We start from the raw sequence: 111,658 nt of genomic DNA, 5'->3' as shown, positions 1-111,658 counted from the left end.
CAAGGTGGGAAAGAAACAGCATAGAGAGCTCCTGAAATGGGATGAAAGGGAGCATGCAGTTCAGTGTTCGTTCTTATCAATTTGACTACAGACCATATGAATAATGGATGTGAGTCCCTCTCATGAGCTGACTTAAGTTTTGCTGGCAAAATCTTCCTATGTGTAGATGCAGTTTATAGGGGCAAAAAGGTCCTTTTTGCTGGTCTAGTATTTGCTAGTGTGGTGAGCTAGATAAAATACAGTGGCAAAAGCTGTTCTCTGCCAGTGTAACTGCTTGTGCTAGAGCATTTGCTAGTTCAGAAACGTCAAACACACACACACAACAGTAAAAGATCACACCCTTAAATATGGTTGCTATAGCGGCAAAAGTTTCTAGCCTAGATTTGGGCTCCTTCTGAATTTTAAGCCACTTCTGACTTTTACTGAAGGACAAACCCAGCGATGTTGGTATATGCTTCTTTTTGGGAGAAAAACCGGGTCCCACTTATGTAAAGTGCTCACAAGGGGAAGGGTGGCAGCAGCAAAAGTACCACAACATAAACACATTATAGGATCCAAAAAGACAGCTAAACCTTTGGCTCCTGCTTGGTTGCAACATAAATGCTGGTTTCTGATAAAGTCTAAAATAACCAGTAACGAATCCAATCCTGTAACACAAAATTACTGAGTTCTGAAACACTACTAGCAGGATCACAGTGCTCTTTTTCCATGGTGTTTCTGAACACAGGGCCACCATACATAAGGGGCTTTTAACATGGAAAATGCACCCTGGTTTTGGTCTCCTGGAAGATTGTGAAAGGCTTTAAAATAAATACGCAGTAGTCACACAGGCATTTTTTTCTACAACAAAAGTCATGTGGACTGGTGTGCTGTTTGGCTGTCTTCAGCTTTCTAAGTTTGGTTTAGTTTAAATGCACAGAAGCCCTTAGGCATACTTTCAAGCAGCTGTTGCCAAGTTACAATCTTATCAGACAAATGCCCAATGGAAATGCTTTATGCCAAGGTCTGACTAAATCCTTATCTTCATTGTGATTCTAGACAAGGTTTTCAATGGTCAAAGTGTACTCTTTCACTGGTAAGTATACAGAGTTACTCCACTACAGTTACAGTTGTGAAATTGAGATAAAAGGTTTTAAAGAGAGTTAAATGTTTGGAGTTTCATTTTTGCCTAATTGAAACTGCTTTCTTGTTATGCAAAACATGTTTTATAACAACAGAGAGAAAGCTGTGTTAGTCTATATACTATCAAAACAAAAAAGCAGTCCAGTAGCACTTTAAAGACTAACAGAATAATTTATTAGGTGATGAGTTTTCATGGGACAGACCCACTTCTTTAGATCATAGCCATGCCAGAACGGACTCAATATTTAAGGCAGAGAGAACCAAAAATAGTAATCAAGGTTGACAAATCAGAAAAACATTATCAAGGTGAACAAATAAGAGAGTAGGGGGCAGAAGGCGGGGGGGGGGAGTGAAGAATTAGATTAAGCCAAGTCTGTAAAAGGGCCCCTATAATGACCTAAAAAATTCCCATCCTGGTTCAAACCATGTGTTAATGTGTCAAATTTGAATATAAGAGAGTTCAGCAGCCTCTCTTTCCAAAGTAGCGTTAAAAATTCCTCTTCAGTAAGACACAAACCTTCAGGTCATTAACAGACTGGCCCGCTCCATTAAAATGCTCGCTAGCCTGTTTGTGGATTAGGAGTGTTTTGATGTCTGTTTTGTGCCCATTGACCCTTTGTCTAAGGGAGTTAGAAGTCTGTCCAATATACAAAGCATCTGGGCATCGTTGGCACATGATGGCATATATGATGTTGATTGAGGAACATGAGAATGTGGCCATGATTCTGTGAATACTCAGAGACCAGCTACTCCAAGATAGGAGCAAAAAAGCCCAGAACAGAACACCACTGGTCATTACCTACAGCCCCCAACTCAAACCACTGCAAAGTATTATTAAAGACCTACAACCTATCCTTAATCAGGATGCGACACTCCAGAAGGCCCTAGGTGACAGGCCTGTTCTCTCCTACAGACAACCTCCCAACCTTACGAGGATTCTTGCCCACAACTGCAGTTTATACTGCAGGAACACCACTCCTGGAACTTGTTCTTGCAACAAAGCCCACTGCCAGCTTTGCCCACATACTTATTCTGAAGATACCATCACTGGACCTAACCAGGTTATTCACAGAATCACGGGCACATTCTCATGTTCCTCAACTAACATCATATATGCCATCATGTGCCAATGATGCCCAGGTGCTTTGTATATTGGACAGACTTCAAACTCTCTTAGACAAAGAATTAATAGGCGCAAAACAGACATAAAAACACTCCTAATCCACAAACCGGTCAGCCAGCATTTTAATGGAGAGGGCCATTCTGTTAATGACATGCAGGTTTGTGTCTTACTGAAGAGGAATTTTCACGCTACTTTGGAAGAGAGGCTGCTGAACTCTTTTATATCCAAATTTGACACATTAACGTGTGGTTTGAACCAGGATGGGAATTTTTTAGATCATTATAGTGGCTCCTTTGCATACTTGGCTTAATCTAATTCTTGATGCCTTCTGCCCCTATACTCTCTGATTTGCTCACCTTGATAATATTTTTCTGATTTGTCAACCTTGATTACTATTTTTGGTTCTCTGTGGCTTAAATATTGAGTCTCTTCTGGTATGGCTATGATCTAAAGAAGTGGGTCTGTCCCATGAAAGCTCGTCACCTAATAAATTTTTCTGTTAGTCTTTTAAAGTGCTCCTGGACTGCTTTTTTGTTTTTGATATGTTTTATAACATATTGGTTAAGTCAATTTATTTAATGCAGTACTAAAGTACTCAGCTCCCTGGATTTCTATTACTCTTTTAAAACTCAGAATGGAAAATTATTGTAAAAATGTTTTATTAGAAAAATAGGATATGGAGCAAATAAAAATTACAGAAAGCAAAAAAAGACAGCTAAATGAGGGTGCTTTCAAACATTAACAATGGATTCCACATGAAATTTATCAAGAAGGTCTTGTCCCTATTCTCTTACATAGGCAAACTTAATGGTATGCTACTCTGGTGGTTGAATTTTTGGTTTCAGAACAGAACTATGAATACTTAAAATATGCATTCTTATTGATACTAATTAGGTTTGTGTCAATGGAATGTAATTGCTCATGGGCAGTTGAATAAAACAACTCTAAAAACAGAATTTAGAACTGAAAAGTTACTTACGACTTTTTTACAGAAACACTTGATCTGTAGAGTAACTCAAACTTTACTACGAAACTTTGTGTGTGGCAGCAGGTCCATACAGACAGCTAGGCTCTGCAAGCTAGGGGAGGACAGATCTAGGTCCAGCTTGCTGCCAACTTCACGTAGACATGAGTTACTTAAGAGTCAGTTCAAAATTACATGGGGAAAGTAATTTTATACTGTGGCCAACTTTTCCCCTTACAGCTGCACATATGAAATTCAATACTAACTATAATATGATGGCAGTGATTTTAAAACTACTCTTACTTCTCTGGGATTTCACCCATAATGTGGGATCTTTTACCTGTGGTTCTCAACATTTCCAGACTACTGTACCTGTTTCAGGACTCTGATTTGTTTTGGATACTCCCAAGATTCATTGTTTACAAGATGAGACATAAATACAAAGGCATCACAGAAGGCTGTTACAGGAAAATTGCTTACTTGTTTTTTCCCATAAAATTATAAAATAAACAGGAGTGTAAATATTGTACTTACGGTTTAAGGTATAGTCCATAGAGCAATATAAACAAGTCATTGTATGTTTAGAACCCAGAGGGTAGGGCTGTGGGGATGGCAAGGGAGATACAGATTGAGGAGCTTTGAGTGAGGGAACTGGTATTGGTGTGGATCTGGAGGAACTGTGGACAAGAAATTGGTCATGGGAATGACTAGCTAAGACTGCAGAGTGTGAGGTATGAGACAGGAATAATGACAATGGGAGTAGGATTGAAATAAGAAAGCCAAGAGTGGGGAAGAGAAGGAACCAAGATGGAGAAGAACTGGTGTTGAAAAATCCTCATCCTGAGGTGATGAATATGTCCCTGGCCATGGGCTGTGGTGTCTGTGTGGCTCTCCCTGCATCTTAACCAAATAGCCTTTGCATGTTGTGCCTCAGTTTCCCCTGTTGCACGCAGTGTCTTTTTCGCACGATAACTGGGAGAAGACTTTGATCCCTAACGCATGCTCCCTTCTCCAGAGATTGGAACAAACCCAGATTCTGGAGTCTAACCATTCCTCCGCTGTAACCATATATTTGTGAAGTCCTCTGGCAAAATATCCCATCCCTCTCTAGTTCTGGTCCAAGTAGTGGATCACAAACTATTTTTGCTATCAGTTTACTCATTAAGTCATGTAGCAAAGGATGTGTGTGTCAGCGGGGGGGGGCGTGTCTAAAATTGCCAACCCTGATTTTGACCAATATGGATGTCAGATGCCCCATCAAGGAATCTGGAATTTTAGTTTGGCTTATAAAAAAGGAAATGATAGACCAACACCTCCCCCCCACAAGTTAAAATAAAATTAAGGTGGCAAAGGGTAGCCTGTGTAATAAATGTTAATTTTATATCACTATTTTAGACTACAGTCAGGGCCATCCATAGGGGGATGCAGGGCGTTGGACAGCTGCACCATCTGCCTGACCCATACTCCACCCTTTTCCCCAAGCCCTCTTCCCAGAGCAACATGGCCCAGAGGATTAGCAGGATGCCTGGTGCTGGAAGCAGGGGATAGATCCAGCCCCATACTGACCAGTAGCAGCAGGAGGAAGCATAGCAACCTGACCCCAGCTCATTCTCTTAGCCTCCAGCTGTGTCGCTTTGCTTCTCACCACCAGTGAGTGTGGGGAGAATATCCCCCTGGTCTCCGCCTCTGAGCAATGCAGCTAGGAGCCCAGGGAGTAGAGCAAGCCAAGGCCATGTCACTCTGCTTCCCACTGTTTGTGAATGCAGGGCTGGTCCAACCCCTGCTACCAGCATCAGGCCCCCTGCTAATTTCTCATCCATCCTTGTGTTCTGTGAAGCCCAGAAAGTGCAGGGCCTAGGTTGGTTGCTGTGAAGTGTCATATTGACAGGCTGGTTCTGACAGTGGTGGTGAAGAGTTTAGTCCCTTGACTGGCTACAATAGGGGGAGAGTTAGGGGAGGTGTTGTATTAAGAACATCATTGGAGTGAGGGAGCCTAGAGGGCCACAAAGAACAGTGACACAAGAAATATTCACAAGTAACTTGCACATTTGTTTACTAATATGTCAGATAAGCAGATAAATAGTGCCACAATTGCTGAATCATAAGAGAACATGAGGCAATGAAAGATGTTCAGCATCAATTCTTGCATTACTCATGTACACATGAAGGGAAACCTGGAGAATGGCATTTTGTCAGGTGGTTGTCAATAACTGTTTAATCACCACTACCAGTAGTAGTCATTCAGGCATCTCCTCCTCTGCATAAGCTGATGTATTACTCTTACAATCCATTATGTTCATGCTTATAGGGATTTATACATATTTATGAAGGTTTCAACACCCTGTCATTGTCTAAACAAAAAGCAGTCAAGTAGCATTTTAAAGGCTAACAAAATAATTTATTAGGTGAGCGTTCGTGGGACAGACCCACTTCTTCAGACCATAGCCAGACCAGAACAGACTCAATATTTAAGGCAAAGAGAACCAAAACCAGTAATCAAGGTGGACAAATCAGAAAAAAATGATCAAGGTGAGCAAATCAGAGAGTAGAGGGGGCTGGGGGGAGGTCAAGAATTAGATTAAGCCAAGTATGCAAACAAGCCCCTATAGTGACTCAGAAAATTCCCATCCTGGTTCAAACCACATGTTAATGTGCTGAATTTGCTTTCATTGTCTGTATTTCTGTACTCCATTAAATATGGAGTGCCCTTTTTTCCTAGGTTAGCCCAGTGGTGTGCAACCTTTCTTCAACCACGACCCACCCATATTTTATTGCACCTGTGTAGCAACCCTCTCCTCCCTCCGCCCCCGAAATAATTTGAGAAATGTCTTGCTTACTATCCAGTGGGGATCTAGGGGGTGGGAGTGAGGCTGCCTGGGCCCCTTTGGAAATAATGGTAATCAGCTCTCTGTGGCAGGCTGCAGGAAGCAGGCTGCTGGAGAGTGGCTCCCAAGGCAGGCAACCAGCCCCCACTGGTCCCGGGGAGCTGAGACTGGGTTGGAGTCCCAGCCAGCTGGGGCAGAAGAGCCCTGGTGGCTGGGGCATGGAGTCCTAGTCATCCAGGGTGGGCAGCCCCCACTGGCCACAGGGTGCAGGGCTGATCCAAGGACCCAAGCCATCATCAGCCCTGGGGTGCACAGTCAGGGCTGGCCCTGGCTGAGGAGCCCCAACTGGCCAGACCGGGCTGCTGGCTGCCCCAGCCAGCTCCCTGGTGGTCAGCCCCAGCGGCTGGGGCATGGAGCTCCATCTGGCCCTGGGACATGGAGCCCTGTCCAGCTCCAGGGCACAGGCAGCTGGATCATAGAGGCCCGGCCCCATAGCATGGAATGCCATCCAGTCATCATAATTTATGGTGAGCACACTGCTGACGCCCTACTGGCAAACAGTCTCCAAAATGCTACAGTCACCTCCAACAGGCAACTTGTGCCTTTAGCTAGTGGTACGTTGTAATACATTTTTAGCCAAACATCATCATGTGACAAATCTATTTACTGTACCAGCTCAATTTCCAGTACAAGATTTTTCATCATTTAGCCAGTCAGGTCAGGCTGCTTCCTCGTTTGGTTAAGCTAAATACCTTACAGGTTTGCGTGCTGTAAGCCCTGTATTGTAAAATGAAATAATACACTTTGTTTCACCTGTGTGTTCTAAGCCTACTTGAATACCTTTTATTGTTGGCTACAGCAGCCAGGCATTGAAATGTTGCGAAATACCAGAATCAAGTTTGTCGGTTATTCTTTATTCCCTCATATGTTGTGGTGCTGAAGCAAGTGTCCTCCATTTGGAGGAAATCATGTATTTGAAGAGAGTGTTTCTTTTCTTACTTCCCCCACCTCCCAGCTTTGGCTTTGTCTACACCTAGCAGATTAAAGTGCCCCATAGCCAAAAAGTTACAGCGCTGTAAAGTGCCAGTGTAGATTTGGTTTTACTCGCAGTGTGCAGGTGAGTTGAAGAATAAGACTGGAAGTGAACCTGGCCTGAGGCTGCCCTTTTTAAGATTCCTGCATAGGACTTCGGAACCATCAATTTACAGATTGCCCTACTTAGAATTGGCTCACAACTCTCTAATCATGCAGACATGAACAATAAAGTTCATAGTTCCGCTCTCTCTTAGCTTAGGTCCAACAGGGCATATTGGTGTAGCAATTCCTATTACTTGGAAACATAGCAGCAGTGAGGGCAACTGGCAGCAAGTGATAGGGAAAACACAGCCAGCTGATACCTGTGTGTAAGGAATGTGCCAGAAGGAAGTCAGTGCTGCTGAAGGCTGGGAGGAGTTTGTCTCCCAGAAATCATATGCATGAGAATGCAAAGGTATGCAAACAAAGCCTGATGGATAGCAAGGAAGCAATGAGATTTTGTCTATTGTAAACACATTGTCGTAAAAATCACAATTTATGCTAACACTCATATAAGAATTGTGAAATTTCACCAATGCTCCAGGTTGTCATGGGGGACAGGGCAGTCGTCATAACTGCATAAGACATGGATTACACAGGGCTCCTCTGGTTCAAAGCATTGTAAAGCAGAAGGGGATGGACATGGGGTGAACCAGCTGGCTGAGTGTCTTGGCCATATAGCTATAAGCCTGGTTTGACTAGCCCTTCCCATCTGTTAAAAGATAGAGCTGGATACTAGTGTTTGTATCTTGTATGAGACTCTACTTTGGTAGATGCTGAAATCACTGGGTGGCAGCTAAGGCCACCAATAGCTGGAATCACAGGGTTTTGCCTCAGGCCAAACCCAGAGCACTGGATGGACAGCGTGACTGGTAGATGGACAGAGAGTGCGACCGGCAGACAGCCAGTAGGAGCAGAGGTGGATGGACCAATGGCCAGTAGGAATGGCGGCTGGCCGGCATGACCAGCGGATGGCCAGTAGGAGCGGTGGTGGACGGACAGCGTGACCAGTAGCTGGGCGGTAGGAGCAGTGGTGGATGGACGGCGCAACCGGTGGACAGCTGGTAGGAGCAGCGGCAGGTGGACAGTGTGACAGCTGGCAAGGAGTAAGCAGAACACCGTACCAGTGCAAAGATGGCATTGCCTCAGGTTCCATAAGGGAATGCATCAGCGTGAGGTATCCGGGACTGCACGGACTGGACCAAGTTGTAAGTGGGGGTGCAGAGAAAGTTGGGTGGGTGAATTGGCTGTTTACAGTATTGGACTCGTGAGCCATGTCAACCCATCTGATGCATACAATCCATTTGAGCTGGGACAGTTACTTGAGAACTGGTTATTAATTCTGGGTGTGGTATTTTCCCAAGCTTATGCTAATTGACCTTTGTTTCTTTCATTAAAGCTCTTTTCTACACTCAGACTCTGTGCTTGCGAGCGGGGAAGCATTGCCTCTCCAAAGCGCCCAGGGTGTGTGTGAATTTCCCAGCCTACTGGGTGGGGGGCTTGAGCCAGTCCTGTGTGAGATAGATGAAAAGGAGCCCCTAAATGTTGAACCTGGACCTGGTTGCTGCCAACTCCTTCTGGCAGAAGGGTTACATGTGTAATGTTTCCACTGGTGGTCACTTTTATCTTCTATGCCAATAGGCTTGGGAACTAGTGTTTCTAAAGATATGTGTGCCACACACCTTTCCCAACCATCCTACGTTCATGTCGATGAATTAGTCTTTGTGTTCCACCAGCACCCGCAACACCATTGAGAAGTATCCCTTGTAGTTTATGTACCTTTTGGCAAGGTGGTCTGGTGCTAAGAGAGGGATGATAGGGATGTGCATTCTATCCCCCCCATTGTAAGGGAACCCCATTGCAGCAAAGACCTCCACTATGTCCTGCACATTTCCCAGAGCCGCTGTCTGTACTAGCAGAAGGGAGGGTATTGATTGCCTTGGCTACTTGGACCACAGCAACCTCCACTGCATATTTACCTATTCCGGTATGTTTCCAAACAGACTAGTAGCTGCCTGGTGTCGCAGGCTTCCATAGGGCTATTGCCACTTGCTTCTCAAGTGTCTCATTCTGGTATTGCTGTGCTTCAGGATGAGAAAAAGCAGTCTGTGAAGTTTCTTGAAAGTGGCCTTATGCAAGCGAAATTTTTGTAGCTACTTGTTGATAATCTAATAGTGGCACAAGAACTGGTATTCCATGCTGTGAAGGGAATGACTGCTGCCAGCACCTGCCAGTTCCTCCTCCCAAGCGTTACATAGATGTCACACACTTCCTCAGTCCAGTGGCTGCTAGATACACAGAATAAGGCATGAGGCACTTGTAATGATTGCCATAGCACTTTGCAGCTCAAGGGGGTCCATGTTAGTCCTGTTGTTGTGTCTGCATGGATGACCCAGGGAAAAGGGAGCACAAAAAGATTTTTTGCCGTAGCTTTCAAGTGGGCCAAAGGGAGGAGATAAATGCATTACAGGACACTGATGACGTGAACCCAGGCTTCACTGCTTTTGTCCCATCAGGCACTGGGAGCCTAATCCCAAATGCAAAGCGGAGGCAGGAACTGTGGGATAGGTATCCACTCTGCATTTCTGTCAAAGTTCAAGGTAGCCACCCCCTGGAGATGCACTGCATTGAACTACATCAGACTCTTGCAGACAGTGGGGACATGCAGCTTTGACTTTACAAAATGGAGTGCGAAAAAAATCAACCTTAAGAAATTTGATCTAAATTTGTAGCGTAGACATGTACTCAGTGTCTCTACCTTACGTGTTCTCCACCTTAGCCTTTTGCAATACACTTTATTGGGAATGCGTTCTTCTATGTCCTTTGAATTGAGCCCAGACTGAGTTGTTTATGGCTTACAACTCTTTGCAGTTATGGCACTCTACATCATTTTTCCTTTGCTCCTTTCCTCAGAAATGTGACTGCTTGAAAATCCCACTCAGCTGTTAAGTTCTTTATACAATAGATTTATGACTAAGCAGAGAAATATTTGAAACAGACTATGACACATATTTAGAGCATGTTAAAGTTCATTTAAATTTCCAGTTTACAGGAAATAAAACTAAGCACATTTTCAGAGAACAATCTCTAGCTTATTCTTACCCTTTTATCAACTAATAATCATCTTGTCTCTTTTTAGGAAACAGTCTCTATACACCATGTAAGTTAAGTTGGCACTATTGTTAGACATCTGTGGCCAGCACATGTCTGCTGATTTGGGCTTATGGGGCTCAGGCTAAGGAGCTCTTTTTAATAGCACTGTAAATATTTGGCCTGGGGCTGGAGCCCAGGATTCTCCCTCCCTTGGGAGATGCCAGGATGCAAGCTTGAATATATGCACCATAGTTAAACAGATCTTTAGCCTGAGTCCACTTTAGTCCTGGTGTGGGGGGTGGGTCTGCAATTTTACTATGACTCCAAATGCAACAATTGCAGAATTTCCCCAGGACTACTGATTGCAATGTGGACACATCCACAGGGACTTGATTTATAGACTCTCTAAGTAGAGCAGCATGAATGTGCTACTGATTGTCTGCCCAAAATGGTGACTGTGATTTTAAAATCGGTAAGGGAAGTTAGAGAGGCTACAAAGGCAGGAAGCATAATAATTGTGATTTCAACTACCCTGATAGCTGGGTAATGTCACCTCAGGATGCGATTCAGATAAAATTGTTAGATGCCACAAAGAACTGATCATTGGAACAGCTAGTCCCAGAACCCACAAGTGAAGAGGCAGTCTTTCATTAAGTCCAAGCACAGGATTTGATCCAAGTGATAACAATTTAAACTATTCAGTAAGAGTGACTGTAATGTCATTGCATTAAAAAGGGCAATGACAAAAAATGAAGATGCTTGTTAGATGGAAATTAAAAAAAAAATGTCACAAAGATCAACAGCCTGCCACCGGCCTGACTACTGTTTTAGAAACCCCAAAACCGAGGCTCAGGGTAAATATATACCCCCATCAGAAAAGACAATAATAGGACTGCTAAACATCATAGCAATGAAGGTCGGAGGCAAAAAAGACATTCTTCAAAATTAGCAAGCTCAAACCTAGTGATGCTAATGGGTAAGGTGCATAAACAGTGACAGGTTAAGTGTAAAATGTAATGAGACAGGCCAGGAAAGAATTGGAGAAGCAACTTGTTAAAGATTAAAAAAAAAATTTAATTTTTTTCAAGTGCATCAGGGGAGCACAACAAAGGCACAAAAGAAGCACTTAAAGAAGACAAGGCCATTGCAGAGAAGCTGAATGAGTTCTTCGCATTTTTTTTTTTTAGTTCTGCAGAGAATGTGGGGAAAGATCTCCATGTCAGTTCTTTCCAAGGGACAAGTCTTAAGAACTGTCCTACACTGATGCATCAATAGAAGAGGTTTTAGAACAAGTTGATACATTGACCAGAATAAGGTACCAGATGATATTCACTCAAGAGTTCTGAAGGAACTCATATATAAGGTTGGAAAATAGCTAACATAACCACAATTTTTAACATACGCTTCAGAAGCCATCCTGGCAATTACAGACTAGTAACATTAGTACCTGGAAAACTGCTAGAAACTCTAATGAACATCAGAATAATCAGAAACCTCTATGAACCCCAACTGAGTAATCATGGGATTAAAGAGAAGATCCTCTCATGGATCTGTAACAGGTTACAAGATATGGAACAAAGGATAAGAATAAATGGTGAGTGTGGACTCTTGCAATTCAACATATTCATAAATAATCCAGAACATTGAGTGAATAGTGAAGTGGCAGATGACACAATATTATTCAAGATAGATACAGAGGGATCTGACAAAATGAGCTTGAGCAACAAAAATGGGAAGATGGATGAGGTAAATACTTTTACAATTACAAATGGGTAAGGGAATTTGTTACTGGACCAACTGCAGGTCTGGGAAAGTAACTGGGAGTGTCACGCTAAACTTTAAAATATGACACATAGTAACTTTCCCAGACCTGAAGAAGAACTCCATGTGGCTCATTTCTTGTCTCTCTCATCTACAGAAGCTGCTCCAACAAAATTACATCAGACACATTTTTTTTTTTTTTTTTAATATTGGAGTTGTGATAACAACTCCAATGACATTGCATGAGCTTCAAAATGGCAAATGAAATTTAACAGTGATTAGCGCAACAAATGCATCTTGGAAAACAACGACAATAAACTCTTTCATATCCAGCATTCTATCATCTAGAACTCTCAAATAACTGGCATTTTAACCCTAAGTAAATTTAAGTTACATTTTCTGTAAGTATCGTGAGGTGAAAGTAAATACAAATAAAGACAGAAAATGCAGTATAAGTTTACAGTGCACAATAATAGTGTTGTTGTTAAATAAAGTACTCTGAATACACTTTTGTTTGTTTGTTAATATCTAACCTTGTTTTTCTTTAGTGTTATGCATTGCTAGATATACCTCTCTGTTATCCAGCATATTTGAATATCTGGTCCTGAGGCTGCTGGATATGAAAGCGTTAACTGTACATTTAACAACTAAGTTAGCTGTTACTGCTCAAGAGAAGGATCTTGGGGGTCATTGTGGCTAGTTTTCTGAAAACTTTAGCTCAATGCACAGCAGTTGTCAAAAAGACTGCTTCAGTTTCTAAGGAGAGCTCCCATGCCTTCTCTCTTGCGGCTTTGCTTTCTTCTCATTTCTTATGTGATGTTGGGAGGTGTTAGATGGCTGCAATGTGAGTCTTTAGAGGGAACTTCCAAGTAGGGAGACAGTGCTCTTCTGCAAATCTGTCATGGTCTTCCTGAGGACTGGAAACACCTACTCTAGCCATCTAAGAATGGGAAGTAGGAAACACTTTGGCTGGGGCTACACTAGAGTTTTGTTGACATAACTCAGGGAGCATCTGCACACCTAAAGCATTCTGTCGAGAGAGAACTACAGAACTCTGCATTTTCCTTGATAGTATTATCCCTCAAAATAACATAACAATCTCTGGACAGAGTTCTGTCGACAGCAGTACTGTGCAGACACTTTTGTCGACAGAGAGAGCTTCTGGTTGCTGGCCAGCCCTCTTTGCAGAGCTGCAATTCTGCTTTCTGGCACCAGCAGGCAGTGCAGTCTGGCAGTTGTCTGTCAACAGACAACGTTGTATATAGATGCAATCTGTTGACAGAGGTTCCGTCGAGATTTCCCTCTCGACAATAACTTCTGGCGACAGATGCCTCTAGTGCAGACATAGCCTTCCAGCAGCTACAGGTTGAACCTCTCTAATCCGGCACCCTTGGGACCTGACCAGTGCCAGATGAAAGAATTTGCCAGGTCACGCTAGGTCATATTGTCTAGCACATTACCAACACTTTCACTGCTTACTGACCTCTCAGAAGACATTTGGGGTAAATCACAGCTAAATAACAGCACAGAACACTGAGAGCCAGGACGGGTGGTTATAAACAAACTTTATGGGACCACAGGAAACTTGGCCACACCAAGTCATCATCCAGCTAACTAAAATCATGCCAGATGTACAGATGCTGCCAGATGTATAGGAAGGTCTCTGCGTACGTGGCACCGCTCTTACACGGATGACCCCCCCGATTCATATGTATACAGTAAACCTTTGAGATACGTGCATTTAACATGCGCATATCTCACATTAGTGCAATTGGTGTTGGACCCAGAAGCTCCAGCCCCAGGTGGCCACCAAGGTGCAGGGGTGGGGGGGGAGAGAAGACCCCCCCCCCCCCGGTCAAAGGTGAACAGAGATGGCAGCAGCCAGTTCTTCCCAAGTGCCACCGGGGTGGTGGTGGTGGGGCTTCTGCCTCCGCCATGTGCTCAGGCTCTGCCACAACCCCCCGGCTCCAGCCACTGCTGCAGCCCCCGAATCCAGCCACTGCCACGTGCCCAAGCCCCAACCCCCGCACCCCAGCCCCAACCCCCACCCCCGCAGATCTGGCCCCAAGCCCCCGCCACATCTTGGCCCCAACCTCTGCAGACCTGGCTCCAACCTCCATGAACCTGCCTCAACTCCACCCCCACCACCTGCCTTGCGGCCCTAATCCACCCCTGGCTTAACCCCACCCCAACCCACTGCCCAAGCCCTGACTTAATGCAAATTTTGGGGTACCCAAGGGTTGCGTTCCATGCAACCCTCACATATCTTGGGGGATTATTGTACTGTAAAAGCAGCAGCCACATTGTATGTAGCTACAGAACTGTCTGAAAAACTTACGTAGAATACTGTTTTAAACTTAAATACAAGGGTTAATTTGTAATGGAAAAAAAGTGTCAGGGTTCAAGCAATTGTTTTGCATTCATAGCTGATGGCACAAGCCCAGAGGTGCTAGGGGTATGACATGTCACTGCAGTCCAGGCACAACAGAAGCACTGCTCAAAAAGGGGCAGAACTGGGCTTTTAGGTTAAATCTCACTCTACTCTGACCTTCAGAAACAACTGTTAATTGTATAACTTTGCTGCATACAATAATTATTCTCTTCACATTTGTTTAAAATCAGGGTTGGTTTGTCTGTCTTGTTTCTTCACAACAGATTAAAGGCTGGTAATTTTCTTGGCTGTGATATTTATTAATTTTAATTTTCATTAAGGAAAGTTTCTAGCTCTCCAAGTTGCAGAGAAAATTTTGAAAATAAAAACACTAAAGACTGAAAAATTAGAAAATAATTTTTTCCCTTTTGGATAAGAATGTTTAAGCCTCTTTTGATTTTGGGGGCCTGACTCCTGATTTTTGGCTGTTAATGATTAGCAGTAGAGTTGTTTGTGCATTTCCCATTTAGGTCCATACTCATAGACTGTGTCTACACTAGCACAAATCTTTGAAATGGCTATGCAAATGGCCATTTCAAAGATTACTAATGAGGCGCTGAAATGCTGTGTTTTGCTCCCACACTGCTTGTCCAGACGGGGCTCCTTTTTGAAAGGACCCTGGGAACTTCGAAATCCTCTTATTCCTATCAGCTGAATATGCATTTCAGCGCCTCATTATTAATCTTTGAAATGGCCATTTTGAAGATTTGTGCTAGTGTAGATGTAGCCATAGAGCTGGTAGCTGTGAGCACATCCCTACATTAGCTTGGAGTCTTGTTAAAGTCAGGTGAGTCTCCACCATAATGTAAGTGTCCACTTGCTTGTAATGTTGCAGGAATTCAAATGTTTGATAACAGACCTGCACTGTGTCTAGAAAGGTCTTTGCAAATCTGGAGCTATATAAATAACATTATTGTAATGGCTGATACAGTACAATAGGATAAACGTTTTACAGGCTTTAAACTGTGTTTTTCCTTCCTCTGTGTTACCAGTGAGAGAGAGAGAAAAAAAAAAAAAAAAAAAGAAACTGCTGTGAATCAAAGAGGACATGAAGGTGCAGAAAATACTCCTCTTTCTTTTTCATTTGTGTGCTGTAGTTTCTGGTAAGTTTTAACTGTGTGTTCATGGAAATGGTAAAGGAAACAAAGGGTTCCCTTCCACCCCCACCTCCAAGAGGTGACTTACTTAAAAGTGACATTGTCAAGATAAATATCATGGTAAAGAATCAACGAAAGCTGAAATGGCATAAGACTCTTAAATCCAAATAAGGCTGTCCACATAAGTGGACCAGACTGCATTGTAGCAAAGGGGGAAACAACCTTGGCTGTGCTCTCTTGGTGGTTTTTTAATATGAAGGCAGCTTGAAGCACAATAAAGCAACCATGTAAGAACAATAGGATTTCTTGGGTAGGACTTAGTATGCTGGAATTTGTCACCAAAACTGCAGCCCCTCCCGCTTGAGGATCTTCATTATCTGTTAGTAGGTATATTCTCTTCTGTAGGCTGTAGCACAGGAGTACAGCATGAAGATCAAACATCGTTGAGCAGGTGTGACTGTCCTTTCAACAGCAGAGGTGAACACTGAGGCTCTACACCACAACATAAAATCAAATTTAACTGTCTTCACTCTAAATACCATTAGCTCGATTTAGGGATTACTAATATCGATATAATAGTATCGTCGGTACCTGCTGGGTGTAGCATCAAGTTCAACTTTAAAAGTTCAGTTAAAGGCCAGCGTGGAAGCACCATGTCTTAAAATTGAATCTATTAGCCTTCAGAGGTATCCCACATGTAACCCCAATGCCTCTCAGTGCTCCATGCTGGCCACTGCTCTCCAGGTGCTCAGGAATTAGGTAACAGGAAGCCTGTGGCTGTGGGATCATGTTTGTATGAGAGCCTGAGAAATGTGTCTGTCTTTGCTATTAGCAATGTGAGTGCATCTACCCATTACAAATACCCCCAGTTCTGTCTCCACACTTGGTATTTTTTTCTGCGCTTCCTGGTGCCAGCTTCTGCCCTGCCACACCATGTGGCAGCAAGGCTGCTGTGAGCATCATGCTTGCATAAGAGAATGAGAAACTTCTTCTCAGTGCTTTACATTTATGCATGCTCCCTTCCCTCCCCCACCGGTGCCACGCAGCTGGGGTCTTTTCCACACTCAACCACATCACATGGGTAGCCCCCGACCCAATAAAAGGAGGTGCCTGCCATTTGGTGCTAACCATGCTGCCAGGCAGCACCATGTCCTGGTTTGTGCGTGGGTAGAGCTCCAAGGGTGGGAAAGAATTTTGGGGGCTTGCAGCTGCCGGCGAGAAGTCTCCCTTGGCCACAAAGATGTTTGGAGGTGTGCTGCTGTTGGGAGGGGGAAGTCTCCCTCGGTGGCTAAGATTTTCAGGGGCAGTGGGAACATTTCAACTGACTCTGCAACCACAGACCACAGCCGCTACCCCATCGCCCCCTGCCAAAATATTTTTGGGATCTTGCTGTCCGTTGCCGACATCTGCTGCTTTTTGCAAAATCTTTGATATTTCATTTATAAAATCTTTTTCCTAATACTTATCTTTCCAATTCTCTTTCTTTATGCTTTAGCCCCCCCACCCCCAAACACAGGGAACAGTGGGCAGAGGGCTATAAGTTATAGTTCTGTTATAAGTTCAGTGTATGAGATTTCACTGCCATCCCCCATGTTGGCAATGTGTGTGTAGTGGAGAGGGAGGATAACATTTTTTTTTCCCTAGCCTTTTCTATCCTCTTTCGCCTAACTTTGAACCCCTTTGCGCAGGGAGGAGGGGGTGGAGGGCCAGTTGGGAACACAGACTGTGCACAGAAGCTGTATAATGGACGGGGAAGCCAAATACCCTCTCCTCAGCAACTCTCTTTTTTCAAAAACTTTACTATCAACTCTTCCTTTGAGCTGTATTATTTTCAGGGAAAAGATGCAATCAAGGAAGTCAGTGGAGTTGGGAGACCAATACAGCAGCACACAGACAATCCAGGAAGTTTTTGGAGACTATCGGGGATAACTTTTAGGTACAAGTGCTGAAGGAACCGCCAGGGGCCGTGACCAACTTGACCTGTTGCTCACAAACAGGGAAGAACTAGTAGAAGAAATAGAACTGGGGGGGAACCTGGGCTGCAGCGACCATGAGATCGTAGATTTCAGGATCTGGACGAAAGGAAGAAGGGTGAGCAGTAACATACAGACCCTTGATTCCAGAAGAGCAGACTTTGACTCCCTAAGAGACCGGATGAGCAGGATCCCTTGGGAAATGAAGATGAAGGGGAAAAGAGTTGAAGAGAATTGAAAGTATTTTAAAGAAGTCTTACTGAAGGCACAAGAACAAACAATCCCGCTGCGTAGTAAGAAATGCAAACATGGTAGGCAACCAGCTTGTCTTAACAGGGAAGTCCTTAATCAGCTTAAATCAAAAAGGATGCATACAAGAAATGGAAACGAGGACAGTTGACTAAGGAGGAATATAAACATATGGCTGGAGAATGCCGGGCAGTAATCAGGAAAGCGAAAGCTCAGTTGGAACTGCAGCTGGCAAGGAATGTGAAGAGTAACAAGAAGTGTTTCTACAGGCATGTGAACAATAAACAGGTTATTGGAGAAGGTGTGGGGCCATTACTGGATGAGGGAGGTAACCTAGTGACAGATGATGCAGGAAAAGCTGAAGTGCTCAATGCTTTTTTTGCCTCAGTCTTCACGGACAAAGTCAACTTCCCAATGATGGTCCTAGATGATGCAGTACGGGAAGGTGGAGAGCAGCCATCTGTGGGGAAGGAACAAGTTCTGAGCTATCTAGAAAAACTAGATGTGCACAAGTCCATGGGTCTGGATTTAATGCACCCCAGGGTACTGAGGGAATTGGCAGAGGTCATTGCTGAACCTTTGGCCATTACCCTTGAAGACTCTTGGAAATCGGGGGAGATACCGGATGACTGGAAGAAGGCAAATGTAGTGCCCATCTTTAAAAAAGGAAAGGAGGACAATCCAGGGAACTATAGACCCGTCAGCCTTACCTCAATCCCAGGGAAAATAATGGAGGGAATCCTCAAGGAATCCATTTTGAAGCACTTGGAAGAGGGGCAAGTGATCAAAAGTAGCCACTGTGGATTCACCAGGGGCAAGTCCTGCCTCGCCAATCTGATCAGCTTCTATGATGACGTAACAAGCTCTGTGGACATGAGGAAGTCAGTGGATGTGATATACCTTGACTTCAGCAAGGCTTTTGATACGGTCTCCCACAACATTCTTGTCCACAAGTTAAGGAAATATGGATTGGATCCTCGGACTATACGATGGCTAGAAAGCTGGCTTGATGGTCGGGCCCAATGGGTAGTGGTTAATGGCTCAATATCTGGATGGTGGTCTGTTTCAAGCGGAGTGCTGCAAGGCTTGGTTCTGGGGCCGGTGTAATTCAACATCTTTATTAATGACCTGGATGAAGGACTGGGTTGCACCCTCAGCAAGTTTGCGGATGACACAAAACTAAGGGGAGACGTAGATACGTTGGAGGGTAGAGGGAGAATCCAGAGGGACCTGGATAAATTGGAGGACTGGGCCAAAATAAATCTGATGCGGTTCAATCAGGAGAAGTGTAGAGTCCTGCACCTGGGGCGGAAGAATCCCAAACATTGTTACAGGCTGGGGACCGACTGGCTCAGCAGCAGTACGATGGAAAGGGACCTAGGGGTTATGGTGGATGAAAGGCTGGATATGAGTAAACAGTGTGCCCTTGTAGCCAAGAAAGCTAACGGCATACTGGGGTGCATTAGGAAGAGCATTTCGAGCAGATCTAGGGAAGTAGTTATTCTTCTTTATTCGGCACTGGTGCGGCCACATCTGGAATATTGTGTCCAGTTTTGGGCCCCCCAGTATAAAAAGGATGTGGATTTGCTAGAGCAGGTTCAGCGAAGGGCAACAAAAATGATTAAGGGTCTGGAGCACAAGACCTATGAGAATAGGCTGAGGGATTTGGGCTTGTTTAGTTTGCAGAAGAGAAGACTTAGAGGTGATTTAATAGCAGCCTTCAACTTCCTGAAGGGGAGCTCTAAAGAGGAGGGTGAGAAATTGTTCTCAGTAGTGTCAGATGGCAGAACAAGGAGTAATGGTCAGAAGTTGAAGAGGGAAAGGTGTAGGTTACATATTAGGAAAAAATTCTTCACCAGGCGGGTGGTGAAGCATTGGAATGCGTTGCCTAGAGAGGTGGTGGATTCTCCATCCTTTGAGGTTTTTAAGTCCCGGCTGGACAAGGTCCTGGCTGGGATGACTTAGTAGGGGTTGATCTTGCTTGAAGCAGGGGGCTGGACTAGATGGCCTCCTGAGGTCCCTTCCAGCCCTATGATTCTGTGATTCTGGAGGGCCAGTTGAGAAGACACACACTTGCTGATATTTTTGATTTCAGTTACAGAAAAAAGAGATTTCTGTTAACTCTTCCATCTTTGTTGATACCCTACTTATCCTTCCTTCTGACTGGCAAAATGGATGTTTGCTTAAGACGGGAGGGGAAGGAGGGCAATGTAATTTGGGAAGATGATGTCAAAGACTGGCAGGCATACTCACAATGCTATGGGGATGATGGAATTATTGGATACGTTCCCAAAATGCACTGCTGCAACAGTTGATTGTTTGCCAGTTGAGTGTGGCAGCACTAAGTCGACTTTGTGAGGAGCGCATGGGGAGGTGAGGACAGTCAAAATAGAATTTATAAAATCCAGAGTTACAAAATCAATATTAATAAATTTGATTTTATCTTGTAATGTAGACATAGCCTCAGTCAGTCACCCTATTTAAAGGTAAAGTTGGTTCCAGTTCTAAATACATCAATCAGGCACCAATCTGTAACAATTCTGTGCTTATACTGACAGTATCAAGCTTTTCAAGTATTCCATCCAAGGTTTCTCTCCAGGTCTTGAGAGTCACAGCAGAGAACAGCCGGGAACTTTCATTTGAAATCAACAAGCTCCGTAATATCTGAGATAGCATTACTGGAGGCTCAAATCATAGCTGTATTTAGTTTACAAATGTTGGAATATGAAGGGCTATGGGTAATTAGCTAATGCTGGGACAGCAAACTGGAGCTGTACATTACTACATAATGCCTAATTATTGCTTTGGACACTGCAAGGCTGCAGTCTGGAATTTCAGTGGAGCGGGGAGGAGGCTGTCCAAAAGCGAGTGTCATGCATTAGATACTTGCCTAATGGAGTAAAACTCCTCCCATTTTCCCTGCTTTAGTGATGCTGGTGGGTGACATGAAATAATACCAGTGAGCATATGCTTAAACAAACAAATGATGGGGGCTGTGCACCTGTTGGAACCAGATGATCAATTCAGCGGGACTGCATTTGTAATCTGATTTGAGGGTGGAGGTAGGGGAAGAAGTCAGTGGAGTTCGGGTACCCAGCTTATGTTCTTTACTCCATTTGGAAATGTTCGTGCACAGATAATATGCGCATTGTGTTTTCAAGGTCTGGAAGTGGTAACCGGGCAATTTTCTGAAGATTGTATCCTACCTTGCTCTTTTGCACGTGCTGATAGTGAAGTAATTTACTGGAAGAAAAACAACATAAATGTGCACAGCTACTACTACAAGGCAGATCAGCTAGAACATCAAGACTCTGAGTACCGGGGGAGAACGTCCCTTTTTCATGACCAAATATCCAATGGAAATGCCTCCTTGAAACTGAGTAACCTGCGCCTGAGTGATGAGGGCTTCTATACCTGCTACGTGGGGACCAGTCAAGATAAAACAGAATTGCAAGTCAGGCTGGATGTAACAGGTTAGGAGGGTATTTTAAATAACTAGAATTCATAAGTAGATCTTATTCTCTTACCTGCCACTTGAAATTTTAATACTTCAGACCAGTAAGAGCATCAATATCTTTTCAGTCTATCAGCACGAAAGGGCAGCTCTATATTCCACTGTTGCCTTTCAGCTCTAAAAGAAATAACCTAGTATTACTGTGCCTTTGTGCATCATCAGTGAGAATACCAAATTGAGGTCACACTGTGGAAAAACAGGGCAAATCTATCCCAAAGTACTAGTGGTTATTACCCATAGGCTATAACAAATCAACCACAAAATAACTTCTGTCTAACCACACTGGCTAACAAGAAGTCATAAAAGCAGTTCCCAAGCTATTCCAGTCTAGTAATGCCATCAAAAACACTGTAATCAACAAATAATAGATATTCTTGATCCCAAATGATCAGCCGTACACCCAGGTCAATATACAACTCAGGTCCTACTCGAAAAGTACATCGTTGCCATACCTTTAGTATCCAAAATCTAAAGGTTTATTTATGGAGAGAAAGAAAGCTGAGGGTTATATAGGAATAAAATACAAACAGACACAAGCAAAGTTCTGTGATCAGAGTCATAGGATTATTGAGCTTTATAGTTGCATATGGATCTCTCAGGCTCAGTCCAGAGTTGTCAATGTCCGTTATAGAAACATCAAGATACTCTGGGATTTCATTCTTTATGGCTTGCAGCTTTGCCCATGAGCATCCAATCAGATATGAGATGAAAAAGGATCATATTCAAAGGGTGTTTAAACTTAATTTCCAACAGCCTCCTAGCCTGGGAGAATATGCGTTTAATGTAATCTTCTGTCTCCCAAACATTATGGCAATTAGCTATTTATCCATTAAATAGTTCATATATAACTTCAAAGACAGATACAGACAATAATACTATTTCACTCAGGTTTCATAACAAATGTTGATACTCCCTTTTGATCTTCAGTCAGGGCTATAGTAACAGACAATTGTTTGTTAACATCACAAGACCTGAGTGAACAACACTTCCAGTGCTCTAACCATACAGGTTTGCACTTAAGAGTTCTGCTCTGACCTGATGTAATAGCCCGACTGTCATTTATTCACCTTCCTAACAAATCTTCAGTTGTTGATCTTGGGTCATTTATCCTTATGAGTTGGTTAACCCTTTCTGGCCATCTGCCGTATCATAATCATAGGTCTAACACTTCAGTCAGATACTGTTACACTTAGTTCTAACAAAGGGAGAAAAGTTACAGCACAGTCATTTGAGATTAAAATTTTTGCAGGTCTGTGGGATGCAACTGGGTTGTGTGAACTTAAATAGTAAGCGGTCAGGGTGGATTCTGAAAGCAGCTTGGAGACTAATGATTGACAATGGAGAAAATGCAACACTGTGGTCTGAAATAAAGACAAATAATTGAATTTGGGTTCAGCTTCTGTGTTCTGCAAATTATCCCCTATATTATTCCAGCAAATAAATCACACCAAGTTAAAATGAATGTTGTAATTACCAGATTTTTTTTTGTCTTTACAGTTCCCCCCTCTTATGCAATGGAATATGAAAAACGAGACTCAGAGGGATTGTTGAGATGTCTTGCCCGTCAAGCTTATCCTGAGCCAAATGTAATATTAACATGGACATACAACAGAATAGCTGTGCAAAAACCAAAAATGGAAGTAACCCGGGATGGCCTTCTCTATACCCTTAGAAGCGAGCGGATCATTACCAACAATGTTTCTTCTTACCAGTGTCACATTCAATTTTACAACCAAAATTGGACTGCTGAATGGGTAATGGAAGGTAGGACTGAATTGTTCTCCATCCTTTAAACGTATATATAAAATCCAGAACAATTGAGCAGTAATGAATACAATGCACTGACATTGTGTTGGATTGGTAGAGAGACAACAAATAAGATTACATCACTTTCTGTAGAGCTCAGCTAATTATAAAACCAGCACAATCAGTTAGGCAGAGATGAATAAAAACACCTCAGTGTTCACCTCTACATTTCACAACCGTGAAACGCACTGATTGTGTGTGACAGTTTCAGATTTCAGTTTTAACCATGTTTGTTTTACACCTCTCAAGTTGCACAATGAATTCAGAACTATTTCAAACTCAGAATGGTTTCCTTAGTAGGACTCTGGCTGGAGTTTGTAACACAACCACACTGTGGTATGATGAGGTTTCTGGGCGCAGCTAGAGAAATCAGTCCAGGGTACCTTTGCTTAAAACTGGGCCACTTATAGCCCCATGCTGGGGTTTCCTTTTCACAAAGGCAAATCCAATCAGCCACAAAAGTACTTCTGCCAGCTCCACTGGCCAGCTAGAAGCCACAAGCAAACCCACAGGCTTCCCAGCTGCTACACCTGCCCAGCCCAGCAACCTCCCAGCTCAGGTGAGCGGTTCTTAAAACCTATTTCGCTAGCTCCACACACATTCTTCCTGGCTCCAAAAGCCCAATATGAAGATTTGCCCATAGTTAGCGATAAATGACAGTAGTTCAGCTTGTGCCCATTTAATACACTGGCGCTGGCTAGTGGTCTTTAGTGCACTTACTACACTCACCCCTTGTTTAATGAGTACTTGACTTACGAGTACTCGCTAAAACGAGGGACACAAATACATACATTTGTTCACTAAAAGAGTGAACTTCCCCCTCTTATGCAAGCCAGCTGCAAGGTCCATTTTGGCAAATAACCACGGCTTTCCCGAGGACCTTGGCTCTCTACAAAGAGATCGCTTAATTGGAGCAACAGCAATGAAAGAGCAAAGGTTTCCTGTCAGATCTGTGTGATTGGCCTTGCCTCCATTCCTCTGCGCTCATTCTGACACATACCCAGAACTCTTGTTCTCAGTCCGTTCTGCACACCACACAGCTGTCTTTTGTTCTGAATGCATGTACTGTTTCTTGGGTATTAACGTAGCTCATAGGTCACGTGGTGCTGAGTGTTAGAAATGCTTCACACTGGCTAGAACGAGTCCCTACTAACAGCAAGTGAAATTCACAAGGGTCTGGGATTTGGTCTGAATAAGCATTCAGGTTTCTGGTTGCTCACCTGAACCTTTTTGAGAGCATCCTGCTGCTAACCAGACAAGAGGCAAAGTGGGGTGCAGTCCCTCCACTGGTCCTCAGAGTCGCCATCTATCTTCTCCATTTGAGTACATCTACCCTTTGAGCTGTGGATGCGATTCCCAAGTTGTGCAGATGTACTTGGACTAATTCCAAACTAGCACACTGAAAACAGTTGCGTAGCCACAGCAGCAGGCAGTAATGACATAGGCTAGCTGGCCTGAATACGTAGTACCCGGGGATCAAATGGGTTTGTACTCAGGTCAGCTAGCCTGTGTTGCTGCTGCCCTTGCTACCATGGGCATACTTCTATTTTTAGCATGCTTGTGTGAACGTGTGCGCACAAGCTGGGAATCACTCTAGCTCATCATGTGAATCTAGCCATACAGACACACACAAGGCATGTCCATGTACTGCAGAAATGTGATGTTTCCCTTCCTCGCAGCACAAGTTGCCAATCATCTCTCTCCATTTATTTGTGCCTGTTGAGGTGAGTTACTCTATCCTGTGTTACCATTCAGCTGTAGGCATTTGCGAGGATTGTGATCTACAAGAGGTTTCCTGTCTCCTGTATTTTGTAGTGGCTCTGCTGCAGCACCACAACAGCTTTTCAGCTGACTAGCTCTAGTCCTGAGAAACCAGAATCTGTGACTGTGAAGTTTCCACCTTGCACATGTGGTTATTTCTGTAGATAAGGCCTGGCAGTTTTTTCCACAGAGAAGATAAGACATATGTGCAATTGATGTGATGCCAGAAGTGTCTACGGTTTTACCTAGATTGGAAAGATCCATCAGTGAACCTGCCATGTAGGTGGGACATCGAGGTCCAATGTAAATTTTCTCCTCTCTATGTTGAAACTTCAGAAAGAAGTCTCAGTGTAATAATTTAGAGTCCTAGTCCTGCAAACACAATTTGGCATAGTGCTAACTGCTACGAGTAGCCCTCTTGAGGACTCCCAGTTGTTAGGTCTGGCACTGGTTGCAATATTTCATCTCAGGGCACTAAGAATTTGTGTGATTATATGAGAATTTTTTGTCCTCCTTAACACTTTTCTTTGACCACTAATCTGTAAGGCCACATCTACACAGCAGCATTATTTTGAAATAATCCATTCCAGAATAGCTGTTTCAAAATAGCTTATTTCAAAATAGCACAGCTACACACAGGGGGGGCATCTACACTAGCCAGCTACTTTGAAGTAGCCAGCACAACGTCGAAATAGCACACATTGTGTCTACACATGCCATGTGCTATTTCGATGTTGAAATCAACGTTAGGCAGTGAGACGTCGAAATCGCTATTCCCATCGAAAGATGGGAATAGCGCCCTACTTCGATGTTCAACGTCGAAGCAGGGCGTGTGTAGATGATCCACGTCCCGCTACTTCGAAATAGTGGGGTCCTCCATGGCAGCCATCAGCTGAGGGGTTGAGAGACACTCTGTCCAGCCCCTGTTGGGCTCTATGGTCACTGCATGCAGCAGCCCTTAGCCCAGGGCTGCTGCTGCTGCAGCTGGGGGTCCATGCTGCGTGCGCAGGGTCTGCAACTGGTTTTCAGCTCTGTGGATCTCATGCTGTGCAGGGCAAGTATGTCTGGGAGGGGCCCTTTAAGGGAGTGGCTTGGGGCTTTGCTGGCCCCCTATTTCGACAGAGAGCACTTGTGTGTGTGGACGCTCCACATTTCCTTCCGGGGCGGCTCCTTTCGATGTTCCCTGTCGCTACTTGGACGTGGAACATCGACGGCACCAGCCCTGGAGGACGTGTAGACGATACGCGTTGAAGTAGCCTATTTCGATGTCCTTACTTCGAAATCGGCTACTTTGACATAGTATGCTAGTGTAGATGTAGCCAGGAATGCATTTTGAAATAGCATCCAGCTATTTTAAAATAGCAAGTCCAGACACATGGGCTGTTTCTACACAGGCCACTTCTAATACAGGGAGCGAAAAATGCTAATGAGGAGTGGATGCAAATTCCCCGGTGCTTCATTAGCATAACGTCACGTGATTTGGAGTCTGGAAGACCGTTCTTCCCAAAAATTTTTGGGAAGAAGGGGCCTCTGGAAGGAGGACTGCCTTCCGGAAGGTCCCTCCAGGGCCACACTTCTACATGGCATTTTGGAGTCTGGAAGAATGGTCTTCCGGACTCCAGATCACGTGACATTATGCTAATGAGGCACCGGGGAATTTGCATCCACTCCTCATTAGCATCTTTCGCTCCCTGTATGAGCATGCCACTTCCAAAGGAAGTGGCCTGTGTAGAAACGGCCATAGTGCCTCTTTTGAAATAGTACCATTTGACACCATTATGGCTTATTCTGAAATAGCACTATTCTGTGTCTTAACAGTGCCTGTTTTGAAATAGGCATTGTTTCTCCTGCAGTCAGGCTTACATTTGAAATAATGTGCCCACGAGTTTGAATTTATTTTGAAATAGTGTGTGCATAGCTCACAAAGTTATTTTGAAATAATAGCTGTTATGTCAAAGTAACTTTGCTGTGTAGATGTAGCCCAAAAATCCTTAAGGAAGCCTTTTTACTTAAATAAAAGAAAAAAGCCAGTAACACTCTCTAAATGTTTGTTTTCCCTTTTCCTAATCCTTATCGTTGAGAGGACTCTGTTCTTCTACCATTATTTACCTTAGGAGTTGTGTGGTAGTACTAGATTTTATTTTCGACAGTTGACTAAGATAAAATATTAGGAACAGAATAGATGTGGTGTCCCGATATTTTCCTCCCTTTATAGGTAAAAAAAAAAAAAAAAAAAGTGATTATCTAAATTTTAATTCAGTATTTTAAATTAGTATATGGATAACGCATTTTATTTAGAAACATTTACCTGTGTTCTAGAAACCTTAGGTCTTTAAATGAAAATAAATGGAGTCCAATTATGCACCTTTTATGCTCTTTACTTTTTGGACCTCGTGCAGCTTAGACAAAAACAAAGAAACACACAGAAAAACCCCAGCCCTGTTAAAACCTTAAGTGGTGCCTTTTTTCCCCCACATCAGTGCCAGCAAGCAAAGCTAACACAAGCTTACAGAGTTAACAGGTATCAGAGAGGTAGCTGTGTTAGTCTATAGCTTCGAGAACAACAAGAAGTCTTGTGGCACCTTATAAACTAACACATATTTTGGAGCATAAGTTTTCGTGGGCAAAGACAGGGTGATTCAATTGGGAAATACAGGAAATGTGTGAGTGTGAGTTGCACTTAACTCACATTAATAAGCGCAACTCAAAATCTCGCCTCTCCTGGTCCTGGCTCGACTCCCCCAGCCCCGCGCATGGTCCCAGTTCAACCCTCACCCCCAGCTCCGCTCACCACCTGCGCACAGCTCTGGCTCTCCCCCAACCCCTCCACCGGGCTTCGGCTCATCACCCCTCATGCATGGCTCCAGCTCAGCCCCATGGTCCTTGTTCAAACTACCTGAGCGTGGCTTCGGCTCAGCACCCTGTGTATGGTTCTACCTCAATCCCCCCGACCCCAGTTCAACTGCCCCTGCCCTGCACGGCTTGAGCTCGACTCCACCTTCCAGCCCCCCTGCAGCTCTAACCCACCCCAGGCTTAACCCCCCTGCCCCTCTCCCGTGGCCCCAGCCCACCACCAGGCTTAACCGTCTCCAACTGCCCCTGCCAACTCCAGGACTTACCTTCCAAAAGGGACAGCAGGTGCTCCTGCTGCTTCCCCAGCTGCAGAACATGTGTTCCGTCAGGGAAGCCCCGACCCCAGACTTACGCAAAATTACAGTTATGCGAGGGTACGAGTGAATGCAACCATCGCTAAATCGAGGCACTGTTGTATTCACATCTAAGAAACCCCTCTTTCCACCGTTATAGACAAAATTAATTTAATATACACCAATTGCCACCTTTCTGCACCTTCATCTGTGTTTTGTTTGCTCTTAACCCAAGTATTGAGGCCAAACTGGTGTCTGAAATGACTCTTTTAAGAAATAGTTTCTCAAGAAAATATTTTGTGAAGCTGTTAATGAAATTAGTACAATTGCAGCAAAAGACTGCTTCCAAAATAGTGCACGAGAGCTTATCAGATGAAAATACTCTGAAAGTCTGAGCATCCTTCACAGTAGCTTGCTCAAACCATTGCTTTCATATTAACTGTTGCTTTTTAAATTGTATATTTCAGATCAGCTTTTAAAAAAGGCAGGCGATACCATTTCATTTCCCTGTGAATTTAAGGCTGACTGGTCTCCAAATACTGAAAACTTCACTGTTACTTGGACACTAATCAGAGATGCATCTACCTCAGTTCTGGCATCCTTCAATAGCTCATCATCAATCCTTGAACAGTTTAAAACAGGACTCTCTTGGGAGAAAATCAATGAACAGAACTTCTCAGTAACCTTACGGGATCTTACCCCAGAGGACAGCGGAGAATATGTGTGCAATATTTCAACACCACACTATACACAACTCACTGCAAGGATTTTGCAAGTTGGTAAGTTGTAGCTATTTCTCCTTTAAAGATCGAGGGTGGGAAAGGTTAATTAAAATCTGCAAAATATCAGGAAAAATTACTTCAAGTTCTCTGAGAGATAAAGGTTGTTAGCATTATTGTTATTTGTACATGGCATTACCATGAAACTAATTTAACCCTAAATTCTTTTATTAAATCCAAAGGCCTAATGGTATTTATAGAATTGTGCTAAACCAAGGGTGGCCAACATGTGGCCTGCAGGCCAGAATCCAACCCACGGAGCCAGCAGTGACACCACTTTGAAAGTTGTCTGGGTGGCTCCAAATCCCATATGGCTCCTTAAGGAGCCATTTGCAGCTCCCACCACTGCCACTGCTCACTCCTCCTCCTGGCTTCCTGCCCTGCTGCACAGAAAGAGTAAAACTCAATTTAATTGGTTTAATGGCCGGCAGGAGGGATCTGTCCATTAAACTAATTAAGTTAAGCCCTATTCTTCAGTGCAGCAGGGCAAAGAGTAGGAGGGCTGGGGGCGGGGGGAGCTGCGGAGCTGCAGTGAGGAGGAGGTGGTAGCCTGGTGAAGGAGCAGCAGGGACGCAGCAGCACCTGGAGTCCCTGTGTAAGGTATGTTAATCCTGAGTTTGGGGCTGCGAGGGGTTAAGCCTGGGAGCGGAGCATGGTTTGGAGCTGAGAGATGTTAAGCCTGGGGGCGGGGAGGCCATTTTGGGCCTGCAAGGGGTTAAGCCTGGGGGTGGGTGGGTTTAGGGCTGAGAGAGGTTTAAGCCTGGGGGTGGCGGGGTGCTTTGGGGCTGTGAGGGGTTAAAACTGGAGGTGTAGAGGGGTTGGAGCTGAGAGGGCTTCAGCCTGGGGATGTGGCAGGGACAGGTTTGTTCGACCCCTGGAACATGAAATAATTGCCCCCCCAATGCAAGAAGGTTGGACACCTCGGCTCTAAATCATGCCTCAAAAGTTGTTCACTACCTCTAGACAGTAACAAAACATTTATAATATTTAATTTTGGCTACACCTACGCTAGGCAAAATAAGTTGACCACAGATACACAATTCTAGCTGCAGCAATTGTGTAGCTAAAAGCCATGTATCTGCTGTTGGCTAACTTGGCTGTCTGTACTGAGGAAGGATGATGGTTGAGTTTCTCCTATCAACCTCTCTTAATCCTCACATCTCGTGAGGTGTACGGGGGTTGATTTAACCCCTGAGAGATCAATTTTGCACATTCATAATAGACTTGCAAAATTGAACCTTGGACGAGCGACCCTCAGGGTAGCATAGCCTACGATAGTTACAAATAGGCTAATTCCAGGGTGTTTAGACAAATATTGGTTTGTGCCAGCATGGTCAGACAGATATTAAACAAGAAGCCCTTTAAGAGTTTGCTCTTTTATACCCTTTAACAAACAACTGATGTCACTTATGAATCATCAGACCTTTGCTAAGTGCAGATGAATGACTTTCTTTTTTAGCTAGTTCAGCTGTGGCACACAATTATATTTTCATTCTGTTATTTTAGCCCAAACCTCAAGTAAGAGAACACTGGTATTTTGAAGGTTGCTATAAACGTAAGATAATTATTCTTCTTTCTTATGGTTTCATTGTTTTTGGTGCCGTGTTTTGGGCCTGTTGTTCATGCTAATATCCTCAGCTTGTTTTAAAATTGCAGTTCGCCCAACTCTAATGTGGGCCTTTCGTCCTACAGAGGTAGCCGAACTTAGTGGTATTTTCTTAGTGAAATATTGATCTGGATGAGAAGCGCAAATCTAGGCTTTTTTCCCCTGATTATTATGATTTATTTACTTGAGAGATTTGGAGGGTTTTTGTTTTTTTTTTTTTTGTCTTATATCAGTAGCTGAATTTGATCACAACCTTGGGAGGTGATGAGTATCATTGGCTACCGCTGACTTCAGGTGGAACTAAAAGTACTCAGCAATTTATGGGATCAGGGCCTTCGTGCTGTCTGTTGATGGAGACATCTAGGTACCAGCTGCCTTCAAGCATATGGTCAGTTCAGAGAACCACACTGGTGGGGAAAAGTCAGTGCCTGCTGATGATACTCATTTGAAGTCAATGCAGTTAATATCCATGTTTTTTTTTTAAATATGCCAAGTAGAAGATATTTAATTAGACTTTTTATATGCGTGGCTAAATCTTATGAGAGCTTGAATGGATTTTTCAGCTGCAGGATTGCTTGGCTATGTTTACCACTAGAGGATTCATGCAGTGTTGCTTGAATCTTTCAGGGCAGGGGACTGGAGGGAGTGTGTGTGTATATATATATATATATATATATATGCAGGAGTGAGGGCGCAGGGTTGAGAGGTGTTTTGTTTTGGGGTGGGGGGCGCTCAGAGCAGGGGTAGAGGCATCAGCATTGCTACCTTGGGACCACGCTGCTGGCATCACTCCCTGGGGGTGGCCCAGGAGCATGCTGCTTAGGTGCTGCTGCCTGTGGCTGGACCAGGTGGCAGGAGCTGGCCAGTGATTCCTGTCCTGAGTCAGGCCAGGCTGGCTGCTGCTCTGTGGCTCTCCAGAGCTGCCCCGTGATCTTTCTGGGTTATAGCTGTCCTCCAAGCTGTCCCCTGTGGTCATTCTGGAGAATGTGTCCCTGTTGCCAAACCCCCTCCCTTTACATTTGGTGAGAAAAAATTGCATTCTAAATACATCCCATTGTCCTGACACAACCAAACCCTACGTAGTTTAAGGTACGGTAAACAGAAGCTGCTTACAAATTGGGTGGTCCTAGCTCTTACCATTTAGGAGGAGTTCTTGAACAAACAGACTCACAGAGAGACGGACGCACATATTCTCTGAAATGTAAAGTGTAGTTCCTCAGTTTTCTTGGCGACAAGATGAATAGTTGATCCCTCTCTTTCCAACTCTTACTCTCTCAGAGAAAGTTAAATATTAAGTTAAATCTAATATTCAGAATCTATAATATAAACATTGTTAGGGAATGTGATTTTTAGGAGATTTTTTTCTCCATGCAGTGTTTCAATGTGAAAACAAAATAAAACAAATGTCCTCTCAACCACAGCATTTCAAAAGCACAATCTGTTAAATGCAATTACTTAGATCAGAGTTCGTTTAGGGATTTCAATTCAGTCTTAATATGAAAACTTTAAAGCACCTCACTTGCTGGAGGAGGTGGGGCGGTTAGGGAAAGAAAAGAGAAACAGCTGGATGGAAGGGCCACATCTACACTAGTAAGGTCTTTCAGAAAATCAGGCCCTTTTGAGAAAGAACATGTGCAGAGTCCACACACAAAACGCACTCTTTCAATCTGAAATCAAAAAAATGTGGCCCTTTCCCAGGCAGCCCTCTTCCACTCTCAGATCAGGAAAAGTACCTCCTTCAAAGGCTTCTTTTGAAAAAAACGTATGTAGATGCTCCCAGGACCCCTTTTTCAAAAGAGAAGTCCTCACAGCTCCAGAGTTTTGTATCCCGGGGCCATTCTTTCAAAAGAGCGGAGGCTCTGTGAATGCTCTTTATCAAAAGAGTGGATCAGTCTTTTGATCCTCTTTCTTATGTGTGGACGTGCTCTTTCGAAAGATGATCTTCCAGAAGATCGCTTCCAGAAGACCATCTTTCGAAAGATTGTTGTAGTGTAGACACAGCCAAGGGGAATGGAAAAAGCAGTGGTAAATTCAAACCATTGCCCTACCCTCTCCAGGCTTGGTGCGGATCCAAAACAATGTTGCTTCAGCTGGAGTCATTGTAGGTGTCTGTGAAAGTTTAAGTATCATAGGGGAAAGAAAAGAGGAGGTATTTATTACACAGGATTCCACGCTATGTGAATTCTAGCTTTTTATTTGTATATCTGGGAGCCCACACTGTGACAGGAGTAAAGGATTTAATTTTGGGAGCGAATAAAGTTGTTTTATCGGCTGTGTTAGCCAGGAGATCAAACTAGTTGGTCACTCTGATGCTTTCTGGTCTTGGAATCTAGGAATTCATGAATGTGGCTCTTAAATAGCTCAGCTTATTTACTTTCACTTTGGAGATTTCTTCCAAAATTACAAATCTCTTTGTGCACTTGGTGGATTTAATATTAAATTAAAATATAAAAAAAATTAATAAACAAGCAAACTTAAAATGAAAATGTTACTGCTACCGCTGAGTGCTATAAACTTTTACTAACCTGATGGGGAGTGAGAGGGCCCAGTTAACAGATCGGTTGGAACTGAGTGAATTTACTGCATTGATTCACCAGCTGGGATTGATAGAGCCAGCCGCACAGGATCAGTTCTACAAAAGGTAACCACAACACCAAAGGAGGCAGTTGTTGTTTCAGGATCTTGCTCCTGGCAACTGCACCGTGTGAATGTCTTGGACTGCCTCTTGGCTCTCAACGTGCTATTTAGCTGCTCCTCCTCACATTCCTGTGTGCTTTAGTGGCTTACTGTTGTTTTCTCCACGGTTTGATTTTTGGATGACAGGGCAGCTCTTACTTCCATTTTAGGGAGCAGAGTGTTTTCGTTGACCTCTTTGACTACCTGGCATTGGGGCCACTGAGAAGAGCAGGCAAAATGGGGAGAGAGTGCTCCCGCTGACTGGCCCTCCAAATCCGGAGACCAGATCACAATGTTGCGCACTGAGACGTTACCTGCTGGTCCCTCTGTCACAATAGTATAACTGGGGTAGGGAGGGGAGGGAGTTACTTAAAAAAACAAAACCAAAAAACAACAAAGATTCACTGTTTGCCTGTGTGGTCTTCAGTGTCAAGAATGTGGTTCCTGGGACCAGGTGAGATGATTACTGGTTAGTACCCCTCACCAGCATGGTCATCCAGGCAGCTTGGCTGGTCAGACCGTACTTGTCTGTCTCCTGCTTTAGTTGGACCAGTTTTGGAAAGGGAAAGCAGGGAGCTCAGCCTTTTTTAGTGTTGTGGTCCAAGAAAACATGTTCTTCCACATCTAAAGGAACCTTCAGCGTTACAGAGCTACCTTTTTCCATCCTGTGGCACTTCTCCAGAGGTTTTCCAAGCAATTCAGGGCATTGTTGCATGTCTTGCACCCTCACCGTGTGGTACAATCCTGGTTGAGATTGGGCAAGCTTTGATCCATGGTCAGTTTAGAAAACACCTCCCCACTTAAAATGTCAGTTTTTGCAATAATCCATCATTAGGCCACAAACTTGTATACTCCCAGGCTGCATCTACACTAGCAAGGTCTTTTGGAAAATCTAGCCCTTTTTCGAAAGAAATTTTGAGGAGTAAAGGGACTTCGAAGTTGCCCGGGCACTTCGAAGTACCAGCGGGTTAGCCGTGGGTACACACGAGCCGGCACTTTGAAGTTTAACGCTTCAAAGCCGTCGCGGGGGAGAACTAGCTTAACGAAGTGCTGCATATGCACCGCCGCACTTCATTAATAATCTCCCAACACCCTACTGACCATCCTCCCTTCAAAGTAGGGAGCTAGTGTAGACACGGCCAAATACTCTCAGATATATAGCAGATTACATTTCAATTCAGAGTTAAGGTTCCAGTTGGTCAGTGGAAAGAACAGGATCGTTCCAACTTTATGAATTAAAGCGGAAAGGAGCAGCAGGCTGGTGCCCATTTGGGACTGTTTTGAATATAAAGTCCAAGCTTGCCTGGTGGTGTATGTCACTTAGAGAGAGCTCATAACCTTTTGTGACACTTGAGAAATAACATCTTCTATTTGTTTGGGATTAATACGGACTCTGTATTTTTAGAAGAATCCTCACATCACCTCTGGCTCCTTCTGCTCCTGATTCCCGTTCTTGCCTTTGTTATATATTGTGTAATGAGGTACGTGTTGCTTTAATGTCTATTTTTGTAAAATCCCTTCCATAAAATGTTAGAATAAGAGGCACATTCAAATATAACTACAATTGGGGTCAGAATCTGGATGCTTGACAAGCATATTTGATTTAGTTTAGTTAAGAAGCTGGCAAAAAACTGAAAACAATAATTAATAATAATAATAATATAGGTTTGTAAATGAAATTAATACTCCTTGGTTTTTCTTCACCTTGTGATTAATAGGCAGCCCTCGTGCCCCTAAAGACTATAAGTAGTGTCTGCATTGCTTTGTTGTTGTTTCTGTGTCAGAGCAATTTAGGGTGGGTCCCTTGTGCTCCATATGGTGAGGTCAGAAAGTTGTTTTTTCTCTTCAAGAGCACATTATTTTTCAGCTCTGTTTTGTGCAGTCTCCAGGCAGTTTCTCAATTGCAATTGGAAGCTGCATGCCCCCATAACTAGTCTTAATCCTGGCAAAATTTAACCTAGATATGTCCCATCTGTATAGCCATATGCAGATACAAAATTGGTATCCATATCTTCAAAAATGAGCCAGGGATATCCACAACCACATCAGTGGATGAAGATACCCATTGATATAAAGTGGGTATCTGCAGATTTACACGCTCTAGATACAAAATTTGTATGCGCAGCCGCATGTCCATCTGCAAAAATGAGTCAGGGATATCCACATGCATGGAGATCAATACCTGCAGATATAAAGTGGATAGCCACAGATTTTCAGGCTCTAACCAATCTGTGTTACTGAAATGAAAAAAAAATTACTTTGTTACATATACCTCAAAACAGCTTCTCTTCTCCCAAACTTCTTCCATTCTTCTTCCTGAGCCAGAGTTGGGGGGGGGGGTGTGTGTGTGTGTGTGTGTGTGTGTGTGTGTGTGTGTGTGTGTGTGTGTGTGTGTGTGTTTTTAAAGGAATCCACAGGGATTGGGTCTGGTTTGCTGCAGATCCCTAGTCATTTGCAGATACAGGTCACCCTCTGCCTATTCTCAGGGTACGTCTGTACTTTGGCAGCTGCATTTATTGGTACTGCTGGTGTAATACAGACACTTCTACAAAGATGGAAGGGGTTTTCTGGCCTATCAGGAAAAGATAGACGAGGTTTCCAAAGGAAGGTTTACTTTAGTAAGAGGCTAACACAATCACTCCACATTTCCTCAATGACCATAAAACACCTAATGGGAGTCAATTTGAAAAAAGCCAGTTTAAAGCAAGAAGATGTGGTTTGTGCCTTCCTCTTTAGGGAGCCAGCTTGCTGGTTCTTCCTCTCTCTTTTGGGTTCTGAATTATGAATACCGTGCAATCGACTAATGTTCTGTTGCAATCATCCAGCAACATTTATGTTTTTATCTAATTTTTCTGTATGTCTGCTCTACCACAGAAGAGAAGCCGATCGGGGCTCTTATGAAATGGCTGCAAAGGGGCACTTTACAATATAATGAAAAAGGAGAAGCTTCAGCTTCACTTTATTGTACACGGTACGGATGACAGATACCTAACACTGCAGTGTAAAATCACTTTTACGGAGCTTAAAAGTTTTCTTCAAAAACCTAATGAACTGGCATATAAGGACATAAAAGATTCTAAAGAAGGATTTTGTGCTGATTGCAATTTTTTACTGAAAGGATACAAGTTTCATCTAAGAAACCAGAGAGAAGGGGAAGGCATCTCTGAATTTTTGACAACCCTGAAAAACTGCCCCCCCTCCTTTTTTTTGGCAATTTTCTGAAGGAGCTCTCAGATCAATGTGAAGAAAGAGAGAAGCTGTTGGATGTTGGGATCATCAGGAAACGCCACTCGAGGAAAACTGCTGTTTGAATTCACAAAAATAAGTAAGTTAGGTGTCTGGCAGGCTCCAGACACAGGTTTTCCCCGGGGTGAAAAGGACAACCTGTTTACGGAACTGCATGTGGTGGGAAATGGACAGACAGATCTCAGATATGTGATACTGGCCATAAAAGCAGAGCAGTCATGGCCCCGTCTGATCTGTGCAGATGGGGTAGGGAGGGGAGTTAACAACTAAATAAATGCTGTGGGCTAAGATGGAGAGAAACAAATGTGCCTTGATACCATTACAATTAAGGCAGAGAAGAGTGCTGGGCAGCCTCCCTGCCACTGTAATTTATACAGATCAGTAGAGTTGTGAATGAAGGAAATGCCCTTCTCCCCAGTGGGTAGCAAAGAGCTGTAAATGTTTCAGTTGGATTGGAAGGTGGTGCACCACATGCCAGACAGGGCGAGGGAACTGAAAAATACAAAGCTGCTTGTACAGCTGTGGTTTGGAAAGAGCTGGGGGCGAGGACTACAGTCCAGAAGACTAGACTTGTACCCCAGGCTCTGCAGGAGCCTGTGGAAAAGCAAACAGTGAAAAGCCCACAGCATAAATCGACCAGGCTTCTCTGACAAGGGCAGTAATGGTACAGAATTAGAGACGACAGCTGAGTGTGTGTGTGTGTGTGTGTGTGGGGAGTGGGGGCGGGTGTGGTACAGAAGATATTGGATCTGACATTTGATAGAGATAATGAAGGGTACATTAAGAAATTGTTACCAGATAAAAGCTCAGCATGATTACAGAAGGTAGCCCCTGAAGAGAGAAGAGATTGGGAGTTTTTGTGTGGTGGTGGAGGTGGAAGTGCTGCTGGAAGATGGTGGACGAGTGCTTCTGCTGGGCGTGCTCCAAACACTGCACATCGGGAACAGGACAAAGTTTGGACACTTGCCACACCCTGCAGCAAAATCACAGACCCCCCAGCAAGTTACGCTTGTCATTTGGTTTTTCTGATGGTGTGTATTCAGTAAGGAATTGACAGGGAGGAGGGTGAGGTTTTTGAGCAATGTGTTGGCATTAACTACTGCTTTCAGAGCAGGGTGAAGGTGATTCCTTTTGTCCTAAGCGGGCTCTGTCGCAAAGCGTGACGTTAACTTGTAGTCTCTGAAATGATCTAACTTAAAGCCAGGTGGGAGAGTTGGGCCTCGCTGCTGAAGGGAGGAGCCTGTTGTTTTTTCCTTCCTCTCCATGTGTGGGCTTCTGTGTTCTCATTCAGGTTTCTCCAAAATGAAGTATTGATGTGTTGCAGCCTTTCACCAAGGGCATGGGTATGTTTTAGCTGCTTCTCTGTGCCTGTGCTGTGAGCATAAGAGAAAGTACATTAGGTAGTATTGTCGCTGTGGAAGCTCAGAAAGGCAAAGTACAAATACTCCTGAAATGGAAGCGTACATGCTCAGTACTGCTCAGCTGCTACCTCAGCTCCGTTGCTATTTAGGCAGGATATACATGTCAGAAGGAGAGTCACGCCTCTAACTTGTAGTGTAGATGTAGCTAGAGAAAGAGAGGAAACAGGCTGCTCACTGAAGGCAGGTCTGCACTTAACACAGTGCAGCTGTGTTGCTATAATGGAGAGGTTGCCTGTCGGTGTAGTTAATCCACCTCTGGGAGAGGCAGTGACTAGGTTTGTGGGGAGAAACTGTCCTGGTGACACAATGATGTCTGCAATGGTACAACTGTGTCACTGATGCGTGTGGATTTTTCACGTTCCTGAACAAGGTACTCACACTGCAGTAATTCTGTAGCACAGTCCCTACCTTGGTTTTAAGCTGGTTCTTTCCAGACTGTGGGAGAGCTGCCATGCTTTGCTACCAAGCCCTTTTAACATATAAGCAGGACAAAGGAACCACTGAGCCCCATCCAGGCGCCAAATTCTTAAACTGATAATCTTGCTGTTAGAACACTGTCCTCAGTATATCCCAAAAGAATGTCTTTTTTTTAGCTTCTTCCCAGGGCCACAGTCACTGCTTCATTTACTCTCTCTCGTTGTTTTGGTCCAATCTGATTGACAGGCTGGCAGATCCATCACTCAATTCACTGATTTTTGTCATCAGTCCTAGAGAAATCACACTTGTTATTCCTGAGTTCTTCAATCTCAGCCCTTCCCAGGCACCCCAGGGCCTTGAGAAGTGGTTTTACTATTTCAACTCTCTCTAACAAAGGGACAGTTAGGTGTGTTTCCTACTTTAAATGAAACAACTGTCAGTTTCAACAAAGTCTGTTATGGCTCTCACACCCATGACATACTTGCTGCCAGAAACTAGGGTTGCCAGATGCCTCGCAGGACAGCCCCAGATTTCCATGAAAAGTCCCACACCTCACATTCATGCAAAAATGTCCTGTGATGAGATTTTTGTGTAAATGCAGGACTTGTCCTAGAATCCCAGCCTCAGGTAGGTTTCCTGCACCTGGGGCTGCGGATGGGATTCTGCACCCCGAGATGGCTGCCAGTCGTGGGAGCAAGAGATCCCAGCAGCCCTGTGGCTAGGGCTTGCTGGTGGGGATTCGTGCTCCAGCCGGCTCCCAACCATGGGAACCCTGGCGAGGAGCGGCGGGGAATCCTGGCAGCCCCGCGGCTGGCATGCAGAGTCCTGCCAGCAGCTCAAGCCGTGGGAACCCAGGCAGCTCTGTGGCTAGGAGCCATTTGGAGTGCCCCAGGCTGGCAGTAGCCTACCAGCCACTGGGCTTTTGATTTTCCTGTCCCCCAGCTGGGCATACCAGCCTCCCAGCCATAGGACTGCTGGTCTTCCTCCTCTCAACCCACATGCAGCTGCAAAGCTGCCTGTCCCGCAAACCAGCCCCAAAAATCTGGCAACCTTACCAGAAACCAACACCCTCCTGCATTCAGTTATTATCACACTCCATTATTGATCCTTTACTATACTGTGCACTGCTACTGGATAACCCACAACACTGGATAAGAGGGGTTCCAATTAACGGCAATATCCTTTGGTATTTAGAGAATACACAGATTGTAACTTGAATGATAAAAGAATTAGATGATGTAAGAGCTCAATGTACTGTAAGATGAGCAGTTTAGGAGACCACGTTAGGCTATGAAGAGAGGATATGAAATATTTAAGCACTTACAGATAAAAGATGATCTAAAGGACACTAAGAGCCTAAAATTAGAAAGTGCCAATTTTAGTGTAGACTCTAGGAACAAGTAACATTGATTACGTTTGGTTTTAATAGAATAATTTATTACATTGTTTACACACAGAAGGATTTAATACAAGTGCTAATGGGGAGATGAATGGAGTGTTTCTGTAGCCTCATCTCTCATGATAACATTGCAATTGGCTAAAGTTATCAGTAAAAATATTCTTGCCTCCTTAGTCAGACCTATAAGGGCCTTTTTTGTTTTGTTCCCATGTGGTGTCCACTGACTAATTTTACAAATCACAAAGTGTGGTAAATTGTATTTGCTTTGACTTTCAGGGCATAAATAGTCAAGGAAACAGTCTCTCGGAAGACTATGTGAAGCCAACTTAATAAGCACAGGGTTTGAGTAAACAGAAACTTAGAGCAAAAGAGCATTCTTTGCATTTCCTTTTAGAAGTGATTTATACAGTTGTGGTGTGAAACAAAAATGAGGAAGCACTTTAACTGCATTGAACTATTAGCAACAGAATGAAACAAAACAGGGTGGAGGAAAAGAAATTAGTGTTTATATATGGCTTCACTCTGGCACCACATGCAGGATATTTGAATGCTGTACTCACAGTTGTCAGGAAAAATCTCTCTCCTTGCAGCAAAATGGCGAGAGAGAGTTCAATGCCATGGCGTACTAAATAGTTATAAATATTGACACTGGCTACATCAACACTAGCCCCAAACTTTGAAATGGCCACGCAAATGGCCATTTTGAAGTTTACTAATGAAGCGCTGAAATGTATATTCAGCGCTTCATTAGCATGCAGGCGGCCGCGGCGCTTCAAAATTGGCGCGGCTCGTCCCGCCGGGGCTCCTTTTCGAAAGGACCCTGCCTACTTCAAAGTCCCCTTATTCCCATGAGCAGAATATGCCCGCATGCTAATGAAGCGCTGAATATACATTTCAGCGCTTCATTAGTAGACTTCAAAATGGCCATTTGCGTGGCCATTTCAAAGTTTGGGGCTAGTGTAGACACAGCCATTGACATTAACAAAGCCTGTTATTTAAATTCAAAACACTTTTCAAATGAAATGTGCCAGAACTGACAACTCTGAAGACAGCTACAATTGTACAGTTTGGGAATCAGAATTTTGTACAGAAAGTGAATCACTATTAATTTTACAGGGGCTATCAAATACAGGCACACAGGTATACCTTACCTATTACTGTCTTAAACAAACCCAAACACCTGACCTAGTCTTCCTGAAAAAGTGGAAGAACATCTCATTCAGAGAAAACACTTACCTCTATACTGAATTAATAATGCTTCAGATGGCTTCCAAGTTTGTATAAGGTAGGTTCCTTGTCAGTATTCTGTTTGTTATGCCGGGGACACAGAAATGGGAAACTATTAGCTTGAAATTACAATAGTTCAGATTTTAAAATCAGTTCTAGTTGAACATAAAAATGACTACACTGGGTCAGACCAAAAGTCCAGCCAGCCCAGTATCCTGTCTTCCAACAGAGGCCAATGCCAGATGCCCCAGAGCGAATGAACAGAACACGTAATCAAGTGATCTATTCCCTGTTGCTTACTCCCACTTGTAGCAAATAGACCCATTTTTAACACACTAGCATTTTGTAACTGACAGGGTGGGGTGTAATTCTGCACAAATCCATAGATAAGAGAGACTGGAAATCATGAATTTTGCATGTTTGCTAAGATAGACTTTCTAGAGTTGGAGGCAAGGCTTATTTCAGTTAGATTATTTAGTGTCTTGAAATTCTACCGACACAGGTTGAGCCTCTCTAGCCCTGCTCCCTCAGGACCTGTCCAGTGCTAAGCAAGAGCATTTGCTGACCCACAGAAAGTCAGTGTTGTCTAGAAGCATCACCAGCACTTCCACAGCTTACTGGGCTCTTAGATGATGTGTAGGGATAAATGACTGCTAAATAACAGCACAAAACACAGAGCCAGGACTGGTGACTGAACAAATGTTAGGGGAAACTTGACCTCACTCATAAGACATCATGTGACTAACTAAAATCATGCCAGATGTTGCTGGACCAGAGTGTGCCAGACTAGAGAGGTTCAACTTTTTATAGGAACTCATTTGTACATAGTACTGCTAGTCATATCTTATTAGGAAAAAGTTTAACAGTGTAATATCAGAACCTTATTTAACTCAAAATACCACTTTCTGAAAGGGTTTTTGAACCCAGTTAGTTAATTAAAAAAACAAAAAAGAAAACCCCAAACAACGAACAACAAAAAAAAACAAAAAAAAACAAACACCTTACTCTGAATCCAGCTGCTCAGCATGCACACAAAAGTTTTCTGACATGCAGCGCTGCCAGACTGAAGCCAAAGTAAATTATAACCTGGTAGTGGGAAATTTTAATGGAAAACTAGAACGAGGTTTAAAGTTTAAACCTTTAAAAAAAAGGGGCACATTGGTTATATTACCTTGACTGAGGAACTAAAAAGCCAGTTTTGAATTGTGGATTTTTCTGTCAGAACAGCAGCTGAGTTTGTCGTGTTTAAAACAAGCCCTGTTAAGGAGTCATGTTGCCTTTTTTCCTTTCAGCTATAATAATACTGTTTAAAACATGCAGGCCAATCATAAATTTTGGAGCTACAGGCAAACAACCCAGTGGGTTCCAATGCCATTGTCTCCTCACCTCTGCCGAAGTCCCTGCATCTTCAGATACTCAGGGCTGCTTCCCTAGCTCAGTTAGCTTCTGCCTGCAGTCAGTTCATGGTGGTGATGGTCTCTTGTCATAGCTGTGAGGAGCCAGAGTCTCTTGTGCCCGCATTCACGGACATGGGAAGTCAAAATAGTGAGCAGAGGAGTGAGAGTTAGTCTCTGCTGGGACATGAAGCTGGTGTGGCTGTCCCCCTTCCTCCCAGGGGTAGTCTCCGTCAATTTAAAACTCTCTTTATGAAGAAACACAGAGGTAGCTGTGTTAGTCTGTATCTTGGAGAACAACAACAAGATGTCCTGTGGCACCTTACAGACTAACAGATATTTTGGAGCATAAGCTTTCATGGGCAAAGACCCGTTTCATCAGTTGCATCTGATGAAGCAGGTCTTTGCCCAGGAAAGCTTATGCTCCAAAATATCTATTAGTCTATAAGGTGCCACAGGACGTCGTCTTGTTGTTCTGCATGAAGAATGTTAACTTTGGAAACATTAATCTTTGTTCTTGTGCTATGTTTATTTAGTTACATTGCTGAAAATGAGGCCTTGTTCCAAGATAATGGGACAGAGGAAGTCAGTCAGCATAAGAGAAAGGAAAACACCAAATTCTGGTTTGGGCTTTTGTTTTGCTTTTATTTCTTAATGTGCCTATTCCACTAATGCATTTAACTGTGTCGCTCAATTAGTATGAAGCATCAATCGCAGTTAGGGCTTCAGTTAATCAGGACACAGTATATTTACTCCTCTTCATGAACCTGAAATGAAATTTTGTGAAAGAGAGATGTTATAATTCCATATGAATGAATATGTTTACATAGTTTCTTAAAGAACAAATTCAAATACCAGACAAAAGCTTCTTTTCCCTTCCATCTACTGCAGGGTTTCCCAAACTTTATATACAGACAGTGTGTATATAAATATACTTTATTGCCTGCCCAAGCACTAAGCATTTGTTTATGTGGACCTTGCTGCCATGCACTAAAAAGTTCCCTAGTGGTTTTTGATCTTTCCTGCTGTGAAATAGAAATAGATCAGAGTCTGCTAGGGAACTCCAGTACACAGAGATGCATCAATCATTTAAACTATGTCACTCCTTTCTTGGAATCCCTCTACTGGCAACTGCATGTAATAATACAAAAGCATAGCAACTTCAGTGTTCCATGTAATGCTGCCCTACCCCACGCATCGGAGCTTATCTTGCTGAACGTTGCCCTAGGGGTCTTGTAGGTTCTTAAGTTGCCTTGCACTCACCACTGAACTCCTACCAGTAGTTCAGTAAGAAACCTGCCTGGTGGCTGTAACACATTTCTCTCATCCTATCTCCTGAGGGAGAAAATCAAGCACCTGCTGTCTCCCTTCTGCTGCTCTTCCCAACTCAGCCATTTATCTGTCATCTCCTATGAGCACCTCCATTCCTTTTCCCACTCCAAAGCATGGTACAGGCTTCTGAGTGTATTTATAAGGCATTTACCCTCTCAGCATTTAAGTCCCTCTTAAAGATCTATTTTTGCTTGTATGAATTAGCTCACAAGGAAAACTGTGTATCCCAACCTCTGTTTGTTATTGGACTGTGAGCTTCCTGAGGCAGCAACAAGGTACTTGTCTGTCAGTGTCTGATGAATGGATGTCAGTATTCACACAATGACTCAAATAAAAATATAATGTATACCATTACGTGTAATTGTTAAAATAAAATATAATGTAAGATGGATCTCAATAAATCTATTTAACAGTTTGGCTTGATGTGTAACATGAATTTATGAGACTGGAAGAACTTGGACATTCACCAGAGAAATGTGCTCTGAGAAACTAGCAAATGAAAAAAACTTTCACACACCCAAAGGCGGTCTGTTTTTCTTTTTTTTTGTTTTGTTTTTTAAATGCTACACCTGGAGGAAGCTAACACTTTCACAAGCAGTGCCAGCGCAGGCACAAAGCAGTGTGGCTTCATCATCAAGGGAGACATATTCGTTAATACCACCTGAGAATCTAGTCCAGTGTGCTTCACTTATTCTGATATGGGCAGACAAAGCAAATTGGAAAAATCGTGCCATATCATGGCATTCATAACAAAGATGATGAAAATTTGATAAAGTCTCCTATCTAAGTTCTGGTCAGAGAGAGAGAGGTTTTCTTTGACCTGTCATGGCTATAGTTGGTCACCCATGGCATGCCTTTCTAAAAGCTTGAGCTACACACTTTAGATTTTGCCCCCAAGTCAAGTGCTACAAAATAAAGATAATTCCAACTCCTTCTTTAATGCCCTGTCTATGGACGATGAGTGTATTTGCAGCTGTTAGCATTTGGGCATTCAAAGGTTCTGGACTCCAAAGTGTGAGCAAGCAAACTGTACCCCCAAAAGCAAGTAATTTGGAACCTTTATTCAACAGCTTGTAAGTTCCCTTTAGGCCATGTGCAAACCCACACACGTGTTAAAAACATGCAAATGATAGAGTGACTATTCAGTCAATTACTAACATTCCACCCCACTCCAAAAGCTATCACCCACCTACAGAAAGGTCTATTTCAAAAGGGAGGTACAATTACATAAAACCAAAAAATGTGCTAGTGCCATAACCCTCAAGCTGCACTGTATTCCCTGAGAGTCCCTATAGGACAAGTAGAAATCCATTTTACATTGCAGGAGATTGGGTATTGAAAAGCACTCTCTGAGAATATATTTGGTTATGTATTGGCAAACACCCTCTTTGGATTACAGCTGCATAAGTAACAGGTTTGTACTGGGATGTAGTAAGACCATATTACTTTGGCAGGTCTGATGGCTCAGCGCACCCTCCAAAAGGTTTTCCATAATGTAAAACAAAATAGAAGACTGCACTGAAACCTCGTATTTCAATCTGGATCAAATTTATGACATAGAATAATTTTCCTCTCCTACATAAGTATCTTTTCAGAACTGTATATATCACTTCTCCTTCCTCTGTATATGTGTCAGTGTGCAGAGATCCACTTCCTCTGCAGAATAACACCCTACCTTTTTTATCCCAATATCTCTTGACTTTGTCCTCAGTTTATTAACTTGGGATTCGGCTATTTCAGCCCGTTCTTCAGCATCATCCAGCTCATGTTGCTGCTTCCTATACTTGGCAAGATACTGATTGGCTTGTGCTTCCTGGTAAGAAAAAGGATTAGAGATATTTTTCTCCTGCAGGTTTCAGAGCGGCGATCTTCCATGCCAGGCAAACTCAGATGTGCGTGACTAAGTGGCAAACATCTGTGGAGCTTAAACAATCCTTACAATGCAAATGTTTAGTCATATGTAATGTGTTTTGCAGGTTCCAAATTTTGCAGGTTCTCCATTTTAATAAGGGAAACTCTTGGGATGGAAATAAACCTTTTAAAGTAGAGCTATACAACAGGCATTTTTCAGTGATCACCTTTTTCGCAGGTTAACAGAATGGTCTGAAAAGTTTTACTCTGGTGGAGCCAAACCCCTTGTCCCCAGATATAAAGAAATACAGCCCCCAAAAATTATATAACCACAAACAATATTAAGTGCAAGTTGCTTAAAAGGGAATGTGTAGGCAGTGTACAGTGAAAATCAGTACAGGTTGAATCTCTCTCATCTGGCACCCCCAGGACCTGACTGTTGCCAGATGGGAGGTCAATGCTGCCTAGCACATTACCAACACTCCACAGCTTACTGGACACCTCAGAAACGTTTAGGGGTAAATTACAGCACAGAACCTGAGAGCTAAGATTGGTGGCTGTAAAGAAACTTTATGGGACTGTGGGGAACTTGGCCATATCCATAATTAGTGGTTGTCCTGCTAACTAAGATCATGGCGGACTATGGAGTTTGCCAGACAAGAAAGTTCCAGATTAGAGTATTTCAACCTGTATTATGTAGATCCTCAACTACGCTGAATGTACTCCATAAAGCTGCAAAATCTTTTTAGTGTGTGATAACCTCTAGACATAGATCCTCAAAGGCATGTAAGTGCCTAAGTATAACTGTGCCTAAGTACCTTGGAAGATGTGGGCTTAAATGTCCAAGGAGCTAATTGCCAGTGACAGTATGACTTGATTATGTTATAAAGAGTTCCATGTTACAACTATGCCCATCACTTACAGCTTCCTCTGCTTGATGCTTATAGCTTTTCACTTTTAATTGCAGCTTGTCAATCAGCTCCTGCATCCTGGTCAGATTCTTCTTATCCTCCTCTGCCTACACCAATCAAACAGAAAAAATGCATTAATGGCATGTATGGGCAGTAGGTATCAGCACATCACAAACAGCATGTTTTGGGAGACAGTTATTTGTATCACACTGGAAATTTAGGACTTGGAAATTGAACTGTTAATCTCATCACTCTGAATAGTATTAAAAAATATTCTAGTTGGACTGTCCAAGAATACATATTTGTTTGAACAGTAAAAGCAAAACAGTGGAGAGAAATATCAGGAAATGTATTTAGAAAGTATCATGCATAGTGATACAGACATCTTAATGGATAATGCACAGATAATGGACATTTTCTACTCTGTAAAGTGAAAATGGTACACTGGTACAGAACTTCTCCTTGTGCATGGGGAAGCTCTACCTTTTTATTCCTGTTAGCAGTGTTGACACCTGATTAAGAGAGTTGGCGTCTCCTTCTCATGTAGCAAGAAACATGGTATCTACAACTTCTCAGCAGGTTTAAACAGCACCGTGTTAAAAATGCCAAAGCGCCAACTACATGAGACTTCCTATCAGCGCTAGCAATTGTTTAGGTTAATTGAAGGTAGCACTGGAAAGTGTTTTTTCTAAAATTCAGTAGTACTGCCAAAGCTAAAGACAATGCTGACTTCCCCTGTGAGAAGGAGGCCACTGAAGACTGTATTTGAAAGCAAACATTTCTTCCAGGAACCCACTGTTTAGTGTAACACTTGGAAGGGCTGGCGTTCTGGTACTGTACCTGATACGTCAGCTCCTTTATGCGTCTCTCATATTTGCGGACGCCTTTCTGGGCTTCCGTATTGCGACGGAGCTCATTCTCAAGATCATTTTCCAGCTCACGTACCTGTAAGAGAAGAAACATTTTAAAGGATCAAATAGTTTAATTTACAGTTTAAGTGACGCTCATCTTTGCAGGACCCTTTGTAACATATCTGCAGTTCTGCACTTCAGCAGGAGAGCATCATTTCCATGAACATGTTGTTTTTCTAAACTGTTTATTGTTAATTTTATTACATAATGTTTATATTGTGCTAGTTGTTCCAGTCAGGAGCAGAACTCCAACACTCTAGTGCTATGTCTAGATTACAGGGATTTGTCAACAGAAGATTTTATCAGAAGATATCTTCCAACAAGACTTCTGTTGACAGATTGCGACCCAACTGCCACATGGATTGCAAGAGTGATCCACTCTGTTGACAGAGAGCAGCCAGACTGCCCGGCTGCTCCACTGGTAAAATGGCCAACTGGAAGCAAAGCAGATAAGGCTGCCTGATGTGCTGGAAGCCCTGTCTGTTGACAAGCCACCCCCCAACCCCCGAATGTCCAGACCAGCTTTAAGGCATTATTTCTTGTGGGGAGCAGGTGCAACTGTTGACAAAAGTACTGTGTTCTGTCAACTTACTGTCAGCCAAACAGCTTGGGACACTCATAGCCTAGGTGCTGTATAAACTTAACAAAAACTCCAGGGGGTTCACAAGCAGGAAGTGCAGAGGCTTCGGCCATCTTCAAATTTCATGCCTTACTTGATGTTGGTGGAAACCACCACGTTGCTATGCCAACCAAGTCAGGTGGTGAGATGGAAAGATGGATCCATGGGGATCTCACACTTGGTCTAAGTGCAGCTTTTAAGAGAGTTTACCTCTTAATATAATCTCTAAAGAAATCTTTGTTCTTTATAGATGGTCTCTAAACCAAGATCAGACGTGACTCTGTCCAGAGCAACCATTTTGTCTGAGTTTTATGCAGGGGTGAAAGTCAAATACCTCACAGGTATAGTGGACAGCTTGAGCCCCAGGAAGGGATGGGGATGGAGGCCAGCTTCCCTGAGCCAACCCTTCAGCCCTGCATTTAAAGGGCTGGCAACCCCAGCTGCTGTTGCCTTTTTAAGTCATCAGGCCCCAGGGCAGCTGCCATGTTTCCATCACCCCTCTCCTGCCATGGGTGGCCCTGCCAGTAGGATCCTTCAAGTGCTCATGTTACTGCTCCTTTGGCATCCCATCCCACTCCCATGGGAAGCGATGCTGAAGCACTACCACAGCAGCACTTAAAGGATCCTACTGGCAGGGCTGCTGCTGGGGATAGCGGGAGGGAAAGGGCCACCAATCGGGGAGTGGGGGAGCTGGGGGTCAAAAGGAGTAGCGACATTAAAATGTTCCTGCAGCAAAGCTTTAAAGAGGGCCCATAAAGTGTTGCCAAGGCAGCACTTTAATGTCATCTGTGTATGGGCTGGTAACAGTAGCCACCTCTTACTGGTTTGCCAGAGTGGCCCACTTTCACCTCTGCTTGTATGAAGTATCTGGATGCAGGAGACAGTGGCCTATAATCAGGCCAGACGGCAAGGCTGAGGCCCCTGCGCCCAGTGGCAGTATGTGGGCAGCTCTGCACCCCAGGAAGGAGCAGGGCCTCATGCAGAAGGAGTGTGACTGGAGCTAGCCTCTCCCAGGCAGCCTGAGCACCACCCAGAGCACACCAGGCAGTCCTTTGGTGGAAATTTAAAGGGTCCAGGCCTTCAGCCAGCACCACTGCTGCAATTTGAATCACTGAGCCCCAGCATCACTGCCCTCTTTGCCCCACCCTGTCAGCAGATACAAGGACAGAAAGCCTACCCTGGATTCTAGCTTTTGGATCTGCTTCTTGCCACCTTTCAGTGCTATTTGCTCTGCTTCATCTAGTCTTTTCTGTAGATCTTTAATAGTCTGTTCCATGTTCTTTTTCATCCTCTCCAAGTGGGCACTAGTATCTTGCTCCTTTTTAAGTTCCTCGGCCATCATTGCTGCCTGAAATACAAGAAAAACATCACAGTGGATAGTGGACAGGTCACTGAACAGCCATCTGAAGGTAATAATTGGGCTGGAACTGAACTGGTGACATTAGCAGTCTCCCACCTCTTCAGACCTGGAGGAGACAGACCAGTGGCTGCTGAGGAACAGCAGGGAAAAAGATAGAGGTGGAATTTCCTCCAGGAATTCTGGCTATACAATTCATGGGGACTCTTAACACTAAGGACCCAGGGTATCTGGATTTCACATTGTTTGCTGATACAACAACTCTGGCGACGTGGATTCCTCTAATTCTGCTGGACCTGAGGCAACGTTAATATGACAGCTCTCCCTGCCAAGTGATATCTTTGAGCTCTCCTCTTGACCATAAGTCCTGGGCTGAGAGTAGTTTCATATGGGGCCCACACCTCTGGCTGGCACCTGACTTTAGTCTCTGGGGAATCTGGAATGTGGCCCCCTGCCCCATCAGAGCCATTTTTGTGATCTACGCAGCTGCCAAGCAGGAAGTTGGTCGGCGGGGTTCCAATTGGTTCAGCTTGTCCAGATGCAAAGATCTGGAGCAGACATGACCCCAATCCAGAGTTTCAGAATCAGCAGAGGTACCCCATTCGAGAGGAAGAAAAACTGACCAGGGAGAAAGTGTTTTTCTTTCGCTGCCTCCAACCTTTTCCTGCACCAGGGCAGCGTTGCCCTCTTTCAGCCAACTCTGGAGCCCACTGAATTAACAGGTTTTTCCCTTCAAGGAATTGGAAATTCAAGGGGCACTAGCTGTGTTGTCAGAACAAGGTGCTACACTTGCAGAAAGGGAACAAGGACGCAGTTACTTACATCAGTGATCGCTTTCTTGGCTTTTTCTTCAGCATTCCTGCACTCTTGTATAGCCTCCTCCACTTCATTCTGCATCTGAGTGATGTCAGTCTCCAGCTTTTTCTTCTGATTGATAAGGCTTGTGTTCTTCCCAAAAAAAGGCCGGGGGGGGGGAGGGTTATTAAGGGCATAAATTGTTTAAGTCTGACACCAAATCTATGACCAGGCTCATTGATTTTTGTAATTCTCTAGAGCCGTGTCTACACGTGCACGCTATTTCGAAGTAGCGGCGCCAACTTCGAAATAGTGCCCGTCACGGCTACACGTGTTGGGCGCTATTTCGAAGTTGAAATCGACGTTAGGCGGCGAGACGTCGAAGTCGCTAACCCCATGAGGGGATGGGAATAGCGCCCTACTTCGACGTTCAACGTTGAAGTAGGGAACGTGTAGACGATCCGCATCCCGCAACATCGAAATAGCGGGGTCCTCCATGGCGGCCATCAGCTGGGGGGTTGAGAGACGCTGTCTCTCCAGCCCTTGCGGGGCTCTATGGTCACCGTGTGCAGCAGCCTGTAGGCCAGGGCTTCTGGCTGCTGCTGCTGCAGCTGGGGATCCATGCTGCATGCACAGGGTCTGCAACTAGTTGTCGGCTCTGTGTATCTTGCGCTGTTTAGTGAAAGTGTGTCTGGGAGGGGCCCTTTAAGGGAGCGACTTGCTGTTGAGTCTGCCCTGTGACTGTGTCTGCAGCTGTGCCTGGCACCCTTATTTCGATGTGTGCTACTTTAGTGTGTAGACGTTCCCTCGCAGGGCCTATTTCGATGTGGTGCTGCGCAACGTCGATGTTCAACATCGACGTTGCCAGCCCTGGAGGACGTGTAGATGCTATTCATCGAAATAGCCTATTTCGATGTCGCCACATCGAAATAGGCTACTTCGATGTAGGGTTCACGTGTAGACATAGCCTAGGTTTCACAGGGTGATACTACAGGGATGAGTATATCTATTGGGAGGGTAGGGGCCTGACTTTATGTTATCTTTAGCTCGTGCATAATTTATCTTTTATGCAACATTCTTAGAGCTATGAATATTCATATTTAACAATGAGAAGAGAACTAAACTACTAATGTAATTCAGCTAAACTTTGAAATAGGACGAGTGTAGTACTTTCAGCTCTGGTTAACGAAAGTCCCATAATCAGTTATTCTGAAAGGTAATTAAAGTGGAAATCCAATAATGTTGATGTAGTTCATGAGGTGTAGCACATAATGTGTTAGCACCACAAACTTTGCTAATGAACAAGTGTTCATAGCCTGCTGATAGTTAATTATTCAGAGGTGAGCTCAGAGGGCTTTGGAGCGGAAATACTAGTTTATGAAGATATATCCTGCTACAACCTGCTAAGAATTACAATTTCTACCTCTGCAAAAGGAGGTACCAAGCAACAATGGCAAATCACTTGTGTCCTTCTATTCCCCCAACCCTGATTTCCCTTTCATTTGGTGGTCCTATATTGATGAAGACCTTTCATGTAGTACGGTACCTGTTGCTGCTGGTTACAATGTACTGTCTTGCTCAGCATAAGCTATATGTAATGAATGGATTTTGAATGTTTTACTGAAGGCTTCTCTGAGCAGCTTGGTTCATATATTTAATTTCTCCCCACCCTCCAAAAGCAAAATAGAATCCCTGCAATGCACAATCCTAACTGTGCTTCAACACAGCCGCTTGTCCATTAGGGCACACTGGCAGTGTGGTGTCCGAAATTCTATGAGCACCCTGTAAAGGGAGCAAAGACCCACTTCTCATCTGATGCCTGTCTTTGTGTTTTATATGATGTGTTTATAGCAGCAGGCTAGATCACGGCTGCATTGATAATGTGATGGCAATGAAGTGGAGTACATATTTAGAGAGAGACTCATTTCCTTTAGCAGAATGAACAAATCCTCTCTACAGCAGCTGGTCAGTGGCTATGGAGTTCAAGTCCTACTGGCATGTGGAATCCCAGTGGCCACTTGCTGCTTGTGGAGACTGATGTACATGCACTTGAAAAACTCCAGCCATGAAATCCAACCTGGGTGTGGAGAAGGTTCACGCGTTCAGTGGCTTCCAGTAGCTCTTGTTCTGCCAGCTTACGCCCACGTTCTGTCTGGTCTAGCAGGGCCCTGAGCTCATCAAGTTCCGACTGGAGAAGATTGTTCCGTCTGTCAGTGACCGCCAGCTGCTCCTTCAGGTCTTCATTCAGGTGTGCTGAGTCATCCAGCTGCACCTGCAGGTCCTATGGCAGAAGAAGCATAAAACTCACACACCAGCGTGAACTGACTTGAGCTCAAACCTTTTTTGTTCAGTGCCAAAGCCTCAGAAAATCTGACCGAACAATGTATTGCAGGCGGCTCACCTAGCAGGTCTCACAACTGGTTTGTCTCCTGCTTACAAAAGCACTGAAAAAGAGTCCCTCCCTGCCCCTGCACTGCATGTTGTGAGCAATGGCAGGTTTAATTCACCTCAGTGGTTAGGGGACATGAACTGAAACATTCGAAGCCAATGGTAGTTTCAGGCGTGGATATTTTGTGGATTGATCATTCACCCGCTCCGGTGTGCAGTTGAAGGCTTAAGGAGTCTCTCCAGGAAACCCGATTTTAAACTTGTGTTAGGGCTTAATAGGAGAACAGTTGTCAGGGGCTGCTGGAGAATTAGCTGAAGGTACCTACTATTTGCTCTTGCCATTCTGACTGTCTGTCAAATGGCCACTCCTCTAAAGGCCCCATCATTTGGGAAAGGAAATTCCTTGCACTGCTTCTTTCTCCCTCAGAGGGCTGTCGACCCCGGGACGAATCTGGTACCATTTTTACCAAGCTCTTTGAAGAGGTTTCAGGCTGAGAAGTGTTTTGCTACACACACACACAGAGGACTGGCAGCACTGTGTGGCACTCTAACTGCACCTTGCTTTTGGAGCAGAGTCACAGTCTGTACCAATAATCATTGCTGTAAAAGGACATGGTGCACATGTGTGTTTTCCATTTGAATGGCTACATATTAATAAAACCCTGCCCCAGGTGGTGGCTGTATGGTTCAGGCTGGCAGCTCTGAGGGGTACCTTTATTTGTGCCTGGAGGATACGCGCAGATTTTGTTGCCTCTGAAGCATGCCTGTTGGCATGGCTGAGCTGGATTTCCATCTCGTTGAGGTCCCCTTCCATTTTCTTTTTCAGCCGGAGAGCCTCATTTCTGCTCTTGGCTTCAGCATCAAGGGTAGATTGCAGAGAGTCTATGGTACGCTGCTGGTTTCTCCTAAGATCAGAGTAATATTCAAGGCAATGCTCTCCCCGGCGCACAGAAGCTTTAATTACCTCCAGTAATATTATATTTTCTGAGCCATGTTTTCTGGTATGGCATCATATTTCTATATGGCTGAGTCAGTATACAGCAGTAGTCTACAAGGACCCATTGTAACCACTTAGATCTGATTCTTACCCTCATAGTCGTAGTTTAAGAGATGATCTAGTCTGACATCCTGTGTAGCAGAGGCTGCTCATGTGCATCACCTGCACACTATACCTAACATTCAAAATTAGACCAAAGAATTATGACCCCCCCGCCAGAAAGCCATGTTATTGCCCTCGCCTTCCTCCCTAAATGTCCAAATAGCATCTGTGAGGTTATGACGCTGGGGAGGGTCCAAAATCCTCTCTTATGGGGGTGAAACTTATATAATACTTAATTCTTAGCACTACTTCAGTGCTTTACATCTGCACCCTTTTGTACAGGCAGTTACCAATCAATTGATACTGTAATCACCCTCCCTGCGAGGGAGGCCAGAATTATTCTTATTTTATATGTAGGGAAACAGACACAGAGAGGTATGTAATTTGACCTCTGCAATTTGACTGTCAATTCTGTGTATTGCAGAGGTCAAATTACGTATCTCTCTGTGAAAATCCTGATTCTGAGCCAGGCAGTTTGAGGTTTCAGCAGATTCTTTGTCATCTCTTCCTTTTACTGGGAAAGTGATTCAAGGCAGATACCATGTGTCATCTGAGGGATTATCTGAGATGTTTGTTTGGTGAACATTTTAAAGGGTTGCCTCTGACAGTGAATAAACTGATCCTTATTTGGTGTGTTTCCTGCCCCTTGTTATATAAATTAAATGCTAAGAGACTCATACCACTTGGCCCTTCACCCCAGAACTCTCAGGACCAGCACAGCATGTCTGAGAATTGTTCAAGACTCTCAATCAAAAAAACAAAGAACTATTCAGACATGATAAGGCTGGAAAGCACCTGTTAGAGACCCCAAAGACCATTGCAGGACTCTTCCCTCTATGCTCAAGCTAGTTCTAAAGGAAACTAATTCCTCAGTGTAATAGGGCTCACTCAAAGGGGGGAAAATAACCCAAGGGACACAGAAAACCTTTCTTTCTTTCTTTCTTGGCTTGTGCCCTAGTATATCCACCTCAATTCTCAGGTAATCCCCTTGTCCTCTTTGGTAACTACGCTCCCTTTATATCTTCCCTGTTCTGTTGCTGCTGAGCTAAACTGACCCCCTTTGCTACTAGCTCTTAATTGATTCTCCCCTCACAGCATTTTTACTGCTTTTATGTAAACTTACGACACACTGTCTACCTGTTGCTGGCGGTGGGCTGCCCAGAACTAAATGCAGTATTGCAGGTGTGGGAGCCATGGGACCGGTGGAAATCACAGTCAATGTTGACAGAGTGGGAGGAATACAGCTCCCCACTCCCCCTTCTGCTAAAGGAACTCCCCCTTCAGTGCTCCACCCTGGTGGTGAGGGTGAGAGATCCTGTTCCTGTTTCAAATCTCTTTTAACCATTAGCAGCAGAATTGTCACCTGCCTACTCTGTGGTGTGCTGCCTCTGTGTGCCCAGTCCAAAAGTCACACGCTCCAATCCATATCACACTGCTAACTCATAGTGATGATTGGAGCCTTTTCTGTAAGAAGGAGGAGCCAGTATTCAGCTGTCTCCCCAACCCCCACCCCCAGGCAATCCCACGACTGGGTCTGCCGAGGTGCCGGTACTCGGTACTGGCAAGTCCTGGCACAAGAAAGCACTGGGGACGATCACATGCCTAAGGTTTCTTTCTTCTGCTACTACTACTCTGCAGGCTGCTTCTGCACACTGAATATAGATTGCGGATTAGAGCTTTTCTATAGCACATTTCCTCAGTAGTTTCCAGAGCCCCTCACAAAGAGCAGTGTCATTATCCCCATTTTACTGATAAAGAGACTGAGTCTCGCAAAAGTGAAACAGTCCAATGGCGAATCTAGACACAAAGCCTAGGTCTTCTAAGCCTCAGTGTGTTAGTGTAATAGCCACCCTCGATGCTAGTGCTGCCTCACTGGTCTGTCTCCACACTCTACAGAATCTTTGGTCGAGTGACTCTCAAGGTCTGGCATATAAACTTAGCTGTTTATGTTACTGCCATCGCTACAGACACAAGTAATGCATTTGTGCAGAAGTCAAACTGAGAGGAACACTGAACTTTGCCTTGTGTTAGTCATTATTTTGAAATAACTATCCTAGCATCTACATAACACGACCGCTATTTAGAAATAATTTTGAAATAGCAGTTGGCTTGTTTTGAAGTTGGAAACCTCCATTCATGAGCAATAGTGCCTATTTCAAAAGAGACAGGGAAGAGAGCCAATTTTGAAATGAGCCATAGTGTGTCCAGTGGGTATATTTCACAATAGGCTCAATGGCTGTGGCTACAGTAGCCCTTGCCTTTCAGAAGGGGCATGGTAATGAGCCACTTCGGCAGATGCTAATGAGGTGCTGCCATGAATATGCAGTGTTTTATTTGCATAATGGCAGCCATGAGCATTTACAAGGTGCTGCTTTTGAAATGCATGCTGTTTCAAAACCCATGGAGACAGGGGCCTTTCGAAAGTACCCCTGGACTTCAAAAGCCCCTTCTTCCCAAAACCAAATGGGAAGAAGGGGCTTTTGAAATCAGGGGGTCCTTTTGAAAGGCCCCCAGCTACGTGGGTGGTGTGTGTTTTGAAAGCGGCACTTTCAAATCATGCATGGCTGCCATTATGCTAAGGAGGCACTGCATATTCATGGTAGCGACTTATTAGCTCTGCCAAAGAGGCTCCTTACCACGCCCCTTCTAAAAGGAGGGGGCTAGTGTAGACACGGCCTATGTGCGTAGGTGCTGTATTTCAACAGAGCTAAGGGCTATTTCAAAACGCATCTGTGTGTGTAGCAGTGTTATTTTGAAATAAGCTGTTCAGGAATAGCTCTTCCAGAATAGCTTATTTTGAAATAAGACTGCTGTGTAAACATACCCTTAAATTGCTACTGAAGACAAGCCTTTAATCTATCACTAGGCATGCTCTTATATCTAGCTGGAAAAAGTGTCTTTTGTTTGGTTAATCCACCTAGTTTTCATACGCTTTCTTACAGTATTCTGAGTCATGCCACTGCAGCCAAAATTAATGCCACTATGGATTCTAACCCCCTCTCCCTCTTTTTAGGCTGATGGAAGAAATTGTAAATATGTTTAGGATGGTCAAACTGGTTGGAAAAAGTAGATAACATGTTCCACTGTTGGCTTTCTTTTAGTTCTGCACATCTTTATGCTTCCTCCTTTGGTCAAAAATGAAAATACTTAAAAGCTTGCATGAAACTTTATTCCAGCCAGATTTCCAGGGTGATCAGAAAAGCTGGCAGAAGCCTTAAAGAAGCATCAGAACTTCTGAGTTTCACCCATTAAAAATCATTTCATACTATACAGTACCTTATGTTTTCCATTTCCTCATCTTTTTCTGCCAGTTTTCTTTCAAATTCAGCTTTAATCTGAGAAATTTCAAGCTGAAAACGAAGGCTTTTGCTTTCTTCATGCTCCAGAGCTCCCTGAAATAAAATGCACACAACTTAACAACCCTCTTAGGCCAGAGATCCTTAGACTTTTTCGGAGCATGAATTGTGACACTGAGACTGACCATGGACACCTTCTCATTCTTGTCTCCTCACCCATCAGCATCTACTTGTGGCATCTCAATTTCCTTCTGAAGAACCACCACCACACTTTCCTAATGCATTAACCTGTATTTAGTGCAATTTGGGAGCTGGAATTGTGAGCAGTCACCTCTCCAGACCAGACACAGTAAAAACAAACAAACAAACCAAAACAAACAAACCCCACAGTTTGAGAAAGGATGTCTTAGGCCTCAGCTAAGTAAATAAGCTTTACATTGTAATGGTAAAAGTAATCCCACTCCCATTGAAGTGAGGGGCAAAACTACCAAATACTTTGGTAGGAAGAGAACCCAGCCACAGGACTGTTTGCAAAACCTCTCTAAACCTGCCACCATCCCATCGCCTTACCAGCCTGACATCAATAGATACATGTGTTTGCTGAAATTAACTATCCCCCTTCAGATAGTCACCAGCGAAACACATCTATACTGTAATTCCATGCCCAATTTTGCTCCAGGAGCACAACTGATTCCTACTGATGTCAGTGGGATCTGTGTGTGTGAATCTCTCATTTGACACCAAAAGGAAAGAAATTATTAAAAGTATCACATTCTTATGACGATGACAGCTACCACCAAGATGTACCCTTTCTCCATTAAAATACAGAAAAACCTGTAAGGAAACTTTATGGAAACCTCTTATTGCATCGCATGTAATTTAATATTAAGATCCCAGACTTGCAGGCTTAAGCAGAACTCCCTTTGAAGTCAGTGGAAATTCAGACTCATTCCAACTGAGCCAAAACATTTTTGGATTTAAGCAAGCAGATTGGCTGGGTATAAGAATTGAGCGCTCATGAAGAAAGCAAAATCACTCATTGATCTATATGTATCTCAAGAGATGATATAAACAGAATGACATTCAAGAGACACAGATAAGCAAATTACCCCTTATTTCTGGTCACCGTGCACCATCTGTATTCATTTAAACAAACATGCCACACTAATAAGCCACCAAGGACAACAGCACAAAAGCACTGCACATTAAAGCAACAGTCAGCAGCTCAAATTCATAAGAAAAACACTCATTAGAAATTGGACTCCACAATTGCCTTTTAAATAAGATACATCATCATTTTGGGGGTATACCACAAGCTTTACTCATTAACCTGATCCGCTCACAGACTTGGAATTCTGTTGAGCCTTTGCATGGGTCTGAAAAGTATTCAGTCTAATTCATGAAAGTCAGGTGTGTCATTATATCCCCAAGAACTGATGTATTCTCTATAATGAGATACACAACACATACTATATGTGTGCAGTAGATAAAGTCACACTCAGCACTGCAGAGCGAAGGAAAAAGATGCTATTTCCTCTGCTCTGATTTTAACACCTTTCTGCATGGCTGTGAAATCCCTGCCAAGTATAAAACATCCTGTAACAGAACAAAAAATGTTACACATATTGAATGGATTCATATTTTACAGTTATACGATTAATTTTTGAAAACATTGTTTAGAGGAGAGCAAATAAGATACTGACAGAAGAAATTCAATACTTGAATGAAAAATCCCTGGCGACATGCTACACTACCCATGATACACTGATGCACAAACCAAGCCCTGCAGTGCAATAAAACCTCAAGACTTCTACAAGGTGGTCTTTAAAGTTATCATCAGGAGCAGGTCTGTCTCCACCTGGATGTAGGAACTGAGGTGGAGCTTCCCTGGAGGTAGGCATGCTTGTCACTGCAGAAAATTACTGCAATGACATTCGGTGATTTTTACAAAACTTTGGGATTCAAAGATTTTCTGAATGGCCTGTTTTCCTTAGGGTTTATGAGATAGACACGCTGGGTTAGCAGACTTTCATTATAGATAGAAAGCAGGGTGCAATTTGAGTGCAATTCATAGTGAGACATTATTTACAATAAAACATTGTAAGTTTAGCTTTTAATTCTCGAAGAGGAAGATGAGAGTGAAGAATTTGTGGATTAATACACCAATGTTCCCTCTAACCTTTTCATCCATGTATGGATTTTTTCCACCTATGTACAGAACAATTTTTCTATGCACTGAGGCATGTGCCAGCGGGCACCACCAATACGAAAACAAACCTAGCTGTGGCCACTCTGCTAATCAGCTGGGCTGGCATTTGAATCTCTCCTGAGCAGTTGCACAGCTTACAGGGAACACTGGACTACACAATATTTGGTATACTCAGGAAGGTATTAAAGAGGAGAACAAAAGCACCACCCTCAGCAGCTTACATTTTCAAGTGACTGGGAATTTGGATGTTCCAAGTGGAGGTGCTTTGAAGAGGCCTTACTTTTAGAGGAAGGGTGTCTTGCAGTTTCTGAAAATCAGGTCATTTTCAGGTTTGTCAGTCTGGGGAACCAAAAATTGAAGCTGCCAAAAGGGCACCACTTTTGAAATTTAGGCCAGCAAAATTTGTGGGTAAGTACAGAGGAGCAAAGAAAGTTTTCTCATAACAACAGGCAGTAAATGTTTGCTCTTAGTTGTGTGACTGACAAAAATCCTTCCCTTCCTTCACAACTTCCTCTTACCTCAGCTTCTTCCAGGGCTAACTGAACTTCTGACTTTTCTTGTTCAATCTGTTTCTTGACTTTTTCTATCTCATGAAGGCTCTTGTTTCCTTCACTGATCTGATCAGTCAGATCAGAAATCTCCTCTGAAATGACAACAACTTAGGTATCAAAAGTCCCAAAAACATAGTACATATACGTGTAACATTATGATTTTTATTACAAAAATCACCTCCGATAGAACTTGCAAAAGGTTTGTCTATACACAGAAGTTGCACTGACATCACTTAAATCTGTTTAATTAAACCAGTACATCTTTTGTGTGAGGACTCTCCCTTAACCAGTTTTAAACTGGTTATAGGAGTTTAGCAAACTTGCTAGTTTCTGGAATGGCTCTGTCCACAAGTATCAGAGGGGTAACAGTGTTAGTCTGTATCCACAAAAACAAGAAGTCCTGTGGACAGACAGATATTTTTGGAGCATAAGCTTTCATGGGCAAAGACTTGCTTCATCAGATGCATGCTACAGAACTTCAAATGTCCCATGCAGGACTACATCTACATTTCTTACTCCTATTCCCAGGAGCCCCTGTAAGCAATGACAAGGTTTGTTAACTCTCCACACCCACTCAATACTTGTGCTCTCCCAAGTGACTGCCAAAAAGGTCACCCTTTATCGTTGGGGTTATTTTGTGATCTCAACTCCTCTCGGCCTATATGAAGAACCGGTTGGATTTTCGATAGGTAACCAACGCCTGAGAGTTCCTTTATAATTCCAATAAAATAGCACTAACTTTTTAAAACTTTAATTCCGGTCAATAAATGTCAGATAGATGGTACAGCTCAAAACAAAATTCTAGGAGACAAGGCAATAAAGTTGAAGAACTTCGAACAGTTCCATGAAAAATTTCTAATTAAATGGAACTGGATATTTCAAAATACTTGCTAAGGGATAGTGGACAAAAAATTGTACTAAATGGCTCTTCAGTGGCCTAAATGAAAGTGCTTGTCTCCCCTACACTAGTGGAGAAGCGTTCCCTATTACAAAAGAATGCTACAACTAGTACCAGTTTGGCCTTTTGCCAGTGGGTTCAGCAGCTGGCCAGGGATGGATAGGGTTTGATTTCTTCTTTATCCCATGAAGATGGTCCCTACTACAGGTTACCATTGGTGGTACTTTGGCAAGTTAGTGTAGAAAAACATGCAGTAACTGCCTATGTGCTGTTCCTGTTCCTATGGATAAATGCAGTTTGGTCAGCATCTTTCTCAAGCACCAAATTTGTTCAAAAACTGGATTTAAAGAGGAAAAACAAAACAGAATTCAGCAACAGAATGAACTTCCACCTCTCACTGCTCCAGTGCAGCAGCAAGCCTAATTTTATCCCACTTCTACAGCCGGGTTGTCAGTTTTGCTCCCCATCTGAGAAAGATTAGGTTCTCTCTGGACTATGCTGATCCTGTTACGTGTGGCCTACCTTGGAGGTTCTTGTTTTCCCTTTTCACGGTCTCCAGATTGTCCAAAGTCTCTTCATAAGCATTCTTCAGTTTAAACAGCTCTGTGCTCAGGCTGCGGGCTTCCTTCTGGGAAGCTTCGAGCTCTGCCTGTGTCTCCTCATACTTCTGCTTCCAGTCACTGATGAGCTTATCAAAATTGCGCTGCTTCTTGTCTAGGGTTGCTGCCGCTGAGTTGGCCTTTTCCAAGTCAATCATGATGTCCTCCAGCTCACTCTGCAGCCGGTGCTTTGTCTTCTCTAGGGAAGAACACTTGGCATTGGATGCCTCAATTGCTTCCTCAGCTTCCTGTAGGCGAGCGGCTAGCTTTTTTCTAACAGTGGGGGGGTGGGGTGGGGGGAGAATGGGGAGAAGCCATTAGACAACCACAAACAGCTCCCAAGGCAGTTACTGAGTAAGCATGGCTCCTGACTAATAGTACTAATGATTGTTCTCTCTCTCAAACCTTTGGAGATGGCAAGTACAACACAGACAAAGCATCCCCTCTTCGGCTGCCTCTGGAAACCATTAGCACTGTAATCCTCTTACCTTATATCTTCCAGGGTTGTTAAGAAATGCAATGGAGTGTAGTTCTCTTGGGGAATACAGGAAGAAGCCAATGGTAATACAAATCACTTACTTGGCATCTTCCAACTCCTCGGTTCTTTGAATGGCATCAGTTTCATATTTAGTCCTCCACTGTGCCACTTCTGCATTTCCCTTAGACAGCGCCCGCTGCAGCTCTGCCTTGGCTTCTTGCTCCTCTTCATACTGCTCCCGTAGAAGATCACAGTCGTGTCTGGCAGCTTGCAGAGCATGAGCAAGGGCATTCTTGGACTGCAGGATTAGAAGGTTATGTCATTATATTTAAGGGTGGCAAATCACAATACACCCCAATCAACGGGTGCCCAACAATCCAAACTAAGCCTAGGTTACAAACAGTTCAGTTCCTTTTCCTCTTTGTCTCTGGCTACAGCTGATGGGATGGAGGAAAGTAAAAGAAAGGACACTGTCGTGATGTGTCTGGTCCAGATGGAAGTTTAAATGCCAGAAGAAAGCCTGTTCCCATGACATGTCCAACCCAATGTTGAAACCAAATGGCTGTGTCTAGACTAGCCCCAAACTTCGAAGGGGGTGTGGTCATTAGGGTGTCAGGAGATTACTAATTAAGTGCTGTGGTGCACATGCAGCACTTCGTTAGTAATCATCCAACACCCTAATGACCACGCCCCCTTCGAAGTTCGGGGCTAGTCTAGACACAGCCAATATGTTCTAATTCTTTCACATAAACATCCAGTGAAATCATAGACTTATAGGGCTGGAAGGGATCTCAAGAGGTCATCAAGTCCAGCCCCCTGCTTCAAGCAGGATCAACCCCAAGTAAGTCATACCAGCCCTGACTATGTCAAGCTCGGACTTCCGCCACCTCTCTAGGCAACGCATTCCAGTGCTTTACCACCATCCTGGTGATGTAGTTTTTCCTAATATCCAACCTACTCCTCTCCTTCTGTAACTTCAGATCATTACTCCTTGTTCTGCCGTCTGTCACCACTGAGAACAGTTTCTCTCCCTCCTCTTTAGAGCGCCCCTTCAGGAAGATGAAGGCTGCTCTTAAATCAACCCTCAGTCTTCTCTTCTGCAAACTAAATAAACCCAGATCTCTCAGCCTCTCCTCATAGGTCATGTGCTCCAGCCCCTTAATCATTTTCATTGCCCTCCACTGAACCTGCTCCAGCACATCGCATCGACATTCTTTCTATACTCGGGGGCCAAAAACTGGACGCAATACTCCACATGTGGTCTCACTAGTACTGAATAGAGGGGAACAACCACTTCTCTAGATCTGCTCGAAATGTTCCTCCTAATGCACCCCAATATGCCATTGGCCTCTTGACTACAAGGACACACTGATGACTCATACCCAGCCTTTCATCCACAATAATCCCCAGGTCCCTTTCCACTGTACTGCTGCTTAGCCAGTCGGTCCACAGCCTATAACAATGCTTGGGATTCTTCCGTCCCAAGTGCAGGACTCTACACTTCTCCTTGTTGAACCACATCAGATTTCTTTTGGTCCAATCCTCCAATTTATCAAGGTCACTCTGGATCCTATCCACACCCTCCAATGTATCTACCTATACCCTTAGCTTGGTGTTATCCGCAAACTTGCTGAGGGTGCAATCCAGTCCCTCATTCAGGTCCTTAGTAAAGATGTTGAACAGTACTGGCTCTATAACTGATCCTTGGGGCACTCCCCTTGAAACTGACTGCCATCCAGGTATTGAGCCATTGACCACTACCACTGGGCCTGACCATCAAGCCAGCTTTCTATTCATCTTACAGTCCATGTATCCAATCCATACTTCCTTAACTTACGGGGAAGAATGTTGTGGGACGCTGTATCAAAAGCTTTGCTGAAGTCAAGGTATGTCATATCCACTGACTTCCCCAGTTCCACAGATCCTGTTACCTCATCATAGAAGCTAATCAGATTGATCAGGCTTGACTTGTCCCTGGTCAATCTATGTTGACTACTTTTGATCACTTTCTCCACTTCCGAGTGCTCCACAATGGATTGCTTGAGGATCCCTTCCATTATTATGCCAGTTACTGAGGTACGGCTGACCAGTTTATAGTTTCTTGGATTGTCCTTTCCTTCTTTTAAAGATGGGCACAACATTTGCCTTTTTCCAATCATCTGGAATCTCTCCCAGTCTCCAAGACCCTTCAAAGATAATGGCCAAAGGCTCGGCAGTGACGTCTGCCAATTCTCTCAGTACCCTTGGGTACATTAAAGTCAGACCCATGGATTTGGGTACATCTATTTTTTCTAAGTAGCCCTTAACTTGTTCATTCCCCACCAAGGGCTGCCCTCCACCTTCCCATACTGCATTGTCTAACGCTGTAGTGTGGGAGCTGTCCTTGTCCGTGAAGACAGGCAAAAAAACACTGAGTATTTCAGCTTTTCTTACATTATCTGTCACTAGGTTACCTCTCTTATCCAGTAATGGCCCCACACCTTCCCTGATAACCCTCTTATTGTTAACCTTTCTTGTTCCCATTCACATCCCTTGCCAGCTGCAGTTCCAATTGTGCCTTTGCTGTCCTGATTACTGCCCAGCATTTTCCAGCCATCTATTTATACTCCTCCTTCATCATCTGTCTAAGTTTCCATTTTTATACGCATCCTTTTTGAGTTTAAGCTGACCAAGGATTTCCCTGTTAAGCCAAACTGATTGCCTACCATATTTGCATTTCTTACTGTGCAGCAGGATTGTTTGTTCTTGTGCCTTCATCAAGACTTCTTTAAAATACTGCCAGTTCTCCTGAACTCTTTTCCCCTTCATCTTCATTTCTCTGGGGATCCTGCCCATTAGCTCTGTCAGGGAGCTGAAGTCTGCTCTTTTGAAATCAAGGGTCTGTATATTACTGCTCATCTTTCTTCCTTTTGTAAGGATGCTGAAGTCTACCATCTTGTGATCACTGCAGCCCAGGTTGCCACCCACTTCTATTTCTGCTGCTAGTTCTTCCCTGTTCATGAGCAGCAAGTCAAGTTGTGCACGGCCCCTGGTCGGTTCCATTGGTACTTGTACCAGAAAGTTATCCTGAACATTCTCCAAAAGCTTCCTGGATTACCTGTGTACTGCTGTGTTGGTCGCCCAACAAATGTCTGGATAATTAAAGTCTCCCATGAGAACCAGGGCCTGTGATTTGGAAGCTTCTCTTTGCTGTCTGAAGAAATTCTCATCTACCTCATCTTCCTGATCTGGCAGTCTATAGCAGACACCAACTACAACATCACCTCTATTGCTTCCACCTCTAAGCTTAACCCAAAGACTCTCCCTCCTTATACTGGAGCTCTGAGCAATCACACTGCTCCCTCACACAGAGCACAACTCTTCCTCCTTTTCTCCCCTGCCTGTCCTTCCTAAACAGTTTACACCCTTCCACGACTGGGCTCCAGTTATGCGAATCATCCCACCAAGATTTATCTAAGACTTATTGAACTTTGTTTTACTGTTTGAAGACCCTTTTAGAAGGGTTCTTTCTAGGACAAGGGGTATAACATTTCTTTTTTTAAACTCCTCTTTCCTGCCTCTGACTTGAACAGGTCAGATGCAGAAATTCCTTTTAGAAGTGGCATTAGAATATTTAGGCTCAAATAACTGACCTTACTTTTCCTTCAGTTAAAAATAAATCCATTCCCCTTCATCTCAATCAACAAGTGTCCCAGACATCTCTCTTTTTTCTTCCAATGTGCACTAGTAAAATGTATCATTATCCAAAGCTGGCACATAAGCAAATAGAGGTGAAACAGCCAGAGCATTACCTTGGTCTCCTCTTCCAGCTGCCTTCTCAGTTCTTCAATCTGCTGAGTGAATGATGTCTTCCCTCTGGAGAGCTGACTTATCAGTGACTCCTTCTCTTCTAGATGTCTCGCAAATTCATCTGCCAAAGGGTTTTAACCAAGTGAGATTGGAACATGAACAGCTTGCTCTCCCACTGGGCCAAATTCAGGATTTAGTGACATCTGCCCAATTTTATTAAAGAGAATTGTGCCTCCCACCACAGTGAATATGCTTGATTTCTCATTAAGACAAGCATCTGGGTCAAGCATCTGTAATGCTCAAACCCTTCAGAATGTTTCTTTTAGTTTATTTGGGCATGGCATGTACAGTTGTGCATTAATTTTAGTTGGACTCTTGCATCATTCCTTGAAGTAGACATACATGAGCTTCCAACTGTAATTACTGTTTTTTGACCTTCATACTTTTTATTACCGTACATTGCACTTCTACAGACCTTTTCCCCAACACTGCAAAATACTTTAGAAACATCAACCTCACAACTCCTATAAGGGAAGTCAGGAGAATACATGGGAACACTTTAGGTGCAATGTGAATACAGCCAGAGTGGAGGTAGTACACCCAGCCATTTAATAGTGCACTGCTGCACACTTGTTTGACACAAAATGAAAAATATAATGACTGAGTGAAAAGACAAGTATCAGAGAGGTAGCTGAGTTAATCTGTATCTTCAAAAACAACAAGAAGTCCTGGGGCACCTTATAGACTAACAGATATTTTGGAGCACACGCTTTTGAAAGGACATGAGAATTTAGGTAAACAAGAACAGTGATCATAGAGGAAATTTGGTCAAAATCCAGAAATTAACACTTCTACTCTTTCAAAAAGTAACAAAATCTTGAATTATTATTAAGACAACACCAGTTTCCTATCTCTTTACAAAGAACGCATATCCATAAGCACAATGTCCCAACATTGTACAGAGGAACCTTTCTTGGTGGTCCGTTGTGTCCGACAACGATGTCTTGAGCTTGCACAGGCTCATGGGTTGTGGACTTGCGTGTGGCTGAAGGGTCCAAGCCTTGAATGGCATGGACATTCACAATAAAGGCAAGGGAACTGTTCTGGCTCTGTCAATGTGGCTGCTGCTGTTGCTCTTCTCCTCTCACAAGCATCAATCAGGCGTACGTATCGCTGCTCTTTGAAGCTGTCATACGCGTGTCGTACGAGAGCACGCCAGCCTGTTCAGTTTTCTGCATGGGGCTCTAGCTGCTTTGGCTTTATTCCAGCATGAGCAGTGGTGGCCTTCACGTAGTCTTTACACCTCTTGTGAGACGTACCTTGATTCCTTTTGCCCTGGGAGAGTTCACCATAGAAGAATTGCTTAGGGATTCTTGACTCCTCCATTTGTATGATGTGCCCTGTCCAGCACAGCTGGGCTTTCAGAATCATGGCTTCAGTGCTTGTGGCTCCTGGTCTGTCAAGGACTTCCAGGTTCGTGACTCTGTCGTGCCACTGAATGTGCAGTAGTGACCTCAGGCTGCATGTGTGGAAGCGCTCCAGCAGTTTTATATGTTTTCTCTACAAGGTCCAGGTTTCACAGCCATACAGGAGACTGGTCAGGACTACACCCTGATACACTTCAGTTAGTGGAGAGTTGGATAGTATGCTGATTCAGCACTCGTGCTCTCAGATGTCCTAGTGCTGAGGCATAGTACACCCACAAACAGCAATGCTGCCTACTATATCAACAGCACTACCTCCTGCAGCAACAAGATTACGTGTTCCTTATTCCAGGTTTTCACAGCTGAACCTCACTCAGCATCGCCCAGTTTAGCTGAGGAGACAGTACTGCAGCACATCACCTTGATTATCTTTTTCTGATTTGTCCTCCTTGCTTACTGTTTTTGGTTCTCTGTGCCTTAAATATTGAGTCTGTTCTGGTCTGGCTATGGTCTGAAGAAGTGGGTCTGTCCCATGAAAGCTCACCTAATAAACCATTTTGCTAGTCTTTAAAGTGCTACTTGACTGCTTTTTCTCAGTGGAAGTGTGAGGGTAAGCTTATTGTTTTTAAAAAGCCAGGTGTTTCAGAGTGAGCTTCTACTATCACATATTAGAAAGGTGAGGAGGGTGGGGGAATGCTCTTTGGGTAAAAAAGATCTTTCTGGGCTTGTTTACAACCTGGATGACAGGAAGAGAGGCAAGGCTCACTTGTTGTACCAAGCCTGACAGAACGGAGATGCATCAGTCTCTAGCATCTTACTACAGGTTGAACCTCTCTAGTCTGGCACCGTTGGGACCTGACCAATTCTGAACGAGAGAGTCTGCCAGACCATGGGAAGTCAATATTGTCTAACAGCATTACTAACACTTCCACTGCTTATGGGGCTCTTCAAAGACATTTAGGGATAAATTAGAGATAAGCAACAGCACAGAACATGGAGAGCCAGGACCCGGTGTCTGTAAACAAACTTTATGAGACCACTGGAAACTTGGTCGCAGCCATAATAAGTGGATATCTAACTAATTAAAAGCATACTGGACTACGGATGTTGCTGGACCAGAGTGTGCCAGATTAGAGAGGTTCAGTCTGTAGGTGTTTACCCTCCACTGAGTCACCACTGAGATGTATAGAACAGAACTGCAGTACCTCACAGAGTCTAGCACATTCCTGCAATGAGCTCAAAGAGGTTCACTGATGCTACATATACCTACCATTTTCAGTTTGCAGCCTTCCTTTTTGTGTGGTGAGGTCATTCACTAGGCGAGTCATCTCATCCAATTTAGTCTTTGTCTCATTGAGGTGGTCTTCATATGTGCGGCAAAGTTTTTCTGCATTCAGCTAATGGAATTGAGAGAAAAGATACACAAGCATGCAGACTTTGCAGCCCAGGTACACAATCATCTAGTTAGTCCCATAATACAAAGGTTCACAATAAAACCCCTTTTTTTCACCCCTTTCCCCCACACAGACAAGTAGAATTTTGGAAGGCAGAAATAAAAGATTCTATTCAGCGAGCTTTGAAGTTAGAACACTCGCTTTACATTTTGTTAATATTATAGTTTAAAGCAAGGAATTTACATCAGAAGATTTTTCTGCAGTTTGCCACTTTTATACAGTCTACCTATACTTGTCGACAGTAAAAGTTTCCCGAGTAGGCCCTCAAGTAAGAACCTTAGGATTTGGCCCGGATTTTAAGATGACCCAGAAGAAATGCTCCCCCACCTGTCTTATTTTTATTAAGCTCTTAAAAACAAAGTGAGTGCAAACTGGTGATGGAAAAGCAAGAAAAATATTTATCTTTAGTGATAGACTTGGATTCTGAATTGAAACAATATAGCAGAAAGATTCTACAATGATTTCAAAAAGTAGCATGTGCACAGGTACATATCCTATGCATAAATTTCTCAAAACTTCTAAATCACTTAATGAGAGTACGCCCATATTTAGATACCGAAAGTCACAGCATGTGCAGTGGCTGTGTAGGATAACCCCCTCACCCTACCCCACCTTCACACCAATATGCCTCAAACCAGTGATTCAGAGAGACTTCTTTGTGAGGTGGAGGAAAAGCTCGGTCTCTGTCACCTTCCAGTACTTAAGTGCTCTTCTGAAATTGCTAAGAAGGGCCCCCTTATCACAATAGTACTTCCTAAAATAAGGACATAAGACTGGTAAGGACTGGGCAGTAGGACCAAACTCATTTCAGATAACCCACTCAATATCTGTGACAAAGTGAAACGTGGCATATATATGAAAGCCACCAGACCCTTCCTGCTATTCTCCTGAATCATCTGACCCTGGGAAACTTTAAAACAAGCCCATTTGTATGTTTGCATATGAAGTTTCAGAAGCCCTACTTTTCCCTTGACTATCTGCTCCATGTTGGATGACAGGTCGTCCACCTCCAGCTTCAGTTCGCTCTTCTCTTTCTCTAATTTCTGCTTGACACGCTGCAGGTTGTCCACTTGCTCCCCCAACTCCGCCATGCTGTCTGCATGCTTCTTCCTCAGAGTAGCAGCCGTTGCCTCATAGTGCAGCGTGGCCTCCTCAAGGTCCCGCCGCAGCTTCAGGAACTCAGCCTCCCGCTTCTTGTTCAACTCCAGCTGTGCTGCAGTGGCTCCCCCAGCTTCCTCCAGCCGCTCACTCAGCTCCTCCAGCTCTCGAGCCAGATCTGATCTCTGCTTTTCCACCTTGGCTCGGGCAGCTCTTTCTGCTTCCAGCTCCTCTTCTAGCTCCTCAATACGAGCCTGCAAGGCAAAAGGTGCACATGGAAGTAACACTCTTCACCTCCACAGCAATTGTTAGAGGATCTGAACATGCTTCATAAGTAATGACCCTTCACAACAGCTCATTGTACATAATGCAATTTATAAATGGAGAAGCCAAGATAAAGTATGGAACGACATTGGCAGTGACAAACAATTCAGTGTTGGAGCTGGAATAGGACCAATGCAGTATATCTACTACTCAAACTTACTCTACAAGCTGGAGTCCAAGTTCCGCAGACCAAGAATGTAAGAAAAACAGTTTATTTGGAAGTGGGATGGATGGATGATTACTGTAAAGAAAACTGTAAGAGGTTCTTATTGTAAGAGCGATTGCATTACACATGCTTTTCAACCTCTGCCTGGGATGTGAGCCTGAGGAGTGCGTGGATGACTGGGAGGCCTCACAACCTCTTTCTTCTACTCCCACACTCACCTCTGAACTGAAATCAGCAGTACCGCAGAGTCACAATTTTTGCCCTCATATGGTGCCTACACATAATTAGTGCAGTACCCTGCACGCCCCAGCGAAGAATAGGAAACAAGATATGTGGCTATAATAAAACACAGGAGAGTAATGGAGCTCCCATGGATCAGCAGCATTTATTTTCGAATTCAGTCTGGGTTTTATGTTGTAATGATCATTACTGACAAACTCTGGCAGTAGCTCACATTATTGCAGTTCCCTTTCCTTTCCTTTCCTGTATGACAGTGTACCATTTCATGAACTCACAGGGCTGTGACAGCCTGTAACTCAAGATCTGTGAGCCAGAGTCACAATCTGATTCTTCAGTTTGCGCCAGTGGAATCTAAACTTTGAACCCTGTGGTGCCCAGTTCCCTTCTTTAAGTTCTCATGCACCTGTTCTTGTGTAGATTTCCTTGTTAGTTGCCCTCCATAATGCCTTACCTGAATCCCCGTGACGTTAATTAACCCTGGGCCCTGCTAGTTAAATCTGGGCTTTTCTGTTCCCTGTGCTTGATGGTGACTTCCAAAAATGGGTTGTTTTTCTTTGCCAAATAAACCTCAGGCTTCCTGTCCTTGCTCTAGGCTTGGAGATGGACTCCTCAGCATAAGTTCTTTTCAGATAGTGTTGCCTTCTTTATTATGGCTCCTGCCTCAGAGTAGTCTGCCATAGCTTTTGTCCTTCAGGCCAGCCCATTCACTCTCCTTCTTCTCTGTGCTATGTGTGATGTTATCGGATTAAAATATGACAACATAGATCATGGTTGCAACCACTGTTATAGATCTGCAACCCATCTCGTAAAAAATAAGGCATGTGAGGTGTTTATGGAAAGGTTATGATTTGCTGGTTGTGACTATTGTGTTTGTATGCATGTCCATTTTGTATTTGAAGCTATGCGTAGTGGCTCTATACCTGTATTTCAAAATGTTTGCTCCTGGAGTGGTTTCAGACAGGTAGCGATGTCTCCCCACTTCCCTCCCTGCGACATAAACCCTGGATTCTGTGTGACTCTACTTCAGTCATCTGGAGAAGTGGGTCTTACCCACAAAAGTTTATGACCTAACAAATTTATTAGTTTCTAAGATGCTATGTGACTGCTGATTATTTGCTCCTGGAGTAATGTCCACAAAGTGTTGAGCCAGCAGATTTTGTGGGGGTCTGTTCAAAGTAAGTTGACCATCAAGAAACACTTAATTGACAATGGACCAAGGGAGTTACCCATCTACACTGAATGGAAGTTCCTGTGGACACTCCAACAGAAGGGGTAAATAATGACCTCTGTTGTGACTAAGTAAAATCAGGTATGGACTTGTGCCTTGTTCATGTGACTCCAAACGCCATCTTGTTCCCTGTGATTTTCCAGTAGCTGTCCTGGGGGTTTTATTTGAAACAATGGAATTCTATCCACGTGGCAGACATTATAAAAGGCCCTGGAAATATTTGCATTTTTCGTCTTTCCTGATCCAGCCTTTTTCTTACTCAAGTCTCTGGACCATGGACTTATATTAATAGGAGCATTCTAACAAAGGGATTGAGGTCCTTCCAATGATTTGGAAGTAACCAGGGATTTGACTTAAGCCAGCAGTTTATTCACTTTTTAGATACTAAATGATTGGCAACAGAATGATTACTGGGTAAGATTCTAAGTTATATATCGACTTGGTTGTGAGGCTAGTCATTTGAGATCAGAAGAACCCTTCCATTTGATGAGGCTGGTTTTAAAAAAACTACTCGTTTATGAGTCTGTTGTTTTCTGTGGTGAGACAAAGAACAGAATGCTTTCATGATTTGTTTGTTACGCATGTGGTGATGCAGAAATTTACTTTTGTGGTTGGTTTCATGTATTTTATGGGAGAATAATGAACAGCATTTTGAGCTACAGCTGCCCTATTTCTCAGCAATTTATCCTAAATTTGGTCTTCTCAGTTTTGACCCACAGTTATACCACATATTCAGAGGAGAAACTTTGAAGATCAAATTACTTTCTCTCTCCTTCCCTCACCCTCCATGCTTCTCTATCCCCGGCCACGGTTCATTCCTGACTTCAGGCACATGAGTGCCTCTCCCACTAAATCATACACATTTCTGAGGGCACAACTTAGTCCACAGAGTTCAAAACAGGATTGTGACTTGAAGCTGTCAGTCACAAGAACTATTTGGCAGATGAGAACCAAGCCCAGAGGTCATGGGCAACACAGCAGTATTGTAACTAAGACACACAGGAGAAATGAAGAAAAAAAATAACCTGTAGCTCCTTGATCTTCTTCTGGAGTTGTATCACTATGGCTTGTTCATCCTCAAGCTTGGAGTTCAGCTGACTAATTTCAAATTCTTTCCTGTCCCAGAAAAGAAAGTTGTGCAGTTGCAGATTTACCCTACCAGTTCAAGCAAAGATTTTCTAAGGCAAAATTTTATAGTCCTCTAATAAAGAGGAAGGGGACAAAAGAGCTGATCTGGTTGGAACTGAAATGGGATGAATGCTGCTGTTATAATATCCACAAACTCCCAACCTAAGACCTTACACATGCTCATGTGTTGTGCTACAACATTTAAAAAAAGAGTCCTTACTTTGTACAATATCAGTGCTGGCTAGACTTCTGATATTATGAATAGCTTCAGATGAGAATTTTCTCCTGCAATTTGTAAAAGGTTACACATACATACAATTCCTTTTCAAATTTGCTGGATAAGTACATGTAACAGGAGGGAGGTCCTACAACTGTACCGTTTCAAGTCAGATGGGGAAGACACCTTTTTGAGACTATGTAAGCCATTTCCCTCGAATCAGCTAAAAGGCTTACATATAGTCATTTTATGCATATCAAGAAGCGGGTAAATCAAATCTCATGCTTCAGGGTACAAAATGCAGGAGTCAAGAAGGAATTCCCTTCTCCCTATTCAGCACTGCACAATATTCTTGGTTCACCTTTCTCTAAAGTAGCATTAGTATTGGCCACTAGTGCAGGATTCTGGGCTTGATGGATCTGGAATGGCAAATCCCAGGTTCCTTTATTATTTTGTATAATATAAAGAGTTTCTTACTTCTTTAACTTTTCATCCAGCTGCAGCTTATCATTTTCCAAATCCATGAGACTCTCCTGGGTCAGCTTCAAATCCCCTTCCAGTTTGCGTTTGACCCTTTCTAGGTCCATCCTCACTTTCTTTTCTTGTTCCAGTGAGCCTTCAAGCTATGGGAACGAGAAGCCAGTCATTAAACAGGAAAATTTTGTGCAACACCCTAATGAACACTGAAGCAGAAGAGTTGAGCTATTTTCCATTTTTGCTTTCTAGTTGCCAGCAACCCATGTCAAGAACATAAACTGGGATTAATGTGATATAAGAGCCACTCCAAGCCCTAAAGTAGAACCCTCCAGGAAAAAGGAAGAGGGTGCCCAAGAAGCACCTATCATAGAGATCTGAAGGTAGACACTAAAAAGATGGGATACACTTGTCAGAACTGGAAAAAGCTCACCCAGGACAGGGGATGCTGACGAATGGTTACCAATGGACTATGCTCCAAGATGTAGGAGTGGAAATGGCTTAGTACTCCCAAATTTTTTGCTTGTGAAGGGCAATACAGCCCTGTCTCTCCAAGGCAGCTCTGTTTGGCTATTGGTCAATTACACTGCATGTACAAACTAAACGGATTGCCTCTTGTTGTTATTGTTCTTTCAAAAGTTTAACAAGACAAGAACATTTATTTTTGGACACCCTCTTTTGTGGACACCCACATTAATCTAACTCATTTAAAAAAGAAAAACATGGATCCAAGCATCCCAGATTCCTGAAAGCCAAAAGCAATGGAGAACTATGTATTATGTAAATGAAGAGAAGGACAGACTCACATCATCTACTTGCTGTTCTAGTTTGAGTTTACTTTTGCTCAGTGTGTTGACCTTGTCTTCTTCTGCTTGTAGGTCATCCAGAGCTTGCTGGTGAGCTTCCTGCAAAGACTTCTTCTCTTTAGTAAGTTTACTGATGGTCTCATCCAGAGATGCCATTTCTTCCGTCAGATTTTTGACCTGTGTGGTAGAAAAAATGCAATAGCAGTGACAGGGATTATTTTAAAGTAATTACAGCAGAGGATTACTGTAACCTGGCCGGAAGGAACTGCCTACACCCATACTCATATTGCAGAATTAGAGAGCAGTTTAGAGTAAATCAATTGGAGATGGATATTTTTGTAAAAGCAGTTAACCTGGCTATTAGGGTGTTACAGTGAAATGGGCGTTTATTTTAATTTTGGCTTCTCACCTGAAATTGCAATTAGTGCCAATCTTTGCAGTGGCTTTGTTAGGAGGCATCTGCTTTCCAACTGCCCCAGTTGTTTTCCTCCCAGCTTAACTCAGGGGAAAAAAATAAGCTTTGGCTTTACAGGAGGAAGAGTTAAAAAAATTGGGTTAGGGACACCAAGGTTATTTACTAGGGTAAAACCAAACACTGCTCTTTTGTCTAGTGCCAGCAGAACTCACTTGGGAAACTGGAGACCCTGGCGCAAGATCAGTCAGGTGTGTATTTAAATGATCTTGCTGGCTGGCCTGCTAACTACACCAGTGATGTGCAACACACACTCCCTGTTGGCCGCATGCGGCAAGCTGGGCAGCACAGTGTGGCAAAGTGCAGTTCAGGAAAGCCGCACACGTGGGGCGCCCCTCCGGCCGCTCAGCACATGCATCGACTACACGGCGGGACAAGCGCTTGGTGGCAGTGGTGGAGGTGGCTCCAGCCACAGGGAGGTTCTCATGGCACGGCTTCAGCTCAGGGAGGCTTCCGTGAGTAATCTGGGGAGGGGTGCCTGGTTTGGGTGGTGGTGCCTGTGAGAGGAGCAGGGGGAAGACCCTGTGGTGATCCCTGACATTCCTTTTGGACACCACTGATTTACTTCATTCAATTAGCAGAGCTCCAGTATCTCCTGCCCTATAGTAGCCCACCCTAGGTACAAATCCTCTTTGGAGATGTACGGTCAATTTCTAACGGTACCTTATTTTCAGTAGCGTGTTTTTCTTTCTCTACTTTTGCCAATGTTATTTCCAGGTCATCAATGTCTTTCTTCAGTTCAGAGCACTCATCTTCCAGTTTTCTCTTCTTGGAGGTCAGCTCAGAGTTCATCTCCTCTTCATCCTCCACACGCTCTGTCAGTTCTTTGACTTTTGCCTCCAGCTGGATCTTGGATTTAATCAGCAAGTCGCATCGCTCCTCTGCATCTGCCAGAGTGTCTTGCTCCTGGCATAGCACAGAGAAAATGACAACAATGCTGGGAGTTACCAACTTAATTCTGTTCCATTTATTCCTCATTTGTTTAGTTCTCATGAAGCACAGATAACACACATTAGTAAGGAAAATCATAAGAATGTACCAGAAGTGCTCTGCAAATAAGGCTAATGTGGACTTTTTGAATGCTAACTCTCAGTTTACTCATCTTACTCACTTCACTTTCATAGACACAATTCCTGATGAATTCAATGGAAGCAGGGCAGGGACTTCAATGCTGGGCATCCTCACTCAGGCATACGATTTGATGAAATAATATTCACAACTATTTTGGGCATTAATATTACCATGAACACCAGATTTCTTTCAGCAGCAAGCCGTTAGCTTGCATTCTCACACATGAGAATTTATATTTGTTGTAAGTTTAATCTAATTTTCTAGCCAATGCAGCTGCATAATTTAAAACTGCTTGTGTATGTGCCTAAAGCTAAGTCCCCTTTGACTGGTTGGCTTGCAACATGTCATATCTGGAGGAACATTAAATAAAACGTGAACCAAAAATAGCCTGCGAACTCACTGCCTGCAGCTGAAGCAGCAAGTCGTTCTTCTCCTGAACCAGAGAGACTTGCTTTTCTTCCAGTTCCTTCCTCCGGGCTTCAGATTTTTCCAAAGCCTCCTTCAGCTTCGCGAATTCCTCCTTCATACTGGCCATCTCCTTTTCAGTTTCTGCAGACTTCAGAAGGGGCTTAATCTTGAAGAACAGCTTCATCCAGGGCCAGTTCTTCACAGCCATGAAAGCTCGGATGTTCCACTGGATCACGAGAAGGGCATCCCTGGTGTAACAAAGCAAAGAGAAAGTAAACCCAGCCCAAGGCGAGGGTGATATATACAGTCTTTGAACATGTCCTCAGACCAGTTGTACTTTTGGGCTCTGAACAGCATTAGGAACTTGTACTTGCACAGGCAACACATTTACTTATGGCTTGACTGTCAGAAACACTGGGCATCTTCAGCTGACTGGTTTTAGTCAAAATTATGGGTGACAAGACTGAGGGGAATAACCCGAGATTGTCTGTACCTTCGCTCCACTATTTTTTGGAACTCAATACGCATCAGTTTGCCTCGCGCTCTTGCTTGGATCATTGTTAGGATCTTGGACAGTCTCTCATCCCTCATCTCTTCAAGATGGCCTAGGAGACCAGCCTTAAAGAATACCTAAAGTACAGGCAGATGTCATTTAGGAGCAAGCTCAGAATAACTTTATACCCTCAAAATATGGAACAATATAAGTCAATTTTTAGTGTCAGAGTAATGGTCAAGGGAAGATTGGTAACAATGTAGCAGCACAGTGATGTTTAGGTACTATAAAGTTCAGCATCAAGGGATTGCAGTATAACATTATATTGAGTCAGTCCAAGTACTTGTAGTTTAATCTTGCTTATTTCAAATGTACCAAGCTCATTAATAACCATGTTCTCTGTGTACCTAACTCATTAATGTACCAAACTCATTAATAACCATGTTCTCTGTGCCTTAAATACTGAGTCTGTTCTGGTAAGGCTATGATCCAAAGAAGTGGGTCTGTCCCACGAAAGCTCATCACCTAATAAATTATTTTGTTAATCTTTAAAGTGCTACTGGACTGCTTTTTTGTTTTCATAGCATATAGACTAGCATGGCTCCCTCTCCGTTATTAATAACCATGTTGCTAATTGGTATTAGACTCCTGGAATGTTTTTAACTTTTTTACTTGGTATCACTGTTAATCTCACAAGCCTTGGTCAGTTGAGAATCATCCACTTGTTGCTGAAAACGAGTGCTTCTGAATTGGTGCTACCATCAAGTCCACTATCAGTGTAGATGGGACAGAGGTGTGTTTAGCACCATTTCACAAACTGTAGTCAAGAGTTGCTCTGTGTAAATAAGGCAACTAAAATGGTGTTGATCATGGCTTGATCCTGTCTACGCTGGCAGTTAGTGTTATCAGTTGGCAGAACTCATCTGTATTTTTGTTTGTATTATCTTAAAATTACAATTACTTTTAATATATTAAACTCACTCTGGTTCTGCTAACCAAATATTACCATCACTAGCAGCTGTGCGATGATTTAAGTGAGAAGAGATTTTAAAATCAGTCTCATTCCTGGATAACAAGTCTCCCTATAGTGCCACAACACATCAACTGCACTACCTCATCTATCTTACATTGCATACATGCTGCCATTAGAGAAAACATTTAAATTACTTGTATCAAGATACAGACTATTTCCTGTTGGAAACATCAATATTCATGATAGGAACATACGGCTGTTTTATTAAGCAGTGCCTTTGTTTTTTTTTAACTCTTTTAAATGTGGGCTTTGGTATGGTTATATATTTCTATAAAACAGTAACTACAGCAACATTCAGATCTAAGTATGAACTCTGCAGTTTTGAAATCTGTGCTTTCAAAAAATGGAATCACGTGCTCTTTTCTGGTTACCTTTGTGTGTCCAAAACGATACTGGGTTTGGTCAATATCTAAAGAACCTAGCAGTTTTTCAGCGGCTTTTCTGCTGTCCACAAACTTATCTTCTGGGATGGCCGCAGGATTCAGAATACGGTACCTGTTAATAACAGTGGAAGAATGAGTAAATGGGGCCAGGAGGCTGGGCCAGATTCTGCTCTCAATAAACTGCACTGAATGTGGGTAACCTCAGCAAAGCCAGTGGAACTACTTCAGATTGAAACTGAGAGCAGAGGACCTGCCCTCCATTTCCAGGTATTTTGAACTTAAAACTAATGTGAGTGAAAGAGAACAGCAACCCTGGCTCATTTTTACCGAGTAGGCGACAATGATTCTGATAGGAACTGGCTCATGAAAAGAAAGGGGACTTGTGTCTGGAGCTGGTCTCAGTGTTACCTTTGTTTAAAGTCAGCATACAGCACTCTGTTTGGAAATCCCTTGCGGCAAATACGGATTCCTTCCAGGACACCATTACAGCGAAGCTGGTGGAGGACAAGGTATGGTTCCATTGCACCTTAAAATATTCAAGAACTTAATTAAACGAGATCTTTCCATCAGGCTTTAACCTTCATTTTGCCCAGTAGGTGAGACGAGTTGGAAGTAATATCTTCAAAGTGAGCTAGCAGAGGAGGAGGTGAACTATCCAACTGCTTTTAAGTGTGAGTTGGTGATTTAGAAATGGATTCTGGAATAAAAATAACTGGACTAAAATGCAGCTAGAATAAGCCATTGTTGGATTTTCTGTACCTGGAGTTTTAGTTTCATTGGGGATAATACAGCGCACAAAGTGAGGAGCTGTAGATCTCAGGTTAGTCATCAGTTTGTTTAAATTTTCCTAAAAGGGTACAATAAAAAACAAAATTAGCTAGAAAACTAAAACTGTACCTGTATAAGTGCACACATGAGAAGCAACCCCATAAAATACATAAGTCTAATCAGAGAAAAAAAGGCAGATTTACAGGTGAAAAATTAGCACCACCCCTCCAGATTGCCCAGAGGGAATGTTCTGCATATGTCAATGGAATACATGTTGTCATATTGACCTTGTTTGGGGAGATTCTCGGAGGCACAAGGCGAAATTAGGTGCCCAACTAAAAAGACTCTGACTGCAGGGGGAGAAGTTTAAGGGACTATAACAATTAGAATGTTACCAGGTATAAGGAATTTATAAAATAAAGAAAACACCTCACAAATATAGCCTAAACTTAGGCTACATAAAAACCCCCACAAAAATAAAAAAAGAGGAGACAAAAGTACAGCAGCAGAGTTTGGACTGAGTGCAGCAAATATGATTACCTGCCTCACAGGAATATGGCATACATGAAGTGCATGCAACCCAAGGCCTTCAGAGACAGAGTATGGGCTCTGGACACCAGAGTGGCTGAACTGAAGGAGCTCAATGAGACAGAGGTACATGAAGAGACTTTCAGGGATACAGTCAAGTGATCCCCACCCTCCTGTCCAGCAGCCCCTGTGCTGCTAAGGAGGATGAAAGTCCTAGGCAGGATCCAGCAAGCCCTTTTAAATCACAGGGCCTGAGGGCAACTGTCCACTTTGCCCTGCTTCATCAGCAGCCCTGATGGGCAAAAATAGGACAATTCACTCTGCTGACAGTGGCTCTGAGCAAGATTAGATGACATGGTGGTTAAAAAACATCCAAACCTTTTCCGCATTGCAAACTCCTCTACTGTTATCCCTGGTGGAGTTGTTCCAGTGGTGAACAACAAGTCACTGTTGGCAGTGAAAGGTAAAGTCTTCCCGTCCAACTTTCACAAACAATGTATTTCAGTTTCAGTAGTAGGGATGTTTGCAGAAAATGAGTCATAAGCTCCAATAGTCACATTAAGCAATTTTTACATTGGGTTTCAATGAGCATTTTAACCATGGTGTCTCTAACTGTAAGCAATACACTCATCCAGTCATGGAATAGAGACAATATCGTGTGACCATCTCCATTTTCAAATGAGTGTGAAGCAATAGGCCATACAGCAAATAACAATAAAAAGTCCACATAGTGCGAAAAACCTGTTCAAAGCAATTTGAAAAAATTTCAAATTTGTTCAATGTTCAAAGAACAGAAGAGGAGCTATTAAACAAATAAACGATTTACAAATTATTCATTTAGCCCTGATCAACACCTAAACCCAAATTCAAACACACAATTACAGCTTGACTTGGTCTACTAAAGCATTTATGGTTCCTCTTTTTAAATATAAGGTACTGTTATAGTTAAAATTACAAAGAAAAATTATAAGCTATTTGAAAAAAAAACATTACTTTGTGTAGTGATGACACTGTTTGGAAGGAAGCTCCTTTCTTGCGCTTCTTTTCTGCACTGTGATCCACTAAAAATGAAATACATTAAGAACAGCTAAACCAAATATAAGATTTCGGTAAGAGATAAAGACTGTAAAAACATTTTCAGAAGTACAATGTAATGAATATTTGGAATCAAGGTAAAAATCAAAGCCATGAGAGTCTCTGGTTCTCAAGTGCTGTACAAAAGAAATTAAATATTATCACACTGTAACATTATAAAGGCTATCAGCAATATGTGCGGTGCACTCTTTCCTTTCTGTGGTTTTCATCAGAAACCTTAGCAAATTTACTGTGTTATAGTCTCTCTCTAGTCATATGTGGTGGTAACTATTCATTTTTGTACACATGCCTCACAGAAATTCATTTTATGAAATATTGTGTGGTTCAGATTCTTATATTTTGTATGCCCTAGAATCAGATATATCCAGAAAAATGTCTAACCTGGATACATATCATGCGAACAGTATACTGTACATGGCCTGGCTGAAAACAGCTAGCCATGTCAAGGAAAGTGAAAAGTACCATGTGTTTCATGTTCTCAAAAACACATCTTTCTCTTGACCATGATAGTACCAAGAATGGGGACTGGCACTGTGTGTAAGATAAGGTACCACTCTTACGACTGATGGTCTGTGGCAAATAGGCACTTAGATACCTGCAATGGTTTGCTAAAGGCAGGCTTTTTTGTTATTTTTATTTTGCACTATGCCTAATCCACCGTAAAGTCTCTAGTCTGTTTATTTCTTTCACAAGGGATATTACGATTCATGACAACTACATCTACATAAATGAGGTTTGTAATAAATAGGCTGTGAGTGATTTTGCCTCTAGGACATAATAGTTACATCTCAGTAATGAGTGCCAGTCCTATCTCCTTAATATCAATTTTATGGATGCTTGTGACTTGCCTTACCTCAAATAAAGCAGGGTTAGTAAATAGAGTTTATTCCAGTACTACTAAGAATCTCATGAAAACCCATTCTTTCAAGTTTTCCCTAGCTAATTGAGCAGACTTGATAGGTTTGGACTTAGAGAAGCTCTAGGCAGGTATCATTTGGTTTGTCCAGCACTAATCCAATCACATATATTGATCATAGTATCTTTTCTTAGCATGGAAAGTGCATTCTCCCAAATTCTGTCTACAGTTAGGCACTGTTTGGAAACTTTGTAATTCAGCTAGGGAGAGGGCCACAGCTTGGAGACATGATGTGTTCTTGTTGATATGCAATCATTTATATATTTGTGTGTGCATCATTTGCACACACAAGTAGGACTTTGAATACTTCAGCCCCTGTTGGCATGGTCAAACCATTTGCCAATATTCCTATAGGATATGTATGCATAGATATTAATATTTGTGCACACAAAATAGTATGACAAAAGTGCTCAAAGGATTATGCATACGAATGACAAGCACAAAGACAAGTTGCATCAAGCTCCTTCTAAAATACTGTGGCACACTACTACAGATACCATGCCCATTTAATTAAATGAGAAACTGTCTTATGTAATATCAGCATCCACTGACAGATAGCATTATTTCAGTTTTTAAAGTCCTTTTCCAGTATGGTCTCTGGGAGTGAAGGGAAATCCTTGTGAGATGATTCTACTTACCGCTGTCAGCGCTGACATAGTTTTCAAACAGGCTTGCCAGCAGCTTGTTGGCAGATTTTTGAAAAATGCCCACCACAGTTTCATTAAGTGGGTCTTTGTTTTTCTCAAGCCAGCCAATGATGTTATAGGGCACCTGCAGAGAACCATGTGGCACAAAATGTAAGAAAATGAAATTATGTCAAACATGCCAGTATAGTATGTCTAATATTTTCCTCCCAAGCATCTACAGTTCTTTAATCTTGGTTCAAAATTAATAGTTTGAATTGTACTCTGTAAAACACTTCATGGGGATCACTCATGAGCCATATCTTTCATTTATCTCCAATTCTCCACTTTCTGATCCCTAGCTCCCATGCCCAACAATTCCCCATCTGACTCCTCTACGTCCTTCCTCAACCTTGCAATTTACTCTTTTTGTCTCTGCCCACGTGTTGCATCCCTGCAGACCACTAGAAAGAAGCCCATATGCCTCGAGTGGTCCATGAACTGTATCTTGGGAACTGCTAATATAAAAGGCAAGAAACGATTCAATATTATAATAATAGATTCTTTACTATTCCAGAACACACTTTTGGATTTTCTGACATAAACCTCCTACTGAAGTCCCAAACATACAATTCCTAGTTCTGCCAATGGCCTATCAGGTGATCTTAAGCAACTTACAGCTTCTCTGTCTCATTTTCTCTACCTGTAAACTGGGGACCGTGACATTGACCTGCTTCATAAAGTGCTTTAAGCTGGAAAAGTGCTATATAAAAGCTGGAGATTAAATACATTATTATTAAATATACAAGGAGGTTAAAGTTCAAAGGCCCTCCGTATAGGGAGTCTAAAAGTGGCCTCATGGGCCATCTACATTGTCTCAATGACCACATATAAGACTGTCTCTATTTGAGTAAAAAATGTGTAGAAAATTTCTGAAAACTCAACTTGGAATCAAGAAATTGGGTTCATTATGACTCACAAGCCACCACCCATCCATGACTGATTCAGAACTTAGACCCTAGTCAATAATCCGGTTAATTGTGCAAGACAGAAAATAAAATTCATCTTACTTTTAGCCATGTTGGCTCTGCCACACTAACAGAAGTAAAAAAAAAAAAGCAGCAAAACCTTGGCTTTGTTGCCAATATAGCCATGGCTGACTGAATTCATACTGGGAACCAATATGCCAGGTAAGATGGTAACATTTTTACACGGATGCTTTTCTGAAGATGGGTAGATTAGGGTAATTTTACAGACAATACTAGAAATACGTAGGCAAAGCCACCATGCACCCTGCTTAACTTGGCCTCTTATAGCCATGTTTTGCTGCACCTGGCTCCCTACATCTTAGTATGTTATACCGAGGGTACAGGGGCTGATGTTATACTTTATTCTCACTGGGCCTGTGTATTTTTTATAACTTTGTTGGGGAGGAGGGTGGCTACAGAATGAATCCACTTAGAAGAATTCTAGTGCAATGTCTACTTGTGATGAGACTGGAAACTTACCACACCAGCATAATGAAGAAGTTCAAAGTGAGCTTCATACTTCCTTTTCTTGTCAAGCCGAGGTTTCTGAAGGTTGGGTGACTTGCCAAGATGGTTGTCATAGAGTTTGGCTTTGAATGTCATATCTGTAGCCTTTGGAAACATGCACTCCTCCTCCAGGATAGACAGGATGCCCAAAGGCTGTCAACCCAAAGGGATTTTCAAAAGAAAATCTTTATGATTCGGTTTTTAGGATTAGCAGATTTTAGCATTTGTGTCACAGTTAGACTTGATGAAGTTGCATGTTCATAGGGTTCCTTGTCATTCTAACTTGTGTTTATTCTGTTAAATCAATTACCAGGTTTTTGACAGCTCATCAACAAAGTGCTGCCTTGGGAGATTTTACACTGACTTCTGATAGCATTTCAGTTGAACTTTCACATCTCGCTTTATTAACTTCTAAGGCATTTGCTGGTATTTCAGAGTTGGTCATTCTGGACCCGATCCAACCCTGACTGAAGCCAATGGAAAGACTATTGATACTAAAGGGGGAAGGATACTATCATCACTGGAAGAAATCAGGCTCCCAATATGCTCCATTGTGCCTGTTAATTTTCTCCAGGCAAGGATAGCTATTTTGTCAGGGCTGGAAATGTTTTTGTTTTGGTTTGACAGAGTCTAGGACCTTAAGCCCTTCCCGTCCCTTCCCCTCCCAACATTGACAAGAGAGCTCAGCAAGAGTGCTCAGTCCCCCACTCTGACTGCAATGACTAGTCATACAACAGGACTGAAACTTTCACTCCTCTGTCAGGTCTGCTGGGGTTAAGTGGCAGGAGGAGAGAGGCTGCTAGGGCTCATGCTAGGGTTCACCTGATATTCATGAAAGGAGGAACAGTTTCCATTGGTTCCATCTTTCTCTCTGTCTTTATGTAGGCACCCCAAGTGTCACACACACTAATTCACCTTGAATTCTGCTTATACAGCAGAAAGAACAGCTAAAGCTTTTTTTGTTTGTTTGTTTGTTCAGCTACTCACACCATTAAGTCTACATTAACACTGGACATAAAAGAAGTCTCCAAGAAGAGCATTATGAATGAAATCAGGTCTTAACATACTTGACCTTCTGCTCCTGTGCGTACCTTTTCTATTAGGTCAATGCAGGCTTGCAAGTCCAAACCAAAATCAATGAACACCCATTCAATGCCTTCCTTTTTGTATTCTTCTTGCTCCAAGACAAACATGTGGTGATTGAAAAACTGTTGCAGTTTTTCATTTGTGTAGTTGATGCAAAGTTGCTCAAAGCTGTTATACTGTGGGGTGAGGAGAGAAAAGAGAAACAGTCACAAAAAATTAAATGTGAACTGAGTTCAGTAAAAGGGTTCAGGTAGCAAAGAAACGTTCTAAATTTAAAACTACATGTCAGGTAACTGCCACAGAGGCTAAGTGTGGGGGCAGGGCAGTGGAGGGACACCATGTGGAGTTTGTCAGGCTAACTGCTTCCTAATGTACAGTACATGGGAATGTTATAATTTCCAGATTTGATTAGAACACTGGTCTATCAACTTCAGTATGCTTCCTCTGGAAGCAGTTAAATTCTAGTGCTTCCTACAAAAGCAAAATCAACCCGTAAGCCAATCTGTGCAACATTATGCATTGGAAATAAGACTCCTTCCTGCCCCTCTTGTAATCCATTTACCTCCTGGATCAGCTGATTTAATCACTAGAGATCTTTATCATCTCCAGGGTTGCCAAAACACCAAAAATACACACTAACGTTCTTTTGATTTAAGAGGCAAGTCAATAGAAAGCAGCATCATAAGGGTACAAAGAACTATCACCTTCCACAGCCTCATTTAATTTAAAGCAGACTTTCTACTACCAGGTTTTTGACTGTGAATGGACATAGTGACTATTATTTGGTCTGCAGTGATCAAGGAATTAACTCCAGTTTAGCTTTTCCATTCTCCTGCACAGAACTGTAGAACCAGAAGACAAAGTAGAAGAAGGCTATGGGAAGGCTCGAGTCCCCACCAGGATTCTTAGGACTAGGCTGAACACCAAGCTGGGAAATCTTTCATAATATTTTCTAGTTATATCGGCCTCTACTGAATTTCCTTCTGTAAACACATCCCTCTAGCCTTCAATAATACATTTTGAGGAAGATGTCTCTGTGATCATGATAACTTATTCACAGCCTTCAGTTTACAGTGACAGTACAATGAAATATGAACAATATCACAGAACATATTAACTTTCCCCTCTAAGAGGAAGACTCCTGGGAATAAAATATTCTAAAGCACACCTTATTCCATTCAACCTCAAGTGCACAAGTCAAAAGCAGATAAGACACAGAAGTCCTATCTAACTTCTGAAGCTACCATCTTTACTGAATGCCCCAAATTTCCCCAGTTCAAGCACAGACTGCACACCCAATCTTGCAAGATATTGAGTGCCCCTAGTGCCCACTGATTTCAACACTTTGGCAGATTTTTGTTTGTTATTCTCTCTTGAGTCACATTTATTGTTTACCCGACCTGTCCACTTAGAAGAAAGATGAAGCCCAAAAACTAATGATAAATAGCATTTGGTGACCCTTAGCTGAGCCCTTACTAACCAATACTCACTTCAAAGATTTCAAAGCCAGCAATGTCCAAGACCCCAATGAAGAACTGTCTTGGCAGTTTAGTGTCCAATGTCTTGTTAATACGGTACACCAGCCACTTGAACATTCGATCATACACAGCCTTGGACAAGGCCCCAACGGCATACAAAACCTAAAGGCCAGATTTCAAACAGTTATCAGGTAGTAAGCAGGATGACAGTATGCATTCACAGGGCACAGTGCTTTTCATCTCTGGGCATTTAAACTATGAAACCTCTGCTGATAGTTTGAAGTAAGTAATCCTGACTGATGCATGTCGAACAACACTAGGAAACCTTACTCCATTAACTGTATTGCAGCTTAATTTTGTAGCACTAGCCGTAATATATTTCATTCAATCTGTTTATCTGGGGCCAAATACCAGCGTTATCCCCATTCCTTGCTGAAAAGCTGGGCAGCACTTTGCTGCCACTTGGGATAAAATGGCAACCATGGAGTGTAGCTAGAATCTGGAGAGTGAAGCAGACCACTGCTGATGCATGAGGGTGCTGTATTGCAGACTCACTGTGATGAGACTGGAGAGGTCCCATATCTCTCAGGTTGTGATGAGAATAAGAGAGGTCCTCTCCACAGTTGCAGAGGATCTTAATGGGTGTGAATGTTCTGAAGTTTACTACTGGCTAACTGCTCATTATTTTTTGGAAGCTGGCATGGCCCTCAAATTTCTACCTGGGATGGCAAACCAGGGAAATATTAAAACAACCAAACACAGCTACACACACTAAACTGCACTAGACGACAAGTCTTCACTATCCTCTCAAATAGCCAGCTGTGCCAAGAAGAGAGGATGCACATGAGACTCTGGATGGTCCTTGGTCTTGCCATGAGGGCAGAGGACTGGACTTGACGACCTCTTAAGGTCTCTTCCAGTTCTAGTGTTCTATGATATCAGAGTTTATATCTATGATGCTCTACTTATGGATCCCACACCAAGACCTTGTCTTCAGAAACTCCATTTCATTGTAACCTAAATTCTTCAGCATCATCCATGCTGCTACCACTACAATTTTTGAAGAAGCAGCAGCAGCAAATTAATCCCTTCTTTACTAGGGAAATTAAGAGATACTAATGATCGAGGATGCCCAGACTGGGGCCTTTGGGTTCTAAAATCATGTAAGTGATCAATGCTTAAATAATAATCCATGACTCAATTCTTCTAGATGACTAATTCAGGTCCAGAATTAGATACAATTGATTTGTGTAGTTTACACAAGAGGTTTCCTTGAATGGGGTGCTTCTATAACAATGGAAACAATGCTGCAATAAAGTCTGCTTCCATTATTCCCCCTGTAGCTCTGCCCATGGATTCTTTATCCTCTATCACTTTATAAAAATTATTAATGGCAAGAAATGCCCAAATACCAACCAACAGCGGAACCAGAGGCAAAGTAGTAATGGCAGTGCACAACACACCAGACTTCTGGGCTGAGCTGCATAATTGGGACAGGGACCTAAGATTCAGTAACAGATGAAAAGTAAGAGTAGCTGGGCAACACAGTCCACAAACAGTGAAGAAAGGGCTAGGCGGAAAAGCTTTTGAGGACCGTCCAAAGTTTTGACAGAACAGGGTTCAATTCAGTTTTAGATCTACCCCATGCCCAGTACAAGTATTTTTTTAAAAAAAAACAACAATATGATTATGTGAATATGTGATTGAGATGCCATTTCCACAAATCGACCGGCTGGCACACTGAGGAAAAAGCTGTATGCTGGGAGAAAAAAACCTTTGAGATAAAGTACAATTTTGGAGTTGAAAGAGGTAACACAAGAGAGTGTAGTGCTTGTATAATGCATAAAGATATCACATTCATTATTTTTAGCTATAGAAGGAGCTTTTCTTTGTGTAAAGTGTGACGACAAAAAGTTATCAACTTGTAGGACAGATGTTCAGTCTGTTGGATCAAATGCGTCTTCTCACCTGTTCGACATTTTGACCTCTGGTGACATACTCATTCCCAACTTTCACACGAGGGTGCAACAAACCCTTCACCAAATCAGAGGAGTTAAGTCCCATCAGAAAAGCAACTTTATCAGCACCTATTCAAGAGAAGCAAGATTTCAAATTAATTTTAATTCAAACTTGAAAACATGCCTGTATAGGAATTAGGTCTATCAATTTCTAAACAGAGAAAGCGGATAATTGCTTCTGAATTACTTCTACGAGAACCTACTGCAGAAGGTTATACAACAGAATGTATAGCTATTTGGGCATATGTGCAGAATGAACAATGATTGAAAAATCAAGACCCTGGTATTTGGCATAATGGATGGTTCAAACAGGAGAGGCAGACCCCACAGAGAATGGGTAGATGATATAGTAGATTGGTGTAGAGCTAGTCTACAGAAACTAAGCCACTCCACACTGGACGGGAAAAGATGGAAGGAAATAGCGAGGGAAGCACTGGACGCCAAGAGATGCCGAAATCCCATGGTTGTTGATGATGATAATGCCTTACTTTCGGTGCCATCAGCCTCTGCTTGCTCTTCTCTGGGTCTTTGTTTAAATTTCATATTCCCAAAGTGCATGATTGCACCCGTGAGCTTGTAGGCACCATACTTTTCATCAGGAATAAATCCCAAAATATCCATGGCTTGCTATAAAAAAGAAACACAAGAGGATATTTTCTCACTTAAGTCTTCAATAAGAAAAACATTCTTCTCAGTGTCTATACCAGCTGGGCTTTTTCCATGAAAGTGGTGAGAATTTTGTGCCCATGAACAATACTAGCAAATGTTGGGGCAGGTTAGATTTAAAAAAAAGAAAAGAAGGATGGTGGTAGGTCCTACTGTTAGAGCAGGGGACTGGACTTGATGACCTCTCAAGTCCCTTCCAGTTCTATGAGATACGTATATCTCCATATGTATGTATATGTTTGTGCCCAAACTGTAAGGACTGTCAAATCTCATGCTTCATAGTGTGAAACAATTAACAGCTGGATTCCACTCTTACTTCTATTTAAATCAATGGTAAAAATCCCAATGAGAGTGGGACTCCACACCCACATTAGTCTTTCTCAACACACACACACACTCCCCCCCAAGCAAATGCCAAACTAATGTTGTCTTACATCTGTTGCCATCAGTTCTTCTCCATCATCCAAATTTTCCACAGTCACTACCCCTTGTGAACAAAAGTGGAAGTCATAGGGGTTTGTAGATACAAGCAACATATCTGCAAAAGAAACACCACAGTCAAGCAGCGCCATTATAAATGGCCTGAAATTGATTCCAAATGAAAAATAAACCATTGTTTGACCACTTTGTCTTTCCATACAAATTCACACACACCATAAACATGCTGGGACAGGAACTGTCATTCACTAGATGTTTGTAGCATCTGGCCACAGCCTCACTGAGGCTTTCAGATGCCACAGCAATACCTATGAAGAATCATCTCAGCAACTGTTAGCTCCTTCCTCTCAAGTATCAAATGACAATAACCTCACATTCAAGGTTTGACTGCTCCCAAAAGCAGAGATCAACACTGAGTTCAATTTCAGGACACTGGAGGAAAAAAACTGCTTGTGGCTGTGTAAGAGCAAAGTAAATCCAAGACACATAAGTGAAGGCCATGGGAAAGAAGACACATTGCACAGGTTATAAATATTGCACTTAAAAATGTGGGCAAAGAGTTTCTGTTCAAGTTACTTTATCTTGATTCTTTTTATTTTAACTTGTGTGCATACAGCAAGTGGAACCAGAAATCTGTAAGTAAATACTCCTAATGTCTGTAGTTGCTTGACAGAAATGCTGTCAGAAACTGATGGTGAAAAAGAGTCCATTCCATCCAATGATATCAAAACACATAACAAATGTTAATTACATAAGCCTCAGTGCATTGTATGGAAGTAGTGTGCTTTTTACTAATTCGGAAATAATGGCACAGACAAATGTGCCTGAATCTCACAGTAAGACAGTTGCAGAGCTGGCATCAAACTTAAGAATATACTCTTCCAGTTCTCACTTCAATCACTGTTCTCTACTCTGTCTCAGACTAGAGACCAAGAATGGGAGAGAGAGCATGGACCAAAAGAGTCTGTAAAAGCACATCTCTCACCCATGAGGGCAAAGGACCTGAATGTGGATATGTGTTCTTGGGAATATACCCCACTGCATACCCTTAAAGATATGAGGGCACATACACATACAGAGAACGAAATATCTCAGCATGCTCCAAGAGAAGGGCACTGGACAATAAATAAGGTAGAGTATCAAGAAAGGGTGTTCTGTGCTTTGCCCTCTGCCATACTTGCACGATACACTCAGAGAATAATGCATGTTAAGAATCCTTGATTGAATTGTCCTAAACTAGCATTGTGTTTTAGGGGAACTCACTATCCCAAGATGAGTAGAAAAAATATTTTACATTGTTGTCAGTGAACAACAGTGCAACTAACCTTCTGCTCTCATGCTTCCTTTTCTTCCACAATGAAAAACAAAACTTAAAGATAAATATTACATCAAGTTCTCTGCTCTGAAAATGTTTGTGGAATTTGCATCCTCTGCAACAAATACGAACACTATACATCTGGGCAAGACTCTTGCCCACTGTTCCCTCTAATCTTTTTCATCCATGTGTGGAATTTTTTCAATCCATGTGCAGAATAATTTTATGAGCACTGAGGCATGTGTGAATGTTCATCAACAGTAGAAATAAAAAACTTAGCCATGCTACTTAGCTGGGCGGCATTTCAATCTGTCCTGAGCAGCCACACAAGCATGCAGTTTACAGAGAACACTGGTGTTGCCAAATAGTATAAGCAGGGAATTGGGTCCTTTTCATGACTTTTCTACAGATTCCTGCATGAGCTTGTGTAAGTCCTTTCAACTTTCTGTAACTTGATTTCTCCACATTTAAGTGGGGATACCAATAACCTTACCACCTCAGGTGATGTTTTACAAGTAGTTTGAGACTTATTATTTCTAATAACTTTGTCAGACCTGGCTATATAAATGTTTTTTTTATTATAGCTAATAGAAAACAAAATATTTTAAAAATTCAGCTTGGAACTCCATTCTCCTCTTTGAATATAGAACACTGACATTAGCGAGCATTCTGTATTTGCATGTCAAGAAGAAAATTGCCCTTTGTGTTGCTGCTATCAAAACAACCTCATTTTAAGAAATCCACAGTCATTTCGTTTTGACCGACTTAGATTGTTTTGACATGTGGAAGCATAAGGATCCTTTCAAACATAACAGTATTTTTATCCATTTTGGCCATTTATACAATCACCTGTCTTTTTGTACCTGCCCTCTCAATATTTTAGGCTTACCTTGTAGTTCTGATTTCTTTCCTGACAGAATTTGGTAGAAGATATGATAGTCTCTTTCACCTGGCTGCTGGAAAATCACTCGGGATTTCTCCAGTAAATCTGGTTAGAGAATAAAAAATTCAGTAAGGGAAAGCTTCTTCACTGAAGTGTCAAACAGGAATTTGTGATGATATAGCAAGGAGAACAAATTTCAATGCTTACAAATTTCAATATCAGCAGATGACAGCTTGCCTGTGGTTCCAAAATGGATTCTGATAAATTTACCCTAATTTTGCAAAAGAACATTCTAATTACTGCAAATAAACTGTAAAACAGGCACAACAAATATCAGAATAAAACTCCTACATGACAGTCAGCTGGCTTAGGGCTTTGTTAACTTACTGGTGTGGGGAGAGGGAATTTTCCAACAAGTTATTCCGAATGTACTAAACATTGTGCTTAACTTACCTATATATTATGCTTACCAGTTTCAAAGCCTAAACACACACACACCTTTGTTTAGTCCTTTTTGGTTTGTTATAATGAGCTGGTACACGTATTCCGCTGTCTCTTTTCAAGTTATATGTGGCATTTTTTAAAACTTTTTTTTATTTGATCATTGTTAGAAATACTCTAACCTTGAAACAATCCAAGCACTTCAGTGGAAGAAATGAAAGGTGTTTGATAAACCGAATGAATACAAACATCATTATTTACTACATTACACACTATTGTAAATTTACTACATTACACACTATTACTATATATGTTATCATTAAGGGCAGATGAACAAGGCATTAGAACTAAAGACAACTTACAAAACGTGAAGAGTTGTCATTTCTCAGTGTTTTGGCATTCCCAAAGGCTTCTAAAGCTGGATTTGCTTGGATAATTTGATCTTCCAAGGTACCCTAAAAACCAAAGCATTGAACCACTGTTGTTAAACCATCGGTGCAGAAATACAGGATACAAATTTATCTCAGTATCTGACTTCACTCACAGCTGCAATTAGACCAGTTTCAATAGAGCACAGGAATCGCACTTTCAAGCTCTCCATGTGCTGAAGTCCTTGAACCCTAAAAGCTGTTTCACAGATTTTATGCCTAGTGGCCACTGAGAACAAGTAAACCAATGCTGATTATGAAGTGCTAGTGTACGGGTTTATATGGAAGTTTGTGCTTGTAAGGGAGGCATTGCTGATTAAAGTGAGAAGTACTGACTAATAACAGTACTTTAGTGTTGCGTAAAGGCATTCAAAATTCCTAATGGGTGAGATTTTCAAACTCAACCAGGGGATTTAGAACTCCACAGAACTCTGCCGCCCTTTAATTTAAATTAGCTTATGACTATGTGTTGAAGTGAATTTAATTTGAATAGTCCAAGGCTCAGAGGAACGTGGGGCAGTACAAAATGAACTTACAATAAACAGAGACTGACCACCTGCCTTGGGTGAACTCAATAGCAGTCTTGGACTGAGAACATGAGACAAAATAGTGAAGTCCTCTACTTACCCCAGTCCTAGTGGCTGGTAGCTACCACAGGAGCAATAATAAAGAGAAAAGAAAAAGGAAGACATAATGATTACTACCATGAAGGAGTTTGCAAAAGATAGAAAGAGTAGCAAGGATTAGGGATCTAGTCCGCGTACACCAGGCAAGCTCTGTGGACAGTGGGTGCTCACTGACAGCACTCCCTCTCCCAGCACACACCTTGTCTGGCCTCCCTCCACTTATGTTACTTCCTGCTCCTAACACATCTTGGAATAGGCAAGTGTGGGTTTAACCTTGCTTGTTCCCACAATCTTTGTCCAAACTAGCTGCCCCAAATGGATTCCAATTGGAACAACAGACAAACCAGACCCAGACAGAAGACATAGCATCAGAGAAAAAAGATGAACGGATGCCAGCAGAAGTAGACAAGCTTTAGGAAACTGGATCCTCTGGTATCTGAGCTTCCGGAGCTGTAATATCTATATTGGTCATGAAAGACAATGGAGATACAATGGTACCTCTTTATCAAACTATGGCTGAACCTCCAATTTCAGTCACTAAATTTGTATGAATCACGCACCATCCAACTGAGTCCACCTGTCAAAATCAAGCACCCACCAGGTTGGACTACTGGACACTCAGCCACCTGATAAAAGTTTTGCATGCACAAAATGAGTTCATGCATGGTTTTGTATTTTCATCAGTTACTGACTCATTGGGCCCTGTATATGCAGTACATAAGACTCACTGACTTAATCCATCACAGAAGTATATTTGATTGAGAAGTAAAATGAGGCTGAGCAGCTCCATACCACTGTACAATATTCAGCTGAAAGTCCAGGCAGTGATTATAGCCAGAACGTAACTTACAAAATTGGAATTAAGCAAACGGGTTGAAAATTTTTGTCAAACATTTTTTGACACCACCCACCCTCAAACAACCAATATAACACTTTTCAACAAAACAGAACTTCTGTTAAAAATGTTCTAAGTTTTTGACAACCAAAAGCATTTCTAAAGCCAAAAACCAAAACCAAATCCAAAACATTTGGAAAAGAAGAGAGAGTTTTTGATCAGTTCTAGGATGTAGTAAAGGGCACCATGGCCAATGGTTTCTGAAAAAAAGAAAAAAAAGTACCTTGTGGTGTTTAAAAAAATCTCAAGTGATAGAAGCCTGGGTTTTCTGTCCTGGAAGTGCCCTAACATTGTATTGGACAAGAGTAGTGCTGATTTACAAGGATAAATGCCTCTTATTGAGTCTTCAACACATTTTCCTCAAGCAAGCTGCCTTTTCCTTTGGGATTTCCTGTCCAAGTAGTGATCTTGCCTGCTGCTGCTTAGCCTGTAAGATCTCATGTTATGGTTACAGACTCAAAAGGTAGGTTTCAAAAGGTAGGCAAATCTTGGCAGTCACGAGAACAGCCCCTTGCATACTCACAATCTTTTTACCAGGTTCTCCGAGTGCTGCTACTGTGGCAAAGTACTGAATAACGCGTTTTGTATTCACAGTCTTGCCAGCACCAGATTCTCCACTAAAAGAGATAATAATGACACTACTAAAATGAGCCAGAATCAATCCTTTTACCCACCAACTCTGTCAACTCTTTGTTCTTGACAGATTCGTCTCAGCAGCTTATTGGGGTTTGGACTTTTGTGTGGCAATCAGACCACGGACGGAATAAACAGCAATAGTAATACCTGATTATTTACCTGCCTGGGTTCAGAAATATAATCATAATTTGCAATTAATATGAGTCCATCTGTGTACAATGAGTCCCATTACAAATGTCTCAGCATTTGAGGTAGGTGAATCGTCAGCCAGTAGGAAATGGACTCAGAAAGGCAAAGTTACTCGCTCAGCATTACACAGCGAGTAGCTGAGCTGTGACTAGTATCTGAAACCCTAGGTTCTCCATCCTTTGCTCTAGTCAGTAGACCAAGCTCCCTGCTTTCATTTCCTTTTAAGCTATCTCCCTACATTTGACTGTCGGTTTAACTACATTTTGTGCTGGAGAAAGGTGCCAAATCAGCCACCTCGGGGAAAAGAGGTCTTCTATCTACTCACAGTACAGACAGAGCCAGGGCAACAACAGCACCAACGTCTTCTGTGTGGCCTTTCTAATGTGCTTTGCTTCTGGACTGAAAGGACCTCATATAAGTAATTAGTGAGCAGGTCACAGTCCATTAGGTCCTGAGCTAGCTATGTCACGCTGGCTATGGCAGTCTTCAGATGGCAACAACTTCCAATCAGTAACTCAGATTTCGCAGTGATATGCTAGTGTGACCTGCTCATGTTGCAGGCCACAGAACCTCAAGCAGCCCTAATCTCTGGCCAGGATCGCTGACAAGGAGAAGGTGGCAAAAGGGGCTGCTGCACTGGGTTTGGACATTTAAACTGAGTCTGGACATTTGGGACTCCTGGCCACAGCTACCACGGCAGCAGCCAGAACCACAAGGCCTTTAAATCACCACAGAAGCCCTGAGCACCAGAGAGCGCTGAAGTACTGGATGGGTGCCGCTAGCTTCCAGCCCCACCCATTCTGCTTGAGGCCTCACACCTTCCAAGAGGTCAGAACCACCATCCTCCTTCCCCCCAACCCCGACCTTGCCCAGTGGCCCAGCATTTATGTCTGCAGCTCTGCCTTAGTTATGGAAGTCCTCATATCATAGTATTAAGACATCAAGTTACAGTCAGTTCACCATTAACGCAAGTTTAAACCTGCAAAAAGTCACCCAAGAAGTGCAAGACTGTATTCCCCATTCTCAGGCGCATTGAAACTGGATATTCAGGATGTCAATCACCTGGAAACTGCTCTGCATTCAAGGGTTAATGGAATTTCCTTCCCGCTCTTTCACAGACATTGCATTTCAGGAGGACATTTCTTTTTGAAATAACAGATTCCCAAGACAGACGAAAAAACACTTACGTGATCAGCATAGACTGGTTCTCTCTATCTAAGGAAGAAGAAAGAGGAGAAAGGTAGGTCATTAGAATTATCATATAGACACTAAATGCTCCAGTGCTTTGTGCAATCTAATTAACAGTCAAGTGATGTTCATTTCACCACTTTCCCTGGAAAACTGTCACAATGTAAAAGCAAAAGGGTCCTTCTGTTCCTCTTAAGCATAGCTTTGTTCATTTCCAAGGGGTCCCTCTGCTGGTCTTCTAAACAACTCCTTTCCCTCCTTGATGTTTACACACAGATAGTTCTTTTATGTACATGATTACCATAATGAATCTCAAGTTTTCATTGTAGATTTTTTTTTTAAAAAAAAGAACTTTGGTCCAAATTTATTGTTGTTTTAATTCCGCTGACATCAGTGAATTACACCCCAGTATATGTGGCCCACCCTGACCATAACTGTACCATTAGCTGATAAACCAACTTCCCTTAACAGCCATGTTTATGTCTACATTTCCCAGTTCTCCACCTCCTCCCATTTTCTTCCACTTGTTAGTCCCTTTTTGAGAGCAGGATGAGATTCCTGTATTTTCTAAAATTATGTTAAAAATCTTAGGCTCCAGTAGTTGTTTTTTTTGCATTTCCACCTGTAATAAGATTTCCTCGTAGCAGCTGGCATGTGTACACCACCACTGCCCTCTAATGGAAGGAATCAAACAGATCGAATACTAGATCAAATATCTATTGCATCATTTCTAGTGGATATGAAGTTTAATGCTACTAAGTGGTACAAAGATCTTCCACTAATTCAGAGGGCACTGCATTTGAACTTGGAACTGAGCAGTGCTCAAATTAATTTGATAATATTCCTCTTCTTTGTGTCTGTAATAGGTTACACCATTTTCCCCACCATACAAGTGCATATGCCAATTAAAAAAAAAGCCCCCAGGCAACTATTACTAAATATTAAAACAGCAAGGCATTGTTTCAAACAGTGACAACGATCCATTGGCATGAGAGCAAGAGCTCCATTGTGGTCCATGCTTATAATTAAATGCACATGCCATATCAGAGAAAATGGGTTAATATACAAAGCAACAACACTCCATAATGCTACAGAAGCTTAACGGAAATCTGTCAAAATGCACAGCACCATATAGAATCAAATGCATAGTGACCTCTGAGGCCCTCGTGTCTGAAGGAATCAGCTTTACTAGTTATTCACTGCTGTGGGTAAAATGCACTTAGTAATTACTTTCCCCTAAGGTCTCATATCCCCTTCCTTGAATGCATTCTGTGCCCCGTTCCCCAGTGCCCTGTCCTCCCCCTGCCCCACGCAGTTTGATAACTTCTGGTTTAGACAGCAGCCTCAGTATCTGTACAGGAAGAGCCATAGATTTGTGGCTCTCCTAATTTTTAGCTCTGGTTTGGTTTCCCTCACTTTGTTAAAATCCTCAGCAATGAACTAGTTTGAAAGTGAACCAGCATTCCCTCAGTTACAGAAATATAGCAGCCTTCAGGAAGCAGTCAATAGAGAGACAGCTGCAAGTTATGAGCCCTTACTTCATTCCCAGGAATGGAGTAGTGCCCTATGTTGAAGTAGGGTGCGTATAGACACTCAGCTTCGAAAATGCCTGCTTCAAAGTTGTACTTCAAAGTAAGCAACTTGGAAGTAATTTTTGTGGAGTAGACACAACTGTGGTGTCAAAGCAAAAAATCAGATACTAATTTTAACATAACACATTATGAAAACGTTCATGAATTCAGCATTACCTTTCGTTTTAACTCATTGTTCTCTTCCTCCACCTGTCATTAGATTCACTGATTTCTTTGCACAATGGGATGCTTAAACAAGAATGTAGGTTACTTCCCCCTCCCCAAAGAGAATTTGGAAGCTGCAAGGTTAAATATGTTTATTTCCTATTTAATCAAAAGTTACATGCAGGTATTACCCACTCGGGGTCTCTTATTGTTATTAACATTAACTGTTATTATTATTAATTTATTATTTGAAAAAATGAAAAATCCTGTGGCACCTTATAGACTAACAGATTTATTGGAGCCTAAGCTTTTGTGGGCAAAGACCTGCTTTGTCAGGTTCATCTTTAGAGAATGTTCATCATTAAGGACTGCTACCACAGAGGATATAGGAAGAGATCAAACTAGGTCTAGCAAGCTGTAGTACCCTAGAACCTATTTATTTTCCATCCCTTGATTGGATAAGCTTATTCTTCTTATTAGAAGGCTTGTACAAACTACTGTGGTGTTGTATCTTTGTGAAAGTAGGGTCTATAAACAAGGATCAGTGAATTTTAGGAACTGTGGAACTTTTTTTCCTTCTGGACCCAGATAGACTTTATGTAAGACAATGTGCATGGGGGGAAAAAACTCAAGCTATTTTAAGACATGACTGGGTGCAAAACTTAGAGTTTAATTTTCTTGTCTCGTTCACACAAAGTAATGTATGAACATAGCTAAAGCTTTTCTTTCAGGAGTGTGTGTGTGAATGTATCAGATGTATGCAAGAGATGTCTACCCCCAGAACTATCCTGATGCAGGAACTTGTCCCATCTAAATTCTGGCGGAGGTCCTGCACAGGCAAAGCCAATTTATTTTTTATGTTTGAGTGACTATTCATGGACTTTGAGTGGGGGTGTTAACACAGTTCTATTACAATCTATGGTGAATTAGCCCTCAAAACACTCAGGTAGACAATTATTATTACTCCCATTTTACAGACAGAGAAAGTGAAGTACTAAATCAGTTAGCTAGATAGTCACAGTATCAAGAATAGAACTTGAGGTACATTCCAGTCCCTTGTTCTCAATTCTAACCCCCCACTTTTAGAGTATTTGCATGTTCAGCTCTGGTAGGTTTCACTGTTAAAATTCTACCGAGTTTTAAAGAGTCAGAATCGGTCTCATAGACAAAGTAAAGTAAATTGAAGTTTGAAAAGCAAATAATGCTACTTACTGCGCAGCATGTCATTGTATGCATTATCTGCAATGGAGAAGATGTGAGGAGGAGCCTCTGACCGCCTTTTGCCTTTGTATGCACTAACCACCTCTGGGTTGTACACTGGAAGCCATTTGTAGGGGTTTATAGTCACGCAGAATAAACCTGAATAGGTCTAAAAAGAAACCCAAGTCAGAGAGTAAATGGCCTTTATACCAAGTGAGATTTAAGACAAACCTATCAGTTTTAGTATCAGTCATCCATTAGCTCTTACATAGTGCCTTTGACACAGATTTTTAAAGGTATTTAGGCACTCTTCCCTCAGTCATCTAAGCCAGTTAGGCCTCTTCATGCTAAGTCCCATTATAAAAAATGGCTTGGGCAAGTAGCGTAAGCATCCACTGCAATTTAAAACCTACGATTGACTTGTAACAGTGGACTCAGGCTCACGGGACTGGTTTGTGGGGCTGTTTAGCTGCAGTAAAGATGGGTGGGCTCACGCAGGATCCCGAGGCTGTAACGCCACAAGGTAGGAAGGTCCCAGATTTCAGGATGCAGCCTGAGCTGGAATGTCTGCACTACAATTAAACAGCCCCAGAGCTCAAGCCCAAACCAGCTGGCAAGGGCCAGCCATGGGAGTCTAACAGCAGAACAGCCATATTTCTAGGCATCTAAATCTCACTCCTAGTTACTATCCTTTATCCATTAGTTTCTACAAAAGGGAGAGAGAATAAGCATGAGCTCTGCTTAACATATGATGAACTGAAGAGCACGGAGAGGAGTATCTGATACAGCGATTTGAGTCAGAACTGTATACATCAAACTGAGGACAAAATTTGGCCCGATGAGGTAAGCTACTGATGAAGGTTGTCCTTGGGGTTTTTAGAAATCATATGGAACTTTCTTTTGGGGAGTGATACCAGGGAAGGGTTTAGAGCTAAATCAGACAGACAAAGAGAGAGGCTGCTGAGAGTAAAATAAAAACCCAGTTTCCCTTAAGCTCACTTTCTCTCCCTCTAACAAAAAGCCAAACCCCCAAAACCAATTACATACATTTTAAGTGGTAGCCACTAATGCCTAGGAAATTAGTAATATCTAGGCTTTTTTTTTTGGCGGGGGGGTGGGGGTCTTAATTAGCACTGACAGTGGTATAAAATGAACGGGGTCTCCAGTGTGAGAATGACCAGAAAAAACATACTGTTGTCCACTCTGCTGCCCCGTTCCCACTCCTGAAGACAAAAAAACCAGTGTCTTTGTTTATTTGCTTTTCTCTTTAGCTTCATGTTCAGACACAAAATTGAGCCCCACAGCCCATTTTTTTTTTCAAATGTAGGAGTTACCCCCCGCCCCAAATTGGTGTCAAACAATGTTAGAAGTAAAATACAAAGTAGAGGCAAAGCCATTAGCTCTAAAGCATTTGTGGAATACACTTTATAAGACATGCTTTTATACAAACGACCCTCACATAAATCATCCAGTGGCTATAGCGCCTGTTCAGATTTTGCAGCACAGATGCCTCATTAAGGTGGGTCAACATAGCCATGTCCTCGATCATATCAAACTTCGGGGGGTTCATTGACTGAACATCATCTTCTTTTACAGTTATGGTCTGCAAAGACAGGTAAGTGCAACGCTGTGGGCAACCACTATCATCTTGTCTTTCCATACTCTCCACAGTGTAACATTAAAAAAGCAACAAATGAGCTGACAACACACCTTTAAAGAAAGGCTCATATGTACTAAGGATTCTGGGGTGTGAGGGTGGATTGACCACTGACTTTTTTTTAAACAGGTACAAACCAAGCTTTACTATATTTTAATTTCTTTATAGTCTGATGTCACCCAGAGAGCTGAACTGAGATAGTAGTCCTGTTGCACAAATAGGGTGACAAGCGGTCTGTGCCCCAGGACACAAAAGTGTCAGGGTCAGAGGGGAAACAAACACAGGGAGGGGACGTGGCTTGCCCAAAAGTCACAAAGGAGGTCAGTGGCAGAGACCGGAACAAAACACACATCTCATCAGCCCCAGTACAGCACACTTTGCACCAGTGCTTCTCAAGCTTTTTCTTTTTTTTTCCAATAAAAAATTGTAAGTACCTTCAGACTTCTCTCATGTAATGCCAGTTGAGAAACATGGTTCTAAAATAATCTGAGGTTTCAAAACAAGTGTGATTCAACCTTTCCAGACTACCGTACTCTTTTTAGGAGTCAGATTTGTTTCGCAAACCACCTAGTTATACTTCACTTAAAAACGACTTACATAAGAAAACATGCAAAAATATCATAGAAGACTACTGTTGAAAACTTGCTGGCTTTCTACCATCTTATTATCAAATAAACGAATTGGAATAAAAATACTGTACTTATGTTTCAGCGTAAGGCAGATGAAGCCATAGAAACAAGTCATTGTCTGAAAGAACTTTCAGATCGTACTGACTTTACTAGTGTTTTTTTACATAACCTGTTGTAAAACTAGGCAAATATCTAGATGAGCTGATGTACTCCCTGGAAGACCTCAGTGTGCCCCCAAGGGTACTTGTACCGCTGGCTGAGAAACACTGCTTTACACCACATCACGTCCCTGGCCCATTTTTTTACTCAAACTTTAACTGACTCTTGCAGACCACACATTTCTGATTCTTGTGGACCACAATAGGAGAAAATTCTTCAGCACAACCTGTCCTACATATGCAATTTTATTCACTGTTGTGGGTAACAAGTGTCAGGTAAACACAGGGCAGAGGAACAGGGAAAAAAAGACTGGTGTGGTAAAAATATGAAGTGGTATGATCTTGGAAATCATGAAGTACATTTCAGTTTAATTTTTTTCCCCAAGAGAGGATTGCTTTGTTGCATATTTTGGCTCTTCAATATCAAAAAAAGAGAAAATGTGAAGGAAAAAACCAAAAAATAAAAGAATCACACACACACACACACAGGTTGTGATTATTAAATGATTTGATTCTGTTTCCACTAACCGTCACACATTGATGGACAAATAAAAATATTTCAAACCTTTCCATCCACAGTCTCAACAGTGACTTTGCCACCGCTGTGCTCTTTTATCTCAGCTTCAATATAAGCTTTCTTCTCATCAGGAACCCAACACTTCTTTTTCCCTATGGAATCAGACAGGTAAGGGTTCAGCATATGCATTCAAATGAAAACACATTGCATACTTATGGAGTCATATTGCTGAGATTATTTTCATATGGAACGCATACTGAAACCTTTTATGCCATATCACTCTGTCAAACCAAGTGCTTAACATCCATTAAAAGCAATGGGAGCTGCATGTGTAGATGTGGGGTATAAAGTCCCTTAACATTACTTTTCTGTTTCTCATTTGCCTATTCAATTTTGCCCTTCTATAGAGCCGTTCATCAGAGTCTACAAAACATTTCACTAATGTACACCCTTGGAGACAGTTAGGCATGACCACCAACTTAAAGATGGGGAATCTATGTTAAGTTACTTCTCCAAAAATCACTATCAGAATCAAGAATAGAACCCACATTTCTTGCTTCCCAGCCATGCGTCTTAACCTTACTGTCACATTCTGTTAATTTAAGCATACTATTTGTCATGTAAATCGTTAATAGTAGTAACAATGTGTGTTCAGCTACAAGCATCTCTTTCTTGGACTAGGAGTAACTGGGTTAGCTCCATGTTGTCAAAAAAGTATTATTCTTCACTATGGAATAGTATGAATAATTTACTGATATATACAATAAACCTCTCTCTCCTTTATGTGTTTATATGCTTATGCATTACTCTTCCTCAGGATCCTCTTTGAATGGATTACAAGAAAATAAGTCATGGAAAACAAATCTTAAAAATAGTCTCAGGCTGTGTCTACACTAGCCCCCTCCTTTGAAGTGGGCATGGTAATCAGCCTGACCAGAGAATCCTAATGAAGTGCTGCGAAGAAGATGCAGCACCTCATTAGGCTAATTCTCTCCGCGGCAACTTCAAAGTTGCCACAGGGAGAATTAGCCTAATTAGGTGTCAAGTATCAGAGGGGTAGCCGTGTTAGTCTGGATCTGTAGCAGCAACGAAGGGTCCTGTGGCATCTTATAGACTAACAGAAAAGTTTAGAGCATGAGCTTTCGTGAGTTAACTCACGAAACCTCATGCTCTAAACTTTTCTGTTAGTCTATAAGATGCCACAGGACCCTTCGTTGCTCCTAATTAGGTGCTGCACCTTCACAGCAGCACTTCATTTGAATTCTCCGATCAGGCTGATTACCATACTCCCTTCGAAGAAGGGGGCTAGTGTAGACACAGCATCGGAAGGGTAGCCGTGTTAGTCTGCAGCTTCACAAGTAACAAGCAGTGCTATAGCACCTTAAAGACTAACAAATTTATTTGTTAAGTGATGAGCTTTTGTGTGTAAGACCCACTTGTTCAACTTTGAGCTTTCTAGTCGAAGTTGAAGTGGGTCTTACCCATGAAAGCTCATTACCTAATTAATTTGTTAGTCTTTAAGATGCTACAGGACTGCTCATTTTTTGTAGTAAGGCCCACAGACTAAATTCAAATCTACACTGTTATTAAAAAGTTAAGTCCATGTATGCATACTAGATTTCAGGTGGCTATGTAGGTAATAGATACCTTGTACAGGTAACAAATATAGATGCATTAGTCAGATGCCAGTAATTCTTTTTTAAAATGATAATAGTGTCAGTATGCTACGCTTTTTAACAAATATGAAGAAGGCATCTCCTGAAGAACTTTTAGCTGCAATGTTCCCAAGCTATACATTCAGTTAAGTGGTCAGTTTGCCACATATTTCAGGTTAACAAACCAATAACAGAGGAAAATGTCTTCTGTCTTACCATCAAATGCCACAGTTTGTAATATCATTATCTCCTTATCACTCTTCCTGAGGAACGGTGCAGCCTCCCCGAATTCCGACACACCCATCATCTTGGCAATTTTTTAGAGAGTGCACCCCACAGACAGAAGCAAAGGATCTAGTCTACAAAATAGAAAATACTACTCTTTTACAACAAGCCTGAGAAATACTACTCTTTTACAACAAGCCTGAGAAATGATCCAAAACAGATGAACAAAATAATAGCGCTTAAGCCTATCAAAAGAGCCTGTAATACCAGTGGATACAAATTTCAAATGTGAACTTGACAAGTCAACCAAAGATTATAGGCCATTTTGTCTCCTCGATTAACGTCGCCCCTTGCAAGCTCTTTGAAGTCAACAGAGTAGTAAGTAGCCATAGCTGTGAATCACAATCTCCTCCATGGCAGAATTTGGCTTCAATGATAAACTATCATTTTGCACCAAATGTGAATAGAGGTCAGAGTTGCTGCACGTGAAACTCCTTGAGACTCTGTCACCATAAAGTGCCATTTGAGGGGGAGATTTTCAAAACCACTCACCATTGCCTAATTTCAGTCTTGCTGAAGTCCCTGGGAGCTGGCAGAGCTGTTCTGAAAATTCCATCATGTCACATTTAACTATTTTTTTCTGTTTTATTTTACTCAAGGTGCCATAATTATTCCCTTTTATGCCTGTACAGTTGATTATTACAACAGCCTGACTTCAGAAGATTGAATGATTGTGCCAGGGGCAGATGCTAAAGAGACATTTACAGGAGGCCTAAGATAAGCCTATTTTTATTTATTTTACAGGATTGTTATGAAGCTTAAAAAAATATCCTCCAAGCAGAATCAGTCTCCGGATACATGCCTTACACACAAAAACTGATCACTTTTAAACATATAAAGCAATACAGATTATACAGCTGTCTCCAGAGCTCCCTGTTTTACTGTTTTAGTGCAGTAATCCATCTCTGTCTCCTGAAAGTAGCCTATACTCTTCTAAAAAATCTGAGTCTATCTAGGCTTGACTGCTGACACTTCAGTGTCACTCTTCGGTGACTGAAAAGCCCTTCAGCGATTTAACATCAAGCTCCTCATAACAGTCTGAATTGCTAAGGTCTTTCCTTACTTCCTTTCCTTTTCCTCTCCTGGTGGCAGGAAAAGACCTGGCATAGCACCAAAGGTACAGCTACACTTCAATTAAATATCTGCGTCTGGCCCCCGTCAGATGGCATGAATTTGTGGGGCTCAGGCAGTAAGGCTGTAAAAGTGTTGGGTTTTGGGCTAGAACTGGAGGCAAGACTCTGAGGTCTCATAAACAAGGACAATCTCTGGGGCTGGGCTCCAGCTGAACCCGAAAGCCTACACAGCAATTTTAAAGAACAGCAGCCCAACCCTGTGAGCACATGCCCAGTGACACGGGCCACCCACAGGTATTGAACTGCCATGGGGCCATACCACAAAAGACTTCTGAAACCACAACCTGTCATGTATTGAAACAGAATTAAAACAAGTGTGTGAGCCATGCCGAGTTCAATGTTTGCATATGTGTGTCTGCTTTTGCATCAGCCCATTATATACATATACATAAAAAAACCCCACTTTTGTGCCATTCACATCATATATTTTTACTTACGACAGCCATTACAAGGCCTCTTCCTTAGTTTTTGGGTGCACTATTGAACTACACCCTCTTAGTAAATACAGGGCAAGCACATAAGCTAGGCATTTTATACTAGTGCAACGGCACTGCTAAAATCAGGGAGCACGAACCTGCAAGACCGCTGTGTGCAAAGATCCCATTTACTTTAAGTGGCATTCCATGAATGGAGAGCTTTCAACGTTAGGCCTTTGTATGTCTATATTATGTAAAATCCAGTGCTTTTTTTGTGCCAATACTTGCTGGTATTGAGTACCGGTACCTTGGTATCCCCAGCCATGGGACTGGCTGAGGGTTGAGGGGCGGGAGCTGGCTGAGTACTGGCTCCTCTTTTTATTTTTTTAAACAAAAAAGGGCACTGGTAAAATCTCTTGGGAGTTAACACGACAAAATCATTACAAGGTACAAGAAACTGAAGTTGTTTTTCAGTCCATTGCAACCACAAAGCATATTTTTAAGTTATCATAATCAGCACATACGAGCTTGACCCAAATATTCAGACGTCCGGGAAGCCTAGATTTCAGGCCATTCTAATCAGTACTAAAATAATAATGCTTCACTCTTGTATAGTATCTTTTATCTGAGGGACTTAGAGTACTGCACACATTATCTAAGCCCCACAACACACCTGGGAATTCTGGTGTATCCATAGTCTTAAAAGAGCAACTCATATATAAAAAAAGTTAAGGGAGTCATCCAAGGCCATCAATAAACCAGTAGCATTTCCACAACTAGAAAGCATGAGCACTAGTCTATCAACCCTGCTTTTACTTTAGCCAGTAGACATCACAGACAGGGAAGTCTGATTGCCTTCATTGTTTCTGCAAAACAGAGCATATATTTAATATGGTATCCAATGATTCTCAAAGTACTGAGGTCATGTCAGTCTTTAGAACTCCTTGGCTAGCTGAGCGGCTTGAAAGGTTAAACTGCACAATTCATAACCTGCCTCAGATGTTAGGGAACATGGACAAATGTGATTTGCACATAATAGCTCATCTGTCCACCTTCTGCATAATAGCAAAGAACCTGATGCTTTGGCTCTTCCAAATGAATAAACAAACATTAGAAAGAGGACGCTTCAAGAGCAAGATAGGTTTGTTAGCCTACCATTAAGACAGTATTCTTGGATTACTAATAGAGGGCTGTATATTTACTGTCATCACTACTAAAAACCTTAAGTTGACATCAGCAAAAAAAAAAAACAAAGATAAAAATTTTGACCACAGTTGACTGTACGTAAGTAAAAGAGAAAAGTACCTACCCCGTAAAGCAAAGAAGAAAAGTATCAGGATTCTGCTTGGTGCAGACTTTTTATACACCTTCTCCAAGGTCACTGGTGATAATGATATAAAGGCATCAGTAGTTATCCTTTGTTTCTATATTTGTCTGCCCAGTCCTAGAAGAGACAGCAATGCTGCAGAGTGTACATGGGAGGGTATGATGTGGGAACTGTGGGGGGGGTGTGATATGCTATTGAATTGCTTTCCTACCCACTTCATTCTTGCTGGATGACTTCATGGAATAACACCTATCATTGCCAAACTGCCCGTATTTTAACAAATAGCAAGTGCTACTTTTTTCTGAGAACCTAACTGCTGTAAGCTAAAGAAAGAAATAAGACAATTCAGATATAATTAATTTGGAAAATAAATCCCACAGTTTCTTATACAAAAGATAAGTGATCAAAAGGTGCTTTGGGTTCTATGTGTCTATGACTATGGACCAAACATACACTTTTCAAATAAAGCTAGGAACTGATCCTAGGTCTCCCATACCTTATGCACAAAACAATCATTCCTCTTACTTTCATGGCCTCAATGAATCAAAACTAAACTCAAGGACTGTGGAAATTCCAATTCTGTGCAATGGCAGGACTGTGAAGATGATGAAGAATATAATGTTCCTATATGAAAAAATAACCAGCAAATAGTACTTAAAGCAGGCATTATCCTTTGAAGTGTGGAAATTAGGTGTGGATGTGAAGTTTTAGGCTTCAAACTATAGTCCTGGATCTAGCCTTCTTGTGGCAAACTCAATTCCTGGACAGTGGAAACCACCTAAATAAGTCCAGATATACCTCAGATTTAGCCAATAAATAGCTAAATTAACCTAAATCCATACAAATATTAAGATATCCTAGTTTATTAGTTTCACCAGCATTCCAAAGTTTCTGGGTTTCTTTGGATCCCAGTGTAATCTGAACGTACATTACTAGTGGAATGTGATAGTTGCAAATAATATTAGTTGGCTACAAGACAAATAGTAGAATAGGGCACTGATGAGCGCTGGTCAGAAAACTGAATTCTGAGAGTTAAAAAAGTTAACATCCAAAGTTCTATTCCTAGATATACACTGTGATTATTTTTGTTTGTAATCAGACCAGAATAAAGACTTAAAAATTGAATCTGCTGTTCTTAAGCTGCTGCCTTGATAGAATGGACAAGGACAAGTTACAAAGACAAGGGGATTGCATGAGAAGACAGAAGCTCACTGAATAGATAAACTAATAGAGGAGAAATTGATGGGTATGCTTTGAGAGTGTGACATGATATGCTTAGTGTTCCAGGAAGGAAGGGGCATCACCTCATATAGAGAAAGAGAAGGCAAAAGTTTCAATACTTTGTTTGAGTGAATCCATCTAAGCAAAGTGCATTCGAACACAAAGTTAGCTATGTGTTCCAAGTCCCCTGTAGTTCAGGGTGCTGTGGCAAATGTGTTGTTCACATTTCCACTAAAGCAGGTTCATTTCAGTCCCTTTTTCAAGGCACTGCTCTAAAACTACTGAAAACTTTTCAACAGCAAAACACTGGTAACATGATAATCCACACCAGATGAAGATGGATAAGAAACTTGCTTAAGACCACAACAGAAGTCGATGGCAGAGCTGAATGAACTCAGCTGTTCTTGATTGACTCTTGTACCTGGAACACAACAGCTGTTTATCCACATGTGAAAGTTTTTTTCCGCCCCCTAAGGCTATGCACTTTGTGATTATTGTTTTATATTGGTTCAGAACAAACAAATTTGACTGCTTGGGTTTAGAGCATTTAGATGAATAATGAATGAATAACCCTGTAAAACTTGATTGGACACTCCTGATAATGCAGTGCAAAACATGACTGATTACATGTCTGTTCCAGATTAATGTTTATGCGGATGTTCTTATTCTGCTACTGAAGACTGGAAACGCTATTAGCATTTCACATCACTCATGGCTAGAGGCATAATACAAACGAGTGCTCTCACCATGCTTCCTTTCATACTGTTAGTAACTATATTTCTTAACACAGAATTAAACACTCTCAGATTACATTAAAAACGCCTATCTTTTACAGCCACTGCATTATTTTTGTATCTTCTGTTCTGCACATATGCATCCTCTTTAAACCCATGTTCACACAAAGGGCAGTCAAATGGCTATTTCAACAGCTGATGCCAATGTCATTTCATGATTTGTGTCACTTGTATGTGGCGTAGGTAGCACCTACACAGTTTTTCCTTGAAAATGATGACATGGTTGGCCACTGGACATTTGTTATTCTTGCACTGCCATGCTTCTTTCTTTTTTTATATTGTTGTTTTGCTATCCATTAGACGAGACAACTTGGTTAAGTTAAACAACGACAAACAAGGGCATTAGCCCCTGCAAAACTATATTTAGAAAGGTTAATACAGCTGACTATTTCTTTAACTGTTGATTACATTTGGAAAAGTAGGAAGTTTGATAAAGTGCACTTGTGACTAACCTATTTTAATAATATTACATATTGCAGAAGAATGCAATAACATTTATCTTCTCTAGACCCAGATAGTGTCAACATGGATGCCATGGTTTTATTTAGCGAGGTTGTCATCTGGTTTGTGTAAAAGCCCATTTGTGACACCTGTTTTCTAAAACACAAAATGCATCTTGTCAAGGGCCAGCTGCCTCTTAAAACACGACATGCACAATAAACTGTTCTTGAATAGCATGCCTTGGAAATAAAACAGCATGTACTACTGAAGAGATGTCTGCAAGTTGAGGGAAGCTATTCCTAATAGATATTTTGAGAGTCTGAATTTTCATTCACAATTCCTTGGCCGTACCATACAGCAAGTTGCAAAAAAGTATCCCTTAGTGAGGAGCACCTGCAATAGCTGTATCTGAGGAGATTTAGAGCACAGCTAGGTCATTGATCATTGCTGCTTGTGCATCCCAGAAGTGAGGGGTGTTGTATTAATTTAGATAGAATACAGGGGTGCAAAGAATCAATGGTGCTTCTATGACCTTGTCATTATCCAACATAACACCATTCTAAACAAGGTTTGGAATACAGAGACCACAGCCAGCTTAGTATCATGGCAAACACATTACAAATAATTCCTTTGCACCTTGTACTAAAGGCACAAAAAAGAAAACATCAAGGCCTTTGAAATGTAAAGTGTTAAGCAAACCTTTCAACATCCCCCATGCACTTTCACTGGAGTGAATTTTTAGAAAAGAAAAACTGCTCTCCTTTTCCAACGTATTTTATATAGTATAATCACATATGGTAATACTGTCTTCTGGGGAAAATAAGTGAATTTAGCTGAGATAAGTTAGAGCTGTTATTGTGAAGTTTGAGCCCATTTCCTACAAAATGCAGCTTCTGTCACTGGTGTTCATTTTCACGCACAACCTCTGGAGAAACTCAGACTCAGCACTCAAGCTATGTCTACACTACATCATAAAGTCGATTAGCTCAATTTTACAATGTCACTATCTTCTCTGTGAATGCCATTAGGTCAATTTTAGGGTGCGCTAAGGTTGTAGACCCAAGTTTGAATTTAAAGGGTCAGATTAATGCTAGTGTGGAAACGGCAATTATTTACATTGACTTTATTGGCCTCCAGAGGTGTCCCATATGTATACCACAATACTCCATGGTTGTCTGCTCTGGCTGCTTCCACCTCCGCTACTCTCCAGGTGTGCAGGAAATCAGTAACAGGAAGCCCACGAATTTGACTTCAGCACCAGGAAGTCTGGGAAATTGAAGTGGGCACCTGGGCCCATTTTGAATTCATTTCTTTATTATCAGCATGACTATCGCATCTACCCATGAAAAAATAGCCCCAGCGTGGGGTGCTGGCTTCGTCCCTGCACAGGATATAGCAGGAGAGATTCAGATTTTCTTTTTCAACCCTGGCACCACCACTCGCCCTACTGCACCACATCACAGCTAGGTTGTGGGGGTCACGAGAGGCCAAGAAACTTCCCTTCTGCGGTTCACATTTGTACAGGGGCAACTCCCTGCTCCCCCACAGATGCCATGCAGTCGGGGGTCTATCCCCCACCCAACCACATCATGTGGCTACCCCCCGACCCAATAAAAACTCATGCCTGTGGTGCAGTGCAGACCATGCTGCCAGACAGCACCATGTCCTGCCTTGTGCACGGTGAAGGCTCCAAAGGCAGGAAAGATTTTCAGGGGCTGGCTGTCGCCGAGGGTGGCGGGGGGGGGGAAGAGTCTCCCCCCACAGCAAATATTTCATGGGCTGGCTGTCTTTGATATGTTTTTGGTGGGGCAGCGTGTGGTGGGGGCTGGCAGAAATCCAATGAGTGGACCCCCTGTCAACTGGTCCCTCAACTACACCCCACCAGCAGGAAATCCCCCAAAAGGACCTGTCCCTTGAAGGGACCATGTCAACTGTTCCCTGAGCTTCCACCCCCACCGTATAGCATGAACCATCATACCAAAGCAAACTTTGGAAATCTGGCTCCATTTCAAAAAAGTACCTTTTTTGTTTTCAGTGAACTGAATTGTTTCCATTATTATTTGCAAGATGTGTCATATCATACAAACTGTGCTTTCAAGGGAGGGGCAAAGCAGCTGAGAGACTAGTTGAGATGGCACAGCCATTCTGCCATGTGGGTACGACAGTCCCCAGCCTGGCGTGCTAGTTAGCTGATCAGGCAAAAGTTATACCTAAAGGAAATCATAGTAATGCAAAGGTGTTCTTTCAACAGGGGAGAAAGCAGCTGAGCAACCAGTTTACATGGTTTAGTAACCTTCGGAATCCAGCCTATTTTCTTTCTCATAGGATTGCCTACTTTTACTTCTTTCCTTCTGAAAAGGAAAGGGGAATGAAGGCAATGCCATGTTGGAAGATTACATCACATACTCACAACCGCTTTAGTGGCAAAAAGCCCCAGAATGCTATTGGGCTGAGGGAACTGTGGGATAGGTTCCCACAATGCATTGCTGCCACAGTTGGTTTTTTTGGCAATTTACTGCAGCAGCACTAACTCGACTTTGTGGGGAGATGAGGATACTCAAACTTGAATTTTTAAAACCCACCATTATAAAATTGAATTTAAGAAAATCAAATCTATATTGTAGTGTAGACATAGCCTCAATCTTATTCTAATATGTGGCAAACTTATCCCAGCATCCAGCTGTTGAGAGCACTGTATTTAGCTGCTTTTCTGGCCACAGGTTCACAGCAGTGCTGCAAAATATATAGTCACAGCTGGCTAAGCCATATGCTTCTTACACAAAAGGCAAAAGGAGAGGGATAGGAAATAGACAAGATAAAGATGTGAATTAAAAAACCCATGGGGTCTGACACCCCAGATATTGTCTGGAATTTAGCCAGAGCTGATGGAGAGGATGACTTCATCTGAGTGCCTGTCTTGGCCTGATTTGGTGAGGCCCTCTCCAAGGTTCAAGACAAGGAAGGCCCAGAAGCATTACAATAGATCCCATAGTCCATGGATTAGTCAGGGCTGACAGCCATAATGACACTGCTCACTCTTTTCAGTCAGTCACTACTGAGGTAATGTGTTTTTCCCAAAGGGTCTCTGTTTGAGGTTCTCATGCGGGAGTAACGGGTATAATAGCTCATTA

The 111,658-nt window shown here is 42.5% G+C and overlaps 2 protein-coding genes and 1 long non-coding RNA gene across 5 annotated transcripts; 1 reads left to right on the top strand and 2 right to left on the bottom strand.

Moving 5' to 3' along the window:
- Positions 1-14,123: 14,123 nt before the first annotated feature.
- HHLA2 (HHLA2 member of B7 family) lies at positions 14,124-35,989 on the top strand. Of its 2 annotated transcripts, XM_074998864.1 has the most exons (6): positions 14,124-15,496; positions 20,874-21,185; positions 22,724-22,990; positions 28,407-28,718; positions 34,406-34,481; positions 35,875-35,989. In XM_074998864.1, the coding sequence occupies exons 1-6, from the start codon at positions 15,442-15,444 to the stop codon at positions 35,930-35,932; spliced, it is 1,080 nt and encodes a 359-aa protein (XP_074854965.1). In that variant the 5' UTR covers positions 14,124-15,441; the 3' UTR covers positions 35,933-35,989. The 2 variants fall into 2 exon arrangements, with proteins under 2 accessions (XP_074854965.1, XP_074854958.1); XM_074998857.1 differs by lacking the exon at positions 14,124-15,496 and having other exon boundaries at positions 19,411-21,185.
- Positions 28,725-42,485, bottom strand: LOC142015390 (uncharacterized). 2 transcript variants are annotated; one of them, XR_012646143.1, is made up of 4 exons: positions 40,720-42,485; positions 39,409-39,440; positions 37,042-38,374; positions 28,725-36,303 (listed from the first exon to the last, which is right to left on the bottom strand). It is a non-coding gene; the product is annotated as an uncharacterized LOC142015390 (long non-coding RNA). The 2 variants fall into 2 exon arrangements; XR_012646145.1 differs by having other exon boundaries at positions 28,725-37,619; positions 37,711-38,374.
- Positions 42,486-42,728: 243 nt separating this feature from the next.
- Positions 42,729-106,069, bottom strand: MYH15 (myosin heavy chain 15). Its single transcript, XM_074998830.1, has 43 exons — positions 106,054-106,069; positions 103,127-103,269; positions 101,304-101,407; positions 99,754-99,897; positions 98,307-98,463; positions 95,358-95,385; positions 93,869-93,962; positions 92,452-92,472; positions 91,759-91,851; positions 91,163-91,226; positions 90,962-91,060; positions 88,754-88,857; positions 88,142-88,280; positions 87,604-87,722; positions 85,648-85,797; positions 84,163-84,333; positions 83,045-83,224; positions 81,552-81,684; positions 79,896-79,963; positions 78,366-78,453; positions 78,015-78,132; positions 77,595-77,718; positions 76,191-76,327; positions 75,690-75,945; positions 74,882-75,124; positions 73,747-73,923; positions 72,944-73,089; positions 72,147-72,237; positions 69,028-69,417; positions 67,882-68,008; positions 65,190-65,308; positions 61,500-61,696; positions 60,844-61,193; positions 59,391-59,515; positions 56,644-56,759; positions 52,981-53,173; positions 51,958-52,161; positions 49,908-50,033; positions 48,906-49,076; positions 47,039-47,143; positions 46,210-46,305; positions 45,112-45,249; positions 42,729-42,871 (listed from the first exon to the last, which is right to left on the bottom strand). Exons 2-43 carry the CDS (start codon positions 103,215-103,217, stop codon positions 42,854-42,856), a joined length of 5,814 nt encoding a protein of 1,937 aa, XP_074854931.1. The 5' UTR covers positions 103,218-103,269; positions 106,054-106,069; the 3' UTR covers positions 42,729-42,853.
- Between the last annotated feature and the right edge of the window lie 5,589 nt (positions 106,070-111,658).

Source organism: Carettochelys insculpta, chromosome 1, assembly GCF_033958435.1.
Source record: "Carettochelys insculpta isolate YL-2023 chromosome 1, ASM3395843v1, whole genome shotgun sequence".
Classification (NCBI taxonomy): Eukaryota; Metazoa; Chordata; order Testudines; family Carettochelyidae; genus Carettochelys; species Carettochelys insculpta.
This window is presented reverse-complemented; position numbering and strand designations above follow the sequence as displayed.

Bases quoted from the DNA above. Each gene is read 5' to 3' on its own strand.
- HHLA2 (XM_074998857.1), top strand. From the start codon at position 20,813: ATGTTCTTTACTCCATTTGGAAATGTTCGTGCACAGATAATATGCGCA. The intron at 21,186-22,723 runs GTTAGGAGGGTA...TTGTCTTTACAG, and splicing joins AGTCAGGCTGGATGTAACAG to TTCCCCCCTCTTATGCAATG. The intron at 22,991-28,406 runs GTAGGACTGAAT...TGTATATTTCAG, and splicing joins TGCTGAATGGGTAATGGAAG to ATCAGCTTTTAAAAAAGGCA.
- MYH15 (XM_074998830.1), bottom strand. From the start codon at position 103,217: ATGATGGGTGTGTCGGAATTCGGGGAGGCTGCACCGTTCCTCAGGAAG. The intron at 98,464-99,753 runs GTGAGGGTCGTT...GTTTCTTTTTAG, and splicing joins ATAGCCACTGGATGATTTAT to ACCTATTCAGGTTTATTCTG. The intron at 93,963-95,357 runs GTAAGTGTTTTT...TATCTCTTTTAG, and splicing joins AACCAGTCTATGCTGATCAC to TGGAGAATCTGGTGCTGGCA.